General features: G+C 46.2%; 4 protein-coding genes and 1 long non-coding RNA gene across 6 annotated transcripts; 4 read left to right on the top strand and 1 right to left on the bottom strand.

Moving 5' to 3' along the window:
• The first annotated feature begins 48,710 nt into the window (after window positions 1–48,710).
• Window positions 48,711–53,655, top strand: LOC8023737 (U6 snRNA-associated Sm-like protein LSm6). Its single transcript, XM_029973107.3, has 4 exons — window positions 48,711–48,808; window positions 49,191–49,291; window positions 52,996–53,109; window positions 53,501–53,655. The coding sequence occupies exons 2-4, from the start codon at window positions 49,201–49,203 to the stop codon at window positions 53,533–53,535; spliced, it is 240 nt and encodes a 79-aa protein (XP_029828967.1). The 5' UTR covers window positions 48,711–48,808; window positions 49,191–49,200; the 3' UTR covers window positions 53,536–53,655.
• LOC8023732 (DNA-binding protein RFXANK) lies at window positions 53,463–67,339 on the bottom strand. The gene is made up of 7 exons (XM_029973106.3): window positions 67,230–67,339; window positions 64,747–64,877; window positions 62,466–62,532; window positions 62,299–62,352; window positions 59,316–59,542; window positions 57,390–57,537; window positions 53,463–55,417 (listed from the first exon to the last, which is right to left on the bottom strand). The coding sequence occupies exons 2-7, from the start codon at window positions 64,846–64,848 to the stop codon at window positions 55,374–55,376; spliced, it is 642 nt and encodes a 213-aa protein (XP_029828966.1). The 5' UTR covers window positions 64,849–64,877; window positions 67,230–67,339; the 3' UTR covers window positions 53,463–55,373.
• A 193-nt stretch (window positions 67,340–67,532) lies between these two features.
• LOC8023733 (DNA polymerase IV) lies at window positions 67,533–102,685 on the top strand. Of its 2 annotated transcripts, none has more exons than XM_029973122.4 (12): window positions 67,533–67,727; window positions 68,197–68,408; window positions 74,478–74,630; window positions 75,740–75,871; window positions 77,961–78,129; window positions 80,079–80,203; window positions 82,254–82,420; window positions 83,789–83,918; window positions 84,717–84,891; window positions 94,719–94,935; window positions 97,112–97,351; window positions 102,505–102,685. In XM_029973122.4, the coding sequence occupies exons 1-12, from the start codon at window positions 67,715–67,717 to the stop codon at window positions 102,614–102,616; spliced, it is 1,845 nt and encodes a 614-aa protein (XP_029828982.1). In that variant the 5' UTR covers window positions 67,533–67,714; the 3' UTR covers window positions 102,617–102,685. The 2 variants fall into 2 exon arrangements, with proteins under 2 accessions (XP_029828982.1, XP_029828983.1); XM_029973123.4 differs by having other exon boundaries at window positions 67,534–67,727; window positions 102,508–102,685.
• Window positions 102,686–104,718: 2,033 nt separating this feature from the next.
• LOC8023734 (lamin Dm0) lies at window positions 104,719–129,345 on the top strand. The gene is made up of 10 exons (XM_029973217.4): window positions 104,719–105,800; window positions 109,477–109,588; window positions 110,439–110,588; window positions 112,092–112,388; window positions 115,216–115,453; window positions 116,968–117,164; window positions 119,070–119,174; window positions 120,232–120,351; window positions 122,921–123,025; window positions 127,171–129,345. The coding sequence occupies exons 1-10, from the start codon at window positions 105,334–105,336 to the stop codon at window positions 127,204–127,206; spliced, it is 1,827 nt and encodes a 608-aa protein (XP_029829077.3). The 5' UTR covers window positions 104,719–105,333; the 3' UTR covers window positions 127,207–129,345.
• Window positions 129,346–136,572: 7,227 nt separating this feature from the next.
• LOC121835135 lies at window positions 136,573–138,519 on the top strand. Its single transcript, XR_006077489.1, has 3 exons — window positions 136,573–136,711; window positions 137,057–137,184; window positions 138,464–138,519. It is a non-coding gene; the product is annotated as an uncharacterized LOC121835135 (long non-coding RNA).
• The last annotated feature ends 4,455 nt before the right edge of the window (window positions 138,520–142,974 follow it).

The following is a 142,974-nucleotide window of genomic DNA, read 5'->3' as shown; positions in this document are numbered from 1 at the left end:
CATTTAGATATTTCGGCTGCGAATAGTTAGGAGCAGCTACAAAGGACGAGTTTGCTGCAGTGATTTGTACACCCGACTCCCATAATTATCTCGAAGTGGGGTGTGACACCCCCCCCCCCCCCCCCAGAATGTCTTAAGCAATGTATATAAACGTAAAGCCAGCCCCTTCCAACACCCCCCTATTTATCTCCAGGTTGGCGGCGACACCCCCCAGAATTTCTTGACCAATGCATCTAGACCTAAGGCCACCCCCTCCCAACAGCACCCCCCCCCCCCCCCCCTCGAATAATTGCAACAGCCCCTGATTTCGAATTCTGGATGATTCCGTGGTTTGGTAGTGTGTAGAAAGAGTACACCGGGGCATTGGGGGGGGGGGGGGGGGGGGGGACGGGACTTGAATTCATCAATTTCGCAACACCACCACAGCGAGTCTTGTTGTTCGTAATGATCTACATCTTTAAAGGCGGTATTTAGTGGACGCCGTATTGGCGCGCATTGTTCGCAGCTAGAGCTCAAAAAGAACTGCTACGTACTGCTGGCAAAGATAAACAATCTTGACGGTGTGAAATATACGTTGCAGAAGCGTTGTGCAAATTCACTAACAGCACGTGCTCTCAACAGCAACCGGCGCAAGCTATGGCCCCCAGTGAATACCACACGACTGGAATACCACCTCCATTTTCAAGTGTTTTTTTCATTACGAGACGCCAGCGACTCTTTCACAGCATGCATGCGACAATAAGGATATGGTTGGTTTTGGATGAGGCGCGTTTTTATTGGCTGTCTTTTCGTACCGTCGCAGCGGCGCTGGTGACGTCTCGAAAGATGTTTGGCAATTGACGCAGCTCCGATTATTTCATAATCGCATTGAACCTGCCTGTTTGCCGCAACAGCGCCGTCGCAACTGCGAAATCGCAACTAAAATCGCTCCATGTGAAACCGTCCTCTTTTCCACAAGTTACCAAAAACGAAATCGGATTTTTTTGCTTACCTTCATGTGTTTTGGGCGAAGCACCTTTCATATATGCGGACATCTCTCATGCACGATGGATGCCCCTGTTGACACTCCAACCTTGAATTGCAGTGCGAGATCCTGCATTGACGTTGCCGATGACAGGTACCTGAGTAAAAACAAAACATTGCTGTGTACATTAATGTCTGGAAGCCGAGAAACTAGTAATGAATTCGCCATATAAACTAGTTGAATTTCACCTCGTATTCACTCCGAACAGTGCAGTTTAAAGAGAATAGCATTTTACCTCAAAGTGATAGCAAGCCGCACCCGCGACGAAATGGGCTCTCTGACGACATATTGCTTCGTAAGCTTTGTTTCCAGGCAAGCGTGTAGTCTTTCAAAGGCGTTCGGCATTATCCGGTAATATCTTCGAAACTGCTCCGGGTCCCTGTGCAGCATAAAGAGGGTCTGCAGAGAAAAAGTATTCCAGAAACCTGCTCGCAGAAAAGCACAAGTCGACTTACCGATGAGTAAAACTCCGATCCTTTGGCTCTGTTTTGCCAGCACGGCCTGACCCACCATCACCACGGGCTTCCGTCTAGGAGCAGCAGTTTTTTTTCGCAGAAGTAGGTATTCCTTTTTACAGAGCAGTCTGAACTCGTCGGTCATCTAGAGTAGCGGCCATCATGCTCTATGAAAGTCAAGACGCGCTGCTACTTGCCCTCTTTCAATATGGAACATCGTCCACGTGACGAAGCCACCGGGACAACTGTTCGCCTTGCGCGACATGCCAAGCAACGCAACAACTAGCTTGCTCAAGCAGTTATGAGCTGTGGCTCTCCCGGTGTCCTTGTCGCATTCGTCGTACTCGTTGTTTTCGTCGTTTTCGTTTATGCGAATGCAGTCGATGCAAACATCTGAATCAGCCCTAAATATAAGTATACCGCGTACTTTTTACAAGCAGCTAATAAATAAATCTGAAAATTTTATAGTTTTGTTAAATATCGAAATTAGTATCGTCAAACGAATTCAAGGGTTCCAACCATGTGCTTCGCAAGTGCGGAAAATCGCATATGTTCTCAATCAATGTGAAAGGCAACGCGAAATTTCGCATGTGCGGTTCATCGCTTCACCGATTTCGCAGAAGAAAATCGCACCATGTGAATCAGGCTTGACTCGCTCATTTTGTGAAAAAAGAACTGCCTGATTACGTCTCGTCGTCGTCGTCTTTGTGATATCACTCATGCTGGATCACGGCGCCGGCGGTGCTGACCCTCTGCTCGTGCAGCACGTTTAGCAGCAGCTGCTAAAGCCCCTCCATCCTGACAAAAGTGGCTGCATTGATTGTTGTGGAAATGCTCGAGACACGTGCCGTGCACCAATTCTGGGAAGAACATGGCCAGTGTAACATGGCATCAGAAATCTAGTTTGAATGTGCACTGTGCCGCCATGATCTTTCCAAAGTCTGCACGTTGCACGTGCCTTGTGCATCGACGCACCGTGCGCTACTTTTAAGAAATGAACGCACTTTAGCAGCTTTTAGCTTCTCTTTGTTCTATTATTTTTCTGCTGCAGGGTTTTTCAACCGTGCAGCAGGAAAGCCGAAGCCGGCCGAGGGATAAGAGATAAGAGTCTTTTAAAATAATTTTTCGGAGAAATGAAAATTCGGATTTGTCCACCCTGCTCATCCTCCCTGCTCCCCTGCGTTCTCCTCTTCCCCTCGCGGGGGCCACGTTATCTCGGGGGGGGGGGGGGGGGGGAGGGGAGGGGGTAGTCACGTGACCCTCCCGAGGCCACGTGACCCCCCGCTGAAGTCAGGTGACCCCCTCCCCCCGAGGTCAAGTGGACCCCCTCCCGAACCATACTAGACAATGAGGGGAGGAGGAGGAGGGGGAGGAGGAGGAGGGCGGAGGTCCGGGAGGTCACGTGACCTCGAGGGGACGGGATCACATGACCTTGGGCGGGCCGTCACGTGACTTCGGCGGGGGGAGGGGAGTCACCCCCCGGGGTCACGTGACCTTGGCGGGGGGAGGGGGGAGGAGGAGGAGCGGAGGGGGAGGAGGAGGAGGGGCGACGCCGACGCCGCAGAGGCTGGAAACACGTCATGTGACCCCCTCCCGCCGAGGTCACGTGACCCACCCGGACCATACTACACAATGAGGGGAGGAGGAGAAGGAGGGGGAGGAAGAGGAGGAGGAGGGGAGGAGGAGGGGGAGGAGGAGGAGGGGGAGGGGCGCGGTTACGCCGACGCCGACGCCGACGGCGACGCCGCTCAGGCTGGAAACGGGCCCCTAAGAGCTGCGCTCTAAAACACGTGGTATGGCACTCCTACGCCCTTCCAGGTGCTCTATTAGTGCGCGCAGCTCAGGATCGTCTCGTTGACGTCGGGTCATGTCGTCGGTGTTCACTGCGCCCAGGAAACACTCGTCGTTATCGTCGTCGCAGCTGTCGGAAGGTATTTCGATGGGAGCTCTGGACAGGCAGTCGGCGTCGCTGTGCTTGCGGCCTGACTTGTAGACTACGGTCATGTTGAACTCTTGTAGTCGGAGACTCCATCGCGCAAGGCTTCCTGACGGGTCCTTGATGTTCGCAAGCCAAAAGAGCGAATGGTGGTCCGTGACTACGCGGAACGGGCTTCCGTATAAGTACGGACGAAACTTCGTGATCGCCCAGACGACCGCAAGGCATTCTTTTTCAGTCGTGGAGTAATTTCGCTCCGCCTTGGACAATGTCCGACTTGCGTGTAGGCGATGACTCGTTCGATGCCCTCTTGTACTTGAACCATTACCGCGCCAAGTCCTGCGTTACTTGCGTCCGTGTGAATCTCGGTTTCCGCATCCTGGTCGAAATGTCCAAGGACAGGAGGAGTCTGCAGTCGTCGCTTCAGCTCGTCGAATGCCTGCTGCTGCTCCTCGGCCCATTCGAACTTCTCGGCGTCCTTCGTGAGGTTTGTGAGCGGTGCGGAAAGTTTTGCGAAATCTCGAACAAAGCGCCGATAGTAGGCACATAGCCCAAGGAACCTTCACACGGCCTTCTTGTCTCTTGGCGCTGGAAATGCTGCGACGGCGCGAGTCTTCTCTGGGTCTGGACGAATGCCTTCCTTACTAACCACGTGACCTAGGAACTTCAGTTCGTCATAGGCGAACCGACACTTTGACGGCTTGAGGGTGAGCCCGGCGGTCCGTATGGCGTGGAGAACAGCTCGGAGTCGTCGCAAGTGCTCGTCGAAGTCGCCGGAAAACACTACGACGTCGTCGAGGTAGACGAGACAGCTCTGCCACTTCAGTCCTGCCAGTACGGTGTCCATGACACGCTGGAAAGTTGCTGGCGCCGTGCATAGTCTGAAGGGCATCACCTTAAACTCGTACAGCCCATCCGGTGTGACGAAGGCTGTCTTCTCTCGGTCCCGTTCGTCGACTTCGATCTGCCAGTAGCCGCTCTTCAGGTCCATCAATGAAAAGTATCGAGAATGGCGCAGCCGGTCTAACGTGTCGTCGATGCGGGGGAGTGGATAGACGTCTTTCTTCGTCACTGCGTTCAGCTGCCGGTAGTCCACGCAGAACCTAAGCGTCCCATTTTTCTTCTTAACCAGTACGACTGGGGAGGCCCAAAGACTGCTTGAGGGTTGAATTATGTCGTCGTTCAGCATCTCTTGAACTTGCTCCTGGATCACCTGCCTTTCTTTGACGGACACTCTGTATGGAGATCGGTGCACAGGGCGCGCGTCGTCCTCGGTAACGATGCGGTGCTTCGCAACGGCGGTTTGGCGCACCTTCGACGACGTCGCAAAGCAGTCGCGGTATTCGGCGAGGAGGTTCATCAGCTGACGTCATTTCGGGCCCGGAAGTTTAGGGTCAATGTCGAGCTGCGCTGGCGACGTACTCTCTTGCTGAGGTGGCGAGGATTCGTCAGCAATGGTGGCGATTTCCGCGGAGTTTCGGAGTTCCTCGACCTGGCCAACGGCTGCCCCTTTCGTGAGGTGTTGCGCTTCGTTTCGGAAGTTCGTCAGGAGGACCACAGTGCGGCCATTCTGGAGTTCTGCTACCCCTCTTGCGACGCCTATTCCTCTTCCCAGGAGCAATTGAAGGTTGCCTTCTAGGACAACTTCGCCGCAGGTAGCTGTATCTGCCACGACGGGTACGACAATACTTGATCGCGGCGGCAGGTTCACGTGGTCGGTGGCGACTCGGACGGCGGCTGACCCTGTTTGGGGTTTCTCTGAAGGCGGAACAGGCTTCCGCAGCGTCAGTCTGTTCTCACCCAGGTCGATGACGGCGCCGTATTCACACAGAAAGTCCATGCCAAGAATGACATCTCTGGAACAGTCTTGTAGAACAACGAACTTTACCGGACACGTCTCGCCGTGAATCTCGACGCGAGCAGTGCACCTTCCGACGGGCGTGATGAGATGTCCTCCTGCGGTTCGTATTTGGGGTCCATCCCACGGCGTCATGACTTTGCGAAGGCGGCGGGAGAGCCTTCCACTCAAGACCGAGTAGTCTGCTCCGGTGTCCACGAGTGCTGATGCGTCGTGGCCGTCAATGACGACATTTAGGTTATTGGACACCGCTGCAGGGGCGTCGTTTCGGTCTCTGGTAGCGTTCGAGTGGGGGCCCTCCGACGTTCGTGGAGGATCTTGGCGTCGGTCGTCTTCGGCAACTCCACCTCCAGGGGTTGCCGCGCCTAGTTTCCCCGGCGTGGAGCGAGGGGCGACAGGCTTTCACGTCGGGATCGGTGCATCGGCGAAGCTGGACCTCGTGGCGAAGTTGACCGGAACTCTCGGCGGAACGCAGGCTCGGGGGACTGAGGTCGTCGCAGGTACTCGTTGATTTCCCGAGGGCGTTCACCATAACGGGGTCGCGGGTCGTTCGGGTGGAACCCGCGCAGCCCGAGTCGTCGGTATGGGCATCGGCGGTACACATGGTCAGCTTCCCCGCAGTGGTAACACAGCGGGCGTCGGTCGGCCGTCCTCCAGACGTCTGTCTTCCTCGGCGCAGGTTGCTCTGGGTGCGCCTGATCTTCCTGTCGTTGGGGGTACTGCGGCCAGGGCCGTAGCCAGAAAAAAATTTCGGTGGGGGGGGGGGTTTCGGGGACGACGGCGGCCATTTTGAAAGTGTCTATCGTCTCGTTTTCGCCTATGAATCATGTGCATCGGTGGCATATAATGGAGAGTTACAGCAAACCGGAGAACCGGTACCGGTTTGGTACCCGGTAGCCGACCGGCGCCACTGCGCGTGCGCAGAGGTGAAGATTAAAATCGGCTGGCTGCCAGTGCACCGACCAGGGCCGTACCCAGAAAAAAATTTCGGGGGTGGTCAGAACCCCCCCCCCCCCCCCCCTTCCCACATGGTTACTGCCCTGACTGCGGGGTTGGGGCGTCTCCTCGGGGTGGCGACGTGGCTTGGCGGGGAGCTTGCGACGGTCGTCGGGCCATCGCGGCGTAGCTCAACGTCGGTTCCTCCGGTGCCACCATGGTGACGGGAACCTCTGGTTGGAGCGCCCGATGCACTTCTTCTCGGACAGCCTCGGCGATGGAGAGCGACGCTGGTCGGTTTGCAGCTGGCAGCAACCGGCGGATTTCCTCCCGGACGACCTCCCGGATGATTTCGCGGATGTCCGTACCAGGAGCGTTTTCGCCGCTAAGCAGAGCGGTTGCAGTGACGCTCAAATGCCGCTGGTAGTGGGAAGCGCGCGCTTGGAGGGCGCGCTCGATGTTTGTTGCCTCGGTGACGAAGGCGTCGACGGTTGCCGGCGGGTTGCGGACGAGGCCTCCGAAAATGTCGTCTCTCACCCCGCGCATGAGAATTCGTAGTTTCTTCTCTTCGGTAGCCCGAGGGTCGGCGCGGGCACTCAGGTGCAGAACGTCCTCTACGAAGCCGGTGACGCTCTCGTTGGGGCCCTGGGTTCTGGTTCGCAGTAGGTACTCGGCTCTCTCTCGGCGGTGGTGGTTGCTGAACGTAGCTTTGAGATCGGTCTTGAAAATGTCCTACGACGTCAAAGAGGACTCATGATTCTCGTACCAGTGCTTGGCGGTACCCTCAAGCGAAAAATAGACGTTGTGCAGGTGCTGCTCGTCGGTCCAGCAATTGTGGCGGGCAACGCGTTCATACTGGTCAACCCAGTCTTCGACGTCTTCGTATTGCTCGCCGTGGAATGGAGCAGCCGTCCGCGGTGCGACGGGCAGAAAAACGACTGCTGGAGCGGCCGGGGTCTCCGACTGGTTGGCCATCGTCGTCCTCCTGTTTGCCTGGTCCTGGGTGGCAAGGGTCCTGATTCCGGGTGTAGGCCAAGGTTCCGGCGACTTAATCGGATCTCGGTCTGGTCCCCTCCCCCACTGAAAACTGGAGGGCGGGGGGGGGGGGGGGCCAAGCGCGCCCTTGCTTTCCCGGTTGGTATGCCCATGCGCTTCAGCTGTCTCGTGAGCCAGTTGCGACGATTTAATCGCCCTTTCAGAGCTAGCATTCGCGCGAGGTGAAAGATTAGCCGCTGGCATCTGTCATCATCAGTGAAGTCCTCAGCTTTTCTCCCCCTCGCGTGAAGAAAGGTGCTCACCCATGTTTCCGCGTTGCACGGGTGAAGTCCTGATAGGACGTGGCAGCGCTCCCACCCAGCAAGTCACAACAGTCAAACATTTTCGAGGTGGACTTCCCGCCATTTTAACTGTTGTGCCTTGCGCGGCGGTTTTCTCTTCCGTCTGGTTTTCCCTGGGTGCCCTCCGATCGCTGAAATGCATCGTTCTGTCCTCGAAGTGCGTACATAGCCCAACTGGGAATGGGAAAACCATTTAAACTCCAACTCCAAATGTCTTACTGGGACCGGTTGGTATCTCAACTGGTTTCAACTTGGACTAACTGGTCCCAGTTCAGCCCTACCCGTTCCCCAATTGGGAGTGGTCAAATCAGTTGACTCCCGATTGGGAATGGTTCAAGCCATTTGACCTTTCAGCTAGTCCGAGTTGGACTCCTATTTGTCCCAGCATATCCCAACTAGGGACCAGCCAGTACCAATTGAAACCACTGCAGTTGAGATGCCAACCGGTCCCAGTTAGACATTTTCGCATGGGTGTCTTGTAGAGTTTAAAGGCACAGCACCTTATCTGCGAAATCTTCCTTAACATTTTGAACGACTGAGGGAGCTCCAGCTGAAAAGGTTAGGCTGAGAGTCATCTTTGGTGCTAATGTCAAGTACTGTGTGCAGGTCCTCGCTGTGTTCATGGGCAAGCAAGTGCGGAACATCCTGGAGAAGATGACCAGGGCCAGGATCCAGCAGGACCCCAAGGAGACAATGCCAGGGCAAGACTGCCAGTGATACCATCTTTGTGTCACGGCGCAGGCACGTGGGTCGGAGGTACCGCAGCTGGCTCCACTTGCCCAAGCGGAGCCGGCTGCGATAATGCCAATCCACGTGCCAGGCCGCAGGTACGCAAAAGAAAGGAGCGGAACAATGACTTCACCGGCGCTCTTGCACAGTGTTTCAGGTTCAGTTTGATGCCGTGTATCAGGGTGCCATTTCTGGACCCTGTAGCACCTACTAGAAATTTCTTTATCAAAATTTGACTGCGCTGCTAGAACATATTAAGGTTAAGCTTCAATGGAACTTTTTTCAGTAAGCTTCTGCGCATGCGTACACTCCCGCTGTCGCCATTTTCACAGGACACCGGGACGCGGTGCCCTGCAAAATCGACAGTAAAATCGTCAGCATCAATCTTTGTGCTTATTTAGTCTATTTTGACGCTTTGTTTTTTTAGTATCGGTAGTATGGGGTATAAAAAGCACTGAAAACCGATACAACGGCACAATGCTAATGCGTTTTGACGTCGGAAGCATGTTGGGCTGCTCTTCTATTGTAGTTCGCAGACAACTCCCCAGACGGCGCTCGTTACTTGAAAAAGGTTCATTCCCCAAAAGCAATATGTGTCCTCAAGTGGAAAATTAAAAATTTAATTAAATAATTTTCGTTTCTTAGCTAACTAATTACCTAATTTTGCCTTTTTTCTAGTCGCCACCATGGTCTTGAAATGTTGACTCTAGATGTTTTAATTTTTTTAATTGAGATGACCATCGTATTGATACCGTGCTAATTGATCCATTTCTTGAGCTCTGCAGATATTGAATGGTGAAATATCCATCACAGACTGTTTGCTAATTAGCTAAAATTTGTCAATTAACTTTTTCATTACTAGCTGTACAACTTCTTCTCAATTATTGAACATGAGATGGCCCTTTGTTCTAATAGTGTTAACCTTTCACTGTTCATGTATTATGCTTTTAATCTTTTGTATTTAATTTAGGTCTCTCGGATAGGTTCTCGGGTGGCGGATGGAGAAATGTTTTGTGCTAGGAAGTTGTGTAGGGTGATAATTGGGGTTTAATGTTGCAACAAAAGCTTGGACCATATTGTGCCAATGAAGTTGTGTAAGCAACTTCTTAACACAGGATAACCGTTCGTGCCCATAGACCACCAGGCTTTTTCTTGTTAGAACGAACTTATTGAAGAGCGTTGTGTGAAGCAGCAAACCAGGCCTACGCAGGGGCTTGATTTTGACGGGTTTGAAGTCTCGAACAAGAGACTCCCTGTTCGATGTGGGAAAAGGGCAAGCTTTCAACATGGAGTCAGGCACGCAAAAAGCCCTTTATTGACTTCTTCCTCTTCCCTCGTGTCGGCCAAACCGATACGAGAGGTGAGTTACCTCACACATCTCCCCTACTAAGTCTCACACCAACAACCAAACACACATCTCCCCTCCTAAGTCTCACAACAAACACTCACACCTTTCTCCCTCTAAGTCACACCTGCATCGTTCATTGTTCTTGATACCTCTTTGGTGCTCGAACACATCTTCCACTTTTTGTGTGAGCGTGGCCGCCATCGGCGCAATGAGGGCCAGCCTCTGGTGAATCAGCATCGTCTTCTTGCACATTCTCGGGTACCTGTAGTTCTGATCCAGAAGCCTGACTGGGTAAGGAAATCAGGTGTGTTCTGTTTCTGCGGATAGAGTCTCCGGCGTCAGTGTCGATCCAGTATGATCTGGGTTCATTTGCACTGCTTTGGACGACTCCTTGTCGTTGCAGGTCGACTACTCACACGTCAGTTTCCTCGTCCAAGTCGACTAAGTCTCGGACGCCATGCCGGCGGTCGAAGTCTTCTTTTTGTTTTCGTCGCTGAGACATTTCAAATTTTCTTACGTTGTTGAGATCTGGAAGGCAGGGAACGAGGCGGCTAGACGAGACTGGCAGATTTGTTCGTAACCTCCTGCCCATCAGAAGTTCTGCCGGACTGTATCCATTTTTCAATGGACTCGTTCTATAAGCGAGTAGGGTCTTGTACGGGTCTTCTGTTTTCTTCAGAGACGACTTTATTATTTTGACCGCGGCTTCTGCCATTCCATTGCTTTGAGGGTACCTTGGACTGGAAGTGATGTGGCGAAAACCATAATCCTTTGCGAATTCATCAAATTCGCGATTAGCGAACTGGGGTCCGTTGTCGGATACCACCACGTCCGGTATCCCATGCCTCGCAAAAATAGACTTGCAATGGGTGATCACAGTTCCCGATGAGAGACCACTAAGGCGGACCAGTTCTGGGTACCGTGAAAAATAGTCAGTTATGATTAGCCACCAGGCTCCGTCCCAGAAGAACAAATCCATCGCTATTCTTTCCCATGGACGCTGTGGGAATTCTGTTTGCAGAAGAGGCATTTTGCGGTTGACACTCTGTTTGAGGCATACGTGACAGTTTTTGATGAGCCGTCAATTCCAGGCCACCAAACAGAATCCCTTGCTCGTCCTTTGCATTTGTCTATCCCGAAATGACCTTCATGAAGTTGGCGAAGGACGGTGTCGCGCATTTTCTCAGGGATTATCACTCTAGAGGTACGAACTATTACGTCGTCAACGAGTGAGATGTTGTCTTTATCTTCCCAATAGGGTTTGAGCTCTTGCTCGAGATCTCTTCTTCTTGGCCACCCTGTTAGAATGAGTTGACGAAGCCGCGCGCATACTCCGTCTTTCTGTTGTTCACTGGCGACCTGCTGAACACTGTATGGTGTCAGCGGCATAGAGGAGACGATGTGTTTGATGTAGCCATCGATCTCATTTTCGAGGTCGAAAGGCTCCGATTGTGAAATAGGAGACCTTGACAGAGCGTCGGCTGCCGTTAGATCCTTGCCGAGGACATAGACGATGGCATACGTGAAACGCGTGAGTCGCATGCGCATTCTTTGTAACCTTGGTGTCAAGTCATCGAGTGCTTTGGACTCAAAAAGTGAGATGAGAGGCTTGTGATCAGTTTCGAGAGTGAAGACTCTTCCTACGAGGTAGTCTCGAAACTTTTCACTGGCCCACACGAGTGATAAGCCTTCTTTTTCTATTTGTGCATATCGACGTTCGGTCTCTGTCATAAGCCTTGACGCGTAGGCAATTACCTTGAACCGTTGTCCCTCCTTCTGGCGCAAGACAGCACCTAGTCCGTATGCTGATGCGTCTGCACTTACAACGGTTTCTTTCATGGGATCGTAGATACCCAAAACTGGGTCTGAAGAAAGCATAGCTTTCCACTGGTCAAATGCAAGCTGTTGAGGTTGGTTCCACACAAAATCATGTTTTGTGCTTAACGTCGATGACAGTGGTTCCAAGACCTGTGCACCATTGGGGACAAAACGTGCAAGATACGTAGCCATTCCCATGATGCGGCGTAACTCCTTTTTTGATGTGGGACTTGGCATCTGCAGAATAGCAGACAGCTTTGCTGGATCCGGACGAACCCGATTGTTCTCGATCAGGTGTCCTAAAAAGGAAATCTTCGTAACGCTGAAGAGACATTTCTCTTTGTTTAGCGTGATCCCAGCTTGATTGAGACCCTCCAGTACTGTTCTTAGACGACCATCGTGCTGATCTTGTGTGGACCCCCAGATTAGGACGTCGTCCATATGGCATGCAACTCCTTCTAGTCCTAAAAGAACATCGGCCATCCTCCTTTGAAAATGTTCTGGAGCCGAAGAAATTCCAAACGGCAGCCTGTTAAAACAGAACCTGCCAAAAGGTGTTATAAAGGTCGTCAGGGTTTTACTGTCCTCGCTTAAACGTATTTGCCAAAACCCTCAGTTGGCGTCAATCTTCGAGAAAACGGTTGCTTTCTGGAGCATTCCCAAAGTGTGTTCTACTGATGGAATCGGATGCCATTCCCTCTGGACGTACTTGTTCAGTTGCGTAAAGTCAACGCAGATACGTATGGCTCCTGAGGGCTTAGGAACCACTACCATCGGTGCACACCACGCCACTGGTTCTGTCACTGGTGAAATTACTCCGAGTTGTTGCATCCTCTCCAGCTCCATCTTTGTCTTGTTGAAAAGAGGCAGGGGCACCCTGCGAGGCGATGTCAGGGCAAAGGCCGTTGCATCAGGTGCTAGCTTTATCTCGTAGTCTCCTTTCATAGTGCCGAGCCCTTCAAAAAGACAAGGAAACTCCTCCTCGGGGCAGATTCTCCGCACCTGGCAAATCTCTGGGAGAACCTTGAGCTTTTCTATAGCTGGCCTTCCAAGAAGCGGTGTTTTGAGGCCTCGGAGGACGTAAACTTCCTCTTCGTTCCTGTAGTTTTTGAATGAGAGGTTCAGGTTTGCGACGCCCAAGACGTGAAGTCGTCTTCCGTCGGGCCCCTGAAGCTGGCGCCTCGGCGGGTTTAGAGTAGGGTCTTTGAAGAGACTCCTAAAAAGGTCTTCGGGGACTACTGTTTCGTCTGCCCCGGTGTCTACCTTGAATAGTACTGGGTGGTTCTCAACCAGTATCATTAGCTCCCACTTTGAAGTTTGGGTGTTTGACGTTGTGCCGAGGAATCCTGGCTCTTGACCGTCGTTTCTTGTTTGGGTAGCTGGACCTGAGGCCGTCATCAAATGTCCTTTTGAGAAAAATCCTTCATCTTGCTCGGTGACATTCCTGAAAGAAGACGTCGACCGACAAACTGTCATAAAGTGTCCTCTTTTTCCACAACCTCTGCACACCGCGTCTTTTTCTGGACAACTTGCCCGAGAGTGTGTTGAGTGTCCGCACCAGGTGCAGGATTTTTGGCGTCATGCTGGTGACGTTTTGACAAAGTCCTATCCCAAGCGACCGCAGCCTTTTGTGGCACTGTAAATGATCTGCTAGTGCGAACCTGGTGTACTGACTCTGGGCTTTCTGTGGGACGTAGCTCTTTCTGTTGTATTGGGACTGTTTCATGTTGACGGGCGATCATGAGCGCCTTCATCAAGTCTAACGACGAGTCCAACTGTAGTTTTTCTGAAACTTTCTTGTCCTGCAGGCCTACTACCAAGCGGTCTCTGATTAGTTCTTCTCTGAGTTCGCCGAAGTTGCACGTGTCGGCTAACGTGTGCAGGGCCGTTGAAAATTCCTCCACTGATTCACTCTCCCCTTGTGTTCGGGTGTTGAATCGTGCTCTTTCATAGATTATGTTGCGTTTTGGAAAAAAGTAGGCTTCGTAGTGGGCTAGCCCGACATCGAACTTCTTGGCGTTTTCTGTACTTAGCTTGAAAGTGTTGAAGATATCTTCTGCTTGAGTGCCCATCAAATAGACGAGCGTGTCAACTTGTCTTTCTTCGGCTGCATCTTGCAATCCAGAGGCTGTGCGGTACCGAAGAAAACGTTTCTTCCATGAGGGCCATTCATTAGGAGTGGCGAAGGAAAAAGGCTCAGGCGGATCTATCTGGAACGATGCCATGGCGTACCTGGTGTCCGATTTCGTACCTTGAGGTTGACCCGAGATATTGCTAGTAGCAGCTGCTTTAGCGGTCGCTTCGGCGTCTGAAGAGGAGCCGGTTGCTTCGCAAGCTGACGAGTTAAAACAAGTAGTATTCCGATCCCACTTCTGACACCATGTTCGATGTGGGAAAAGGGCAAGCTTTCAACATGGAGTCAGGCACGCAAAAAGCCCTTTATTGACTTCTTCCTCTTCCCTCGTGTCGGCCAAACCGATACGAGAGGTGAGTTACCTCACACACTCCCTTTTAAGCTTACAATATTGGCAATGATTTATTGTCTCACTCTGCTGCACGTGAGCCGCCATGCAGGCTGATTTGCTACAGTGTTTGCCTATGGGCTATTTCTCCACTGTTTGCATATTGTTAACGTGTCATTTTTGCTGACAGATTCAGCATCCATTATGGTGAAATAAAAAAAATAAAGCGTATTTGGTTTCCCAATTGTGACATTCTTGATCCAAAAAACATTATAGCATCATCTTTCCCGTGCCAAACAGGTTATGTTGCTGCATTATCTCAGGGTGCCTACCTAGTTGTCTCTTCAGAATTCTCAGACTTTTCCAGCAGAGTTTTGTTAACCTGACCACATTGTTATTCTGTAGAGATTGCCTTTATTTTGTGTCCAAGGCGACGGCTGGGGAAATTATAGCAAAACGTTTGTGGGCCTCACATTTGGTAACAACAAGGCTCCAAAAATGAGGCAAGCTTGATGCCTCGAAGACTGAGAAAGTTGCTACTTGTGCAAATCGGCTCTGAAGAAACCAACAACTAAGCAATACTGTACAGTCCGAGGATTCTTTTCGAGTCTGAAGTGAGACGGGGAAATCGTAATGTTGTGTTATAATGTAAATAAATTGTTTTGCATTACAAATAAATTTTTATGTCGTTCACTTACATTTGGTGGGGTACAAATTTGTCTTATACCTTAGTAATAACATTAACACACTGTATCTGATATCAATCCTGCCCCAACAATAGCTAGCGCACATGGGACCCTTTTTCTGATACTCCTTATAGAATGCCCGGCGCTTCTCTGCATGCACCGGAGCAATGCAAGAAAGCTAACTGTGAGAGCGCTAGCGTTTCTCTGCGTGCACCGGCGCAGCGCGGGAACGGTTACCAAAAGGGAGCTGGTGCTTTCCGCATACACCGGTGCAATGTAGGAAGGCTTACCGCGAGAGCAAACGCACTTCTCTGCCTGCACCAGTGCAATGCAAGAAAGCTAACCACGAGAGCACTGGCATTCCTCCGCGTGCCCCCGGCACAACGCGAAAAAGGTTACCGAAAGAGCATTGGTGCTTTCTGCATGCACCGATGCAAGGTGGGAAGGCTTGCCGCGAGATCACAGGCGCTTCTTTGCATGCACCGGAGCAATGCATGAAAGCTAACCACGAGAGCGCTGGCGTTTCTTTGCGTGCACCGGCGCAGCGTAGGAAAGGTTACCAAAAGGGAGCTGGTGCTTTCAGCGTGGACCGGTGCAATATAGGAAGGCTTACCGCGAGGGAACATGCGCTTCACCGCTTACACCGGAGCAATGCAAGAAAGCTAACCACAAGAGAGCTGGCATTTCTCCGCGTGCACCGGTGCAACATGGGAAGGCTTACTGCTAGAGCCTATGCGCTTCTCCGCGTGCACTGGTGCAATAAGAAAAAGCTTTACACGAATGCACTGTCGGAGAGTATTAAGCTTGAGACGTTTACAACTTCCTGTAATGGCGAATTAGAGCACAGCTTTTGAAAAGGAGGAGGGTAGGGTATGCCCCTCCTTCTCATCCGTACCTTCTCTTCCTCCCGAGCTCCTCCCCTTGTCCCCTGCTCCTCCTCCTCTCTTTCTCTTTCTCCTCCTGCTCCTCTCTTGAGGTATTTTGATTTTGCGATATACCACGCTAAACAATCTGATGAAGATTTTATATTCTGGTATTCTCGCTCACCGCTTGTCCGGATAAAGGAAATATAGTTCTCACATCTGGAAGCTCCACTCTGAGTTCTGCCAGTACCAGGAAAGAGCACAGCAGAATCAAGACGGGAGAACAAGATGGTGTCAAATTAATACTTTGACGAAGCACGTGATACTCTCAATGTCATCCTACTTTGCGGCTGCTGGCCCAGATAACTAACAATTTATTTGTTTGACTTATCCAAACAAGCATCACTGCTACCAGACGACTGGGTTCTAATTGCCTGGCAGAAAAGCTGCTTTTCTACCAGGCAACTTCACGTGCCCTCTCAATTTTCTTTCTTGAATGGCATGGGTTTGGGCCTGGGTGCCGTACTGTGGAAAACGAGTGAACCAGAGCCCAGGTTGCACTGTCACAAGATGCAGGGAAATTTCTTCTATTGGAGTGACAATACTAGACATTCATATTTGGGTCACAAATGCATTGCCTTGGTCGAAACGGGAGCTTCAAATTCCTGCACATCGCACGTGTAAAGGCCCGTTCACACAGTTGCGTTCGGAGCGACCACTACGCTTACGAACGAATGCAACCGGTTGGAGCGACAAGTTACCATAGCAACGAAGCGCCAAACGGTCGTTTCGTTCGTGTTCGTTCGCAACGCAAGGAGTTGAGCCGGGCTGAACTTTTTCGTTACGTTCGGGAACGACGGGAGCGACAGACCAATCACAGGTCAAGGAGCTCGGTCGCGCGCGTTGCATGCCGGTCGTTCCAGGCTCTTTCTATTTGCAAACATGGCGTCGGTGGTGACCGTCGGCAGGACGGTGTGGTGAAGGCTCATCGTTCCCCGTAAAAGGGCTATCCTTGACTGTGAATTTTCGTCGTGTGTCGTTAAGATAACCCAGCACGTACTAGAAGGGAAGATCCACCTACTTGTGCGGCGATCTCGTGGCGGCACTCTCAAGACAGCAGAAATGCCCGTGCCGTCGTGTTTGTTTACTTCGACTACAGTGGTGCTTTCTTAGCATTTGTGTCCTCAAACATCACCCGGATTTCTTTTTTGGCGCATTCCTTGCGTGTGCTCAAGTTCAAGGTATTACTGGTGCGTACCGTACAAAGGATGCGAATTTTTTACTCGTTTTCATCGCCCGAAAAAGGTGATTAGTGTTAGCAATCCTGAACGCTCGCATCGTCTGTCAAATTATATTTCTACGTTGCTATATCGTTGCTAAGATTACATCGTCTTTTATAATCGTAAAAAAGGCGTGTGGCGAGATTTGTACTGTTGGCAAAGTCGTGTATTAAAGTCGTGATCGTCCAAGACGGCGTACTGCATCTTTTTTCTTTTTTTAATGCACTACCCTGCAAGAGTATCCTGAAATAAAGAGTAATAAAGCTTGAGGTCATAGAAGACGGTCTGTCTATTTTCTGTTACGCAAGTGAGTGGCAGCGCGTTCCCTTCTTTTTGAAGGCACCGCTGAAACAGCTGACGGCAACGGAGAGGCGGTCGCCGTGCTGCCGACCCGCTGCGCTTGTTGCAGTGGTAGCAGGAGTGTACGCGCGGCGCAGAGCGATCGTTCCGGTCGCTCTGGTCACAACGGACGCAGTCGCGGATAACGGGTTCGTTTTAGATGTCTGAACCAGCCTTTACACAGCTATTGTAGGCGCACAGCAGATCTTCGTGACTGTACGCCGTAGCCGAACCCTCGGGCTGCTCCGGTGAGGACCCCGCTACCCCGCGTCGGGCACGAAACCGTCCGCCATGTTTGTAAGCGTAGCTGGGTCGCTTCCTATTGGCTAGGAGCAAGAGCTGAAGCTCGTTTCTCATTGGGTGTTGCTTCGTATGGTTGCATGCGGTTGCATGTGTGTGTACACGTCGCGCACAGTTGTCGTTGAAGTCGCAGTGGTTGCATTCGTTCGTAAGCATAGTGGTCGCTCCGAACGCAAATGTGTGAACGGGCCTTAAGGTAATTACTACAGGCAACAAACACCTATTGCACATGGGTAATAGTGAATTGTTACAGCCTATGTGATATGCAATGATGTTCCTGCTTCTTGCAGGTAAGTCCGCCATACTGTGATATCAAAGTGTCGACAATGTAATTTTAGAGTGGGAGTCTTTGAAGATGTCCACCGATGCCTTTGTAAACTGAACTGCAGGCGAACTAAAGCTGAACTGTTTCATGTTCCTTCATGTGTAACCAGACATTCTCTATGCTTCTATGTTCGCTCACTGTGCAATACCTCATCTCTCTCTGATTCAGTCATTATATAATGCCATCGCTCCACTTTACCTTTATATATCTGCATCAGTTACAATGTACCGTCGCCATTTGGATAATATTACATTTGTCTATTGACTTTATGTTTGTTTAGGATTTTTCTTTGCAGCTGTTATCGTTTGTGTTGCTGCACCACGGGGAAGACTGGTGTGGTTGTTTTTGGCCACCCAAAATGAAGATGATTATTATAACCCTGTTGCTGATCCTCCTAATTCGACGGCCACAAATGACAGCCCTTTTTTGCTAGCACCATATCTCCAACCTCTACTCAAAGCTGAAGCTCAATTCTTTTCTTTAACTATATTGGCTTGTTAATGCTATTGCTTTCTGCTCGCACCGCAGACGGCGCCACACGGTGCCATTGAGGTAGGCTCCAAAGAGGATTGTCTCTCAGCCCACAGTGTAAGCAACAAACAATGCGATGCTACTTCTGTTGTGTGTGTGTGTGCGAGTATGTCACCGGGCGCTAGGCCGCTCGTGCGAACGCTGAGACTTTCGGAGAGGTTCTGTTGGCACCGAAAAGCCTTGCAAAAGTAATGGTAATTGTACCTCAAAGTGTGTAATTACTGATTCTAGAAAGTAAATAAACTATAATTGCAATTCCTTTTGGCCAAAAGTCATTAATTACAATTCCAAATTACCAGAAAAGGAATTGAATTACATTAATTTAACTACTGTAATTGAATCACTATGCCCAAGCATGATTTTAATCATACCAATTTTACCATGTTGATTGAAATCAAACATTTTTATACAAGATATTTGAAAAACATTGATTTTACCACTGGAACCTCAAGCATTTTATTATTTTCAGGCACATTTTTTTTTGATTCCATGTAAAATAATTATCAAGTAATGTAGATATGAGGATAACAAGCAAATATAATACTTATTCAAAGCAAAAGGAAATTGGAGAAGTGAGCACTCTCTCTAATTTTAAGCTCATTCTTCAAGTATCGCAAAACAAGGGGAGGGTAGAGTCAAGAACAAAAAAACTATGCGTGCATGAACATGCATACAAACTCAAATACCTGCAGAGAGAGGTATAGAAACAGAAAAACAGACTGAATTATATATCTGTGGTTGATCTTGCATGTTCTAGTATAATTAGTAATTTGAGAAAAGTAATATTTCTCTCGAAATATTATTTTGAGAGCAATTTATATGAAATCATTGTTTTTGGTTTCTTTATTTTGCGATTGAGATAACTGTAATTTGGTTTATTATAAAGTGATGTTCAATCAATCAATGCAGCCTATTGCCACAAGTGCTCTTTGGAGGCCGAGATTCGCGTATGGATTTCTTGCAGTAAATGTAGATAATGAAGTCTTTCTATGCCGCTTTTCCGCAGTAGACAGTTTCGTAGGGTGAAGCGCACTCGCGGGTTTCTTGCTTTCCTGCAAAACACAGTGGTGCAGGGAGAAACGCGCTTATGGGATGTTAGGTCTAATGCTTTCCCATCTCCTTGCAAGGGACAAGTATGTTTGCTGGTTCTTCGCTTTCCCGCAAAGAAAATACCTGCAAGGGGAAGAGCACTTGCGGGTTACTTGGCGCGCCGCTTTCCCGCCGTACAGAAAAAAGAAGCGGGAAGCCCTCTTTCCAGGATTCAAGCTCTTTTCTGAGTTTCAAACTATTCCACAAGGCACATCCTTGTAGGAAGAACCGTTTTTGTGGGTCTTGCTTTTCTGGATAGCGTGCGTTTGTAATGACAAGCGCGCTTGTGGGATTTTTACTGTACAGATGTCATAGAAGAATGCCCGTGAGGTGCAAGCAGACTTCTGAGTTAATCGTATTTGTGTCTTGAAACCTCTACTTCAGCAATGTTGCTCTTGTGATGAAGCACATGTTTCCTCCCAATTATAAGGTTAGTAAAATAAATGGTGCACAAAACATGTTTTAGCTTCAGCCAGGACCTTGCACTCAGCATACAACGTGTACGTAAAAGAAAACACATTGTGGTGTAGCTATTTTTTTATTTATTAAATCAGTATAAAACAGTAATCATAAAACTTTAAATGGTGAGAAACAGTTGAGACGTAAAACTGTTAAAGGGGCCATGAAACGCTTTTCCAACTTTTTCCTGTTTTAGCTTTCCTCCTCAACTCATAAATCGCCCATTCCACCAAACAGTTAAAGAAGACGAAAAGAAGAGAGGCCCCTCTCGCTCGGAATCTGGTTTGTGTAGCCGGACAGAGCCATTGACCCCTAGAAGATTAGCCCGTCGCTCAAAATTCAGACAAAAGTTGCTTTCCCCAACCCGTTCACCCCGGAGCTGACAGTGCTGTGGAAGCTACGTGCTCGTTGGGCCAGCCAGACTTGCCACATGATCACGCTCCTCCGCGCACACCCACGCGCAGAGATTGAGGTCAGGCAATGAAAAGTAGGCGGCTGATTGGTTCGGCAAGCGCGTAGCTTCCACCACAATGTCAGCTTAGGGGTAGGAACTAAGTGAGGTCCGGTTTTGTGTGACGTCAGTTTGGACCCGATGACGCGCTTTTCACAGTGAAAAGGCAGAGAGCTTACGAAGGGGAGGAGGTACGAAATAGTCCGCTGTGTTTTCAAATTTTCGCACTGAAAGTAAGGCTTTTGTCTTTTTACCTTTTTTTTTTTGGCCCAGTGAACGATGTGCTATTAGTAAAATCAAAATCGAAAATGATTTATCCCAACCCAAAATCCGTTTCATGGGCCCTTTAAGTTGCATAAGCAACGATGTACAAGAATAATGTTTTTTTTTTTTTATACTGCTTGTCCGTTTAATAGTTCCTACACTTAGAGAGTTCATTTATTGATTAAGGTATCTCTCCACAATTCTGTACCATCTAGCCTCTGAAGGAGTAATTACATTCGCGAAGTCATCTCCAGCTATCCCGTCACTCATTAGTTCAATCAATCATTCCCTTGCATAGACACAAAGGCTAACCTAGCTCGCATAGAACTCTAGCTCGACTGATCGACACATAGGCTTTGCCCTTTCATACAAATTATTTCTGAAGAATCTCACAAAATTTAAGGTCGCTTCAACAAATAGTTGTCTATGTGTGAAATGGTGGTCTATGTGTGAAAAATTATTAATAAATGAAAGATTGTGGAGGGAGGGTAAAAAGAAAGGATCTACCAATATATGGGGGGATAGAGGTAAATGAGATGGAAGAATAATCAGAGAAATTAAACAAAATATTTAGTGCAGAAATATAAGTGTGCGTAGCTAAGTGGATCATGTAGAGTGAAGAAACGGCGGTATAGCAAAATAATGTAGTCTAGCCGTGGGTCTCATGATCAGGATCTTGTCAGGAGACCAAAGGTAATATAAATTATACTAAAAAGGTTCAGAGAAAATTATTCATGCAAGGTTATTGTACCAAATGTCACCATATGAGATTGTACGGGGGAATGGCCCAACCAATGATTACGCAGAAAACAGAAGTGCACGGGACTCTAGGGAAATTCTCGCAATACTCCAGAAAATTTCCCTTGAGATTTAGTTTCCTTAATGTGTGTAAAGTTCATGCAGGGTTTCCTGCTGATATTATTATCGCAAGGTTCTCAGTTTTGACACAATTAATATGAATTATAGCGATAATCCTCTGCCTGTTTGTGTGTGAGTCTGTCTTTAAAATGCAATCATCATGGTCAGCATCGAGGTGTTTAGAAAATTTTATCAGGACACTCCAAAACAATCTGAAAATTATGAAAACCAAGTTAATACTGAGGAAGAACCCGAGAATTTTAGACATGCGCATCAACTGGTCAATCAACGAATGTTTCCATAAAAGGTTGTGCAACAGGTGGTCATCCTATAGGCGGTCGGCCTAGATCAGGGAAAGCCAAACTGACATTGCTCAAGCAAGCAAAAGTGTAAATTTTTAGGAAGCCGCAAGGCGAGAGGGGGGCAATATGGTGGAAATTTCGTCCTTTGCTCATAATTTCAAGAAGGCTTCGATGTATACTCGTGTAAATATTTACATCAGTATACATCGCAGAGCTGTTTCGTTGGTGTGTTCCTCTTGAGCCTTCTTGCCCGCGTGCCACCTCTTTCTCCCCTCCGCCCAGTTGGCTTGTCCACTACAGAGTCATTAGCACCGCTGCTATCATTAAATCACTGGCTTTGTAACATGGCATTGGGATTGCAGCGATTATACTGAGATTACTTGATTGCTTTGATGCTGGACGAATATGCACAGTATGAATACGGAAATCGATAATGTGTTACAATTAGTATTCGTTCAAAACAGGTGGAGGAGGTATGATTGAGGCGTAATTCAGAGAAATCGGACATATATCCTAAGCATCTCCAATGGTTCAATTTTTTCCAAACTTTAGAACTTATCAGGTTTGAAAGTCCGGAAATTGGTAAAGTTCGAAAATAATAGAATATCTCAACATAAACAGTTCAAAATGTTTGGAAAATGTCCTAATGTTTTGAAACTCGGGTTTGATCTTTGAACCTCAGGTTAAAAAGAAAGATTCCAGCATATGTGTCTATATGCAACTGAACAGTCGTTTCAGCCTAACTAAATGCAGATATGTAAAGTGGGGCAGCACGTTAGGATGTTGGGGCAGGAGAGAGTATACGCTGCTATTTAATAGACTTACAGGACGGCAAGGGCAACGTGCTCACTGAATGAGTCGACCATCACCAGCTGTGATTACACTCTATGCATTCTACGGCAGAGACTAGGGCCAGACAGCATATGTGACCGAGTGGCCCGGTGAGCTTTAACCGTGAGTGTGTCATATGGTGGGCACACCTTTCTCGAACTGCTCGGTTAGATGGAAGGCACAAGTGACAACACCTACAGAAAAATCCGCCTGGGAAGAAAATACTAAATCTGGCTCTTAGGTTCCTCGTGAATGCAAGTGTAGTCCACACATAAAAACGAACACAAAAAACAAATGCATAATATGTAAAAGAATATGCATGATTACAAATTGAGTTAAATAAATCCCAGTTACAATTCTTTGCTTCAAGTTGATTCCCAGTTAGGTCCCCATTGGCTCCCGACTGGAACCGGCATATCCCAGTTGTAGTTTTAGACTCCAAGTGGACCCAGTTAGAAATGTTAACTGTCGTACCCGCAACGACCTCCCTCCCCCTCTCTCTCTCTCTCTCTCTCTCTCTCTCTCTCTCTCTCTCTCTCTCTCTCTCTCTCTCTCTCTCCCCCCCCCCCCGCCCCCCACCGGGTTCCCGGGGGTCCCTCCTTTCCGTTCAACCTTCTTGCAGCTGGGTGATGCGCACCTGCTGCTGTAAGTGAGAACCTTAACGTAAATCAGCTGTTGGCCCGTTGAAAACCACTTATTAGGTGCGATAATCAATCGAACACCCATCTAAGCGCGCGGGCGCACTCGGCCGTCATTACCGTCGGTCACGCTGGTGAAGGGAGCATAGAGCGTCGTGCTATGTTCCGCTCGCTGGCAGCGTAACTTAGGCTACAGGCCCGAGATCAGCTACGAGGCGTTTTTCTCACAGGACGAGAACCCGGGCTGGAGAAGCGTGCAATGCGAAATGCAAGCAAGAGCCGAGTCTGAGCACGCGTACGCACGCGCTAGGGGCCATGCCAGCCACGCCCATAATAATACAGTCACGTGACACAAATACTATAAAAATGTATTTATATGCATTTGTACTATTTTATAGCCCATGACTTTTGCTAGGCTGCGTTTAAATAGGTTGTAAAATAACAGATTTCGTGACAGAAATGTTTTGTCACGTGACCTTTTACTGTAAAAAATCAGACGCGTTTATTTTTACTTCCATTTATTTGGAAAGGCAAATTATAATATGTATGTAATAATGATTTATATTACCTATCTATAATTAACAAGGTGACGTCACTTCCGTTACGTCACTTCTGGCGTCGGAGGAGTGATTTGCACACAGGTATCACTCGTCCGACGGGCGTCGGAGGAAGTGCGGCCAAACAAATATTCGAAATAATCGACCTCTAACTTTTAGAAACCGTGAAAGCTTCGAACTTTTCGAATTCGAAACCTTACGATTTTGGAAAGTTGCGAATGTTTTCGAATTCGAACCTCCCTACGGTCGAAAATATCGAACTTTTCGGAATCGAACATCAGTTAGGTCCGAAAACATCGAAACCTTTCGATTTCGAACCTAGGGTGGTTCGCGGCATCTCTAGTTGGGTCGCCGGATGGCGGTGCCGCCCGGCGGCACCGCCATCCGGCGTGCCCCGGCGGCGCCGTTCACGCTAGTGTGGTCAAGTTAAAGGACACATGCAAAGGGGAAAAAAAAACTTTTTTCTTAAACAGGCGATGGAAAAAGAATATTATAAAACGAATTTACAACGAAGACAAAAATAAATTGAGCTATACACCTTTCCAAAAAAACACTCCTAGGCCGCCGCCATGTTGCTGATGCGGCTAGTGCGACTCTCGTGCCCTCTATCAGCTAGAAATTTTCTGCCACTCTCTTGGACTGTGAAGACCCGCTCAGCGCAGTTCTCTACCTATGTTTTTGCGGTTTTGTATTCGACGTTTTCTCGCCCCTCTTGAATGTTTCCACTTATTTTTTTTATGCGTGCTGTGTACTATCGGGGAAAAATGAAATGCGAACAGAGGAGCGCGTGGCTCGCGGTACAGGCTGCGCCACCTGGAAGTGAGCCTAGGGGCGAGGGTGCATGGCCTACTTCGATGTGTTCACGCCCCTTCATTGGCGCTCCCCCAGCTTCGGCAGTGCGCCTCTCAGTGCGCTGAAAGCTGTCACCACTATCTTTGCCTGCTCGGCGAGTGCGGCGAGCTTCTTTGCACCACACGCGCTGAGCCAGCAAAAATAGCGGTGATAACTTTCAGCGCACTAAGAGGCGCACTGCTGAAGCTTGAGGAGCGCAGATGGAGGGGCGTGAACATATCGGAGTAGGCCGCGCACCCTCGCTTCTCGGCTCACTTCCAGGCGGCGCAGCCTGTGCCGCGAGCCACGCGCTCCTCTGTTCGCATTTCATTTTTCCCCGATAGTACCTTTCTGTGTTATCTTCCATTGTGAGAAATAAAGCTGGGAAGTGCCTGCCATTCAAGCTTTTCTGCTCGACATTCACGGGAAACGAAGGAGGTGAAGGACGTCGAACGACCCTCGAAGCGATTTTGCGAACATTGTTCCCCCCCCCCCCCCCCCCCCCAAAGATAATCTGCGTATAATCCTCAGTCATCTCCAAAAATAGTTGTCCGGGTTGGGGTGGGAAACGGGTCAGTCACGTTCGTTGCTTTGACTTGGTGCTGTTGTGAAAAAAAGAAGCTCTCCCCAAAACGTGCCCCAAAACGAAGTCATCTTAGATTATGTCCGATCGTCAAGATGTGACTGTCGTCGATTGTGACTGTGTTATTTGAGATCTTTCTCAAAGAAATTCTTTTTGGATAATGCGCGTGGTACGTACAATATATTGTTTGAATGTTAACACTTTCTAAATTGTATGTCCGTGTCTTGTCCATCGGTAAACACGTTATTTGTGAGCGTAAAAAATGCATGCCTTTCGGCTCTCTTCTGTTGTAATTTATTTTTGACAGCTAAGCGCTTTGTCGTTTGTCATGCGGCGAATCGCGCGGAGCCGTCAAAACTTATCGTAAAAAGCAACAACAAAAAACTAGAACTATACAGTCAAGTCGCATTCGTTCTGTCGCGCGCGTATCCAACAAAAATAGTTTATAGGTATGTTATTGCTTTTTTTTTTTTCTTCAAATGTGGTACAATGCTTTCTCAATAACCTGAGGAAAATACATGCGCCATGAAACTCAAAATACAGAGAGAAAAGACGAGAATTTAGCCGCCAGCAGTGTTTGAAACTGCGCCTACGCAGGCTCCGCCTATCGAAATCACAGTTCACTCGGTTAGGGTTAGCAGGGACGCCGGTTTGAGTTTAGCCCAACGTCACTAAAACACTCAGTTGGGAAACTCGCCGTCGAAACCTGGGCCGCTGGCGTCCACCGAGACCGAGCTAAATACGACAAGAGCGCCACTCTTTATCATTTTTCTGTACTGTGGTCACCTTGAGCTTTTTGAAAGCCTGTTCTTGCGTAAAAACAAACGAAAAAGACTCTTTTTGTATGAAATTTATTGGAGTTTAGTACAAAAAGAGGGGCGCGTTATGTTTTAAAGTGTTTAGTTTGCAGGGTTTTGCGGCACAATTAATATTGTTTTTTAAACAACCATGCCTCAGCGGGCCTTTCAGGTAGCGCGTCCCGCCCTAAGTGCATTTTAGCTTCGGTAGTTAAACGCGGCGCGTCCGCCGGGGAAACGGGGGTGGCACCCCTGTAACCTCTACCGCTGTATCTGTTCTGAAAGCCAAAATAGAAGTCACGTGCAGTTCCTCGAGTGGCCGCTGCGGGAGAAATGGTGGCGTTGTGTTCGTCATTAGCTCGGTGCTCGGAGACAGATTGGGGCCACTTTTTCAAAGCTGTCTCTATGGGAGTTTCCCAACTGAGTGTTTTAGTAACGTTGGTCTAGCCTCAAGCCCGGTGACTGGGCTCGAAAACGGTTTTCTGCACCGGGGGTCGAGTGTTTCTTGGAAAGGTGTATATTTACGGCGCAAAACGAATTTGTAGTTGGCGCCCGCGGGAGCCGGCGCTAATCACGTGGTAAGCCCGCGCGCCGCCGCGCTGCGTCACCGCCGCCGCAAAGTCACGCCGCCGCCGTCCGCTGAGCGTTGCGCGACGCCGCTTCAACGCGTTTCTCCACGCCGCCGTCGCCGCCGCCGCCGTCATCTGACCGGCGCACAGGCAGGTCTATCACGTCTGCTTGCGCTTTTCACTTATCAATCTTAGTTTTTTGTTATACTTCAAACAAAGATGAATAAGTTACTTTTAGACGCCATACGAAGCTTTCGAAAGAGCGCAAGCACCACGTGATAAATAAGGGCCAGTCACGTGATAAATAAGGGCCACTTTTCCGCGGCGCCGGCGAGCGCCAACTACAAATTCGTTATAGCGGCGTAAATATAGCTCTAATTTTTTTTCTTCGTTGTAATATTTTTATGACATCCTTTCCCCATCTAAGCTGTCTTAAAATTTTTTTCCTTTGCATGTGTCCTTTAAAGGAGCTGTGCAACGATTAACGTTGAAAGAATTGGCATCTACTTTTGGCATGTTCACCTTGTCACAAAGGACAGAAAACACAACTCCTTCTTTCGGTATTGGTGAACTCCTACTTTAACCCGATTCAAGTGAACCGAAGAGGTGAGCTCCGAAGTTTGGTTTCCGTACCTTTGAAATATTACCAGTGATGTCTGCTTTTCGTTTAATGTTTCTGAAGCAAGGGTCAAATGAACTTCACTTTAAATAAACCTCAAAAATCAGTTCCATGCACTCTGCACAGTATAGTTATTTATATATATATGGGTGATTTCATCTCAAATCGGGCAGGCTAAAAGGGTCTAATTTGTAATTTTCACGAAAAAAATATATGTTTTGGCGGCATTTTTCACATGAAGGAGGGCGCAAACCGCATGTTCTCCCGATTTTTCGTTCTCAAGGTACGAGCCGTAGAAGCCGCAGTGGCAGAAACTAGTGTTTTTGCCTGCCGTCGCAGGTCGCGTGTTTGACACCCTCTGCTGACGCTAGTGTTTTTTCTACAAACTTTTAACTTTTTTGCCTCATTTAATATGTATTATAAAGATACCTTGACATATTCAAATATTTTTAGGAATTTGATTGTTTTTTAAAACACATGTCAAACTCGTCACTCCGGTCGCTTTTTGGTCAAATTTGACAGGGCATTACTTTGTCTGTACTTAAGGTAAATTTTATTTTTTTGGCTCTACAGAAAGCCCAAAGCAAGCCCATTGTAGATATAATAATATCATTATGATCTGTCGACTAGCCGCTACGCTACCTTCACGTAAACGTTGCAAGAAATAACAAATGTTCAAAGTTTGAGGTCGATTTTCTCAAAAACCCCATTTTTGTAAATTTTTATTTTTAGTTTCTTTTCGACATATTGGTCGGCTACAAGAAAAAACAGTCTATAAATGTAATATTTTGGTTTTATGTCCTCTGTTTGAGCCGCAATCGCTTAAAATGTGCGAACATTTGTTATTCTTCACAACGTTTACGTGAAAATAGCGGAGCGGCTACTCGGCAGATAATAATGATATTAATATATCTATAATGGGCTTGCTCTGGGCTTTCTTTAGAGCCAAAGAAAAAAAATTTATCTTAAGTACAGACAAAGTAATGACATGTCAAATTGGACCGAAAAGCGACCGGAGTGACGAGTTTGACATGTTGTTTAGAGAACAATCAAATTCCTAAAACTATTTGAATACATCAAGGTATCTTTATAATACCTATTAAATGAGGGGAAAAATTTAAAAGGGTGTAGAGAAACAAATAGCGCTAGCAGAGGGTGTCAAACACGCGACCTCCGACGGCAGGCAAAAACACTAGTTTCTGCCACTGCGGCTTCTACGCTTCGTAACTGAAGAAAAAAAAATCTGGGGAACATGCGGTTTGCTCCCTCCTTCATTTGAGAAATGCCCCCGAAACATATATTTTTTTCGTGAAAATTAAAAATCAGACTTTTTTAGTCTGCCCGATTTGAGATGAAACCTCCCATATCGGGCAGGCTGAAAGGGTCCAGTTTCTAATTCTCACGAAAAAAAATATATGTTTTAGGGGCTTTTCTCAAATGAGTGAAAGCGCAAACCGTATGTTCCCCAGATTTTTTGTTCTCGAGTTACGAAGCGTAGAAGCCGCAGTGGTAGAAACTAGTGTTTTGCCTCCCGTCGCAGGTCGGGTGTTTGACACCCTCTGCTGGCGCTAGTGTTTTTTCTACACCATTTTAACTTTTCCTCCTCGTTTAATAGGTACTATAGAAATAACTTCACGTGTTCAGATATCTCTAATAGTTTGATTGTTTTCTAAAGAAAATGTCAAACTTGTCACTCAGGTCGATTTTTGGTCAACTTTGACAGGTCATTACTTTGCCTGTACTTAATGTTCATTTTATTTCTTGGGCTCTATAGAAAGCCCTAAGCATGCCTAGTATAGATATAATAATATCATTCTGATCTGCTGAGTAGCCGCTCCGCTACCTTCACGTAAACGTTGTGAAAAATAACAAATGTTCACACATTTCACGCGATTGCGGCTCAAATAGAGGACATACAACCAAAATATTAAATTTCTAGATTGTTTTTTCTTGTGGTCGACTAAAATGTCTATAATAATTTTAAAAAATAAAAATTTACAAAAATGAGGTTTTTGAGAAAATCGACCTCAAACTTTCGACATCTGTTATTTCTTACAACGTTTACGTAAAGGTAGCGGAGCGGCTAGTCGACAGATCATAATGATACGATTATATCTATAATGGGCTTGCTTTGGGCTTTCTGTAGAGCCAAAGAGAGAAAATTTACCTTAAGTACAGACAAAGTAATGACCTGTCAAAGTTGACCAAAAAGCGACCGGAGTGACGAGTTTTACACGTATTTTAGAAAACAATCAAATTCCAAAAAATATTTGAATATGTCAAGGTATCTTTATAATACATATTAAATGAGGCAAAAAAGTTAAAAGTTTGTAGAAAAAACACTAGCGCCAGCAGAGGGTGTCAAACACGCGACCTGCGACGGCAGGCAAAAACACTAGTTTCTGCCACTGCGGCTTCTACGGCTCGTAACTCGAGAACAAAAAATCTGGGGAACATGCAGTTTGCGCCCTCCTTCATTTGAGAAATGCCCCCAAAACATATATTTTTTTCGTGAAAATTAAAAATTAGACCCTTTTAGCCTGCCCGATTTGAGATGAAATCACCCATATTTATATCAGTGTGTCGAACCGAAAAAAATACGGGTTCAGTTACGGTTCAGGTTCAGGTAAATTTATTTTGTTCCGGTTCAGTTCCGGTTCGATTAATTCGATCCGCGAACCGGTTCGCGAACCGGTTCGGGGCGCTGAACCGGTTCGCGAACCGGATCGGAAATTATAAATGACAAATTGCAACATCAAAATAAATTACAAATAAGACATCTGAAATCAGCACATACGAAACGGGATACATCGTAGTGTAAGGCTCAGGGATTTCTACCAGGAATGGTTTCTTTATGTGCACTCAAAGGTTACCTCACCGACGTTTACGCATTCGGACTTCATCTAGTTGGGTCCGACGCAGTAGCTGTAAAATCCGCGACCTCCTTACAAACCCACTTACAAGTAGAACTCGCTAACTATCCCGCCACCTCGGCGTGTAAGCAATTGAAGGAACAGTGGGGAGAAAATACAGCTTTCTTTATTTGAACTAGCCTTCGGTAACTCAAATTAGACCCTTAAAGAAGTTTTCATTAAACAAGATACGGAATATGAAAAACACTTCACCGAACGCAACGCCAGAAGGACGTAACAGGATAAATATTAAAATAGAAGAGTTCGCTGTCTCACAAATATGTTAGCTTCTAAGTGCCTATACGAAACCGGATGCATTATTATCAAACTCCACGGCCTTTTCTTTTCTCATTCCGATGGAAGCAAGCTTCAAGAACTTGCGCGTTCTAGAAACGTGTTATGAAATGAGCACACAGCAGCATTTAGGATTTACGAGATTGTAGAAAAATGAAATCCCGTGACGCGATTTTTTTTTTTTTTTTTTTTTTTTGCACAGCCTTTCAATTTTTTTTCTTCCGTGCAAGCCGTGACGAGCGCAATACTGGTTCCTATGTCAAGATTCATGGATGCAGCGTTTGTCAAGATTCATGGATGCAGCGTTTATAATCCTAAGACTGAGTGGAGAAGAAAAATATGTTAGCGAGGTGTGTGTCAGTTGACGGCACTTAAAAACAAATGGCATTGATAGCACATTCATTGTCAACAGCGCGTGGCCGAACCGTTTTGGCATGAGCCGGTAACCGTTATTTTTTTTCCGGTTCAGTTCCGGTTCGGGCTCATTGCGATAACAATATAACGGTTCGGGTTCGGGTTCAGTTCCGGAAAAAATACCGGTTCGGTTCCGGTTTTCGGTTCGGTTCGGTTCCGGTTCGACACCCTGATATATATATATATATATATAACGGGCATGGTGGCGGGAGGCCGAAGGCGTGGGTATAAAACTGAGAAGAAGAAAAAAACCCTTAGTGAAAAACAGCAACAACGGACGATTTAATCTTCGACGTTTCGGCCGGAGTCCGGCCTTCGTCAGGAAGAACTTTTACAGATGAACGCGGGTGGTATTTGGACTCGACCGTAGCATTGTATAAATACCACCCGCGTTCATCTGTAAAAGTTCTTCCTGACGAAGGCCGGACTCCGGCCGAAACGTCGAAGATTAAATCGTCCGTTGTTGCTGTTTTTCACTAAGGGTTTTTTTCTTCTCAGTTTTATATATATATATATATATATATATATATATATATATATATATATATATATATATATATATATATATATATATATATATATATATACAGGGGGTCGCAAAAAAAAATTACATGGTCTTTTTTACCGCAAAAATAAACTAGGCATCGCCGAACGCTCTTTCTCCGCCCAAAGGTAGAGCTAGAGGTCACAACCAGATGCCTAAGTTTCAGCGCGGTCCGATAACTTAATCAAAAGTTATGCAATTTTCTGAAAATTTAAATGGGAAAATGGAGCCCATTTTTGGCCCGTTTTCGGTTTCTGGTGCCATAGAGCCCCATGTGTTTGAATATTCCGTCGGCCGCCATTTTCCCATTGAAATTTTCAGAAAATAACTTATAACTTTTGATTCGGATCGGGCTGAAACTTTGGCATCTGGTTGTGACCTCTAGCGCTACCTTTGGGCGGAGAATGGGCGTTCGGCAATGCCTAGTTTATTTTTGCGGTAAAAAAAAAACCTGTAATTTTTTTTTTTTTTTTGACACCCTGTAGATATGTTTTTTTGTGCTAAGAACGAGCAAACTTTCTTTAGGCAAAAGTTGAAACCAAAACCGCAATTTTAATAATAATAATAATAATATTTATTTGCATACAAATATCTGATCCTGGGTGGCGTGCACGGCTGTGCAGAAAGGTTAAAACTAGGGGTGTCACGAACCGGCCGCGGTTCGAGTTCGACCAGGTTCGACTTTTTCGACCTTTTAGTGGAAAGTTCGACGAACCTTCTATTGAGGTTCGACTCGTGTGCGCATGCGCGACAGGCTGGCCAGTTGGCTTCGGATTGGATGATAATGGCTAAGAGATTAATTAAGTGCAGCGCTGATTGGCTATTTCAGTTAAATACAGTACTAAAAATAAAGTTATTAACTTCTTCATTGATTAGAATTAGTTTCTTTTAATTGCAGGTCTTCGCAATATAAAATAACCCTTTGCATAAAATTTTTTTTTCCAAACCTAGACACTCTTGTATCAAGGTCTGGCCACACTGTCCACAAAGTCGAAAAAACAAGGAGGTTAGAAGCACTGATCTCTATGACAATTGCTGGATCGCGCTTCCCCGCTTGTTCGCTGCAGCGCAAGTGAAGCCACCGGACTTCACTCGGTTGGGATACGATTTGCCGTTTTTGCTAGCTTTTGCTGCGGTTTTCCTGCGTGCTGTGGACACGTTTTCTACTCGTTCGTCGTCATTCGCCGAAGAAGTTTTTTGAAGACTCTGTGTATTGTTGAGACTTGCCGTTGTGAACACGTGGAAAATTTTACGAAAGTGCAGTGTCGCAGGAAAAAGGCACAACGCGTCGAAAGGAAGGGCTGGCGGCGTGTTCAAAGCTTCCTTGGCACGCCGAAGTGCCGTGTCTCTGTGCCTTCGCACGCTTGGATACCGACCAAGAACCGACGCCGTGTGTATGTGTCTAGCGAGTGCAATGTGCGTGAAGCTGTTCGTGCCTCTGGATCAGCGTCTTTTCCCCTCGCGGTTTAGGAACGAGCTTAATCCAGCGTCCACTAGCGACGGAAGATGGGGGGAAGGTACGTCTTTTTTTCGTCCTTAGACGATTTACACAATACCGTGCACAACAGCTCCTCATCACTGATCAGTGCTGGCTTATTATCAACCTACTTAATTGCACTTGACGTTTGAGCGCGGCTCGCCTAATTGTAATTGGTCAGCAGATTGCACACGACCATATCGGCCGCGCTTCAAAGATTTTCATTCTCGACGTCTTGTACTTTTGCTTTCGAAAACCCCCCCGGCTCCACAACGTTGCCCTATTCGTGCTCCCACGGAATCTATTAGAGTAGATTTGGGACATAGCCATGGTTAATATAGTACATAAGAACACTTACAGATCTCTCCGTTTTATTGCAACTCACCGGAACAGCTGGACGATCCAGAACTCCGTGGCCGATATATATAAATGATCTAAAGGCTTCTACGCGCGACACACGTTCAGAACTTTGGCGCGGCGTCAATTCTTGACCGGTATCCAAGCGTGCGAAGGCACAAAGATGCATCAGTCGGCGTGCCAAGGAAGCTTTGATCACGCCGCGACACCGGCGACACTTGTTTTCGACGAGTTGTACCTTCTGATACGGCTTCAGGCACATTGCACTCGCAAAACACATCCACACGGCGTCGATTCTTGGTCGGTATCCAAGCGTGCGAAGGCACAGAGACACGGCACTTCGGCGTGCCAAGGAAGCTTTGAACACGCCGCCAGCCCTACCTTTCGACGCGTTGTGCCTTTTTCCTGCGACACTGCACTTTCGTAAAATTTTCCACGTGTTCACTACGGCAAGTCTCAACAATACACAGAGTCTTCAAAAAACTTCTTCGGCGAATGACGACGAACGAGTAGAAAACGTGTCCACAGCACGCTGGAAAACCGCAGCAAAGGCTAGCAAAAACGGCAAATCGTATCCCAAGCGAGTAAAGTCCGGTGGCTTCACTTGCGGGAGCGGCAAGCGCGATCCAGCAATTGTCATTGAGATCAGTGGTTAGAAGCAACCACTGATCTCTATTGTAGTAGGCTGGATTGCGGATCCGGAGCCCGTCGGTGTCGCCACCGGCGGCCATTGCTTGACACCAGGCAATACACGCAAGTCTATGGGAGAAATGCACAAAAGTAAGAATATTGAAGCATGTACGCTGTGCTCGGAGACGAGTATCTTATGGTGAGCTGCGATCCTTATGTTGGGTGTTTGGAGATTGAATCGGTGATTGTCAAACGTTTGGTCGCCGAATAAAAACATCAAACGTACCGCAGCACCTACGGCTGAACTGGCAAGCTTGCTCTCGTGGTAGAGTAAATAAAGGAACTTGCCGTCAATAAGACCGTCCTTAGGGGAGCCCAGAAGTTGATGAATGACAAAGAAGTTCCATCTCGACAGCGGCTTTACGAGAGTGAGCGAATTCCGCGTAGCAAAGCCTTCGAAGTTGTCGTCTGCTAAACCCAACTCAACGAAACCGCAACCGACTCCGCGGTAACTCTAGGTAACTCGCCTTATTGAGCTGCACTGCAGCGGAGTCCCTCTCGACCACAAAATATTTATTTATAAGAATTGCGAGGGCTGTCAGTTTTAATGTTTGTACGCAAGCTATTTGACGGGCCTATCGAAAAGCACCCAAAAAGTTTCAGTGCCGACAACAGCTGAGAAACGGGGGAAAAAGGCACTTTTTCTCGTTCTTCCCATAGAGTCCCATGCATTGGCTGGTGTCAATCAATGGCCGCCGGTGGCGACACTCGGCCCCAGCTGCCGAGGCCGCGGTCCGCGATCCAGCCTACTACAATAGAGATCAGTGTAAGCAACCAACGTTACTAAAACACTCGGTTGGGAAACTCCCATAAAGACAGCTTTGAAAAAGTGGCCCCAATCTGTCTCCGAGCACCGAGCTAATGACGAACACAACGCCACCAATTCTCCCGCAGCGGCCAATCGAGGAACTGTACGTGACTTCTATTTTGGCTTTAAAGGGGCCCTGCAATGACTTTTTGATTGGTTTTTAATTTGCACTGAACCTGAGCGTACTGAACGTAATAACTTAATCCTTTCGACAAAAACCCCGAGACTGGGACAAAAAGGGACGGACAAACACAAAGTCTCAAATTTTGAGACTTTGTGTTTGTCCGCCCCTTTTTGTCCCAGTCTCGGGGTTTTTGTCGAAATGTTTAACCACCACCAGCTCGTTTGCGCCCTTACCTTTTGTTCACTAACTTAATCCAACTTTTCTTTTTTCAAATTTCGCTTTATTTTAAAAGTTATAGGCAAATTAGAATTACAAAAACAAGCAAAAAATAACCTCCTTGATGACGTCGTAGGTCCTGCCTTGAGTGGCCTTGAACTAGAGGAGGAGTAGTGAGCTCATCGAGCGCACACGGCTGCCGCACTCCGTGTCGACGGCTCGAGAGGGCGCCACTAAAGCACGTGTTGGATAGGCTGTATGAAGCGGGCGGCCAGGGTAGCTCGTATTGCATTTGCAGCGCGACTAAACACTAATTCGGCATAACATTTCATTGGCCACAAACGACAGCAAACACGGGGTAAAGATCAGTTCAGAACGGGAGCCACTTCGCGCTGACGCACCGCCAAATGGCCAAATCGCCAACAGGGCCCGCGCCGAAGGCCTTCGGAACGCTCGGAACCGGTCGGATTCTTGAGCCGGTATACGACCACAGCGCCGCCGCGTACATCCGGGACCTTTCTACGCTCCTCGTTTGTCGTAGCCTCATCCCACTAGCCTTTTCTAGTATGCGCCGTTTTTTTCCGCCGCTTGGTGGCCGGTATGTCGACGGGTCATTTCTCGTTTCCGTACTTTCTAAACTGCATTTGTTTCTTTTCTGATCTAAAATAGTGCACAAAAACTACTTTCATACATAATTGAAACGGTTCGCGACACTTATATTTTGTATCTCTACTAAAAAAAAGCTCTTTGCGGCTTTGACCAGTGACAAGCCCAGGACCAAAGACGTCACGTTTTGCGCGCTTTCGGTATCGCGGGTCGCCCTTGTCGGTGGAGGAGGTTTTTGCGTCGTCCGGTTAAAATATGACGCACTGATATTTAGTTACTCTCTCCGTGCGCGCTGGCTTGCCCCAACCCCAAGGGACGTGGAAACCGCAAAAACGGTAGACGCTTAAATATGGGATACAGCAGGGGTGCCGCCCCCGTTTCCCCGGCGGACGCGCCGCGTCGAGCTACCGAAGTCAAAATGCACCTAGGTCGGGACGCGCTACCTGAAAGGACCGCTGAGGCATGGTTGTATAAAAACAATACTAATTGTTCCGCAAAACCTTGCAAACTAAAGATTATAAAAACATCACGCGCCCTTCATTTTGTACAAAACTCCAATAAGTTTCATACAAAAAGAGTCTTTTCCGTTTGTTTTTACGCAAAAACAGGCTTTCAAAAAGTTCAAGGTGACCACAGTACAGACAAACGATAAAGAGTGGCGCTGTTGTCGCATTTAGCTCAGTCTTGGTGGACGCCAGCGGCCCAGGTTTCGACGACGAGTTTCCCAACTGAGTGTTTTAGTAACGTTGGAAGCAACGCACTGATCTCTATTGTAGTAGCCTGGATCGCGGATCGGGAGCCCGTCGGTGTCGCCACCGGCGGCCATTGCTTGACACCAGGCAATACACGCGGGTCTATGGGAGAAACGCACAAAAGTAAGCATACTGAAGCATGTACGCTGTGCTCGGAGGCGAGTATTTTATGGTGCGCTGCGATCCTTATGTCGGATGTTTGAAGGTCGAATCGATATTTCTCAAACGTCCGGTCACCGAATCAAAAAATGAAACGTACCGGAGCACCTACGGCTGAGCTGTCGAGCTTGCTCTCGTAGAGGAGTAAACAAAAGAGCTTGCCGTCAATAAGACCGTCCTCAGAAAAGCCCAGAAGTTGATGAATGACAAAGAAGTTCCATCTCGACAGCGGCTTTCCGGGAGAGAGCGAATTCCGCGTTGCAAAGCCTTCGAGCTTGTCGTCTGCTAAACCTAGAGCACTATATAGCTCCTTCGGAGCAGAGTAGCGCAATCTAGAACGCCGCCTCTCGGCGACTAGCGGCGAACGCCCGGAGGTTCCAACTGCGGTCAGAAATGCATGGAGAACGTGAGAAAATCGTTGTTTCTTCGGTATTGTGGGGATGTACGGAATGGCAATCGTTTTTGACATAATAATGAAACATTTTAAAATAATTTGCGCTAAGTTTTGTGCCCCGCAAGGACGTGACTTTTTTTTTAAAAATTGCCTGAGCGGCATCATGCAGCAGACGACACGGTGACGTCACACCATTCACGTGACCCGCTCCGGCCAACCCGAAAAGCCCATCTCCGCTGCGAGCAAAAATCGTTTGCTTGAAACGCCATTGCCTTGGAAATTGCCTTCTCGAAATTTGCACAGGCATCCAATATTATTAAAACTTTGATAAAATGTTTAGTGCTTTACTACCTTCACGACAGACTAGTTTTGAAAAGTGTGAACTCGCCGTTCATTTTTTAATCAGCAGTCTTGTGTCGATCTCCATGTATTCTCCCATAGGGCGGGCCGCCTCCTGGAGCCCTGAGTACCACGTGACTCGCGCCGAGCCGCTCTGTCGGCCATGTTGTCGGCAAAACACGGGGTTCAAAGGATTGCGCTACTCTGCTCCGTAGGAGCTATATAGTGCTCTAGCTAAACCCAACTCAACGAAACCGCCACCGACTCGGCGGCAACTCCAGGTAACTCTCGCCTCATTGAGCTGCACTAGAGCGCAGTCACTCTCGACCACAAAATATTTATTTAGAAGAACTGCGACGGCTGTCAGTTCTAATGTTTGTACGCAAGCTATTTGACGGGCTTATCGAAAAACATCCAAAAAGTTTCAGTGCCGACAACAACTAATAGCATCCTCGATCATCCGCACCGGTGCGCACCGGGGCACTGAGGTGCGCCCCTTCATCTTCGATCAAGTGCACCGGTGCGCACCGTACGTCCTCGATCAACGAAGCGCACCCTCCCGGTGCGGCCTTTCGTTGCCCCAACGCGCACCAAGAAAATCGGCGGTGCGCCGGGGGGCAGTCCCATCAGGCATTGCGGCCAGGAGCGGGAATCGAGAAGATGGCGGGAGTAGCAGACGCGCAGACTATCGAGATGGCGATCTTGCAAAAACGAACGCGCCTCGCAGCTGCACTAGATGATTTCCTCGGGTCTTCTGACGGCGAGACGACGAGCTTCTCACCATCGCCGCGATTACTGGCGATTGCTGCGGTGGCAAGGAGCGCCCGAAAAGCACGAACTTCGTGGAAAGCGGCGCGAGGCGTTTCGATGACAGCGAGGTACGGCTATTATCTGGTGTTTCGTTTTCTTGAACTAATAATGATGGCCAACATATACATGTGGAATTGTCACCCGCTTCGTGACCCCATCGACAATCACGTCCGATGTTTACTTCTGTGGGACCGTCAAATCCGCGAGTAAAAAAATAGAAGAAATTGTTGACAGCAGACGGGCACCGTGCGCTGACCTACGCAAAATAAACGAACAAAACACGAAGTGACGCAAGGTGGAGCTCGCCGCGGTGCACCGGCGCGGCGCAGTTTGTCCTCGATGTTGCACCGACATCGCGCTGCTCGACCGAGGAGCGCTGTGCACTGTGCTGGTTTCAGGGCGATTCCGGTGCGAGTTGATCGAAGATGCTATTAGAAAAAACGGAAAACGTCACTTTTTCTGGTTCTTCACACGGAGTCCCATGCATTGGCTGGTGTCAATCAATGGCCGCCGGTGGCGACACTCGGCCCCAGTTGCCGAGGCCGCGGTCCGCGATCCAGCCTATCAGTGAAGCACCGTTAGAAGTAGGGGTGTCGCGAACTTTTGTTACAGTGTAATAGAATACTTGGGTAGTGTTGGGACCGGAGGGGCTCGCCTGAAGCGCGTGGTATTGATCGCGACAGGTGTCGACACCGGCGCGTTAAGGGCCACCCACACTAGCGAGAAAACGCGCGTGGCACGCCGATCGCGGCAAGTAACAAAATGTCGCCGAAGCACAGTCAGCGCCAGGAGCGCGTGCAGAGACACGCCCTTTATCTTCTCGCTTAACCGATTTATCGGCGCGCCGGGCGCGTTTTCTCGCTAGTGTGGGCGGCCCTTTATCCGGAAGGTGTGCGCGTGCACGGCTGCACGCGCGAAAATATGAATCTTTGGTGCCGCTTTTGTGGAGTGCACATAGGATTTCTGATAGAGCTACGCCCTGCCAGCGGTCATACCACGGCATCAATTACGCTGGGGCACGATCGTTAGCAACATGATGCTTCAATGTATTGGACGGTGCAAGCTACATTGCCCTTTCTTTACATAAAAACAATTGCGACTTTAAAGAAGCGGATTGCAAGTTGTTTCAGCGTAGCGACTTTCGGTTTGTCGGATGGTGAACATTTTAAATGAAATTCCAATTTCCTCGGTCGCAAAGGCCGAACATTAGATATTTAAAAGGGAAAACTCGGAAACAGTTTTTTTTTTTTTTTTTTTTTTTTTTTTTCTAATAACGAAACGGCACATACTAAAGTCCAAGATTCTTTTAGTGTGTTTTTAATATCCCAGGCTAACTTCTATGTCTTCTTTTCTGCCCATCTTCTTTTTCTTGACCTTAATCAGCTCGCTTCACTTCTCACTCATTCTTCTGTTCATTTATGCGTCGAACCACCCAAGCGACGGTCGCAAAGGGGTGATAGTCTTTTATTTATTCATGGCTGCCACGACCATCCGAGGACCACACGACGTTCACTTGTAAGAAACGGCTTATAAGCCGTGACAATTTTTATCACGCGTTTTAACGTTGGACTTAAAGGGCCCATGAAACGAATTTTGGGTTGGGATGAATCATTTTAAATTGGGACTTTACTAATCGCATATCGTTTAGTTGGCTAAAAGAAAGAGGCTAGAAAGTCAAAAGCCAGCTTTTCGGTACGAACATTTGAAAATATAGCGGACTATTTTGTACCTTCTTGCCTCCGACCCCTCTCCGCATTTTCACTATGATACATCCGCGGTTCCAAAAGCGCATCACCGGCGCCAAACTGACGTCAGCAGAGCCCAGCTCACACATTGGACACGAGAACTGCGTCACTCGGACGTATGCGCTCGTCAACAATCAATCCGTCGATGAATATTCGGATTTGCGTTCGTGGCCAATGAGTGCCCAGACGGAACTTATCGTCACTGGGGAATGACAAGTTCTATGGTGTGCATAGAAAGCACGGTGGAAGCTAGAAGTCATCGCACCGGTGAATATCACGACCACGTGATTTCACAATTCGCATTTGAGTTGAGGATTAAAGCTAAGGAGGAAGAAGTAGGAAAATCGGTTCATGACCCTTTTCAGTCCAAAAACTGAGACAACGTGGGGGGAACAAGCAATGCTTTATAAGATTTAAAGAAAGCAAGCAACTATTACACATCATTTTGAGCAGAATACATGAGCACACGTAGATCAGGCAAGGAAAAAGTTGTAATAGTTTACAGCATGGCATTGAAATACTGGTTACAATGTGCAGCGCATCCATGGTTACAATATGCAGCGCATTATCGTCTTGAGGGTAAACCAGCTGAAACCTTCACGCTCAAAACAATATATTTAACCAACAGCTGCTTTCTGACAACCAGGTAGGTCTCGCCCAGGGTTGGGCAGAAATACTCAAAAATGTATTTGGAAATACAAATACTGGGATACATTAAAATAGTAGCTAAAATACTGATACTGAAATATATCTGTAAAAGTGTATCGCGATACGTATCGGAAATACATTTTAAATAGAGGCAAAAAGTATTTGGAAATACAAATACAGGAATACATTTTAGGGAGGGCGGAAATACAAATACAGAAATACTGATACTGCAATACATTTTTCAAATTTGTTTGAGCCGCCAAATGAGATGAAGCTTGAAGTTGGAAGTAGAAGTTTTAGATCCTGAAATTACTTTTCCGTAAGCTTGGCACTTTGCCTTGAAGGTAGTGATTTCGGACGACTGGGAGTCTTCAATGGGCTCGAAAAAACGTTCCATCAAACACTGACCGCGGTCCCTTCCCTGACATCCTGTCTGTCTGACGAGGGATACGAAAAGACTTCGACCTCTAAATAAATTCTATGTCATTCTAAATCACATCAAAGCGTCACCACGCCACTCTCCAATTGTGCAACTGTCAACATTTATCACATGACGTCACGGTGGAATGAACTGGTATTTTTTTATCTGTTCGTGTGGCCTTGAACATGGAACTTTACCATGCTGCTGTATGAAAGGACAATACGTACTTTCGTTGTATGTTACCTCGTTGAAGATCGTGCAGACAGTTGCATTTGGAATTTTCGAGAATAGTGGACAACCTCAAGCATCCTGAAAAACGTCTTATCTTCTGTTACGGTTAAAAAACGATACGGTGGCATCCATGTTGTGAAGGTTCTACCTGCCGACCCTCCACCACCAACGCATGGATTGCAGTTTTCAATTTTTCTCTTGCATACTCCGAATAGAGACCTTGTGCATTGCGACCTGATATTGCCGGCACGGGTGCGAGGTTTCCGAGAAACAGCGCGTTCGAGACGAGTCGCAGGTGTACGAAGTCTGGGTCGGCACAGAGAGGTCACGTCTGACCTCCTTCCTGGGTTGGGATCACCAGAACAGCAGGTCACTTTCACGTCGGCAGAGGACGTACCCTTGAGCCGTGCAATGTTACGGGCGCAGCCGCAGACGCATTCGAATATGTGTTGTACTTCACTGCGTAAGTCATCCTACTATTTCCAGTCAACCACCGCCAGGCTCGTGCTGCAACGGACTGTGACTCAGCTTTGCCGGCTGGGTGTACTGTGTACACTAAGGCAAGAGAGACGGTTAGCAGCGGGCTTTGGATGCCAGCAAACAATTACTCAAGAAACCCCTACCTAAAAACCTGCGGCACAAGATGCTCTGACTCCACTCCTGCACACGACCTGGTTCGAGTCCCCGACTACGCAACACTTCTCAGGAGAGGGAAGAGGACGCATAGAAAAATAGTTTGGAGAATCAGAAGTAACCTTGGTCAGCATGGTGACAATGCCCAAGCATCTCCCTGACCCTAATGCCCTCACAAGCAAAAAAAAAAAAAAAAGTGTTCGGATCTTTTTTTTTTTTTTTTTTTGGGGGGGGGGGGGGGGGAGTATTTTGCAAGAAATGTAACGAAATACATTTCACCCTGATTGTATCGCGATACAAAGGAACATTCAAAATGTATTTCGATACAGGAATACAGATACTGGTGAAAAAAATGTATCGCGATACAGAAATACAGATACAAAATGTATTTCTGAAATACTATCGCGATACATTTGTATCGCGATACTGCCCAACCCTGGTCTCGCCTGAGCTGGGTATTCGAAGAGAAAGACCCATGGTTCGACAGGGGGCGTATGTGGTTCACGGAGACATACAGAGTGTTTTTGTTTTATTCTTTACAGAACTTTACATAAGTTTACAAAAAAAAGGATATGGCAGATATATGGATGCCGTCTTTCATTATACCTGTAGGGCTCGGCGGACAATAAATGGGTGAATAACCGTTTGCAATGTTTAATAATTAACCAAACTCGGTTAGTTAACTTGTTTATTAGCGGCCTAATTGGCCATGGCGCAATTGCAGTTTTAAAGGGAGTTATTATTAAAGGCAAACACAATTTCGACAATTCGCGAAAAGGCAACGAGGTTCGCGAAATTTATCGCAAAAGTTTGCCTTTCTTCGCTTGATTCAGAAACCGCGTTATGAAAATAATACGTAGAATAGTAACTTAGTCGTCTTGATGTGTGGCGCCGGCGAGTCCACCGAAGACACGCTGTCGAGTTAGTGACGAGGGGACAGAGACAACCTGTGTCATTCTTCTACGCCTCAATATCAGCACAACGGCATTCGAGCTTTCAGCGCGCGGTCTTTTAATTAAGCAAAAAAAGGCAAAATTTTAACGATGAATATCTAAGACAGAACGAGCGGGTTGGTAGAGATAATTAAGCTTGAGGAAGAAAACGAGAAGGGACGGACAAACACAACAAAAACGAGCGCCTTGTTGCTTTCGCCCAAAGCTCGTTGTTTGTTCGCGAACTTTCTAAATTGGGTTGGCTATTAATAATGGCTCCCTTCAAAGCTGCAATTTCAACATGGCCCATCAAACCTTTCATTAACCCTTTGCCTACCGCAAAAACTAAAAAAAAAAAAAAAAAAAATCATAAAATTGATTTTTTTTTTTTTTTTTTTATGTGCCCTACGCTCTGTTTTACCTTGTGTTGTACCGTAGGAAAGGCTACAAGCGCGAGCTCCTTGTTTTGGGGCACATCTCGGCGGCACGAGCTTCCGTGCACCAAGGGCAGCTTGCCAACGCTATAAGCTCGCGCTTCTAGCCTTCGCTGCGGTACAACAACAAGGTGGAACGGAGTGTATAAAATCAGGGTACCGACCAAGGAGGTTAGAAGTACTAGGAGGGGGCACGTTGCAATATTGGTGAAGCCTAGTCATAAAAAGTTTAAACGATTTTGTGCCCAGCGTGACCGCAGATCTCTCTGGCGATTGGTGCGCGTGACATGTCACGTGTGAGATGGATGGTTGATTGTAGAAGGACTCCTTGCAGGCTTGCGCGCGCTCCGTCCGGTAGGTTTTATCAGGTCGAAGTCTAGACTGTGCGTATTCTAGTACCCCACAGCAAGACGAAGTCTAGCTACGGTCACGTGATGTGGTCACGTTGGCATGGTAAGTGAGGAGAGTAAGGAGGAAAATGAGAAAGAGGCGAGGCGTCAAGGGAGCATGGCTTGTGGAGGCTACGCGGCCGACGTCATGCCCTCTCCTACCCTTCTATTCTCCATGGTACCGACACGTGCACCGCTCAAAGTGAAAAAAAAAAAGGCGGGCCTCGCGATTTTTTCTGGATAACTCGACTGCAGCGCCGCCTCGAACTGTCAATACACGCGCCCTCACGAGCTCCCGTTGCCGAGCCGCTCCGGTCCCAACACTACCCAAGTATTCTAGTACACTGTACTTTTGTCGGACCAGATTTTTAGGTCGAACTTCTGGGGTTCGACTGAATCGAACCGGTTCAACGAACCTTCGAACTTTTCACCAGATTCGACCGGTTCGACTTTGTGGACAGTGTGGCCAGGACTTGATACAAGCATGTCTAAGATTGAAAAAAAAAAAAATTATGCAAAATGTTTTTTTTTCTTATTTTATAAAGAGTTGCAATTAAAAGGAACCAATTCTAATCACTGAAGAAGTTAACTTAATTGTCTGTGCTGTATTAACTGAAATAACCAATCAGCGCTGCCCTTAATTCATTCCTTAGCCATCACCATCCAATCCGAAGCCAACTGGCTAGCCTGTGGCGCATGTGCACACGAGTCGAACCTCAATACAAGGTTCGTCGAATTTCCATTAAAAGTTCGAAAAAGTCGAACCTGGTCGACTCGAACCTCCGCCGGTTCGCGACACCCCTAGTTAGAATATGGTGGCTAGTTAGAAGTAAGAAGGTAGGAGAAGCTCCTCCCACAAGCGTGATGCACCCGTTTCAAATTTCTCCGCAGTCGAAAGAAGAGTTCGCTGGAAACGCTCCTTGTTCCGCTTCAATGGATTCCCACTTGTCTCCGATCCCACTTTTTAAAGGGAAACTCCGCTTCATTCTCGGTTGTTAGCAAACACTGCGACTCTCTTTAGTGTCATCTAGAGAGACCGAATATCAAATATTATAACGTAATACCGCCTAAAACATCACTAAACCGGCCGACAAAAACTGAGACGCGCGAAGTCACCAAAATCCGCTAATTTAGCGGGCGACGTGCGGCGCAGCCAACTTTGTATTTCCGTTGTGGCTGACGTCTGTTGCATACGCAGTTTTCTTCTTGGTGTTTTCTTTTCCAGGGAGAGCTTACCGGGCGGCGCTACGGACGCGCTCCACGTTTGAGCAAGCAAAGAGGCGAGCCTACTACAATAGAGATCAGTGGGCGAAACAGACAAAAAAAAAAAAAAAAAAAGAACGAGGACAAGAGAAACAAAAAGAGGGAGAGAGAGTTGTACGGGATGAGTTTCGCTGACACACCTGCCAATAGGTGCCAACCAACTAGCCGCCTGGGTTGCCGCCTACATAGCCTGCTTCGTTGCTGCTTGCGTTGCCTGTTCGCCGCCGCGGCTAGGCCCGCCCTCCCTCCTCCCTCCTCGCCCTTCCCCTCGCATCCGCGTCTTTCTTGGGTTACCGCTAGTAGATCACGTGACCCCTGTATTCCACGTGGGTGCGTATGCAACTGACGTTGAGAGTACAATGTTGCCCGGCTGTGCCGAAGTTTCAGTTTCGGTTTGCGATTGTGGTAAATAACAAGATCGCACGAAAAATATTTTGCTTTTAATGAGACAAACGGTCTAGGGTTGTTTTGAAGTACTTTTCACGTTTATATCACCCACTATCTCAAAATTTCCGAAATCAAGCGGAGTTGCCCTTTAAGAAAGCGACCTTTGTATTCATCGGAGAGGGAACCGAGCCCCTGAAAGCAGCCTTTGTATCCATCGGGGGGGAAGCTAATCCCCGAAAGTCGTATTTGTTTCCGTCGGTGGGGGAGAACTCTAATCTCCCTCTCGTGGCTTCCACAATGCTAAGTCAAAGTAGAAAGATAAAGCAAATATGTACAGAAAGGCAAGACCCTCCTCGCGCGTTGGCCGCGACGTCACGGAAACGGTGGGACGCTATTGGATACGGAGGTGGCGGAGGGATATGGCATTCTCTTTGAGGGGCATTTGCCGCTACCTTCTTAACCTGTAACCGACTATAGAAGTAGTAGGAGGGGGCACGTTGCAGTATTGGTGAAGCCTAGTCATAAAAAGTTTAAACCATTTTGTGCCCAGCGTGACCGCAGATTTCTCTGGCGATTGGTGTGCGTGACATGTCACGTGCGAGATGGATGGTTGATTGTAGGAGGATCCCTTGCAGGCTTGCGCGCGCTCCGTCCGGTAGGTTTTATCAGATCGAAGGCTCGGCTGTGGTATATTCTAGTAAACCATAGCTAGACGAAGGCTAGCTACGGCCACGTGACGTGGTCACGTTCGCCTGAGAAGTGAGGAGAGTAAGGAGAAAAATGAGAAAGAGGCGAGGAGTCAAGGGAGCATGGCTTGTGGAGGCTACGCGGCCGACGTCATGCCCTCTCATGTGCCCTCTGGTTCGACTGGGTCGTACCGGTTCAACCCAGTCGAACCCCGAAAGGTCGACCAAAAAATCTGGTTCGAAAAAAGTTCGCGACACCCCTAGCCTCAACGTGGCCTCAACCATTCAGGATGGATGGATGGATGCAAATGGATGAATGCAGAGCTTGGTCAATGGGAGGTGCGGGCAGAGTCAGGGCGTGCGGCAGAGTCGGAAAGAGGGCTTGGCATGCTCTCTTGACCAACCAGAAGCCGAAAAGAATCCCCTAGCGGTGGTAGCGGCAAACAGTTCTTATCAAAAGTCTATGTTCGTATATGGTTTTAATAAGCGCGTAAGAGTGAAGTATAGTAACTCTTTATGGTTGAAAATGGGGTTCACGTGTTGTTTTGATCATGATCATGCAGAAAGATGTAAGAAACGAATGCGCCGCTCAACTCTGTTTTGCTCGAGCAGAGTGTGGCCGCTCGGACGCCAGATTCCCGGCCCTGGGCGCTTGGCGTACGGATCATGTCGATCGTTCCGCTAGTCGCACTCTTCCACCATCATTTTGGAATAACGTGATTGAAACATCACGTGTACCATATTTTCAGCCATTGAGAGTTACTCCAATGCAGTTATCAGGTTTGTTTCTCGCGACCACCGCCAGGGTATTATTTCCGGCTACTGGTTGGTCACATTCAAATTTCTGAAGACGCCCTGGAACACGCCCAGCCCGCTTTCGGCCAATGGCGCCTCCTCATTTGTCTCCTATACTTCCCAACGAATGGCCAAACTCTCTACATTTACGGCTCTGGATGAATGGGATGAATCAACGTTGGGATGGATGGACGTAATAGAGATCATACATAACATACTAACTCTAGAGGAAAAGGTCCGCCATTTTCCCATACATTCTGGCTGCCGCAAGCGGCGGATCATGCAGGCAGACCCTCGGGGTCCCAAACACGGTTACATCATCAGAGCAGTTTCGTGAACTTTAACAATTCACGAACTTACCGGAGGAAAGATATTCACGTTCCTTTCGAAGCTTTCTTTTTGAAAAGCGCGCAGATGTACGGCCTCGTGTTAACGCTAAACTAATAGCGAGTTCGTTTCACACGCACTGGCACCGTTCGAGTTCTCTCCCAGAATGCATCGCACTCTCAGAGTGTTGCACGGAAAACTGGACTCAAACGAACTCGCCAAATGCACCGAGTGCAGAAGACTGATGCTGCCGCCATCTATGTTGTAGAAAAGGTACCGACTTCAAACCGAAACTAGCGCCTTTCTGATCGGAGTGATGCGTGGGAATGCGAATGCAGTCGCTACCAACGTTTATCTACAAGCGTTGGTCGCTGCAACCTGTAGTTTATAGTTGCGATGACTTCAAGCAGCTCGGCTGCCGTAGAGATAGTTACAGACGGCGTAAATTTCCGCAACCAGCTGTCTACAAAGCAGCTGGTTCCGATCTTTCAATTCTTATAACCGTTTACACTGAAGAAAACTGATGATGCTGTCCGAGCACAAGCATGATCCGTTTGAGCATGGTATTATGCGTGAACCACTGAAAGGGTGCGGCTTAAAACTAGCCTGTTGGAATATCCAGTAAAACTGGGACTTTCGATTTGGATCGTCATTATAGCTGGATCAGATGATCCACCTATAATGCCTCGGTGAGGGCGTCGAGAACGAGAGCATTCTCGAACAAAATACGGCGGGGCAAGTTAGCTGACGTAGGTAAATGTTAAACATGATCATGTTGCCCAATCCTCGGGTAAAGTTACCATCTTTAGCTTTCTCTGATGCTTATTGGGCAGTCAGAGGTTTCTGCTGAGAGAGTTTTGTCGACAAATGTTAAATTTTTCACCCGCACACGGATGGTGATAGATATCTCGGGGGCCGCTTTTACGTTTGTTCTGAGCATTCCTTTACACATTGGTATATTTCAGCGTCTGTGCGGCAACAGAGCGATTTAAAACCTGCAAATAAATCACGGGTTGTCAATTGCTTCCTTCGGGAAATAGCAGACGCTCACAATTCAAGCTCGCGTTTGATTTCGTGGCCCGTGGGACGCGATTTCTATCAGAAAATCTACTTTTTTTCCGTTCGGTTCCGCGACACATCGTAGCAGACGAACCCTCGTCGTCTGCTCCCGCTCCTCGCCGGCCCCGCCGGAGCGAGGCATGACGGGATTGCATTTTGGCGCACTCCCGATTTTCTCGGTGCAGCGAGTGCATGCACGCGTGGGGTGTCAGCGCTGAAACGAACTCGGAGAGTGCAACCACTCGTGGAGTGCCGGCCGAAACGAACCCGTTCCACGCTGCGAGTGGGCACGCGTGGGCACGAGTGCCGTGAAACAAACTCGCTATAAACCATATACCCGGCTTCGCCGGTGGGGGGGGTGGGGCGCGGCTGGGCGCGGTTGAGGAATACGAAACTGCGCAACCACCAGATTTCCGAGATTTCGACAGAAGGGAAGTTAATGCAGCGTAATGAGTTTATTGCTTTTTATAAGCGTTAGAATAGCTCATAATTTAGTTTACAACGTTAAATTATCACTGTTTATATTGCTGAGAGTTTTCACTCTTCGCGTTACCATGGCAACGTTGCTTTCTTTCTCTTGTGTTCTGTCGCTCTCTTTTGCGTTCGTTCACTCGGGACCCAGGATGTCGGCGCACGGGATTTGCCACTCCTCCTCACCCACCTTTACCCCCCTGATGGACGTTACTTGTTCTTTGCCGCATGGCGATGTTTCGGCGTTCGTCTGGCAACGTGTACTTCAATCCAAAGTCAAATTCAACTTGAAAGTCGTACAAAGAGCCAATACAATCCACCTTGCATGAAAACGTTTTGAAACGCTTGACGCCCTTTCGTGTTTGTGCCTTTGTCCCGGGTCTCTGCTTCAAAGAGCGGCAGTGTATTTGACTATTGTAAGTATTCTTATATTCTACAAGCTTATGTGTTAAGCCTCTGATAAATGTATGTCATTTCAGTTTACTTAGGCGATGTAAACGAGTTCGAATGGCGAATGTCGGTGCACATGATGTCGCACAGACATTAGTACTTGTTGGTTTTTGGATTATACTCCGCTTCTATAATTGGTGTATAGTGCTGCCATAGGCACATTATGCTTGCACTAGCACTAGCTCAAAGAAAGCAACAAGAAATCCCTGTGCTCGTACACGTTCATGCCACAGTGACATAGAAATCGTGAAAGTTCTCAGCACTCCTGTGGTGTGCAGGCTAGTTTTGTGCAATGTTCTGGTGCTCCCATGGGATCAACTGTTTCTTATGCTAGTGCTATTTGTGCAGCTGAACCGTCATGAGTCGGCGCCAGACACCCAGCGAGTTCTTGAAGCAAATCATCGGGAGGCCTGTCGTGGTGAAGCTAAATTCTGGACTTGATTATCGAGGTATGATTTTCTGACTAGAGTAAAGCTATACGCACTCCGGAGTGCACTTCCGACGGAAATGGCTATACGCAATGGTCACAACGTCGTTGTTCGAGCAATGGCAGAGCGTTTTTTCTATTTTTTTTTTTTCTTAAACATTTTGTTTTGTCGAGGCATTTGGCGATATTTGCATTTCTTTTTTGCGATGAACACTAAAAAAAACCGAATGTTCTCGACGAAACTTTGCAGAACTAAATGGTGTGGGACTCCCTTTCGGGAGGTGCGATCGGGGACAGCGGGGTTGGGTTGCCCGCTGGACGCCGCGAAGCGGCGTTTACTGATTAAGTTTTGTAATTAGTAGCCACATACTGTCGCCGCGAAGCGGCGTGAACGCAGGCGGGGGGCTGTGTTAACGAGCTCCCCAGTGATACACGCGCCGTTCAAAAAGGGTGGCCCGAGCGGCATGAGCTCTCTGCGGAGTATGTACAGCCATTTCCGTTCGAAGTGCACTCCGGAGTGCGTATAGCTTTACTCAAAAGAAATGTAAATATCGCCAAATGCCTCGACAAAACAAAATGTTCAAGAAAAAAAAGTAGGCTCACTGCCGATCGAACCTGCATCCACTTGCGTAGAAAGCGGACACCTGAACCCCTACGCTATGTCATCGCTCAAACAACGACGTTGTGACCATTTGTTTTATACGAGTTTAGCGGAGTGCGTATAGCCATTTCCGTCCAAAGTGCACTCCGGAGTGCGTATAGCTTTACTCTTTTTCTAAAGCAATCTGTGATTCTCAGCGTTTATTTTTTTTTTTAACGCGTCGGATTCTTTTTCGTGTTGTTCATACTGAAGAGATAATTTGCGAATTTTGCCGCGCCTGTCAGAAACGTGCGTCTTCAATAAAGCAATAAAAATTAAACGGTTCGGAAATACAGTCAACACCCAAAATTGAGTGATTATCTCGTTAATAGCATCGTCAAAATCGAGATATATTAAAACCTTTTTGTTTTATTACAGCTTGTTGTAAAAGAGGCACGTTGATGAATCTATTCCCTAATTTTTGTCGCTCAGCTGGTTGCGCTCCTTTGCGGTATTTATTTAGAAATGTCTAACCATTCCCTCAACACTTAGGCTCAAGACTGGACGAACCATACGGTGGCAGTCAGTTCGTCATGTGACATTTCATGGACAGATTGTTTCATCAACACTGAAGCGTCTCATCGACAGTTTGTTTTAGCGGAAGGTTCCCCCATTCGTTTCATCAACACAGCTTGCGACGTTTCATCGAAAGCATCTTTCCGCCCACATTGCCTCAGTCGCCGACATCCGGATGGTACCTTAGCTTGCCGATCGGTTGGCTGTTCTAACGAGGCTTGGTGCAAGCTCGGACCTGAGACTTTAGTAATGTTTCCTCGAGTAGAGCGAGGGGTGTCCGCACGTTGCATGGACCGTTTGGGATCAGGGCTCGCGGATTTCTTTTTGCCCAACCGTAGCCCTCGCTTCGGTGAGTCCAAATTAGCTTCAGTATGCTTGCAGAAAATGAAATGAATCTAGTAATTCAATCCGATTTGCTTGGTGAAGAAGTTACCGAAATGTCACAGAAGCACGTGTCCACGAAACATAAAGCAGTGTTGACAAAACGTGTGTCCATGAAAGGTTGTCCACGAGTCGTGTTTACACAAAACGTGTTTGGACGGAACGATTCGTACCCAGAATCCCAATGTTCAGTGCTGCACTTAAACAACTCCGGTCGAAATCAAAACCAAAATAAATAACTGGTTTCGTTTGAGAGGCACAAAATGTGATCGCAGCCAAGATATTACGTCAAAAAGAAGCTGCATACTCCACTAAAGCCATTTTAAAGATGCGGCCAGCTGCTCTTTAGCGAGCAGGGAGGGGGTTAGGTTTTAGTCGAGGAACACTGGCGCAGCACCCCTGTGACGTCACGTCGTGGTGGAGCTGCAATTGATTGGTTGTACCGCCTACCGCAGCACCACGACGACGTCACATACGACTAATGATTACTGTTGCCATCCCTCTAGCGCAGTGGTCGGCAACCTTTTGGCGAAGCGGGCCGAGTCGCCGCTAAGCCAAGGCGGAACGGGCTGGACGGCAAGCAGCGGGGAGGGGGGGGGATAAATTAAAAAAAAAGCACTTGCACGAATTTACATTGACGTACAATATCCGTAAATGACAATCGCACGCTTGTATTTTGAGCCTGGTGGCTGTGTTTTTCGTTATAAACGGCCCACTCTGGCAAGCGCTCGGAGAAGGCCCAGCGGAGACCACGTGACATCCAATACAATCGTGACGTAGGTCGTCTAGGGACGAGCAAAGCTACGGCGAGGCTGACGTCGAGAGAATGGCCTAGTTGTTCCAGCCACCGAACCGGCTGCTTTTGTACGAATTTTGAGTGATGGGTTAATCTCCTATAATCTTGTAGAGGGACAATAGCGACTTCTGCGACACACAAAAGGGATTCTCAGGAAGAGGGGAGTTCCTCCTTCCCCTCTTCTCTCATCGTGGCCGGAGGCGAGACACTCACCGTCACTAGCTGTCAAGGTTCCTAGACGGACATTGCAAGCGAGGCATTAGCGACATCCACCAGGTGCTCTTTGCTAATCGTTTAATTCCTCTTAAAATTCTTTTTCGAGACTTTTTTAACAAGATATTGGCATCTTCGATGTGATACTGCTCCTTTGAACACATATAGACCAAAAAATGAGTGCCGAAATTTCGTTGTTATCCCTTTAAAAAAACAGGCGCAAACTATCCAAGGAAAAAAATTTTGTTTTGCAACCAATCTTTTCTTTTTAATTTTATCACCGGATGCGGACTGTAGTCTGGAAAATACGGCACATGCGCACTGCCTTTTCTAGAGCATACCACACACATTCTGCCGACTCATTTCCAAACGTCTGCAAGGTGTCGCCGCTGTGTAAAGGCCTGTAGCGGACAAGCTTGTCTGAATTGGAGTCTCGCAGGTCCAGAATGTCTACTTTAAGCCAGAGCTCGAATCTTCATCCGAGAAACATTCGAAACAGATGTATTATCTTGAACAAATGAGATGCAAGCAGCAGAGTGCGTGGCCTTCGATACATGTTGCACTACCCAGAGACTGATAAAACTGCAGAGTAAAGAGGGGGCTGCAAGGGTGTAGTCTCACTCCGATGTGCACACTTTGTGCACACCCTCGCAGCCCCCTTCTCCACTCCAGAGCTTTACTAGCCTCCAGGTGGCGCAGCGTGTATTGAAGGTCATGCGCTCCGCCATTTCATCTTATTCGTTCCGCCAGTACATCTCATTCTTTCCCAATAGTACACCATTGACTAGTTGGAGTACTTATATATTGAGTAATGAACTACATGACCTATATTTTCCATATTTACTTGAGTGACGCATTTTGTTTCATCAGTGTACACTGTGCAAGACACTGTTAACACTACATTGGCGCTTTTACGCGCATTAATTTGAACAAGTAATGGCGGCCACCAAACTTTACCATTTAGGTTTGTGCCTTAAGAGAGCTCTTTCCACCACATTAGTAGTTTTTGATGACACTTTTTCAGTTCTAAGAGAAAAGCAAAAACAACCGAAGGTTGCTTGTTCGCGCCGACGGTGTCATGCAGTGTATGTGTTATCTGCCATGCAAATAAACTATGAAAATTATGTTTCATGGCACCTGTGTTAGGTATGTAGACTGAATGTTTTAAACTTCCTCGTAGGTGTTCTGGCATGTCTGGACGGCTACATGAACATAGCCTTGGAGCAAACGGAGGAATATGTGAATGGGCAGCTGAAAAACAAGTATGGAGACGCCTTCATAAGGGGCAACAATGGTAAGATGTTGTGAGCCTCACGCTCACCCGGTAAACTAGGAAGATAAAAGGAATCTAAGGTTCATTCGAATTAACTCGGCGTCGGCTTTTTCTGTGCCAGATTGTCGAAGCTATACTTGGCATCAACTAGTTTGTGCTTCGTTGTCAAGGCAAGTGTAGCTTCTCCAGTGGTCTAACTCTGTCAACGCTGGCTTTGCGAGCATGAGGAAATGAGACGCCGAGTAAAGAACTAGACTGAAAGAAGCACTGCTTTTTCTAGTGGCAGATTGATTTTAAAGTTGAAGTTTGTGGTCACTGCTAGGTCGCAGCTACTGAACATTGACCGAACAGTGTAACAGAGACAAAATACAGTCTTGGAGGGTAGTTGAACCGTGTGTTTTTTTTTTTTCAGTCTTGTACATCAGCACACAGAAACGGAGGATATGACGGGACCGTGACATCAGACGGGCGATTCTTGAGCTTGCGTTTTATCGGCTGCAACAATCAATGTGGTGAAGAACTTCTTTTTCTCTTTTTTTAAGTAAATGAAGAATGTTTGCAAATGCATCGGGTTTCTGTTTCTCCATTCATCATCCCCTTCCCCAAGTGTGAACTTTGATGTCATAGAACAGATGAAGGAATGAAAGACAATACTGTAAAAAACTTAATTTTCGCGAATTTCACTACTAGAAAAATGTGGCGAAAAATTTATCCCGCGAATATATCATCCCGCGGTGACGAACACATTGCATACCACTCGAAATTGCGGAATTTTGTGCCTGCAAATCGTTCCCGAAATCTACCCTCCACAAAATCTGCAAAACATTCAGCCTGTCGAAATAAACTCGTTTATAGTGTGCGGCGACAGCCGCTTGTAGGTGCCGGAATTGTAGACGCTAGGTATTTCAGCGTGCACAGACGTTCCTTTTTACGGTGCCCATGCTCGCACGAAGGCGGACCCAACACCTGTGGTAAGTGATGTCTATGGCCATCGACAGAATGAGGACGGCAGGGTGCGTCTCCTGGACATCCAGCCCCCAGCATGCGCTCCATGCCTTCCACCATGCCAAAGATTGGTGGAAGGCATGTGCATGTATATATTAAAGAGTCGGCTGGGTTTCAGAGGGTGCTGAAGCCCCATAAGTCTCCCCCCCCTTGCTACGTCACTGGTCAAAAACTATAGGTACAAGAGTTGAGCATGTGACATGCCGGTGCATGAGATTCGACGTTGCAGTTAACTGGGAGCATTTAACGGACAGCGATTTTAACAATTGACTGTGATCGAGGACAGAGACAATATGCCATGTATAAGCCTTATAATACTGCGTATCTCTAGTGAAAAAGCTATCTTTTTAGAGCCACACATGGCATTACTCAGGACTAGAAGCAGTATACCTGGCACCATCTGGTTGCTTATATACACACCTGTACTGAACCATATTGGAACCTGCATGACTTAACGGAAGCTTCTATTCATCGTTTCCTTTGTAACCAATTTCGCTTGTGCCAGCTTTTTTCCAGGTGATAAGTATCGTCTGGGAAACCCTGGTGCTGTCGTATGTGGAATTCCCTTGATGGATTTGGAGCAATAAAGTCCTCCATGCTCGGTCCTTTCATGGGGTAGATGCGAGCACACACTTTCTTGTTGAAGAAGATGCCAGCAAAAAAGTGCTCTAAAGCCACTCCAAGTCCACCAAAGAAATTCTCCAATAGATTTGCCTACACACTCAATGTGCATTAGTGCTAAGGCTGATTCCTGCACCTCCTCTAGCCTCCACACGTGTCCGGTACGTTGACAATGTCAATAGTCGAGACGCATCTTAAAATCAGGTGTAGAAGGTGTGCACCTTATGATGACCTGGAATTAGGTAAAGGTAAGCATCAGACGACACTTGACAGAGCAAAGCAAAAATCCAGGTGAAACGCAACAAAAAAACGAATACAACGCATTCGCCGAGGTGCGGAAGGAAGGGCGGTGCGACGAGTTGAAGCCACCTAATGGCGGCCGCGTCATCCGGTTCCAGGATGGCAGCGCCCATGCGACGGAGGGTGGAAAGGTCTATCACCATAGACAGTTTACTCCAAGCGCTAGCCAACCAAATTACAAGTCATGGCTCCAGTCACAGCTACATTTTCCGATTGGCGTGCATCGAAAGGTTCAGTGGGTGATACACTTCTAGCGAAACCAACTCAAATGTTGCGGATAATTTGTACACAGTTTTTTTTTTTCTTCGGCTCAATCGTTGCAGCAACGTCCCTTGATTCCGAGTTGTCTTGAGATCGTTTTACTGGAGTAGTTTCAGGATGTGGTTGTCCAACACTTGCTGCACTGCAATCAAATAAGAGTAGGGTCATATAAGTTACTCCTAAAGAGTAATCAAGTTTCAGTTGCTCGAGCTGAAGCGCTGTTACAAGCGCAGTTGCTTCCTTATAAAGCCACTTAGTCGCAGTTACTCCCAAAAGGTGACATGGTTCTGATTTGACACACACTCATAGTAGATGGCAGTGAGAATATGTAGCGCTGCTGTAACACTATAAATCGGGGGTCAGCAACCCACAGCCCGCAGCAGTTTCATGCGGCCCCCGGCATGATCCCAGGAAAGGACCCTTCTCCCCTGCCGCCCTCTCACAGACTCGAGGACCACACGACAGTTTTGACATCAAATGACATTAGTCAAGAACAAGGAGCACTTTCGATTGGCATTGTCCGGCATACCCATACTTCAGCAGAGAACTTCTTCACTTTATGGCTTTTCTTTGTCTGCCCCCCCCCCCCCCCCCCCCCCCCCACACACACACACACACACACACACACATGCACAAACTTCGCAACTTGCAGTCCGGCCCCTTCGATGCTGGCTTCCCAACTACTCGGCCCGCCGCTGCAAAAGGTTGCCGACCCCTACTATAAATCGACGTGAATTTGTGTATTTGACAAGAAAAGCTTAAGAAAGTGGTTGAAAGGCTGCTGAACCGAAATTTGGAGCTCACAAAACAAGGTTGGAGTGATAGGCGGGACTCTGCAAAACCGAAAAACATCACTCATACGGCGATATCTCGAACGGTTGGTCGTATTTATGGAAAAGAAGTGCGCGATTGAACACGGCCGACGAGACATGTCACGATTCTCGTTCCCTTTCCTCTTCGCTTTGCCCCCTTGAGCTGGCGAACAGAAGCAAGAACGGGAGAAGCGAGGCCGCTTCCCCTCATTCTCAACTGTTAGAGGAGGGTCATGACGTCACAGTCCTCACTTGATGGCGCCCTTCTTTTCCAAAAAATACGGCCATCTGTTTGAGGTATCGATGTACGAGTGAAGTTTTGGAGTATGTAGCGTCCCGTTCAACGCTTCTGCCGCCTTATTTTGCAAAATCCAAATTTCGGTTCAGCATCCCTTTAAAGCTGAAAATGTCTTCGTTAATTTAACAATGTTAAAGTTTACTGAACTGTTGCTGTAACTTTAAAAGAATTTGGTAATCAAATTTTTAACTAAATACGGAAATTTAAGTACTTTTAACTGGTTATTAGAGCATTCCATATGTTTAGTGAATGCCGATAAACTCGGAGAATTAATTCCCAAGTCGGTTTTATCAGAATTGGGGAAAACCGAAAAAACCCCGAAATGGAGCCGCCCTCGAATAAGAACTTAAAGGCCGATGACCAGACACGAGATTCTGCAAGGCAGAAGATCCTCCTCATCATGGGGGAGGAGGAAGTGGGCAACGGTGAACAGGGTAGAAGGGGGAGAGGAGGAAGCGGGGGAAAAGTGGAAAGCGCGAACTGGTTGTCAGTGTTTAAACTTCACGAGAGGAGAAATTTTTTGTACCGTCCTCGTCGTTTATGTAATTCTCCTCTAACACGGGAAGAAAATATCTTGTCTACAATTTTATTTTGTGTTAAGCCGGACCAGAGTCCCCACGGAACTGTCTGCGGGGTTGCTTGATTTTTTATCTTCTCTTCTTCTTCTGTTATCAGTATGGGGACATTTTCAATTTCTGCTCGGGTCGGGTGCATGTTCCCTGGAGTTTTGGGAATCCCATTCCTGTGTCCTATTTTCTTCAACATGAGCCCTGGTAAGCGCCAATATTTTGCTTCAACACTGAAAATCCACATTGAAACAAACAGATCCTGTGGAAAAGAGCAGACCCCATAAAAATGTCCCTGGATTCAATGAAAAAGAAGACAAGATGCGGAACCCCAGTTATTTTACGGCTCTGCGTAGGGTTTCCACAAGTTCATGAGACCCTGTGAATGAAACTGCTGTTGTCAAAAGAAAATAGGTGAGGGGTGCAACGAGGGATTGCCTTGTCTGGCGTTCTTGAGGACCGCGAGGTCGTAGGCAGTGTCGAAGACGGTGTTTTGAGCACAGATGTCTGCACCTCCGGACAGCAGCTCCTGCACGGTTGCTGCATGGTTGCCGAGAGCTGCATACATTAGGGGCGTGTTTCCTTCCTGGAAGACAGCAGACAGACAGGCAAATTGTTTAAGGAGCCCTAAAAAGGAGTTGTGAGGCACTCAAGTGGGATTCTGAGATTGTCTACTTATCGTGGTAACTCAATCTAGGGGCTCTAAGCATCTTAAAAAGCTTGAAATTACACTGGGAGGCCGATTTCCTTATTAGAAATCTAATCAAAGATTGTGACACTCCCCTTATGTACATTCAGAGCAGACACCAGAGAGCGCAGTCAAACAACATTTTCAAACAATAATTGCTGTATCACGCGTCCTACACCCAAAGATTTGATGTTTTTGTCAAAATATAATGTGCCATGCACCTAAAAAGCAATAATAGTAACATTTGGGATTTTCGTGCGATTAACTATTTTCATTGGTCAAATTTTATGGAGGTGGTGAAAACCCGAGAATGTCGCCCCCCCCCCCAAAAAAAAAATATTGCTGTTAGTATACAAGGATATCTTGCCATCTAGAACTGGTCATTTTTATTGACTAAAGCCCAACATACAATATGCCGTCAAAAACAAGCTTCTACAAAAGCACTTGAACGCCCCTTAAAGGGAAGCTGAAACACTTCTTGAAAAAAACGAGTTAGAGGTAAATTCTGGCGTATTTGTATCCCGTGAATCTGAATATCACTTTTGTTTTCCCTGAAGATGCAACTAAAAGCGAGAAAAAGCGAAAAAACATTCGACCAGTCGTGACGTCATACTAGGATCTTCGGGCCGCCAAGCGCGTGTCGCTCGTGTGGGCAGCGCGTGCAACGGCAAGCTTGCCAGGTATATTTCCCCGCACTGACACCAGTCGTGACGTCTCTTTCTGACCTTTCTGAAAATAGCAAGAGTGCGCGTGCATAGCTTTGACAGGCGCTGAAGATGCGCGAGAGCAGAGATTCCGAAAGCTCCTAGTGTGACGTCACGCCCCGGGAAGGAGGGGCTTCGGCGGTACTTTAAAAATTTATTTCTGAAGCCTCCGTCCACCAAATTGAAAAATAATCTTGATATTCCTGATCCTGGAGGTAGAATGAAGGCCATTGAAATGGTTTTTCTCAAATAGAGAACCGCTTCAGTTTCCCTTTAAGGAGACCATGAAGTGATTTGCGTACTTGGCTGAGTAACAAAAAAAGTGTTACAAAATGGACCATCGCATCTTGAGGACGTCCAAGGGGCATCATGATGCCTTGAGAATGTGCAGAAGACATTTACGGGACATTGTGACATCTCGAGGGCGCCCATCGCACATTGTGACGTCCCAGACACGTCCGTGGAACATTAGTATGATATGACGTCAATAGGGAATTCATATGACATAATGACATCTAGAGGACACCCAGGGAACGTTATGAAACCTTGAGTATGTTCACGGGGAATTTGATGTCTTGAGGGTGTCAGTGGGACATTTGTGTGAAATTACAAGATACATAGGTCCTGAGGACATCATTAAGACCTTCATGGGACATTATGGTGCCCCGAGGATGTGTAAAAGACATTCATGGGGTATTATGATGTCTCGAGGCTACATGAAACATCAGGACGTCCATGGAACATTGACGAGACCTTGTGACATTTTGAGGATGTGTACACGACATTCGTGGGACATTAGGATGTCTCAAGGCCACCCACAGGACATTGGTACATCTCGAGGACGTACGCAATACATCCACAGGACATAACTACATCCCAAAGACGACCCAAGACCGGCCACGCCGTCGGGGAAGGCTCAAAGTTGCGCCGCCACCGAGGACACTCTCCAGAGGAGAGCGAGGATGCCCCGACCTGGTCGGCTTGGTCGGGCCTTGCGCCGTGCTGGATGAGGTGGCGCACGACGTGGGAGTGCCCACCGGCGGACGCCAAGAGCAGCGCGGTCTCGCCACGGTTGCCCGTGGCCTGCACCCTGGCGCCCCGATCCACAAGGAGGCGCACGGTCGAGAGCTGCCCGTGGGCGCTCGCCCAGAGGAGCGGCGTCAGGCCGCCCTCATCCTTCATCTCAATGCGTTCGCTCCCTGTGGCGGTACAAAAAGAGTTGCAGGGCATTTCTGAGCACAGGGCACACTCATCTTGTTTTACCATAAAATCCCGAGAGATGCGCCACCCTTGAAAGGTAACCTGCCCCCTATTTTTGACTGGAGTTGTTATATTTTCTTTTTTTAACAGCTGAAGGATAGCTTATTTTTAGTAACCATAGTGTTGGGATCAATGATGTCCTCGGCATAAATGTGTGTAGTTAACTATAACGGGATATAAGCAAACATTGCTGACTGGGAGGTACGGTCATCTTTTCTTCGTTGCCCTTCACCGCGATATTAAGTTTGACCTAAAAACAGCACTTTTTTTCCAGCTTTTCTTGATTGCACATTGAAAGTTAGACCACCCCTTTTTTTCACCCAATTTTCTCTTGATTTTAGGTGAGCTATCTTTTAGGGTATTACGGTACTCTCGTTTTTGGTGTACATTTCCATTATGAACATCTTTTTATTTACATAAGAAAGCAATGAACAGAGTGCATTGAAACCTTTCACTAACGTGTCTTTAGGTAGTGCATTTATTGCATCAAATTTTCGTGAGTGTGGTTTCGGAAAGAAACGTTTTAGCCTAAAAAATCCGTCTTTTCCCATGCTCGAGGAAGGATAAAAGCTGTCTGGTTCACACCGCTACTCTTGGATGGTACAACGCATGCTCCGATACGCTGGATCTGCTTTCGGGTGTTCATCTCTGAGAAGCGATCACATTTTTGCTTTATGTTGCGCCACCTGTGAGTGGCAGCGTCAGTGCGGGGAACGAGTCGTCTGCTTCTTACACAGGAGTTGCGGTGACGTCAGTATGACGCCAAACTCTGATTGGCTTTGATTGAAAGGATAGTGGTAGACCTCAATGCTAGATGCCTTGACGTCTACCCACTATTTCTTTCAATCGGTCAATAAGAGTTTGGCGTTCTGACATCACAGCAAACCCTGCGCAAGAAACAGACGAATTTGCGCTCTGCATAGGGTTGCCAACTGCACCACAACCGGTTGCCAGTAAGTATCTAAAACCGGCAAGCCGCCTGTTCGAGAGAGGTGGCTTGCGATTGGCCGACGAGCGCCCATCGTCATTGTGCTGACACCGCTGCTGGGGTATGCCCCGCCCTTCCCGAGCGGAAAAATTACCTCAGAAAGTGGTGTGTCCTAACCTTTCATCACGTTTTTAATAGGGAAATCGGCATTGCGTGATTGTAGCTTTTGGATTTTTAGGATGCTTGGGGCCGTAGAATCAGTTAAACCAAGAACAGACGATCACAGAATCCTCTTTAGTGCCCCTTTAAGGGTTTTACAGCATACAAATTCTTTTACGCCCAAAGAGCGTTCGGAAACACTCCGCACAAGATATTCCGTATTTACAAAGATGGTCCAATTAACCTGATGTGTAGAGAAGTAAAAAAGAGAATTAAAAAAAGAGAAAGAAAAGACAAGCATGCGACAGTTGGGACAGAATAAATGCCTTGATTCATATCTTTTTTTGGGGGGAAGGGGGGAGGGCATATTTTTTTTATGTTTTGAGCTGAACCAAGTTTACTCTGCCCTAGGGCGGTTTCACGTGACACACTTCCGGTTTGAACTCTCTCCGGATGCCATGTTGATGATCCTTTGCCCCATGTGTATCTAATTAAGTGCAGAAACTGTGTTTTTCAGATCATTCCAAGTTCTTTTGCATCGCGATCGACTCCGCTGGCCGGAGCAGTCGGGAACGTAAAGGAGCATTGGTCGGTGCTCGACTTTTAGTGCTGGTCTTTATTCAGACTTGACACGAGCTGGCAATTAAGAAGTCGGCCTGTCGGCGGCTGAAATGGTTTCTGTAGACGCCAGCCACGGAGGCAACTCCGAAAAAAAAAAGAAGCAAAAAAAAGCAAAGCGGTGTCGGCATGGGTTTATACACCCGAAATGCATCCGGACACCATGTTGATGATCGTTTGTCCCATGTGTTTCTAATTAAGTGCAGAAACTGTGTTTTTCAGATTGTTTCGAGCTCTTTGTGTTTGTCCGTCCCTTCTCGTCCCAGTCTCGGGGTTTTAGTCAACTGTTTACTTTAAGTACAAGTACATACTCGGAGAAAGCACTTCAAGTAAAGTATGAGCTTTCTAAACCTACTTTAAACAGTACTTCGAGTACAATCTACTGGAAGCACTTCCCAATGCTGTTCTCTAGAAATCGCGCGATGGCGTTCCATCCGACAGCTAGGCGGCACGAGCCACCATCTGCATTCGGAGGGTTCGGCCGCACCAATACACCCTTCATCATAGATTTCTTCTCTGAGAGGCTGCACTCCACAAATACATACACCCATGCCACCTTACTAAGGTACGTGGAACGCGTGTCTGGCAGGTTCGTTTACCATACTCTAAAAAGTGGCCCCTCGATGTCCGTCTGACAACGTCGTACGGACATCATGTTGTTGCCGTCCACGATCCTGCCGGTGGACGTGACTGACGCTCGTTTTGCTGCAGGTCGCTCCGCACCTTAACTGTCCACAAAAGCTTCTGCAGCCGGGAGTTGGGACGTGGTGACGACGGCGGCATTCACGTTTCCTCCCGTTTGTTTCCTGGAGCTTCTGGCATCGATCGCTAGGATCGCGACGTCCGACCACATGACACTCCGGCTTCTGCGACGTCATTTGTCACCGCACCCGTACTACTTTCAACGTGCGGGCGGGATGGATCGCCAGACACACCAGGCAAAGACGCAATCCAGGCACCCAAGCCTTGCCAAAGGGACGTAGGTATTACCGAGTTCTTCCGGGTGTATCTCCCCTTGTGCCGACAACTGGTGTATGCATCGTCCTGCGAGTTCAAAAAACGAAAAAAAGTCAACCCGGTTTTCAGGTCGCGTACGACCCGACTCAATTCCGAAAAGTAGGGAGCGTGTTCGAAAATTGGAAATGGGGATTACGTACGCACTGGTACTGCCGGAGTTTGCGTAGGCACGTTTCCCCTCTGGAGGTTGGTCAGGACAGTCGACGGCTGGAAGAGAAGCAATGCGAGAAACCTCATTAATGGCAACTTGATCCGCGGCGCTCTTTTTAAAACTGCTTGAAACTAACTGCTAACGCAATTTGAACGGCAGAGTTGCCTTCGGTCACCCTGCCCCGAGCATGTTGCTGCTTTTGACAGTACCTATGGTCTGTCGCAGGTCAAGAAGCCAGCTCAAGCTCCCCCCTCAAAGACCCTCACTCTTTCACGACTTTAGCACAGCGAACTTGGGATAGAAGGCGAGGTCCTCCTTGCCTCCTCTCCAGCATTAGCTCTGCTAAAGTGAAGAGGGGTGGGAGGAGCTTCCACTTAACTTTTGACCTGTCGCCGACTATAGTCACATGCTTGCAACTGCAACGCGATTGAAGGCAGCAAACTCCAGGAGCAATGGACGGAAAAACACCGTGTCCCCTGTACTTCTGCCTTCTTTTGTCCGCATCTTTGGGCACCTGATCCAAATACGATATAGCTTTTCTAACATGAAAACTCCTCCAAAAACCGTTGGGAGCGGTGGCAAGGGGTGACGGCGGCACCTCTGTAGTCTTTGACAAGGTAGGAGCGGCAGGGTGCCTCTTTCAAACGTCCGGCATTCAGTACGCGCTCGTTGCCTTCCACCGTGCTGTGACTGCGTGCGAACATTCGGGGCTCATAAGACACTGAAGCATCATCAAAGGTAGGAGGCTTGCATTGGAGGTGGGACAACTTAGGCTCCTCCCTGCCGTTCCCGCCTCTTCGGCAACTATGGCCAACCTGGCATCTGCAGAAGCAGATGATGCCGTGACTCACCAAGGGTGTTGGGATTATTTATAAAGATTTTTGTAATTTAAAGGGATACTTTAACGAAATTTGAAATATACTCGCCGTGTTCAAAAATAGGTTGAATATGATCCACAATATCCGTAAATGACAATCACACGTTTGTATTTTGAGCCTGTGGCTGTATCTTTTTGTTATAAACAACCCACTCTGGCAAGCGTCGGAGAGCAGCCAGCGGAGAGCACGTGACATCCCCCGCAATCGTGACGTAGTTTGTCTCGGGACGAGCAAAGCTGCGGCGAGGCTGACATTGAGAGGATGTCCAAGTCGTTCTAGCCACCGAAGCGGTTGCTTTTGCACGAATTTTGAGTAGCCGCCTCGATGGCTCCGAGGCAAGAGCGCTGGCCTACGGATCCCCATGTGGCGGATTCAAATCCCGGCCGAGGTGTCCGCAATCTGACGGAGGCTTATTGCGGAGAAGGCGCCGTGTAACCGAGCTTTCGGTTGCACGTCAAGAGATCCCCAGGTGGTCCAAATTAATCCTCAGTCCTCCGCTGGGGCGTGCCAGATGCCCGTCATTGGATTGGCACGTAAAACCCCCAAATTTGACTTTGACGAATTTTGAGTGACGGGTTAATCATCTATAATCTTGTAGAGGGACAATAGCAACTTCTGGGTCACACAAAAGAGATTCTCGGGGAGAGAGGAGTTCCTCCTTTCCCTCTTTTCTCATGGTAGCCGGAGGCAAGACAGTTACCGTCGCTACCTGTCAAGGTCCCTAGACAAGCATTACAAACGAGGCGTTGGCGACATTCACCAAGTGCTCTCTGCTAATTGTTTAATTCGTTTTAAAATTCCTTTTCGAGTGTTTTTTAACAAGGTATTGGTGTATCTGATGTGATACAGCTCCTTTGAACACATATAGACCAAAAAATAAGCGCCGAAATTTCGTTGTAGTGTCCCTTCAAAAGAAAAAAAATTACGGGAACCTTTTCCACCACAAAGGTAGACGACGCATCGCCAGACTCCGTCTGAATGTTGCGGTAACGGTTCGAACCAAATGGCAAAGTTTCAAAACTATTGCCTTATTAAAAAATTGTACATTTTATTTTTTTTTTTAATTTTAATGGGAAGATGGGGTTCATTCTTGCTAACTGGCGCCATTCAGCTCTTTGTATCCGAGGGCCTTGTTGTCCGCCACTTTCCCATTAAAAATTTCAGAAAATCGCATTTAACTTTTTAACAAGGAGACAGTTAGTCCTGAAGCTTTCGCATCTCGTTCGAACCACCAGCAGTAGATTTGGGCGGCGAACGAGCGTTCGGCGATGCGTCATTTATTTTTGCATTATAAAAAATTCCTGCAGATTTTGTTTCTGGGGGGGGGGGGGGGGGGGGGGGACAATGTGTATGTAGCATTTGCCCGAACCTTTGGATCTTCGAAGTGCCTACCTTGTAAGGCGTAAATGCGCTCCTGTTTGCGTCGCCCTGCAGAGCCGAGCTGCCTTCGGGCCTCGACTGCTCCACAGTCGATTCCGGACAGATGTGGGGCATTGTGCACCTCGGATCAGCAGCTCTTCCATCTGAGTCGGCAGAGAGAGAACGGATTGCGGACACGAGCGGTTAAAGGGGCACCGAAGTAGCTTCCGAGATTGTTTATTTATGGTCGTAACTCCATCTACAGGCTCGAAGCATTCTAGTACCCGTAGGTTAGATTGATATGCACCCGGTTTTCCCATTAAAAAGAAAATCGAAACGTGCAACGTGCTCATCGTTTTGCCATTCGCTGCAAAAATTGGAGGGCGCCACAGGGTGCACAGCGGCCAATCGCGAGCGATCGCCTTCCTGAGCGAATCTCGCACACTCGAAAATCAGTCTGCCCTCCCTGCCGCTCAAGAAGCGGTCGCCTCGCAATTGGTTGTCGCACGTCCGGTGGCGCCCTCTGGACTCTGCACAGCGTCACAAAAAACGGGGTATGTTGCGATTCTCGATTTTAATAGAGAAATTGGACGCGTATGTCTCTATTCTTGGGTGTTTTAGAACGCTTGGAGCACATAGGTTGCCGTTACGACCCTTTTAGTAACCCTTTAGATTGTATTGCGATTGCTCATGACTAGAGGAAATACTGGCACGCTGGCGCCACCTGCCGGGTAGCCATGGAATGCTTTCGACCTGCACATAACTAGACCGAATGTTTTGCAGTATTTGCGAGATCTATGCACCATCCGTGAGGATGACGACTTTTAACATTGTCAGAATTCGTCAAAGCCATGGTGGAAGAATGGTGCAGCAAAAACGAGGAAGCGTGCGGTCGGAAATGTTCCGGGGCTACTCTCGTAAACAGTCGCTGGCAGTCGGAGTGCTGTCGGTCGCACCGTAATGCAAATGTGTGAGCCAGCGTTTGGACACTGAATGTCGCCGAACGTTCCTAGAGCCCCGCATTCTGTAGTGTCCGTTTGAACCGTAGAACCGAACCCATGGAGCTTTCTAAGTGGCTGATGTCGGCCATCTTGGGAGCTTTTTCATTGGTTGATGTTGGACATCTTGAAGCCAGTGGAGCTTTCTGATTGGCTGATGTCAACCATCTTGAAGCCAGTGGAGCTTTCTGACTGGCTGATGTCGGCCATTTTGAAGCCAGTAGAGCTTTCTAATTGGCTGATGCTGGCCGAAGCCGAGAGAAAAGTAAGCGGAAAACATATGAAAAATGCTCATGCAGTGTTTTTGTACACCGGGTGAGTTACAAGTTGCAACAGGTCGGATGGTGACTGGCATGTCGGTTTTCGGTATGGCTTGCTCTATCAAATAGCCTGTTTCCCTCTTGGAAAGCTGGCTCTGCCAGGATTGTCTGCCACAATTCGATTTTGCCCAGCTGCCAATTTGAAGTTGGTTGCAGTACCGTGATGTGGCCTGTTCTGGAACAAAGCTTGGGAGTTTTCAGTAGTCTGAGAACCTTCAGTGGCTCTAGCATTGTCTAGACTGGCCAAGGCGGTTGTATTAAAAAAGAAGACTGGTGGTGGCTTCTGTTAAACTATTGACCTGGTGACAATCAACGGGTGTACACTGCACAACGCTGTTAGCGCAAACACGAAATCGGTGCTTTTTTACTCAAATATGTTTTTGACCAGCATCACTCAAACATGCTATTGACGAGCATAACATTTTACCGCTTAGGTGAAAGCCCCAACGAGTAATTTTCACCACACTAGTAGTTTTTGATGACAGCCTTTAAATAAGAAAAAAGGAAAAAAAAACCTGGCAATTGCTTGTTTGCATTTATAACTTTGTGCAGTTGACAGGTGACAAATACGGTTCTTGCACAGCAATTAGAAACAACCTTGGCTAAAAGCCAGTGCGAAATATACCGACAATTAAACAAACTGCTGCGAAAGAAAAAAAAATTAAAACGAAACGCTTGGCACGAAAACAACATTGGTAGATATCAAGTTTTAATGGTTTTAATGCAATCGCTTTAATTTTTTTTTTAACCATCAATCTATGGAAATTGTTGTTCATGAAGTTTTCAGAACATTTGTTACTCTTAAAAGTAAATTCTTAATTTTTTTATTACAACATGGGGACTCGGTAAAAATAACGGCGATTTCAAAGACATGGCTTGTTTATGATGCGGGCAACAGATTCCAAACAAACTTCTCCATGACAACGCTACATAAAACGATTAATCGCATCTTGAATAGATTTATCTAATCTGGGTTTAAGAAACACATCGATTTAAAAGACGTGAGTATCTGTCAGATTAACGCGCTCGTTTTCGAGAAACATATTGCATGTAAATATTCAGATGATCGATCGGAAGCCATCGCCGAGGGATTTGAATATGGTAAGATCACGCGGTGTCTCCCTTTTTGATTATCAATTTTTGACCATTGCATAACGGGATCAATGCTTGTTATATCACACGTGATGATTCCACTTACTCGACAGAATGCGTATTTCATTTGTGCATTTGGGTTGAGCTCCTGATTTTGAGCAAGCACATCAGCTGGTCTCCATCACCTCTGTTTGGATTTTGGCTTCTACAGTTGGCCGCCAGAGGCGCCAGCTGTTTCTGAATTATTTTCAGCTTAGATTTGAAAAACAATTGCCGTAAAGTTAAAAAAAAACTATTAGGAACTGTTTTCCTTGAAAATAAACGTTTTAAGAAGTATGGTATTTTGGGTATTTTGTGTGTTCCGGTTAATTTTGTTATTTTAGTCAAATTCGATAGCCAACAATATTCAATCCAATTCAATCCAGTTCGCGATGTAATGCGCGCGCGTCGGTGGCGAAATGTTTGCGCGATTGAACTTTATTTAGATAGATGCAAATTTGTGATCATTGCGCTTGCATTTACTGTGATGGACTATCTGTGATGATTCTAGGTGTTTGACTTTAACCGCGGGGATAACCTGACGCAAGAAGCATGGAGACCCAGGGTAAATAATGCCTGAACTTCGATTGCTTTAGATCTAGAAAATCCAGCTATACTTTGTTTCGTTTCATGTAAAATACAGCGAAGGTGTAGGCGAACTGATGGATTTTGATCATGTTGAAGATTAACCTAGACTATGATAAAGTGCTTGTCTGGCTTCAACTCATCGTAGCGTCGGCTGCGCTGCGTCTTAAAATGATCACGTTGAAAAGTGCCCGAACCTGGTACAAGATGGGAAACTTGGTAGAAGAAAAAAGACACAGGAAAGGGAACGTTAAAACCTTCCTTTTCCTGTATCCTTCATTTTTTTTTTTTTTTTTTTTTTCATCCGAGTTTTTTGTTTTTTATGTGCCTTGCCTTTGACTGCTCTGAATTGTGGTGAAATGAAGTCTGGTCAAAGTGAACACTGATAACCGAAACTCAGCTTTCTCAAGCGAGGCAGGCAGCCTTAACATTATTTTTCTTTCAAACAGACATGAAGATTCTGGAACTGAACGCCAGCAAAGCAGGCCTAGAAGGTGTCGACAAGGACCGCGTGAACAAGATCATCCAGGCAGCTTCGAAGGGAACGCCGTACTATGAACACCAGCAGAAGCGGCAGCAGCGCATCAACCTCAGGATCGAGTCCATGCTGGCAGAGTTGGCCCAGCTGACACCGACTCAGCTGCAGGCTTCAGAACAGAAGGTTTGTCGTCGACCGAACTGCCAGAGGATGGCTCGATACAGATTAAGTATTGTTTTTCTCAGCGAGTAGGGCTATTGGTACATAATTGTGAAAACTCTAAATAGAACGGATTTGGACATTGACTTTAATAAAAGGAAATGGATATTCTGCCGGCAGCTGGTGCAACAACCTGGGAATGAAATTGCCGCAGTTGTCCCCTATTGGGTCCCGCATAAAATGAATTGTCAAAACGACTATCTAAAGCTGTAGAGTAGCTCAGTGGAAAGGTGTCTGATTCACACGCAGCAGACCCAGGTTCAATCCTGAAAGTGGGCATACTTTTTTTTTTTTTTTGTTTTAGTTTGTCAAACATTTGGCGATATTTACACTTTTTTTTTTTTTTTTTTACAGTTATCATAGAAGAAAACAAATGTTGTGGACGAAACGTTGCTGAACTAAATGGTATGGGACTCCCTTTCTGGAAGTGCAATGGGGGACAGCGGTGCCTGGGCCAGCAGTGCCTGGGCCAGCAGTGCCTGGGCCAGCAGGCCGCTACAAACTGGCATGTACAGGGGGGCCAAGTGGGTTAATATTTTTGCAATGAGCAGCCGCAGATTTTAGCCAAGGAAGGGCGAGAGGGGAAGGTGGGGGGGAGGTGTAACATGCTCTTTAGTGATACACGCCAATAGGGGATAATTGCCAGCAATTTTTTTCCCAGGTTGTGCCGGCTGCCGGCAACATATCCCCGTCCTTAATGAAACATTTCCTAGCTTTAAAAATGATTGCAGTGGGTTCCTGGTTGGCAGTGAAATCACATTTTCATGTAGATGTTGTATTGCACCAAGAACATACTCACTACATAGTAGCCAAAATCATAGAAATATGAGTTCATTGTAATCTCACCTGAATGTTTTGTTGCTACTGTTGTTCACATGTTGTAGATATATATATATATACTCAAAGAAATATTTGCCCTTAAAGGAGTTGGTCGAGGAGGTTGCCAAAAAAGTGAGCTTGATGAAACGTTTCGGGCCTGGTAGGCTCTTCGTCAGTCAAAGTAAGAACACTTCGTTCTCCTTTTCTTTCAATCAAAGAAAAAACGGCCAGAAAAAAGAAGAAGAAGTTAATTCGAAAAATGCTTACCGTTTAGCGGGTATCTACTCAACTAAATTCTCGCTTAAAAGTTTAATATATCACGATACCAATGCAGCAAATACTATGGAAATAATTAAATATAATATTATTACTGCCATTCTTATCATAAAACCAGTTTTCGGGACATGTGGTTGGACATACGCCAACTATTAGCCCCGAGAAGTTTGCGTGGCGCCCCCTTACGGCAAACCGGGGTGACGTCACGGCGAGGAGAGAATTTTTCCCCGGCTCGCCCCGCTCGCCCTGTGGAGGCTGCGACGACGCTAGCTGTCGGCGCGCTCGTTCCTATTTAATTTTTTTTGGCGTGTTTTTCGTAGGAAGTTTGATATTTTTTTATGTGCCTTTATTGAGGTATGGCCTGTAGCTTCAGGCGAAACTTCAACCAACATTTTAAGCATGGTTGACAGGGCAGGCAACGCATGAATCGGAGCTGGTATATGAAAATAAAGAAATATGGCCACAATTGCAGGAGCATCACTATAGATTTACATCTCGCACAAAAAGTGCTGCTGATGGTCTGAATGAATTGGCAGGTTATGTATACTATTTTTTGTTTTGTATCTCCGTTTTTAAACGAGTTCGCCGAAGCAGAAAAGCTGCATGCCGCTCGGGTAACATGCTAAATACGGTCTGGACCATGGGGAGAGAATCACAAGTAAGACAGCCCAAGTGCAGGGGCAAAGTAAAAAAACAAGGAACATTTATTACATACATTGCTCGCATTTGACCTTCGCTGGATTCGGATAGTATTTCAATGGACTACACGGGTGATATCTGTGGACTTGTTTATTTCAACCCCCAAGTAATGTATAACAAACGTAAGCGAAGGTGTCTAGCTCGTTATTAGTTCGTTAAGCCCTAAAATTGAGATTTTACTGAAATCGATTTTTCCTGAAGCTAAAATACCAGAACCTTTTCTCACGCAGAATGTCGCCCTTCACGGGTTCCACATTTTGTGCTACTAATGCTGCAACTACCACTGGACAGGCGTTCGAATGCTTGCTTTTACTCCTGTTTTCATCTGTTGTCAGAGAGTACAGCTGTAGGGAGTTTGGAGGCTGAGGAAGCTTTTGGAGACCTGCAGCAGTGTCTCTTTTAATTGGAAATGACAATTCAGACTAAACGGTGTATTTTCCGAATAACCAAAGCTGGAATAAAAGTGTCAGGAAAAAGTATAAACATTCCAAATTACGGCACATTTGCTGTGCATATTTTGGGCAGTCCAATACATATCATACAGGCAACTGCGGGTAATTCGGCCGTTTTTGCTGCTACCATACAAACTAAATTCCAATAATCGTGCATCTTCTATGAAATATGCCTGCATACGTGTATAAACTATGTAATTAATTTACGAAGAAGCTACATTTATGTAAAGCAACCCTGTTCTATGAGCACTTCAAAGATGATCAGACACAGGGCCTTTAAAACATCTGCGAACCAGCGTATGCAGAGCGGCAGCGCAAAGTCGGAGTCCCGAGCTAATTTGCCGACCACCCAAAGGCCCTTGATACGAATGCAATTTCAAATGCCTGCAAAGCGGGATGTAATATTCTCCTAAATCATGAACATACAAGGAACAGAATTCCAGCGTCCGAAACACTTGCGCCAACGCTCCACCGATCCTTCGCTAAATTGCCTTGTGTCGTGTGGACGGGCGGTGAGGTTCATCGGCGGAATTGCCTCCGCCGATAGCTTTCGGGATTCGTAACCCAATTTTCAAGGTAAAAGAGACAAGCAGGCTTATAAAATGTACGGAAGCACGTCAATATCAGCCTAACTCAACGTCCTGTACACCGGGTAAACGAAGTCCAGCGCTTCGAAGAGCTTGCGGCACACAACGCCAAACCAGGAAACCGGTGCTGGGAAGCGAGCCGATGCGAGGTCGCGGAGCGGAGTACTCCCCCTGACGTCACGGTACGCCTCACCCAATCAAGGCGCGGCGACCGCAGCGACGCTTGTGTTCGCTCTCGGGGCTAATACCTGGTGTCATGTGAAGCCAATGAGAGGCCCAAAGTTAAGCGTTTGTTAATAATGGAGGTTATTGTGAAGCCTCTCATTGGCTTCACATGACACCAGGTATAGTTGGCTTATGTCCAACCACATGTCCCAAAAACTGGTTTTATGATAAGAATGGCAGTAATAATATTATATTTAATTATTTCCATAGTATTTGCTGCATTGGTATCGTGATATATTAAACTTTTAAGCGAGAATTTAGTTGAGTAGATACCCGCTAAACGGTAAGCATTTTTCGAATTAACTTCTTCTTCTTTTTTCCGGCTGTTTTTTCTTTGATTGAAAGAAAAGGAGAACGAAGTGTTCTTACTTTGACTGACGAAGAGCCTACCAGGCCCGAAACGTTTCATCAAGCTCACTTTTTTGGCAACCTCCTCGACCAACTCCTTTAAGGGCAAATATTTCTTTGAGCATATTTCTCTCGAGTGCCGTCTTTTGTTCTCAGGTGCTGTTCTATATATATATATGATTGTATTCTAGTTTCTGGTTCTGTTCTAACACATCTAACATTTACTGATGTTCATTTATAGCATCTTTTACCAAATGAATGTGTTGTTGTTTATTTTTCTTTTTGCTTTGATTTGTTTTGTTGAATTGTTGTGTAATATTTTGTAGATTTTTTTTTTATTATGCAACTATCCTGAGCTGCTGAACACTTTAGGGGGCAGGGTTTTGACAGGTACCATGCCTGACGAAACCTTTGCTCCTGCGTAGTGGACCCCCCAAAACAAATAAAGGAGACAAAAACGGTAAAACAGTGCTAAAATAGATGAAGGACACAAGAGGTCTGGTATACATACAAGGCTAGATGGTTCATATTTGAAGGTTTATAAAAGTTGAAAAAAAACACAAAACGAGAAAAAACAAGTACTAGCCGCACTTGCAACTGAGATCAGGGCCAGTGGAAAGGATTGTGTCAGTGAAGCCTTCGTTGCCCTATTGGGGAAAGAGTATGATGGTATAAAAAATTGTTTGAACCGACATTACGAGGACTAGTTATTTTCAGATGACCTATTTAATGTGCGTTTTTTAAAAATAAACCTCAGTTTCGAGAGTGCACCTTGTGTTCGTTTTTCCTCATCTCGGTGCTTGCATATTTTCAAATTTTTTGCACCTTCAAACATACGAGTTGATGTCTGTGAACCTAATATGTTATTTCCAAAAGGGATGTGTAAATACAAAGTGAAGGGGTTAAAGGGATAAAAAAGTGAAAGCCGTTTACAACTCCCTGTAACACCGAATTAGAGCGCAGCTCTTGAGGAGGAGGAGGAGGGAAGGGTACTGGGGGGTGAAGTGACCTGGGGGGGGGGTCACGTGACCTTGGGGGTCAGGTGACGATGCCGATGATGTCATCAGTGACGTCACTGATGACATCATCAGTGACGATGACGATGCGGACTCAGATGACGTCATCAACGACGATGACGATGCGGATGCCGGTGACGTCATCAGTGACGTCACTGATGACGTCATTCGTGATGATGACGACGCGGATGCCGGTGACGTCACCGATGACGTCATCAGCGATGATGGCGATGACGATGCGGATGGCGGTGAGGTAATCAGTGACGTCACTGATGACGTCATCAGTGATGATGACGATGCGGATGCCGGTGACGTCATCAGTGACGTCACTGATGACGTCATCATCGATGATGACGATGCGGATGCCGGTGAGGTAATCAGTGATGTCACTGATGACGTCATCAGTGATGATGACGATGACGATGCGGATGCCGGTGAGGTAATCAGTGACGTCACTGATGACGTCATCAGTGATGATGACGATGCGGATGCCGGTGACGTCATCAGTGACGTCACTGATGACGTCATCAGCGATGATGACGATGACAATGCGGATGCCGGTGAGGTAATCAGTGACGTCACTGATGACGTCATCAGTGATGATGACGATGCGGATGCCAGTGACGTCATTGATGACGTCACCAGTGATGATGACGATGACGATGCAGATGCCGGTGACGTCATCAGTGACGTCACTGATGACGTCATCAGCGATGATGACGATGCGGATGCCGGTGAGGTAATCAGTGACGTCACTGATGACGTCATCAGTGATGATGACGATGCGGATGCCGGTGACGTCATCGGGGAGGTCACGTGACCTCGGCGGGGGGTCACGTGACCTCGGGGGGGGGGGGGGCGTGTCACGTGACTTCAGGGGGGGGTCACGTCACCCTGGGACGGTCACGTGACCTCTGGGGGTCACACCTTGGGGGTCGCGTGACCTTAGGGTGACCTTGGTTACGCCGACGGCGACGCCGCTCAAGCCGGGAACTGGCCCCTAAGAGCTGCGCTCTAAAACATGCACAAGCTATGCCATCCTACGTGTCAAAAATCATTGTTAGACATACGTACCACGCTTCCTTATAAAATTCACCTCGTCATCTAAGATAGTCATTGCCGCATCTTTAACTGTATTAATGCCTGTTTGAAGAGCCCTTTCCGCCATTTACTTAATGTAGCAGCTTTGTGTGCATTGAAAACGTGGACCTTGGATGTGACTCCATCTGTTACGGATGAATAGCACCTTTCTGCAACGCAAGGTTGTTTACTCCACAACAGGCTTGTAGCCAGGATTTTGTTTCGGGGGGGGCCTGCCCATGACAAAGTGCTGTATGAGGGGGAGGGGGAGAGGAGGTCCCAGCAAAATGGAAGATTTCGGAGGGTGCCCGGGCCCCATGGGCCTCCCCCCTGGCTATGTGCCTGCTCCACAACATTATTTGACCCATGCTCACCGCATTGTTTTTTCATGGCAGTGGCCAATTCTAGCTTCGGCCTGGCTAGACAAGTGTCGCGATTAAGCACGCGACATCGACTTGCAAAACCCGACGAATTTGGGGAATCTGATGTCATTGTAAAGGGGTTAGCATTTTCCGTTTGCATTGCCGACAGATGGACGCCCTAGTGGAGAAGATGGAACGCAGCCGAGACCTCTCGAGAATCGTGGTTCACGTTGACATGGACGCATACTTCGCGGCTGTCGAAATGAGGGACGATCCATCACTCAGAGATAAGCCGATGGCCGTAGGCTCCATGGGGATGCTGGTAAGTAAGTAATCTGTGCCGTGAATTGACAATATCGAATTAGGGGTTTTTACATGTCGAGCTGACAAAGGGCATCTGGCATGCCCCAGCGCAGGACCGAGGATTCATTTCGACCACCTGGGGACCCTTTGATGTGCAACCGAAATCTTGGTTGCACTGCGCCTTCGCCGCATTAAGCTGTCGGATTGGGGGCAGCTCGGCAGGAATTCAGACCTGCCACCTAGGGATCCGTAGGCCAGTGCTTTGCCTCGGAGCTACTGAGGTGGCTTGCTGTGAACTGCTACAATAGTCAAGATGTGTTTTTTTTTTTATTCCTGATTCCTTAAGATTGGATTCATTAATCTAGGAAACTAACATTTTCAGAACAGTGAGACACCTGCATTCTGTAGTCATTTAGTTAAGATAAAATCAATATATTAAAACCTTTGTGGTACCATATTTTTTAGTGTATAAGTCACATTTCCCAGAATTTTTGTCAATGTGCCTTATATGACAGTGCAACTTACTATATGCCTCTGTTTTATAAGTATGCTTTTTAACTGTGCAAGATGCATGCTGTATTAACATCTTTCCTTGTTCGATTCATTGGGGAGAGTATTTAAGCTGGCTCCAGCTTGCGCATAAATTGCAATCACAATACGTATGCTGACTATACAAAGAAGTGCAGCTTATACAACCGCACGCATATGAACCAGAAAATGTGGTATATTCAATTTAAAATTAGTTATCTTTATTATGTGAGCAGAATCACGAGATTACTAATGTGAAGAACACTTATGTATTAATGATTTTTTTTTTTTTTTATGAATTGACCTTACCATAGATAGCTTCTATGGTGTTGAATTGCAACCTTTGATACACATCATGAATGTCTTCCTATGGGCCTTCTTTACCACGCACATATTTCTATTTTATGATAGCTTGTTATGGCAGGGTTTTCCTACAGTAAACCAACATAAAGTTCGCTGATTTAAATGGTGATTGGACCGTAAAAGCAAGCACCATTTTTCCTTCTTTGTTGTTAATGTTGGATGAAGAGTTGACATTTCATTGCACTTCTGGGTCATATTGCCAAACTTATTTCTTGTTCATTGTTTCATTGAAAACAGTCCACATCCAACTATGAGGCACGGAAGTTTGGAGTTCGGGCTGCGATGCCTGGTTTCATTGGCAAAAAACTCTGTCCCTCACTACTGATTGTACGACCGAATTTCAACAAGTACTCTTCAGTCAGCGCTGAGGTAAGCTTCTCATGGTGTGCTTTATTGATATATTTGCTATTTGTTTCGGGAAGATGCATAAGTTATATGACTAAAAGGAAAGAAGCTGCATAGTTGTTTTGACAAGACCCCAGCACCCATTCATAGCTTTTTATGACAAGATGAGATGGGTTATTACAGTGAAGTCTCGTAAATATGGACGCCCCCGTTCTCCAAAAAAATTGTCCATAATGCAAGTTGTCCATATTAACCCCCTAAGTGCCACTTTTTTTTTTAATAAAGCAGCCTATAAAGGCCATATATTTTTATTAAGGAGTTTCAGTCCTCTAGTATAACAGATAAAACTTAAAAAGTTTATTACGCAAAAATCGGCGGCAGCGGAAAAAAAGACGTCTACTAAAACGAGTGCTGCCATCTATGATCAGTGCCGCAAACTACTCAAACGAGCCTATCCCCTCCGTGGTATTGAAAGCTACCGAAAAATCACTGGACGAGCTGAGCTCGTCCATGGCATTTTAACCCAGAAAGCGGCCGTGAGCTTAGCTCGTCCAAGGCACTAAAGGGTTAACAAGACACAAATACATGTATTTTCCCAGCTTGTCCCCGAAAATGGTGTTCATATAGCAGGCTCCACTACTGAATGAATATGTGAAAAGTGAAAGCAGCATATTTCTCGCCGTCACACTTGTTCTTGGGTGGAAGCACTGCACCATTCTGCGCCAATCCACTTTCGCAGCTCCATCCTGCTCCAAAGTACAAGTGTTGCACCAAAACTAGCCAAAGAAGTTTTTTTTTAATTATTAAATTTATTGGGGTACATTCCTTTACTGGCCATAATGGTCTACCGTGTTGTGTTTGTTTAGATCTTTCTGAACCAATTTTATGGAGCCACCATAACGATGCGGTCATGTTAACATCAAAGCAGGTGACTCGTTTGAGGAAAACGGGCACCAAGTGGCTATTGTCATCTAACGATAGTGACCATGATTTATTCCGGATGAGGTAAATGCGGAGAGCAAGTCGTCTGCTTCTTGCGCAAGAGTTGCGGTGACGTCAGAAAGACTCCAAGCTCCGCTTGACTCTGATCGAAGTATAGTGAGTAGACATCAAAGCAAGCTGCCTTAAGGTCTACCCACTATCATTCAGAACCAATCGGAGCTCGGTGTTTTGACATCGCCAGAAGCCCAGCAAAAGAAACAGATGAACTGGCATTCCGCATAGACACGGTGTCCCATTTCGTTTCATGGTCTCACGTTGAGGAGCTGTCAAGTGGAAGCAGCACAAGGGAGAACTGTGCAAGTTGGTTGTTTAAGTCATCCGTTTCGAATGCGAAGAAAAGTAAATGCTTTAATTGTTGTTCATAAATATACCGTATTTGGACGAATATGAACGATGCACAATAGGTGTTTTGTGTTTATTTCTGTTCCCTGTACCGGTGCTTTCGAAGCACTTGTTTGGGCGCATTGCTTTGTTCTGCCAGTCTCACAGCTCAACCGTTAACAGCGCGTAGGTTTCTGATCTCCGAAAATGGGACATGCATAGGTGTTTTTGTCAGAAGTATTAAGGCATCAATTCGTTGTTTACTTATTTTTTGGAGCAAAGTGGTGCCGAACGTGGCCGCGTGAATTTCGAAATACCGCACGCATTAAATTGCGCGTATTGTAAAGTCTCGCATGAACGCGGGACCCCAAAAGATCACCCGTCCAGTTTTTTTGGGCTGAATATCCATAGCATAAAAATTAATTTTTCATTCCTTCATTTAGACATTGTTTTTATTTGAAAACCCTCAAGGTCACAAAATTACAGTCGGTGGGCAGGCAAGTTGGTGACAGTTTACCATGAAGATGATAATCTGAGACTCGGATGGAAGGTTGTCTGTCCCTGTTGCTTCCTCTTCCACAGTAAAACATTTTTCCTCCTTCTACACCTGTCTCAGATTAAAATTATCATGGTAAACCTCGAGGTCAGGCAGTATATTTTGCACTATTGCAGTTTATGTTTTGAGTTAGAGAACCTCTTTACAATTAGAGGTTTTTTAGTTTGTGGAGCTCGTTCATTTTACGGTGGTTACAGCTAGTGAATTCTTGCTACGTACGTCCTTCCGCCGAAGGTACGGAAAGTTATGGCACGCTACGACGAAGATTTCATGCCTGTCGGCTTGGACGAGGCTTACCTGGACATCACGGATCACGTCAACGCCACCGACGCCGATCCCGAAGATATCGTACGAGAGATGAGGAATGAGATTTTCGAAGCCACTCAACTCACGGCCAGTGCAGGTCAGTTTGGTACTTTTTGGATACTGAGTACTTGGGAGAAAAGAACCATGTTTTTCTCACTGCAAAGACAGACTGCATCACAAAACTCTCAGTCTCTCCCCAAATGTACTGCTAGGTGTTAGGACTGAATGCCAAAGTTTCTCAGCTTGTCGTTATCTAATTCAAAAGTTATGAGCGATTTAGGACAATTTTTAGTTAGGAAACGGGGCCTGTTCATCTCCATGTACATGTGGGCTCTGTTGGAAACCATTTCCTCATTGAAAATTGCTTATAACTTGAATCGGGTAGCAGTAAGTTCTGTAACATTGGCATCTAGTTTCAATGCCTAGCACTAGATTTGAACAGAGACTGAGCATTCGGTGATATGAACAGTTTATTTTTTTGCAGTGAGGAAAACATGGTTCTCTTTTCTCCTGCATAGCTGGTACATTGCCTTTTATTTGAACAAGAAATCTGTGAACAGGAAATTCATGAGAACAAGAAATCTGTGAGAACAAGAAATCTATTACGACAAGAAATCTGTGAGTTCAAGGGTAAAAGAATCACAAACAGAGGGGATCAAACTGATATTAGCACTCAGCTATGCATTTATTGCACTAAGACACAATATGTACAACCTCACAAATACAGGCAAAGGTGTCATATTTTTGGACTGAAGCACAGCAAGACAAAAGTTAAGAGTATCTGCTTTAGCAGGCAGCAGTGTACATGGCAAGCGCATCAAAGAAGGGAGTAATATCAAGCTCATACTAATTGTGTGCTGATGCATAGGTTATGGGGCATATTCTTAATTGCCACTGTTTAAAAGCATACTTTTAACATTCATGACACAGTTAAACACAAACAAGCAGCTGCCAATTCTTTTTTTACTGTGTTCAAAACTTGGACACTGTCATCAGTACCGCATGTGTGGTGGAATGTGCTCATCCCAGTCAAATTTGGTGTTTCGTGGTATGGACTTTATACAAAATGTGAAAAAGCACCGATTTCATGTTTGTGTACCTGTGTTTGGCAGCAGATTTTATAGACGGATGTCGAGGGTTTTGTTTTATTTAATTAAACATGTGGGGTGCTAAATTCAGATTCACTGTTTGTCTGATTTCCAGGAAATTACATTTAAAAAGTGGGGGGAGTGACTCTTGCCATATGGTTTAGATAAGTCATAACTAGATTCACTGGTTGTTTGCTTTTGCTGTGTAGACATACCATATTTACTCGAGTAATAGCGGCGCTATTAATGAACAAGGCCCTTGTGTCTACTTTCCCGCAAAGCACATTTACATCCAATCAACGCGGTGCGCATAAATAACATAGCGAATAACCAGATCGAGAACATGATTCTCCATACAAACGCAACCTCACAGATGCTATCTTCGTACGAAGACGTTATCCCTGTCCTGTAAACCGCTGGAATCATGCTGTCGATCACGGTGATTGGCAATCCGCGTGCTCTGCGGAAAAGCTAACCCTCAGGTTTTCTTCATAAACAGTGTGGCTATTACTCGAGTAAATATGGTAACAGAGGCAAAATGACTTGCAGGATTGGTGCTTCATCGGAGGAACTTAGCTATCTTGTCAGTATATTTAAAAAATTTTCCTTAAAAGCCTATGTTTTCATGCATTTTGGTAGATATCTTACCTTAATCTTTTCATGCATTATGTGTGTGGAAGTTTGTTTCCCATCATTTGGGCAACCTTGTGCCAACTGCATCCCCGGCGAAAATTAGTCCACCTCCAGCTGGATTATGGAACTGAAAATGAGGCAGTCTAGCTGGACCCAGCTTGACCCAGCTGGAATCCAGCTGGACTGCCTCATTTCCAGTTTCATAATACAGCTGAAGGTGGACTGGTTTTCGCCTGGGATAACGTCTTCCCGTGTACCCTTCTCGTGCAAGTGTAATGTGAGTGAATAGTGTGTTTGTTCCTGACACCAGGGTTTTTCTTGACAGGAATTGCTCCGAACATGTTCCTTGCAAAGGTGTGTTCGGACATACGCAAGCCCAACAATCAATTCAGGTTGCCAAACGATATCAACGCAGTGCGGGAATTTGTTCGATCTTTACCCATACGCAAGGTGATACATTTTTTTGACACTGCTTATATTTTGGCCTCTAAGTATGCCATAAAATCCCGAGCAAGCGCCTATTTTCAGTTTTTAAAAGCGCAGAAGCCTTTGTTTAAACGCCGGTGTATTTGCAGCCAAACTACCATAATATCTAGAGAGAAAGCCCTCCTAAAATCGAAAGCAAGTCGAGTGAAAATATGGAGTAAGCTAACTTTCTTTGTGTGGTCAAAAAAAAATTGAAAAAATGATATGTTTAGATTATGTGACCTCCATAGCTTGAGATTGCAAGGAGGGGGCAATGAATCAAGACAGCTGTCCTTCTAAGTCAGCAATGTTCACTTATCTCTTGTTGTGGTTTAGTAATACCATTTCTGCTAAGGTCACATTGGCCAGGGCCCTGCAATTACTAAAAGTAAGTTACCTTGTGGTGTTTTGGAAAAAGTTGCAAATCATGTCAAAAATAGGGGTGGGTTATCTTTCGGGGCTGGGGCATCTTTTGGGATGTTATGGTTCCCAAACGTTTGCACTATTGTGGCCAATTTTTTTTTCTACAACAGAAATGCAAGGCCTCATCTGTGAGACAGACTACCTTCCATACAATTAATTTTGCTTCTCTCGTCAATTTGAAATCAGTCGCCAGTGGTGGCATCTCGAACAAGATACTGACCCCTTTTGGGTGGTTAGTAAGTAGGCCGTGTAATGATTTGCGGTTTTATATGTCATAACTAAAACCACTCTGAATCTATGGGAACACTAGTACTATTTGTAGAAATGGCAGTTAATCTTTAGATATTGGTATTAACTTGAGAACATGGCCATGGCATGCACTCTGCGGTACTCATAACCTTTACCAAGTAGCAACTCAATCAATTTATTGTGATTGGTACTTTTACAATCCCCTCCTGCATTCTTTCTAATGTCAGTGGTTTTGACTTCCTTGCACTACACTGAAAGGCTTTATTTGTTGACAACTTGATGATTGGAGTTCCTGTTCAGTGAAAGCTGGACATACGAAGAAAAGATTTTAATGTGATGGGTGAAAGCACGAGACTGAACATACTCCATAACTTGGTTTATTAATTTCATGAAAGAGAGGAGAATAAGGTAACTTGTGGGGGAATCTGATGGGATGCCATGCTGCATTATCACAGAATGTGTTATGGGGCTGCGGGTCATGAGAAAAGCCACACGCTTGACCGACATGCACGTCATGTGACCTCATGATGTTACTTGACTCCAATGTGACTTGACTTGACATCAAGTTAGGCTGTCAGGTGATGTCATGGTGTCACGTGACACTATGTCATGTGATATTGCCGCGTGCGCGACCAAGAAGGAATGCCTCTCCATACTTATGGAAGATTCAAGTTTACTCTTACCCCAAGTGCAGTGGCATAGCCAGGAATTATTTTGGGGGGGGCTGTGGTAGCTAGGATGTTTATGACTTGGAGCGCGGACTTGGGGAGGGGTGGTCAAAATACATGTGTATATTATAGGGTTGACTGGGTTTGGGGGGGAGGGAGGAAGAGGAGGGGGTTTGGGGGGGGGGGGCAGCAGCAGTTGTGGCTGAAGACTTATAAGGCTTCCCCCTGACTGCGCCACTGCCTGAGTGTAAGAGATGAGGAGACCAACATTACTTTGCCGAGTCAATCTTGCCCTAGCTCACTCGTGAAGATTCTAGGTTGAATATTTGAGATACCAAGTGCAGTAGGTAAGAGACTGAGCATGGCCTTGCCAAGTCTTTCTCACAGTCTCGTTGTTTCTTCTGTTTTTGCCGCAAGTTCGCCGATTAAACCTTTATTTTCAGTTCACGTTCGTCGAGCCTTTTCCATCCGCGACAATGTCATGATGTCGGGTGACTCCCTGACGTCACGTGACTCAACATCAAGTTCAGGCGTCATGCGTCAACATACACACACACGCATCATGTGCTCAGCTTGTTCGCAGCAAATTTCTTATGTGTCCCTGACCGAGTTTACAAAACATGATCAAAACAAGCTTCAACTTTGATGTAGGTTAATCGATAAATGTCTTAATTGATTATTGGTCTCCCGACAAGGTCCCCGGCATTGGAGCTGTGCAAGAGCAGTTGTTAAGAGCACTGGGAGCACAGACCTGCCACGACCTGTGGGTGAAAAGGGCGGCCATTGGGCACCTCTTCGGCATGACATCGGCTAGGTTCTACCTCAGAGCTGCGCTGGGACTCGGCTGCACCGAAGTGAAGTGGTGAGTCTGCTTGAGGACTTGCTGCATATTCGGTGTGGCTTCTGTACTCGGCGTCAACTATTTTGTGCCACATTGTTGAGGCTAGCGAAGCTTCCACGGCACTGCTGCGAGAGCACGTAGCCTCATCTCGCATCTCGTTCACGTGCACCGTCATGCGAATTAGACGCCAAACGAAGCCAATCACTGGTGCGAGTAGCTTTGCAGCGTTGCAGGGCTGCGGGAGCTACACCAGTCTCCATGACGTAGCACAAAATAGTTGGCACCGAGTAGGGAGTTTTGTTCGGGATTATATACAGCGTGGTTAGATCTTGAGCTGAGTGTGTGGCTCTATACTGGGTAGGACTTGTAGAGTGTTCCATTGGCATAGCCAGGAATTATTTTTGGGAGAGGGGAGTTTGGACCCCCCGAATTGCCTCCCTGCCTACGCCACTGGAGAGTTCTACTAAAAATTTTCTAAGAGAAAGAATTTGATGAGACTAAATCGGAGTTTTGCTGGACATTGTGTAGTGCTTGTATAAAGCTTTTAGAGATAGTTTGGCTAGATTCCTGCTCAAACTGATATGTAAAGTTCTGTCTGATATTACTTATGTAAAGTTTGGCTAGTATTTGTTAGGGCTTATATGAGTCTTTTTTTCGTAGACATTAAGGTAGAATTTGTGTAAGGTTTTTCAGAGATCACATTGCATCTGGCTAGACTTGAGTTCCTAGAAGGAGGTGTATTAAATTTCCTTATAGGGACACTGACAGGGTATTTATGCTTGCCAAGGTTTTTATTTGTACGTAACATATGAGAGCCCAACCACCCAGAGCACAATTTGCGGTTCGAAATCCGTCTTCCTTCCACCCGAAAACCACCGATTGAGAACTGGCCGGTTTGAGTTGCACTCGCTCTCTTCTCCGTGGTCACGTGCCGTTTTCTATGGTTTAGACACAACCACCAAAGGTATTCAAAGTTGTGGGTCATTGAGGGCACACACTCAATACTAAAAACAGACAAAAATATAATACTCATGTTTTGTGGCTTCTAAAAAGCTGCAAATACGTTGATTGAAAAAAAAATAAGTTCCACAGTCACGTGACTTCCAGTAACTTTCTTCTTCTCTATATTTCTTCTTCCTCCACAGTCCAGTTCCGGTTTCAAGCAGATTCGTATTTTGACTTTATTAAAAATATATTTAGCACTGTAGGGAAATATTGATTTGCTATAATAAATTGCATGGCAAAAGATTAAAAAATATTTTTCTGGGTGGTGTCAGTGTTTCTTTAATACATGGCAGTCATTTGCACTAAATTTGGGAAATGCAATGCTTAAAAGTGGGTATCTGTGATGCGCAGTAATGCCTGATCAAAGGCGCACAATTATTTCAGCGATTCTGCTCGCAAGTCGAAGAGCGTGGAGGAAACATTCTCCGAGCTCAGTTCCCCGGAGGCCCTTGTTTCCAAGTGTGAAGAGCTGTGCGAGCAACTGTGCGAACAGGTCGAAGACGACGGGATTACGGTGAGCTCAGCCTGCCACCTCACTTTTTTAAGGCGAGAGCCTTCTATGTCTCATCGTTCATTCGACGTTCAAAGTCCTTGAGCGAAAACACGTCGGCAACACAAGAGGTACCAAAACGAAAGCGTTTACGTGTCCACTCAGGCGAATTAGAGGCAATGAAATTAAGAAGGATGACAAAGCGAATTAAGAGGAATCAAAGTGAATTTAGAGGAATTAATGGGAATTAAGAGTAATCAATGGGAATTACGGACTATAAAGCAAATAATGTGAAAAAAGACAATGTGAAAAAAGAATGTGAAACAAAGTAAATTATGTGTTTGTCTTTAATGCATCGGCGCTCTGGCTTTTGCCGTCAAGTCGTCTTGGGGATAACGTAAGAGACCCTGTGAATTTTTATACAGTGTTTTTTTTATACTTTATGTTTTTACTTCACCTTTAAGTCTGGTTCACAGATTTGTATTTAAGTGTGATCAAGTGTCTTGTAAGCGCTTGCGACAACAAAAGAAGACAATGGCGCCGTCTATCAAGTAACCCTGGAACATTTTCGATCTGCGTATGTAATTCCTAATCGCATTTCATTACATATTCTAGAAGGTAAAAAAAGCTTAGACATGCTGAAATCTAGACCGCTTGTGACAGATTGCTCAGATCATTACTGAAATTCCTGGATAGAAGCGCCGAAGGACAGGGACAGAGTGAAAGAGGTCCTCCTTCACTTTGTTTCTGTCCTTCGGCGCTTCTATCCAGTCATGAACAAACTAGATGAACTGAACATTTTTCTGAAATTTCTATCTGCAGGGCAGAGTGGTGACGCTCAAGATCAAGACGGTGGCGTTCGACGTGATGACGCGGAGCGTTACGTTGGACAGTGCTACCAACCGCATCGAGCCGATCAAGAAAGCTGCGCTTCGTCTGTTGCGACAGGAAATAGCCGCAGCCAAGCCGGATTGTCCCCTGCGGCTACGCCTGATGGGTGAGAGGCTTGATGGCCATCGGCATTAACGGCACGTCGGTGGTTGGAACACACGAAACGAAACGTGCTGACATGTTTGGTATGGCTGTTTGCAACAGTCAGTTTGTCCACTCTACACTAAGTCTACAAGGGCTGTAAGACAAAATGAATTTAAGCAAGATGTGTTTAAATCTTTGTTTTTTCCTTTGGCCACATTAAAGGGGTCATGAAAAGGTAACTTGTCTGCCGGACCTTATTTTTATTGCGTTCGTTAATCCACAAAGACGTCGATTCCCAAGTATTATAAGGAAATAGTGTGTCTAAATTTTATAAACAGTGTTTAAAAATCCTGTCTTTTGGACTGCCCGATACGACTGTATGATACCTTGTGGCAGCATGAGTAACGAAACGACGCGATAGCTAAGTGAACAGATAGTCAACTTTATTTTATCTTCAAATAATAAATTGGGAGCGGTGAAAATATTAGTTATTCATTGGCGTCCTTGTGTTGGTCGTGCACCACTACATCACGTGATTGTGGTACAGTTTCAACTTCAAACAGATTCGGGTGTTCTATCGTTTGGTAACCGTCGTAACCATGCTGCTCGTATACCGCGGTTAGCATTCATTGTTGAATGCAGTTCTGGAACTTGATTGTAGATTAGAGTTATAATAAAACATAAAGCGAAGCAATAAAAAGGAAGGATTTAAACCCGAAAGTCAGCAAAATCAGTAGCAAGGAGGGACATGCACGCACGACCGCTCAACGATTGTCACAAACATCTTGGGCCGCTCATTTTCACGGGTGTAGTCCTAGGACGTCATAGTGAGTCTCCTGATAATCCTTAATCGCAATCTTCCTCTGCAGTAACTCGACGTGCTGCTTCTCGAGTACGCAGAAGCGATTCGTTTCACTTATGTTTACAGCCTTCTCGTCCTTCTCTTGCAAGCGGATCGGCAATTTTGTGGTCGAAGTGAGAACACACTTGCAGCTCGTTATTTGGTGATTGTGTCGGGGTGCGGCTCTACCAATCAAGGCTGCAAAGGATTCTCTCAAGCTCTTCTTTGTTGCATCAGATACAGCAGCACAAACAAAGTGTGATGCTGGTGTATGGGTGGAAATCTAAAAGCTAATTGCTGACCCTAAAATTCGCCATCAAAATTAGAGAAAACAAAATGCTTATTTTTTAATTAAAAAGTTGATCATTAAAAAATTATAGCAGATGTACTCTTATTGCAGTGATAGGAAATTAAAGAACCGGGGTAAAAGGCACTTCGAGGAAAAACAAGCCGGGGCACTGAGTATGACCTCAGAACAGGGGTGGAACGGCTGCACCATTTGCGCCATTTTGTGCCAAATGCATTTGTCTGCGCCATCTTGCGCCATTTTGCGGAAACTGCGCCACAGCCAATACCTCGTGCCATTATGCACCAAATCGTAAAACGTGCGCCAAAAAAATTGTATTTTGTCTTGGTTTCGGTTTCTATCAACTCGATTGGCAACAACGAGCGAGTTTAGCTTGGTCGGCCTTGCAATCCTTTGTTCTGCGTATCCCGAGTCGGAAGCACACGGAAAAACTCGGGGGTCGGATTCCAGGCACAACACCACCTGCGACTGGATTGTTATTCTTCAACCATAAGCGGCTAGGCAAGTCGGCCGAGGTGAGGTCGAGTTGTTAAGCGTCAAATTGCCGAGGCTCCTGCGGCCCAGGATCCAGATGTCAGCCAGTTGAAAACAAGCAAGCAAAATATTCCTTTTAGTTCTTCATCGTTAGAAGTTGGAACCGCATTCCCGCAAGATAAATCGTGATTTGATAGAACTGAAACGCGGTCCTATCCGAAACCTTGCCGGCCAGCAGCTCTTACGCGAGCGGTAGATCTGCTCGGCATACTTTAACCTTGCTCCTGCTTATTGCTTCGAATACAATAACTCCGTTATTCGTAGTCTGCTGTTTCAATATTGAGTTGCACAAATAGGATAAACACGAAATTTGTTGCCCTCTTCCTCCGCGCAACTGCACGTCCGTTGCTTACGCACGTCACATGGTTCGCACATATAATTACTATGTCGAGCACTTGAGGGTTGTGCGATAGGCAGTGCTGGTTTGCATTTCGAGCAGCTGAAAGCCACTCAGAAAATATCAAGGACACTATCTTCAGAAACATATCGTACTTGTTTTTTGATTCTCATTGAGGCTCACAAAGTTTGAAGTTTTCGCATCTGTTACGCTGTTATCCCGTCTACTTAGGTTCCTGACCACTCATGTTCATCTGTGCTGCTAAGCACAATTGAAATTGCTCCCGTGGTTGTCTAAGACACATGCTGAAGTGCAATGAAAACTGATCTGAGCTGCTCCTTGCCTGCTCCAGAATGTAGTTTTAGCTGCTCCCAACCTGCTCCAAAACACCTGTATCAGCTGCTCCCGTGGCTGCTCCCAAGTTTCCACCCCTGCAGAAGCAGCACATCCTCAAGTGTATTCAGAGAAATGCAAGACCTCTGTTCCGATAAAATCAACTTGAGCGCCGAGAACGACCGCTCCACGCTGTCCTGTGTGGATGATCTACCAAGGGCTACTTGCGCTATAATGTACTGTTCCGATTGGCATTCCTTTCATTCTTTCTGAAATTTTAACATTCGTAGCAAGGCTCATTATCCAGCATTTTGAGCTATGTTCAGTGGGCCTTGTTCACTTTTACTCAAATGTGGATGTGCACAAACCTCAGCTTCTTTTTAGGGCAAAGCTCTTTAGCCTTGTCCATCCGTCCGGCGTTTGTGCTTACATCGATTGCACTGCCTCCAGGATCGGCCCACTTTAAAAAAAAAAAAACGTACGCCCGCACGGGGGTTTGAACTCAAGATTGCTTGCTTACGAGGCAGACGTCTTAACCACTACGCTACACTGCAGCGTTGCATGTAGCCGCTCAACGTCTATACAGGAGAGGGCGCTGCAGTCAAATGCGTACATAATCGCGTTAAACTTTGCATGCATTGGCTCAACGTTTATAGACGAGATGCATTCCCACGGCTTTCAGTGGATCCAAGCTGATCCGCTAGAAGAGCCACTGGCTCTGTCTTTCACCGACCATAAAACAGTAATAATGAAGTCGAAACGCAACCCGGAACTCGGCACTAGCTATGAGCAATAAAAAAAATCAGCACCACCAACACTACCTATGAACAATGTGTGTGTGTGTAAAACGTTTGATGAAAAAAAAAAAAAAAGAAGTGGTCGCCCTTGCACGTGACTTCTTTCTCGGGACTTTCCCCTTAGAAAGCCCCCCCCCTTCTAAATGTCCTGACTTAGGTTGCTCGACATCGTATAATCGAGCAGTGTCCGTAAGATTCGGACTCGTCTTTCAGAGTCGCCAAATGGCCTGATCCACTCCTCGTAGGAGGTAGGAGTGTCTTGGCCCAGCTAGGCCCAAGCATCGCTTCTGTGTGTGGCGAGGGCCCCACATTCCCAAATCAGGTGGTAAAGTTTTGGGAGTGTGCCGTCTCCTTAGCATAGTTGACATCTTTGGTCGGGGGGTTCGTAATCAGGGTTCAGCTTGCGTTTCTTGATGGTCTCAAATTTTTGAGTCATATATGGTGTTGTTGCGCCACCCGTACGAATTCGTCGTAATATCACCATTTCGTTGCGTTTGAAGTGGTTCGGTGGAATGGGATTTGGTTCGGGGTTCCAGGATTCTTTTAGTCAGTGCTTCCATTCTTTTTTGTGCATTCGTAGAGCTTCAACCGGGTCGTATGTTGTATCGGCAGTTTCACTGTTAGTCGATGAGGGGTCGGATTCTCCGTCGACTCGCGAGGGGTGAGGACTGTTTAGCTCCCTTGCGGCCGCGTCATGCGCCGCCTCGTTGCCGTGGATGGCCGTGTGTCCCGGGATCCATCGGATGCAGACCTTTGTTTGGTGTACACGGAATAGGTGCAGAGCCGTGTGGAAAATGCGTTTGATGGTTCTGCACGTCGTGGCTCCGTGTCTTTTGCATTCTTGGATGACGTACTGCGAGTCCGTAAATATGTATAGTTGATTTGTGTCGTGCTGTCTTTGTGTCACCTCCAGGTGTCTTAAGTGGCTCTCTATCGCGAAGAGCACTGCCTTGGCTTCGGCGAGTTCGGGGAAGTAAGGATCGGTTCCTCGTGGTTGGATTGTGGTCGAGATCGATGTCCCCATTGGGTTGTCTGTAGAATAGAAGATGGCGGCGGCTGTCGTGGCAGTCTCTGGGCCGGCGATTTTCATCGCCGCGTCAGTGTACGTGACGGTGATGGACGGGTCCGCCAGTAACGTTCAAACTTCAACTGCGTGTTTTCGCGCGTGGTGTTCCCTTCGTTTAGCGTGTTTCTGCGCATCCATGTTGCGCGGGATTGGCTGGGACTGTGTGAGGTCGATGAGGTCCCATGGGGGTGCGGGTGGTGGGATGTCCCCTGTGAACAATAAAATCAGTATCATCAGCACCAGCGCTTCGCCCCAATCAATGTCATTCACCACGTGGACATGCGGCCTCTTTTTTTTTTTTCTTGAGGAACACTTTGAGGTCATACTCTGATTCCTCTGGTGGTCGGAAGGTGCTGGAATACCCGGACTTTCCTCTTGAGCTGAAAACCGCTGAGAACATATTTTCGGTTCCTCTCCGGAACAAAATTTTAAATAACATTTTGATTATGTTTTTGTTTTGCCTAAAAATATTGTTATATTTTGTTTTTCGGTTTTGTTTCTGTTCTGTTCCGTCACTCTGCTACAAACATTGCTGATTGCCACTGAGGTGCCATGCCGGGACTAATCAGATCAAGTAGTGCGAGCCCTGAGCAAACATGACGATGGCGGCACAAACAATGCAAAAGAAAATCTAGCCAGTTGCGTAGCTAGGGAAGGGACTTGTGGGACCACTGATCTCTATTACAGTAGGCTGGATAATGGATTGGGACGCACCTATGGGAGAAATACACAAAAGTTGGAATATTGAAGCTTCTATGCGATGCTTAAAGGCGAGTATTTGGCTATGTGCTGCGATCATTATGTCGGGTGTTTGGACATCAAATTGGTATTTTTCAAGCGTTTGAACACCGATTAAACAAATCAAATCACATTGAACAAATGAACGACACGCTCCGAGTTGTAGTTCGTCACAGAAACCCTCACCGCAGTTCAAAGCATCATCTTGCACCAGAAGTACTTTGTCCATGCACTGGAAATGACGGAAACGCCCCTGGTAAATGCGTTCTAACTTACCGTATTTTCGCTCGTATTACCCGCCCCTGCATATAACCCACACCCCCAACTTACGACTGTTAGAAAAAGAAAAAAAAGACCTCGCATATTATCCGCATAATTACCCACGGAAAGCAATGTCAAAGTCACCAAAAACAGTACCTTTATTGGAACATTACTCATCGCTGCAGTCACTGCAGCTATCAGTTCAAGAATCTTCATTGTCCCAGAGAGCGTCGTCATTCGTGCTGTCCAGGCGATTGCTGATACAGCACTTCCTAAAACTCTTGCGAATCATCTCTGCAGGAATCACCTTCCACGTGTTGATAATCCACTTGCAAAGTACTGCTATGTCAGGTTTGTGGATCCGGCCAGTCGGCGTGAGGTCGTACTGCTCCTCGGCAATCCACTCCGTGTACATGTGCTTCACATGCGCCTTAAAAGGCTTGTTCAAGCAAACATCCATCGGCTGAAGCACGGACGTTATCCTGCCTGGGATCATGACGAGGTCCGTCCTGTCATCTGCGAAACGGGTCTTCACTTCCTCGGTGTTGTGGCCCCGGAGCGCATCCAGCACTAGCATGGACCTCCGCGCTAACATCTCGCCCGGCCTGTTCTCCCACACGGTTTTCAACCAGTCGACAACAAGGACAACAGGAGTTGTCCTTCGCACGCACAACTATCCCGGAGGGCAAATCAGTGGGAAGCGTCTTGCGCTTAAAGATCACATACGGCCGTATTTTCGTGCCGTCTGCTAACACGCACAACATCACTGTGCAGCGCAGTTTCAAGTTGCCGCTCGTCAAAATGCTCACCGACTTGGAGCCCTTTTTCTGAAGAGTTGTGTCCAGTGGCATTTCAAAGTACACAGGAGTTTGGTCCGCGTTACCAATCTGCGAGTACAAGTACTCGTGTTGCTTTCGGAGCCCGATCACGTAGCGCTAAAGGTTCACTAACTTCTCCTCGTAGGCGTCAGGAAGTCGTTGGCATAAGGTCGTCCGCCTCCATATGGAAAATTCTTGGTGTTTCATGAATCGGTGAAACCACCCGCGGCTGGCACGAAACTGATTGCGCGGTATGCCGTCTTCTCTTGCCAGCCTCAGAGCTTCGATCTGGGCCATCTCTGTTGATACGGCGTGGCCACGGCCTCTGTTCTCCTCAATGAACACCGCCAGCTTGGTTTCGATCTGGGGGTAGGCTAGTTTTGGGACCATGGAAGGACCTGCGGCCACGTCTTGTACTTTGAAGATCCTGCTTCTTTTCTCTCCACTTGGGTATACAGGATTCGTCGACATCATACTTTCGGCCTGCCGCACGGTTCCCAAAGTCTTTGGGAACACTGATTATTTTGAGTTTCTGCTCCGCCGTAAAGGACTGCCGCCGAGCACAGCTCATGTCGAACGGAACGGGACGACCAAGATGGCAAGATTGACGTTTCTTGCTTCGTTCTCTCTTCGTGGGTGTGCAACCAGTCCAGCGTTTTGGCGCGCAGACAGTGCAAAGATGGCAACTCCAAACAAAGAAGATAAACAAGGAGAGGTGGGAGAAAGTACCGAGGAAGCAACGGCTAAGAGGGATTCTGGGGAATTCACGTCCCTACGGACCATGCGGCTCGGCGAGTACTGCCGTGAAGCGACACTCGCGTCCAAATTCGCGTATTACCCGCACCCTTACTTTGCCTTGGATTTTTTTAAAGTTTTGATGCGGGTAATACGCGAGAAAATACTATCGCCTGCTAAGCTCTGTTGACTATGAGGTCACGAACGACTCCAGGTGACTCTCGGCAACCCTTGTCTCGTTGAACCATGTTACGGTTTATGCCCAACAAAGTTGCAACCGTCGACCCTTAGTCACAGAGCATTTATTTTAAAAAAGATTGGTATTCTACCGCTTTTAATATTTGCGCCCAGAATGTTAACTGTCATTCGTGGAAAACACGACAAAAGTTTCATTGTCGAGAACAACCTACTAAGGTGAAATATTGCAGTTTTTCTCGTTTCTTTCATAGAGTCCCATGCATTAGCTGGTGGCGAGCGGTGGTTGCCGATGGCGCCGCTCAACCCTAGCAAGACAAGCCTCGATCCACAATTCGACCTACATACTACAATAGAGATCAGTGTATAAGACTTCAGCCCCCTCTCCCCGGCACCCCAAGTCATGGAGAATCCACCCACCTCAGCCCCCCTTGCAAAAATGTATGGCTACGGAACTGACTCCAGCAAACAATATGCAGCATTACAAAAAAAAAAAAAATAATACTAATATGGCTAAACAAAAAGAAGAAAGGTGACGCCAATTTTACATCCCCCCGACATGGCGCTTGCAAAGGCGACTTTGATTTACTCGCAGCTCTGCCCACATCCTTAACTAAAAATGCAAACACAAAAAGAAAAACTAGCACAAAAAGAAATGGTAAAATCCTCGAAGTGCACACCGCGAAACCTTGAACACGACTGAAAGAAAAAGGACCGTGCAAGTAGACCGTCACTGCGCACTGACACAAGATGACTGCGATTGTGAAATAACCATGAAGTGTTGCTCGCAAATGGCGCCACGGGATAGATAGTGAAATCCATCGGAAAAGGCGATTTTCAGGCTTTCACCGGAGTATGAACTTAATCCTCCTATTTTCCTATTGAAATACAGTAATCCTTCGTTATAACAAAGTCAACGGGACGGCAAAATAAAATAGATATAAGCGGTAATTCGATAAAAGTGATAGAGCCAAGAAGCAGCGCCAGCAGCCTTGAAGGTGGATGGAAACACTGCGGAACACTCTGACCGTATTTTTAATCAAACAAACCTTGGTTATGAACATCCCGTGGCAGCTTTACCAAGGAAAAAATATAATTATGTGCAGTTTACCAATAATTTCATCCGGGCATCAATTCTCTTCAAACTGCTTCGTCGAACGCAAGAACATCGTCACCGCCGCTGCACTCCACTTTGTTTCGAAGCAGCCGTAGGATGCTTCGCGTCTCCGCAGTTGTTGGCGTTTCTGGAGCTGCCTCTCCGACGCCGCTTCGTGTTTACTCTGGCTGCACTCAAGATCTACGATTGCAGCATCCATGGCAGGAGCAACAACGGGAACGTCTGCATCGACAAGCGCAAACGAATCTAACTCTTCCTTGGTGGCTTGGCCAACATGTTTTTACACATTCCTTGAGAGATCGTTGCAGCTCTGGAAATCGTGAGCCAACTCGGCAAGCATGCTCGCGAGAAAGAATCCGACGTGCGCGAAGCAGTTGGCGGTCTTTCATCTTCGGGTCACGGACGCGCTTTCTCCTGCATGGGAAACTTCTTAAACCCATCCAGTATGCCTTGCTTGTTCTGCAAAACGGTGGACAGTGTCAAACAGCCGATACCGAAATGTAGAATTTGTTTGGTGATATCGGACTTGGGCCGGCCACTTTTCTCAACCTCAAGCGACTTTCGGTAAACACTCCCAATCTCCCACACAACGCACGTGTGCGTGTAGCACGCCACAGGCGCGCGTGTCGGGGGCTCTCAAAGGGATGACCTCCTCCGGGCTCCACCGCTCTCTTGACCCGAATCTGACAAGAGTTGGACAGCGTCGGCCGCGGGCGCTGTAAGTGGCGTCGGAACGTTGACGCTGCTCCCTGAAGGGCTATGTTGCACGTTTTGGACTCCCAGGAGACTAGGGAGAAGGAAGTGACGTCAACAACGCCCTTTGGATGTTGATTGGTGGAGTCGCTGATGACGCGTTGCGTGGTGCTGCTAAGATACGTTCATTCACACCTACATCACTTCCCTCTCCCTAGTCGCCTGGGAGTCCAAAACGTGCAACATAGCACCCCAGCCCATGTCCCCGGCATCGGAAGCGGCGCTCTGCCAGCTCTGCGCACTCTGCCCTTCGTCACCCATTTACTCCGTTTTCCCAGTTTGCCGCTTGCCTCAATAGAGAAAGAGGAGAGAATGCAAACGTCTCCGTGTAGGCTTGCATGCTTTCGGCACCACAGCCTTTGTAATAAGCGTGGTTGACTGCCAATGCACTTAGAATAATCTGGTTAAAAATGCATGCATTTCGGTCGATACCACATTGAACTTCGATAAGAGCGAAAATTCGAAAAAGGTGATTTCATTATAACGAGGGATTACTGTATATGGAATGAAGATCTTGTTGGAGGTATGTTAAGAAAGGAATTACCTTCTGCAAAATAACAAAAAACAAAATCTATTTAGTGCCTCTGGTTTTTTCTGAACTGCTCATGAAGGGCAGGTTGAAAAAGGGGCAGTTTGAAGGACTTCAAGCTCCCATAGAATTTACCTAGCTCCAAAACCAGGAAATGTGTGACCGTACTGCAAATTGTTTTTTTTATTCTATTTTGAATAACACCATCCCAAAGCCAATTCGTCTGGTAACTGCTGAGCAGTTGGACCAAAAGGTTGCCATTGGAAATACATAGGGCCCAGGGAGCTGCGATCATCTCCAATAAAATCATCATAAAATCAATAGGGTCATCTCCAATAAACTATTTTCGTTGGAAATGTATAGGAAATACATAGGAACTACATTGGAAATACATAGGGCCCCAAGGAGCTGCGATCATCTCCAATAAAATCATCATAAAATCAATAAAGTCATCTCCAATAAAATATTTTTGTGTCATCTTCGTGCAGGTGTTCGTCTCTCAGGCCTCAACGACGGTGCGTCATCGTCCGCTTCCCAGCCGACGTTGTCCAGCTTCCTGTCAGGGAGGACGGCAACCACGTGTCCCGTCTGCGGCAAGACCCTGGGCAGCAGCTCTTCCGAGTTCGTCAACGCACACCTGGACTCGTGTCTCCGCGACGCGTCGTCAGAACCGGCACGCGAGGAAGACGTTGAAAGTGCCTCCAGGTGTGTGAGTTTGGTCTCCGCGGGTTGTCAGATGGTTCCTGGGAGCACGGGGGTTCTCCAGAGTACCGCCAGAGCTTTTTCAAGCACCAGGGTCGTCTTTGATCTACTGGGACATCACGGCAGGCACGTTACGAGTCACAGAGAACAGCCTGCTCTCGTGCCACGCGGAGGAAAGATCGGCAGCCTGTGTTTGCCGTCAGCACGCGATTGTGAGCAGGTGCGTTCAGCATCCCACTCCGCCCACGCACCGAAGGCGGTTACATAGTGGCGACTAACGACGTCACAAAAGCTGGAGCGCCATGCTGTCGGATTTCGTCTGCGTGACACAAGAGCCTGCCGCCCTCTGTGGCTCATGGCATGCCGGCCATGACGCCACACTACTACAGTAGCCTCGCGACAATTCAAACTCGGATATTTCATACTTCTCGTTAATTCAAATGAATTTTAAAATCTTGGTTGTCCCGCTATGCTTTTAATGTATTTATAGGCCACTTAATTCAAACGGCGTTTTTATGTTGTTCATACTTTTTGCGGCCCCGTTGAGTGTGCTTCTTTCTGAGCACCGGTGCACCGCAGAGAGGCAACACCCGTGGAGCTTGCCTCCACGCGTGTTGCTTTTCTGCAGCGCTCTGGTGCTCGGTGAGAAGCGCACTCATTAGGGCTCAAGCAGTCACCTATGAGCTATGAAAATGGGCACCGTGTGAAAATTTCTGTAGCAACCTGAGCAGACACCGTAAAAGGGGTGGCATGACATAGGTCCACTTAGCGTCTGCGGAAGTTGCTATGAAAACTGCCGCGCAGTGCCCGTTTTCATTGCTCATGTGTTCCTTGCTTAATAGAACACATTAGACAACTCCCTGGCATGATGAGCAAGCTTCATTTCGTTTTGAGTTGTCATGTGCTGTCTGACAGTTCACGATAAACAGCATTTTCGAGGGATAATGATTTATTCCTCAGAAATTAGGAATACATAATGTATGGCTCATGTCATACATTTCACAAATGTTTCATGTGTGGCATACCTGTTTATGATCGAGTAGACCTATGTAGAGGAAATCGTCAAATATCTGCTCTGCATGTGTAGCCATTCATATGGCAAGTCATAATTTTATGTTGCATCATATTTAGATGAATTTCTCATAATTCAAACAAAATTTGTGTCTTCGTGGAGTATGATTTAATGAGAATCTGCTGTACTGCATATATAGCTTACTGTTAATGTTAACTGTTGGTTGACATTAAGTCGTAGAATGGCTCTCATTCGCTGCACGATCGAGGGTTGGTGTCGGTGGTTCGGTGATTGATGCCATTCGTATTTCAATAAGTCAGTTAAGTTTGTTATGTGGAAGTTTGGACAGCGGGAAATTATTCTATAGCAAGGAGCGCCTGGTCTCTCGGCTGTAGATGACAAACCTTGCCAGTGGCGGTATTGGCAGTACGACCGTCAACCTGGCGTTTTTAAATTGCGTCACGCAGTGGTGAGTACGCGAACACGTGCCAATGCAATTTTTACTTAGAAAAAAAAACAAAAAAAACTAGGATGCCTGGATTCTGCAGTACGAGCTTTCGCCTTACGTGCTACGAGCTGCAATGTGCTGGCAGACTCGGCCACCATTCTCCCTTTTGATCAGTCGATTGTCAACATACAAAACGTCGTTTCTGATATTGCAGGTACATCGATATGCGATAGTGCAAATTCGGATTCGCGTGATCGAATTTTTGCGCTCGACTACCTACTGTAACAATGTTACCTGTACTACGAAAAAATTTCGCCCGGTTCCGCGGACTTCGTTAGAAAGGCGTTTGACTGTAGTACTTTTGAGTTTTAAACTGGGATTATAAAATTAAGTGATTGCAATGAATGTGTCCAGGGATAAACAGCTTTCGAAAATGTTGAACTTAAGCTGGAAACGTTTCAACAGTGGAACTTACTGTTGCTTTAATTCTGTTGACACATCAGTCTCTTTTTGGGGTATTTAGGAAGCTGGAGGGGCTGTTTTTGCAAGGACTATGTGGTTATGCTTTTGGTGACGAAGAATGCGTCTTAAAAACTTTTGTTACATTCGGCGCAGTTGTCAAGACTTATTGGGACGACATGACTTTGAAAAACTTTGAGGTCCACGTTCGATCAACAAACGGCGACACATTGCAACTTGTCTTTGTTCCTGTGTTTCAGGTTGGCTCCCGTGAAAGTTGAGAATTCCGACGAAACCGACAACAACACCGCGACGCCCGGATCTCCCATTACGGACGGACCTAGTACGAGCTCGACGCCCATCCAGTGTCCCGTCTGCGGACAGGCGATCCAGGAGACGGACTGGTCCAAGGTGAATGGACACATCGATGCTTGTCTGAACCGGCCAGCCATCCGGGAGATGCTCTCGTCCCAGACTCTGACGCCGGCTTCTGGAAAGAGGTAGTACTTGTCATGCTTCCTCTGCAGATAATGAGACACCTTGGCTTGAAAATTTTTGTGTTATCTCTCATCCGATTTAGATTAAATTCTCACACGTAGCTTATTTGGGTGGGATTCGCAATTCCGGCAAGACGGACGGCCCCTAGCAGAAAAACGCTGAACTGGCCGGAACAGGTCCTTTCGCGATTTCCGCTTGTCCCATGTTGCCTCCGTGACTACAGGCCGTAGGTGACTGGCGCAATGATAGCCACCGAAGGAGGAGCATTTGCGTTAATTGTATCCAAAGCAACGAAAACGGAACCAATGTCGGAGCCGCAGGCAAAACTATGAGTCATAATTAGAGTTCCACGTTTTCAGTATGTACGGATAAACACAGCAAATGAACCCCCGAGGTGGTTTTCTCTGAATCGATAAAAGCCGAAAAACCCAGAATTTAAGCTGTTTTTAAATAAAAAACAACAGCAAAAATGCCAGCTTTACGAGAAAAAATCTTCTATACCCTACTTCTTTTTTTTTCTCGTTGACTCGGAAGACAGCCGCATTGAACTTTCCTCTTGGCTGTTCCTTTCTATCGAAACTACATTCCTTGCCCCGTTCCCTTCTCTTATCTTTACCAGCCTTACTGGAGAAATTATTATAATTTATAAATATTAAATTAAAATATTTTCTCGAGTCACTATGCAGTCGCCTTACAACACAAGCCCGATAAACACTGCCTTTTCTCCGGCATTCAAATTATACGCCGAGAGACACCAATTCAAAGGGGAAAGAAAATAAACACCGATAAATAGCCCCCAAGTTCTAAGAGAAATAAATACCTACCGAAAACACGGAGCCCTAGTCACAATGAGCCGAGGACTTGGGTGCACCTAGCACATTGTCACGAATGACAAGATGAAACAAAGAATAACTGAAGAAACTGAAACGTTTAATGGGGGCGAACTTGTGCCCAAAAATAAAAAGGGAACAGAAGATAACAGCAGAGCGTCGTGGGCGTCGAAGTCGGCGAAAGAGCGGAGTCGAACGCTGGGGCGAAACTGACTCCCGTTCGCCATGCGGAGCCTCTTATATACATGCGTGAGCTTCTGGAATAATCGGCGTAGAATGTTCGACGCGTAGTACACGCAACAGGATTCTCGAATCTACCAGAAAACTAAATTGCAGGAATAACAAAAGATGCGTCGCTCCCGGGAATCGAACCCTGGCTTTTCACGTGGGAGGCAGGCACGATAACCGTTAGGCCACGCGTGCGCTGCCTCCTACCAGCTGCGCACGCGGCAATATTGCTTCTCATGTTGTGTAGGGCAAGCAGCTGTCCCGGTGACTCTGTCGGTCCAGTCGTATCGGCGCGTTGCCCAGGTTGCTCGGAGCGTAACCTATGCAGCTGCGTGAACCAGACATTGTGCGTTTATCGACACCCATCGACACAATCTAAGCGTGGTAGTACTGTCAAGACCGCTAATAACGAAGTCGGTTATAACGAAATAGCGGCTACAGCGAAGCGATCACGATTTCCCATTCCTTTTTGCCATTCTTTATAACCGAAGTTGGTTATAACGAAATAGCGGATATAGCAAGAGATTTTCGATTCCCGTCGACTTTGTTATAACCGGTCTTGACGGTAAAGGTTGACCCAAAAAAGTAATTTTTTGAACGTTCGGCTTAATATGAAGGAAATTTACAGTATGTACTGTCAGTTGCAAGGCAGAATGCAGTGCAAAGTTTCATCTGTGTAAATGAATTGTGAAAGAAATTATAATGTTTTTTTTTATCAGGAACACACTGCCTTTATTTAGGAAAACTATCGTTAGAAAACAAATGTAATGACCAGCATTTTCTTCACTAGATACGCAGCAGAATGCCTGGAGAGTGCTGCTTTGAAAACGGTTTTCAAAAAGTAATTTATTTTATGCTAATATTAAGCTGAAAAATCAAATAAATTTCTTACCTTGTCAACGAAATCTTAAATTTTTTTATAAAAGGCATCCACAAAGAAAAAGCGCAGCCACAGTTGCATTGCCTATTTAATTCGAGTTAGGAAAAACAATGAGTGAGCCTTTCCTTTTGTCCCATTACTGAATGATAGTTTTCCTAAAGTGAAATGTATGGCAAAAAGTGAAATGGAAAAAAACATGTTCAGAGTGCTCGAGCCTCTACCTTTTCTTTGGCATCAGTGGAATGCAAATAATTTTTTAAAAAATAACTATGCTGTGTAGGCAAATGAAACTTTTCTTGGAATACTCTCTAGATGTTGATGGATGTAAATGTGGCATTCTTCAAAATCAACTTTTTTTTTTTTGCAGAAAACTTTTTTTTTTCTGGGTAATGTCCCCCCTTGAAAATGGAAAAAAAAAAAAAGACAAATTGAGGAAATGACGACTTTTTATTTACACAATGACGAGTTTTGATTGGCTATGCCATTCAACGAATAGTTAGTTCATGACATAAACCGCTGCCTGTGACATTTTCTTCTTTCCCTATGTTGCACGACCTATTATGCGCCTCAGAGAGGTAATTCTGTCCTTCAGCTCCCGGTGCTCGCAAACCGGCATGTGACGTGGGACGTGCCTACACGGACGTCCGGACAGACGCTCGAAAGAGTCAGTCCTGCTAGGCGCTCTTCCGGTCATCTTCTCCTGCTGCCACGTGTTGGAGCGACGGAGCGTCGAAGACATGCGCTCCGCCGAGGCTCGGCAGGAAGCCAGAATCGGTGGTAGCATTTGCACATTGGGGTGCACACCCCCATTGCACACGTCAAAGGACTCTAGGCAAGGAAAGTAGAAAAAAACTTTCAGCCCTTCCCCTCTGGTGAAGAAGGAAGAGCAGCGGAGCTGTAGCTTCTGTTCTCGGCGGTGGCTTTCCAGGCAAGCGATCTGTTCCTCTTTCGCAAGGAAATCTGAAGCACTCGACGCAATGGAACTTTAGCGATAGCAACCTCACGGCGGTTGTGGAGCCATTCGCGCTGCTGCGCACATCGCTGCTTGTTCTGTTCCCGCTCTTCTTCCTCTGAAGAAATGTTGCCGCCATCTATGAGCGATCGCAGCAACCAGTTGCCTGGTTGCCGAGGCTGGAAAGGTTGCCGCGATCTATGAGCGACGGCAGCAAGCAGACAACCGGCAAACGCAACTCTAGACAGCTACCGCCATCTGTGAGCAACGGCGGCAGCCAGAATGTTGTGTTGACCACGGGTGTTGACATTTGTTTGGTACCGAACATGATCCTGGGGAAACTAGCCCTTAACGGAGCGCTGTAAAAAACTGCGAAGGAAGGTGTTTTTTGAAGGGGCTTCTTTAGGATTGCCACCGAACAGCACGTGACCACCCAGTAATTAATAATAACAATAATAGTAGTAGTAGTAGGAGTAGTAGTACTAGTAGTAGTAGTAGTAATCTTTATTAATGAAAATCAACAATACAAAATGGCAGGTCTGCCGAAGCCAGAGTAAGGCTTGTGTGGCGCGACCTGGCAGTGAAAGCACATTCTTCACAATAACAAATCCGAGACAAAGGTAGCGAACTGCGATGTTAAAAATGTACTACAACGAAATCCTTGCGCCCATTTTATTTTCTAGATGTCAACCACGTCATGGCCACACCACAGACACCAATTCTTTTGTTCAAAAAGACACTGAAACACTGCTTAAAACAAATAAACCAATTGCCAGATTGCACCTGGCGGACATTCTTACACGTCGCTACGTCAAACTTCCCACAAAAGCTGCGCCGCTCCGCAGAAGTACGGCACCGAGCTTCGAGCGCGCGTGGGCTGTCAAGCTCGACTGAACCGGGTTTTCCTTCTCTCCTGCGCCTATTCGACTCCTGCGAAGAGCAGGGAGAGGAGAGTTTGAGGCGGAGCTGAGCCACTTTTTTTGCCTCCACTGGCATTGCCTAAACAGCTGTCGGCTATCTCGACCAGCCAGGTTGTGGCGCATTGACGCCACCAAGTGTGGCAAAGTTCACAATCGCGCCAGCCACGCCGTAGTCTTGCCCACAAAGTCTTGAGACGCATCATGCTCTCAGATGGCCGCTCTGCGAGCGCTCGCTGGAATCGGCCATCTGGAACGAAAAATGTGCGTAGAGCAAGTTCATCTGCTTCTTGCACACGGGTTGCGATGTCAGAACGCCAAACTCTTAGCTGATTGAAAAAAATAGTGGATAGACCTCAAGGCATCTAGCATTGAGGTCTACCCGCTATCCTTCCAATCAAAGCCATGCGGAGCTTGGCGTCATTCTGACGTCACCGCAACTCTTGCGCAAGAAGCAGAAGACTTGCTCTCCGCATAGCCACCCTGTCAAAATGCAAACATACAATGATATTAGCAGGTTTCTTCGATCATGTTTACTCATTTCTGAACGTCAGAGCTATATCTCAATTCTTATTTCTGTAGCCCACCCTTTAATGCCCTTAGTCATATGGGACTTGTTAAAATCTTGTGTGCTTTCTTTAAATCTATTAAAAAAATTAGACAACGAAGCCTACCTTAATGGCAACGCCACAATAACATGTTCCTCAACATGCCCTACAACTTTTTGTATTGGATGGTTTGCACAGAAGTTAATATTTTAAAAGATAGTTAATTGATCTGCATTATTTAGCCACTTTGGTGCATCGCAAATCTCGATTTGCTCGATAGGAGTGTGAGCAGTATTGCATGGGCTCGCAATGCTTAGCGTCCGCCGGCTTTATCTAAGTCTTGGTACAAGTTAGCTGAAACATTCTGTATGTATATGTTATGCGCTGGCTTCTTGGAATAATGTGTGAGAAGATATAAAAAGGCAAGGGGACAAATTGCAGTCTGAGCTCGTTATAACAGACCTTGATTTTGACCAAGATTTTGGTCTGTTGTAAAAGGAGTATGTTGTGTGCAGATATGAAGTTGAGTCAATGGTGTGTAGAGGAAAACTAATTGAACTTCACAAATCAGTATGTTACGTCCAAATGTCTGTTGTAACCAGGTCTGTTTTAATGAGCTTAGACTGTATTTGATTAGTGTTTGATCTTCTTGCAAACAACTGCAGCAGCTTGTACGGGCCAAGCTTTGTTTTAGGCTGTTGCTACAACTGGGTGCATTGAACTAGCTCTGGAGAGAGGGCACTGTATGAAGATTCTGCATTTTCTTTTTATTCTCTCACTGCTAATTGTTTTCGTTTCAGAAGAACGGAGACCGCACGGAGTCAGCGCTCCAAGAAACGGCCCAAGTCGAGTCAATCCGACGAACCCAACAGAATCACGAAGTACCTGTCTCCATCTACATCGAAAGCCTAATATTGACTCGCTGCCTCTGGCAATGTACACTTGTAAATAAATTACCTATGCTTCGTTATCCTTGACAAATTGTAATGTTATCCTTGTGCAAGCTGTGTTATGGGAAAGGTCTACGGCAAGCTTCTAATTTGTGGCATCACTAGTGCATGGTGCATGTTAAAGATACACTGCTAGCATTTATCCGTTCTACAGCTGTGACATAAAGTGGATGCCATATTTTGTGAGAGCAAATTAGAAATACCTCTATAACTGACTTGATGATTGCCCGTTTCATACTCAAATGCCCAAATATTTTACTAGAAACACTATCACCGCAGACAGTATAATTACTGTCAACAAGACAGGCATGTTCTGTCTTAATGTTCCATTTCGTTTTTCTATTTATTATATTGATGACGTTTGCTCGGCCAGGCTTTGCAATACTTGGCACAAGCAAACTCAAATCTTTCACAGTGTTTTGAGGGTAGCAATCTATTTTAATTTCCTGAAGAACATTTGCAACTTTGATGGTGTTCAGTTGCAGTAATAAAATAAAAGAGGGAAAACCTGCCACTTTGTTTTATCACAATGGCACGTGCATGGGTGCTTTTCTTCACACTGGTTCAGAAATATCAAAAACTGTCGCAAACACTGATTGTTTATTGTTGTCTTTTTGGGAGGATGACGGTATTAGTGATACGACGTCGTCGGAAGTGCTGTCACTGACGGCGTCATACGGTACGGGAAGTGACAAGGGGGGATTGAACTACGAATTTTACGGAGGGGAGGGGTATATCGAACATTAAACAACTTCATGAAACGCTTAAGTCTGCGCTGTCCTTTAAAAGTGCAAAGCAAGCAGGATTAGGACAAAAGAAGAAACAGAAAACTGGATGTCATGAATATATGCTACGAGTCTCCAAATTTCAGTCATTCCATGCCTCCCGGTGTACCTTTTGAGAAAAGTAGTGCCTTCTCAGAACTTTGACCTTAATGTCGCATTAAATTGTAGCCATTTCTCAAGTAATAAATTATCCATAATGGAACAGCGCGAATTTTTGCAAGGACAGAGGAAGGAACTGGACAGGACGAGCACTGACTAACAACTGAAAGGTTTATTCTCAGGAAACCACGAAGAAAAATATACAACAACACGACTCTCTCGTTGTTGTCGTATATTTTTCTTCGTGGTTTCCTGAGAATAAACCTTTCAGTTGTTAGTCAGCGCTCGTCCTGTCCAGTTCCTTCCTCTGTCCTTGCAAAAATTCGCGCTGTTCCATTATGAATCCATACCAACTCGCCCAGTTATCCTGTTTACTAATAAATTATATGGTTGAAATCGGTGAGTTGGACTTGGTTGGTCGCTAGTCCAACAGCTTGCAAACGAAGCTCTTGTTGAGTAAAGTCGGAGCAGTTTTTTTTATCATTATGATTCCCGGCTTTTGGAATATTTTTGCGAAGCTCTTGTAGCAGACGACAAGCGTGCCGCGTCGTCTGCTTTCGCAATATGTGTAATGGGGATAAAAAACGACGAAGTAATGTTGCGAAATATGTGCGACAGCTGGCGTTTGACAATCCAGATGTTGAAAAAAATTGTTAAAGTAAAAGCAGTTAAAACGTTCCTTACGCGCTACGGGGTAACGTTCGCAGTGAGCCGCCTTGACCTCGTAACGCAAAAAAAAAAAAAAAAAAAAAGAAAGTATGAGCAGCAAGAGTACACTTGCCTTGCAAGGGCTCACTGGTTACTCAATAGTGGTTGCTATGGGTACCCCTGGAAGACGTAGTCGTACTCTTGGTGCAAACGTGCACATATTGCAAACTAGAAAAAAAGAAATAAGAATGTAAGATTATAGAACCGGTCTTTGCCATTTGTATTTTTGCTTTACTTTTCATTTTCACCCTTGGGACCTCGCATAATCCAAGAGCGACGTGAACACAATTTATTTGATTTATTTTGGCATCTCCACAAGCTTCCCAGCGTTCCTGTTCCTCATGCCAGCGCGTGCTCTCTTGTCATGACGTATCATCCCTTGTATGACGTCATGGTCCTGCGCGCTCTAAGCAGACAGCGGCGCAACCAGCGCGCCTCTTTTTTTTATTTTTTTTTATTTTTCCTTTTTGGCGGGAAATTGTTTGTTAACGATCGTGTGCTTCGCCCACGTGGATTTCGCTTGAACGCGGTTACACTGAGTTTTAGACATATTCCATGCATATATGTTGTGAATGTCGAGCCGTAAGTTACGTGCATATAATAATTGCGTTCCGGTTTGAGGTAAGTAGGTCATTCTGAATCGCCCGGTGTACCGGTGAGCGGTGTAAAGAGCCAGGGGAACCGTTTCCATGCAGCATGTTAAAAGCTAGGAACGACACTGCACTTGCATATGCCGTTCGAATCGCATAGCGCAGACGCGCAGAGTCATTCCTAACTTGGGTTGTCGTGGCTTTCCCTTCCACTGTGAAGGTTATGAATGACGCAGCGCTATTCGATTCGAACCGATTCGCACGCACACCCCTAAAATAATCTCCTAAAATGAGAGCCAATCAGCAATGGAGCATACACGGAATACGAAACTAACCCACTGATTGGCGCAACAGGTCACGTGGCCCTTTTCGGCGGCACTCCGCCATCTTGGTTTATATTGGGCGAGGCATCAGCGAGCACATTGCGGGAGGCAGCACTTCATCTAACGAATTTCGCAGGGAGAGTTGGCATCTTGCACGTCCGCACAACCTCCGAAATGGCGTCGCGGAGCGTCCGCAAACAAGTCGTGACGACCACGACAACGTCGTCGTCCCACAACGTTTCGCAGCAAGACCGCGGGGACAGCCCGGCGAACCCGGCGTCGCCTCGGACACCTCGTTCGTCAGACACCAACGCCGGCGGGAGCCGGGAACGCTCGCACTCGCCGCTCTCGGCGTCCAGGGTGTCGAGAATTCAGGAGAAGAACGAGCTTGCCCACCTCAACGACCGGCTGGCAGCGTACATCGACCGCGTGCGTCACCTCGAGTCTGAGAACAGCAAGTTGACCAAGCAGATAGAGACGAGCCAGGAGACCCGCACCCGGGAGGTCGCCAGCGTGAAAAACCTGTACGACCGCGAGCTCGCCGACGCGCGCCGTACCGTCGACCTGACCGCAAACGAGAAGGCCAAGCTGCAGCTCGACGCTAAGAAGTGGCAGGCAGAGGCTGAGACTCTGCAAGCCAAGTGAGTAACCAGCCCATGTGGGCCGCTTTCGGTTTTTGGGACGGTTCCATGTAGGTCGGGTCGGCCATATTAGCGTCGTGGTTAGGAGGAGGGGGGATCGGTTTTTCTGACCGGGCGCCTTATATATATATTTCTTTTTCTTGAGGCTATTTCTAAACCATGCGACTTCGGCGAGCGGCTGTGGCTCGCGGTCTTTCGTTGTCTGGCTTCTAGGCGTCCGTCACTCGAGCTGTCTTTTCGAAGCGGGGCGGTTTGTGTGTCCGCGAAATCTTTAACCGGCTTCTCTGAATCTTGAAGGCAGAGTAGTGACAAGCTAGCTAGTTTAAGCTTGACATGATAGAACTTGAAACGAACTAGAGAAAGAAAAAAGGGGATGAACGATTTGTCACAACTTGTGTTCTCCACCTTTTTTTCTTTTGTTCGTCTCGGGTTCCATGCAGTCCCTTCGAAACCGCTTTCGAGCCCAGTGCAGACGCTGTGATAACCCGACAGCTTTTACCTTGAAAAGAAACCCTTGTAGCCCTTATACCTCGGGTAGCGTCGGTTACAAACGGAATGAATGGAAGCGTAACAACTCCACTTAAAAGTGCAGTTTTCATTGATTATTCAGTCGCCGGCTGTTGAATGCCGGTTTTCGCCGACCTTGACCGATAGGTGGCGGTGGTTTGACCGGATGTGGCGTCAGTGCCATTTCCGCCACACCTCTTCTCAGCGTAGCATGTTCCTTTTTTCTTTTCTTGTGTTTGCCTACGTTTCGCAAGGCGCGCAAGAAACAGAATAGTGGTAGCTCTAGGTTTCTTTGTACATTTTTATTTATTTCCATCCTTGCGTACCAGCAGTCACGCTTGCGAAATGGCTAGACTGGCTAGCAGTTTTGAGGTGAACTTGTCCGGAGCAATGTCAGTGTGTAGTGGGTGTAATTCCTACTTGTCGGAAAACTGAAATAGTACATGACTCATTGCATGGTGCGTACAAAAGATATAATAATAAAAGAAGCTATTACCTGGACTTGTGTCATGTCCGCATCGGCACTTCTCTTCGTGCTATTTATCACAAGGCATTCCTTTTGTTAGCAGTTAGTGATAAGTTATCTGAATGGGTAAGGTTGTTCCGACACTGGCCGTGAAGCGATTATGGTGTCTTCGATCGTTTGCTCGGCCTAAGGGGCTGGCAGCCTCTTTCTTTACCAAAGAAACAAATTCGAAACCTGTTGCTCTCTATGGGAACCAGTTTTGGGAGGGTCCAACAATCGTCCTTTTGTCCTTTTTTTTTTTATCGAGTTTCTGATCTTTGTTTTGCTCTGGCTGTGACCTTTCGAACACCTGCGCTCTACCAGCTTACAAACGGGGTTGTTGATTCCTTGCCATTGCATCTCCCCCTAACAAAAACAAATGTGGCAAATGCAATAGAGGGCTGACCTTTCAATGGTCTTTCAGAATTAATTTATAGTGTTCCAGTTCTGTCTGTAATGAAGCATGTAAGTGTACTCGTACTAGGCTCTCCAGTTAACATTGTAATTTCACCCAAAAAGTTTTGTTGTGCACAACATTACAATAGTAAATGATTACCCAAATCCATAAAACAAATGTGAGGGATATATGAGTAGCCCCCCTCCTAACGTTTTTATCCTCTCGTATAGTTACCTAAACTTCCTTAGTGTTCTTGCACTGGTAATTGTTACAGCTTTCATTGGACAACTTCAGGGTGTCTAGCGACCGGGAATTGTCAGGGAATTTTAGTTACCGGGAAAAATTGGGGAATTGTCAAAGATATTGTCAAAACGCGAGCCCAGTCAGGGAAAACGTGCCGGAAATACCATAGTGTCCTGAGCAAAGACTTGGACTTGGGGGCAGAAAATAGGCAATGAATTCTGCTTAGAGCGGAGCGCGGGCTCTGCTCGCCCCATGTACCGTAGAATACCGGGCAAGCGCCCTCTCAAAATCTAAAGATAATCGCGAAAAATTGGGAATGGGCGCTTGTCCAGTCATCAGTTTTACATATCAATGTACTGCCCATATTTTCTCAGATCTTAAAACTTGGGGAATGAGCGCTTAATGTGGAACGGGCGGATGCGCGGTATTCTTGTGCTACCCGATGCAAAGGGAACAGCCGACAAATTCAGTCCAAGCCTTGGATTGGATTGGACTGAGGGCACGAAACTAGGCCAGGTCCAGTTAGAGCTACTAGATTTAGTAACAAATAGGAAAACCGCAGACCCCAATCCAATCAAAGCCGAAAGTATCCGAAAATGTGCATCTCGCAGCTATGCCGTCATGCTGCCATTTGGTTGTTAACGTGTGTGGTTGAGCGTCATGTTTTCATTGTGTTTCCCCAATACAATCCAAGCCGAAAATATCAGAAAGTGTCCATTTGGCGGCCATGCTGTGATTTGGTTATTAACAAGGCTTGTGTGGTTGAGCGTCATGTTTTCGTGTTTCTGGAAGTGGCCTCTTCACTGACAATGTCGGCTGCAAGAAAGGGCTTGTTTGATCCGGACTGGACAAGCCCCAATATTTCAGAATATGCAAGTTGAATTAAGCCCGTGCAAAATGATCCTCACAGTGCTCAATGCTGAATGCCTTGTGTTATCTTGTATATTTACCCGCCTCTACATTGGTCAGGGAATTTCACCTGAAATTGTCAGGGAAAACCCGGAGAAGTCGGGGAGTTTCAAAATAATAACTTGCTAGACACCCCGACAACTTTCTTCGTAATTGAACTGCAACGGCATGCGTAACTGTAGAGGCACTCCTTGCAGTCGGGGCTCGCTGATGACTTGCATTTTATTGGATTTTTATTGGGTATACATAATAAACTGTTTTTTTTTTTTTTTTTTTTTTTTAATGTGTGAAGTGAAACTCGGACAAACAAGATTGAGTGCTTATCGGACTAGCTTTGAGCTGTGTACTGTGGTCGCGTATCTATCGGATTTTCTCGCATAACATGACCGATTTCAGATTAGCCCCTTAAGTGCCAAATGTTTTTTTCCAGAAGTAACCTGAAAGTGCCAATTTTTTCTAAAATTATTCTTTTAGTATTACACATAAAATTTGAAAAGTTTATTACGCAAAAATCGGTGGAGGCGAAAAATATATTTGCCAACTAAGACGAGTGCTGCCATCTATGATTCCACGGACGAGCCTGCCTCGTCCGTGGAATTGGGGGCTACCGAAAAAACCACTGGCTCAGACGGCATTTTTAGCCAGAAAGTGGCCGAAGAGCTCAGCTCGTCCAAGGCACTTAAGGGGTTCATACTTTTTGGAAATGGTGCCTTCTATCGTGAGCCATCTTTAACCGTGTGTTTGAGGGAATCTTGAATCTTGCGAGCAGCCACTTCTCGTAGTTGGGGTAGGTCTGGTCTCGCAAACACTTTCAAGCCTTCAGTCTAGTTATGCGCGGTCGATTGCATTTGAGGCCCGTCACACACTTAAGCTTGACTTACCTTGACCGACCGAGACAAGACCGGGTTTTAATTAAGCCTCTTGGAACGGCTTACGACTGGATGCGCAGCAATGCAGCCGATCGTGAGTCGTCGCAAAAGGCTTACAAACCGGTCTTGCCGGAGTCAAGCGCAAGTGTGTGAATGGGCCTTCACACATAAATGTGCGAAGGAGCATTTTGGCTGACACCGTTCATTGACATGCATCTGCTTGCAACTTCTTTTTAACCTTGTCAGACTTGCCAAACGAGAACGAGAGTGGTCTGCAGCTGAGCGACGGGTCACATCGCTTGAGTCTCAAAATGTGGACCTCCAGGGACGCCTGAATCAGGCCCTCGCACAACTCAAGGTAAGGAAAGCTGCCAAACGCTTGTTTTTACGTCGTTTGTCTTCTGCATGGTCGGCTCGCTGAGTTTTTTGATGGCTTACTTTTCGTTGTGGTGGGAGGTAGCTGGCTAGCTGGTAGCTGTTAAACTTTTGGAGCGACAGCCTTGCGTGGAAACACTTCACGGACCTTGGTCGCTCGTGTTGGCGTTGGTCACACGGTAGCATGGTTGTGGTAGAAAATGTCTCGGCAAAATGCAGCTGTTGGTTGGATGCACTAGTATGGAGTGGAGGGAGTAAATGGTGTGGTAACATCTCACCTCTCCTCAAGGAGTGGAAGGAGTAATTAGTGTGGAAACTCCCTCCAAATGGAGTAGAGCAGTAAGTAGTGTAGTAACACTCCCACCCCACTTCCACCTCTACTGTGTAAGAGTGGGGCTGCTTATTGAGGTAGGAACTGCGTATTGGTGCTAATGCACGCTCGTTGCCTTGAACAAAGTATCTAAACCAAGCTATTCTTTTTTTTTTTTTATGGTCATAGTTTTTAAGCATAAGCTATGTGACAGTATGTGCATGGGCATGGATGTATATATTCCTCTTTCTGGAATCTTCTTTGCAAATTACAAAGCTATCTGTAGAGATTTTTAGTTTTTATACTCCGGGTTGTGCAGACATGGATATTGTACATTCCAAGAAAGGCAAAGTCTAACTGGAACTTAAAAGTATGCTTTTAAATAAAAGTAGAGTACAGTTGCTGACCACGTGGCAACGGCAGCACTCGTCTTTGTTGGTGACCACAGTCTGCGTGCCATATCCCGGCTCAAGGTTCAGAACTGATGCAAGGCCCTTAAATTTTTTTGTTGGTCCACTTTTAGGATGCGGAGGCAGAGCGGGACGCGATGGCGAAAGAGCTCGAGAAGCTCCGCAAAGAGCTGGAGGCGGAGACTCTGCGGAATGTTGAGCTGCGGAACAGGGCCAAGACCCTCTCCGAGGACCTCGATTTCCAGAAGTCCCTCTACGAAAAGGTGAGCATCAGAATGAAACATTGCAGAGTAAGCGTGCCTCCCTAGGACCTTTCTAGAATTTCTGGACAATGGGAAGCACGTGGAAGGAGGACCCGCAAATCTTCTTTAAATTTCGTTGCATGTGAATTTAAAAAATTCAGTCTGATGGGCAACTGCGTGAATTTAGTGAGTGAAGTATGCAAGAAACTGTATTTTCAAAAGCATTCTCCTTTCTAATGTTAGTGATGTGATGCCTTAAAATCCTGTGAGGATACCCACCTTCCGAGGGGTAGCCCATCCAATTTTTCTAGCTAAATATTCTTAGTGGAAAAATTCCATCGACCGCACGACGATCGCGCGGTCGATGCGAACTGCACGATCCGTGGAATTGATACGTGTGGCAAGCGCATTTGTAGTGTTTCCCTGTTTTTTGTTTGCAATCTGCTTGCACAGTACTGTAAACGATGTAACTTTCGCGAGGACCCCAATTTCGCGAATCGCCTGCAACTCTCACAAGAGAGGTCCTGCCAACAATTCTGGTAAAATGTAAACACATTGGAATCTACATTGCCATCCCACCGCGGCGTGAAAATTGGAACCCGCGAATTATTCCACAATAGTCGTTTAGAGTATTGGTTCCCGTGACAGTTTTTTCTGTGTGTATACTGCATCGTGAAATGTGAATCTGCTGCATCTGCAATCTGTGGTGTGCTCCGCTCCCACGACATGTTAGCTTGTATCAGGTTCCCAAGTTTTTGTCTGCAGACAAAAACACAACCAAGTGTTCATCACTGCATTGGTTTCCGTGACGGGCAAGTTTGTAGCGGACTACTGCATGTCATTGCACTATGAAACTCAAATCTGCTGCATCCACAATCTATGGTATCCTTTCCCGTGACGGAAAGTTTGCAGCGAATTCTCGCGTTTTTATTGCATCATGAAACGCAAACTTGCTGCGTCCGTGATTCGTGGCAATGCTTTCAGTGTAGCATGTTTTATAGTCTCGGTGTTTGTCGCTAATTTTTGATACAATTGCTGTGGCATCCCCAAATACGGCCCACCCCATGTTTCCACACGTTGTCTCTTTATTTTGGGTAAACGTTCACAAGGGATTTTTTGGTATTTGATGTATCGGCTAGAGTGGTCCACAAATTAATCCAAGAATGCCTTAAACAGGCGACAGAACAATTCGTTCCATTGCCCGTTTTTTGTACCCGGCTTGTATGCGCTCAGTTTGCTAGACCATGGAGCGCATACTAGTTCAGTGAAAACGCTATCATCGTACAGCGGTACAATTTCGGTTTTGCCCGTAAGTCAAAAATGTAAGTTCAGTAGCAGAATTTTTTTTATTTTTGCACAAGATTTGGGTTACTTTTTCAGTGATGTTTGTTGGCACGTTTAACAAATTTCCAGGCAAATCGGGCACTACGAAAAAAAATGCCAGAGAATCCCTTGAAGGGAACGACATCCACGGCCCCCCTAAACCTGCCCTTGCCCTGGCGTGGGTGCCGTTGTTCAATGCAGGAGCTCCAGGAGGTGCGCGTGGTCAAGCAGACTGAGATCACGGAGATCGACGGGCGGCTCAAGGAGCGCTACGAGCAGCGCCTGGCGGACACGCTGATAGAGCTGCGAGAACAGTACGAGTCTCAGATGCAGCTGAACCGGGAGGAGATGCAGGACATCTATGAGAACAAGATGCGTGACCTGCAGAGCCTGCTTGAGCAGCGCTCCAGCGACAGCTCCACCAAGATGGAAGAGATGCGGGCATACAAGTCGCGCCTCGAGGGGCTCAACTCCAAGATCTCTGAGCTTGAGTCGCAGGTGGGGGACGTCTTCCTTTTTGTGCAGAATGCGTTTGGGGTTAAGGTTTCTTCAAGAATAGATTTCGCAGGCTCTATCATGCAAAGACCTGGGGTCACAGAAGGCATAGAGTGCAAACCTCCAGCACAAAGAAACTGAAATTACATTGCATTGATTTCTTCTTTGTAAATTTAGTGAAGTAATTGACGCAACACGTCATCACTTTTCACGCTATTGTGAGTGGGAAGTTGGCGGTCGCAGGACGTGAGGTTAAATCACTAGAGTCGTGCAACCTCTGTTTCTCTGCTCACTTTGGCGGAGAAATCCATGTCGAGTGTTGGTTATTTCTTGGCTTAACTTGGCGATGAAATTTGCGTGCCGGTCCTTTGTGACAGTTTCTCAAGCATTTTTTCGTGGAGTTTTTTTAGAGTGCTACACCTCAGAGTTACACCCATGCAGAGTTTTTAACACACAAATTCTGTGTTAGAAACTCCACTGTACGAGTCGCATTTAAGTCCATCGGTTTCGCTGAGCTTGATGACGAAATCCTGGGGATCACGTTGACAGCGCCAACAGCGCGGTTGCCATGACTCGAAGGAGACTAAAAGAAAACATTCTTTTATCGTCGAAATGACGCGGCGACAAAGAAACTCCTCGATAAGCGTCGTTGCGTGCAAGCATACTTGGCTCCCACTGGTGCCAGTAAGCTTGTGTAAAGTCAGTAATGTTCCTACCCAATATTTCCTTGCATAAACCCCTGTAGCCCCTCAAGCGTTTTCAAGTTTTCGTGGATCTCTGACCCTCGACTCCTGAATCGTCTTCAAAAAGAAAGTTTGTTGTCTTTCAGATAGAAATTCTAGCTGCAAACAAAATGAGAGCAAAATGAGGAAAAAGTCGGCGCTACCATCTGTTGGCAAGTCTGGGTCGTCGGAGATGGTCGATCGCGTGATCAGCGGGTGAAGCAGATGAGCTGCACTCGTCCTAAACAGTCTGGGGGACAACTCCGGGTTGACTGACTCGCCCTAACCAGTGCACATACACGGGAACCAGGTCCAACTATCTCCCCCCCAATTGATCAAGATCAATGGGGGGGGGGGGGGGGGGGGGTTGCTAGTTAGTTGATTATTTAGACTGTGAATTAACAAGTGCAAATGACTAAGAAGAGAAGGGGACAAGACAGGGTGCCACTTACAAGTATGGATTTAATAGAGCATGTCGAGAAAAACAAAAGTGGAAGTGAAAGAGAAGAGAAAGATGGAAATAAACTGAGCTGCCACTAAAACGACATATTTAGCTTTAAACACCGAAATAAGCATTATTTTGAGAATATACTTCCAGACAAAGTTGTAATGACATGGATGTTGAGAGCACCGTATCCCATGTCGGCGCGCTACAGTCCATATCGGGCATCATTCACTGTTGCCTCCAAGATAGACTTTCTAGCCGCACAGTGAATCAACTACTCATGATGCCTGGCATGGACTGTAGCACGCATTTTCTTCTTTGCCTCTGGGTGCCGACATGGGATATGGTGCTCTCTGCATCCATGTCATTACAACTTAAGATATTTTTCTCGATTTCTAAAGCCAAATACTTTGTCTTGGTGGCAGATGACAGTATATTTCTACCTTTCTCTTCTCCTTTTTCACTTCCACCTTGTCTTTCTTTGCACATGCTCTATTAAATTGACAGTTGTAAGTAAGCCCTCTGTCCTGTCCCTTTCTTTTCTTCTCAGTCATTTGCGCTTGTTAATCAGTCTAGAGTTGAACAATGCCCAACATTTTCGGTACTCGAAAATAGTTCAGGTACGGTGCCTGGAGCAATTCTCCAACCGGTGTATTTGTCCTAAAAAGTGGCCTCTCGATTTCCACCCAATGACCTCCTAGAAGTGTTGCGTCGTTGCCCTCCACAATTGTGGCGGTGTTGCAGCAGTGGATGTGGCAGACTCCTGTTGTGCAGCTGGTCTCTTTCCAGTATGACTGTTCATGGAAGCTTGTCAGGGGTGGCACAGCCGTGCCATTTTGATACATTCACAATTTCCTGCAGCTGGCGATGCCAAAAGCGTAAAATAGTGTGCGAAAGATTACGGCGACGCTAGGTTTAGCGGAAGGGAAAACCTCGCTCGACAGCCTTGGCCATTTCATTGCCAGGTGCTGCAAGCCGCCACCAGATTCCTTGGTTCAGCCATATCTGTCAATTCATCCATCCGATGGATTCAATGTATCGTACATCCTAGCCATTGTACTGTTGCGTCGTACATTGTACATGTACATTTATATTGTATGTGTACAATGCAGCATCTAAAATTTGTTTGAGTCGTGCCCCTTCAGTTTCAATAAAATTTTTTCCTAAAATATCTTTCTGCGTGCAATATGAGATATATTTCGCACTAAAGTTTAATGCAATTCTTTCCAACACTTGTTGTACAAACCTAATTGGTTTAAATTGAACTCGTGTACAGCTGGCTAAAATGCTTTGTTAAAATTTAATTTAATTTTATTACCTTACAGAGCCACTAAAAATAGTTATTTTTTTAAGACTGGTTATGACATGCCTGTCAAAAAAAAAAGATTGTTTTGAAGCAATATTGACAGTGCGAGATGAAATTTTGTTGGTAGTCACCTTGTTTCCACTTGTTTTCTCAGCATTTCGGGCATGTGGAGGAGATGTGGATCGGCTTGACCATCATGTTGAGGTGGAGAGTGAATGACCATTTCATGATGTCGTGAACTTTGCATGCTGTTGTGACCGAGGAGCTCCCCAGGCCAGATGGGGCTAGGGCAGGAATCGCAGGATGACTCCCGGTAGGAAGATCGGGGAGAGACTGACTTGAGTGTTCCCGCCGCAGAACCTGTCCCTCACAGCCCGCGTGCGAGACCTGGAGCGTCTGCTGGACCAGGAGCGGGAGTGGCATGGCCGGGCCCTGATGGCCAAGGAGGAAGAGATCTCCCGGTTGCGGGAGGAGATCGAAGACCAGCTGCGGGAGTACCAGGACCTACTGGACATCAAGGTGGCCCTGGACCTCGAGATCGCCGCCTATCGCAAGCTCCTGGAGGGCGAGGAGTCCCGGCTCCACATCACGCCGAGTGAGTCCGTAGAGTTTATGATCTCGGAATGGGGGTTCGAGATGGGAGCAGAATGCGGCGAATCGCGTAAGCACTGCCATCAGTGGTCTTGAGAGAAATGAGAACAAAGCTACAGAAGGGCGGAGAACGAGAGCAGACAATAGGTTGGCCGGGCTTTTGCCACTACAATCGTTAGGGCGCCCGTTAACTTTTTGTTTTATACAATGTCGTACGTCGGTGTTTTTCTTTGTGCAAGTACTAAGCAAACCTGAAATAGGTGCAGACTTTGCAACTGATGCTTTCTTGCTTTTTTTTTTTTTTTTGTCTGAAAGCATCGCCAGTGATCTGGGCCCTTTGGAAACGGCAATTCCAAAGCGGCCCAAATCCATGCAACGTTTTTTCGTGGAAAATTATATCACTCTTATAAATGATCTAGAGCAGTGGTTCTCGACCATCGATGTTTTGCGGACCCCTTATGGATCGGCGGAGATGACGGAGGACCCCGTTTGTGGTTAAGGGAAGGGAAAGTATAGGTTAATTATGATAGTGATTTAATAAATGAATGTAATAACTAAGGGCTAGTGTGAAGTGGACTTCTCTTATTGGCATATACGCTAGAAAACTAGTAGAAAATTTGAACGTCTCTTCTCAATCGAAAAAAGACAACTTTTATTTCCGGGCTTGACTGATGAGGCTGGGCTTCGCGGACCTCCATTTGAGAACCACTGATCTAGAGGAAAAGGTTCCATGCATTTCAGCCACTTTGGAACGAGGTGGTCTCGATAAGGCCACGTTGCTGGTGACGCTTTGTTCTACACAAAGAACTTCTTTGAATGAAGTAGGGAAACCTTCTTTGTGTTTGTTCTCTTGACGCATTGCGTGAAAATGATGTTGGCGTGCCTTTGGGAGCAACTTCGACTCGTCGTGGCGAATCAAATTCGCCTAACCTATTGCCCTCTTTTTTTTTTCTTTTTTTTTTTACACTTTAACATCTTCCTTGCTGAGACGCTTTTCAGGCACCTACCAACACCACCGAGAAGATAAGTTTTGCGCATTATGTTGTCTGCTCTTTGCACGGAGGATCCCGGCCCGACATTATAGGCGCACACGTGCGATCGCAGTCTTTTTTCTTAGAATCAAAAGGGCTGTTGTCAAAACCGCTAGTGTAGAAGGCACGTATTTGGGAAACTAGCGTGAACCGTAAATTGTAATGACCACTACTACCCGTAAAAAGTAAACCGCGAAAAAGCAGCAATTTCGTGGTCGTTCTGACGACAGTGCGCATAAACGGCGCACTGCCAAACTCCATATAGAGAACGCTGCCTTTAACTTTTTTTTTTTGCACCTCCTTTTTTTGTGCGATGACACTTCTCGCTTTTATGCATTCCCCTTCGCGTGCGAAGGGCCGCATTGTGTTTGACTTGCTCGTCGCGTAGCGCAGTCAAGGGCGGGCAACGAAGGCAAGCGACGCATTAACCGCATTGCCCACACGCGGTGCACAGTGTGAGATGTGAACGGTACCTTGTCCCTTTCAGGCGCGTCCACCAGCGGGGCGGAAATGTACACCAGTCCACTGCTCCGAGGCACCAAGCGCAAGCGGACTTTCCAGTCCCACCGGGAGGAGCAGTCGAACTCGGACGTCCAGGTGTCCGCATCTGCCAAGGGGGACCTGGAGATCTCGGACCACTGCCCAGACGGAAAATACGTCATTGTAAAGAACAAGGGCACAAAGGTTGGTTAACGTCGCTCTCTTCAGCCGTCTAAAGCCCCCTAGACGTCTCCTGGGCAAGGCCGTGATGCCGAATTTTCTGCGTCTTCTGAAGGGGTAAACGCGGGGGCATAGGGTGGACCCAAGTGCTGCGACGGTGTTTGGTCGGCGCTCAAGTTCTCTTCATTTGGAGACAAGTCTTCGTCAAACGCTGATGTGGCACTTGCTCAATCTATGCCCTGTGTTGCTTCTTTAGGCGACGTTTAGAATTCATCACCGCAGCCTTGTTGTCTAGGAGCTGTAAGGCCAATGCTTGGAAGCCTGTGACATGAAAGGGAAATCATGTTTGAATTGCACAAAGCCTAACATTGTTTTTGTTGGATGTCGGAGCACAACCAAAGGCTGAAACAAACTCAAGCGGATATACTCGGAAGTGTGAGGTCTCGGCACATTCAATGCAATGCTGCAACGAAATTCTAGCGCAAGGTTTATTGTCTAAACATCAATCACGTCTTGGCCACACCACGGAGGCGCCAATAGTTTGCTCGAAAAGACTCCAAAACATCAGGCCAAAACGACGGGGCTCGCACCAAGATGCGAGCCCTGTCGAACTGGACCGATCCGGGTTTCCTTGTTCTCCCATGCCTAATTCAGCGGCTGTGGAGAGTGGGGAGGGGCAACTGAAATGGTCAGGTTGTGATGCGTTGCTACCTCCAAGTGGCAAAAATTGCAAACACGCAGTCAAGAAAAACGCGGCATCACTAATGCAGAGAGACTCCTTACAACCTGATCGTTTGTTGCCCCTCCCTGCTCTCCGCAGGAATTGCATAGGTGTGGGAGTAAAGGGAAATCCGGTTCAGCAATGTTTAACAGGACTTGCGCACTTCTAGCTTGTTGCAGTACGTCCGTGGAGCGGCGCTGCTTTTAAGGTCAGAGTGACATGACAACATTCGGTTTATTTTGTGTTCAATATTTTGGTGTCTCAAGTTTGGCCGAAACATGGTTGACATTTAGACAATAAAATGGCCGCTCAAATATCATTGCAGTATGTACTTAAAGACACTTTATTGGCTCGTGGCATAGCTGCATTCGGACTTAAGGTAAAACAAAGTTCAACACAGAGTTGGTGTCTTCTGCATTCTTTCCCGAGCTAAAGTAATTGTGTTCGTATGTCTATACAGCGGGAATTAGTCGGTCCCTAGACGAGAAATTTATCCAGTGCAGTATGGCCACTAACCTGGGGTCTAAATTTGCATCACGCAGTAGTAACACAAGGCTGCATGACAGTAAAATTCTCATCAGAACGGACAGGTGTATGGATTGAGCCCACGATCCCTGGGCTCTGCAGCAAGTTTTTGCTGCGCAAGCTGCGGTACTTTAATACTCTATGCTACCCATTCCCTCCCCCTATCCTAAGAAGCAGGGGCATTGTTATCTGTAGATTGTGTTGTCATTTACTTTCAGAGTTACACTTAAATGTCAACACAATTTCTATCGATCATGTTAGATGAAGTTTGTTTAGATTTGCTTTATTTTCATTTGCGTTACTCGCAGACGTCGAAGACAATTCAACACATTCGCAGTTAGCTTCATCGAGGCAAACTTTTCTCTCAAATCTCGACAAATTGGAGCCAGCTGGTATCTGTTGGAAATTAAACGAAAGCTTCACTCTCGTTTAACTTCGAAGATGGGGTACAATCTGCAGCATTTTAAAATCGAAGTGAAATAGGAACATGTGCAAGTTTCCAAAGAACAATTCGGGGCTCGACTTCGCTTTTCGAATTGCGGTACAAGATTGCCACCTCGGCTGGCCACTCGGATGCTCCTTTGAGGGCTTTAATTGCTAAGGAACAGGCTCCATGCTCCGTAAGCGACGGTCCAACCGCGCGTTTGCTGATCCTCGCAAATCTGCCCTCGATTGTTTTTCAGGAGATTCCCCTGGCCGGCTGGCGGATCGACCGCAAGTCCGGCAACGACGAGTTCACCTTCCGATTTCACCGGACTCATGTCATCCAACCGGGGACCACCATCACGGTGCGTAGCAGTTCTCGAATTTCTTTCCCCCGTGGAAGGCACTTGTCCGATTTGCTTTATAAAGGTGGAACGAGGCTTTTGTCGGTCGAAACTTTGTCTTGCCTACAGGAACGCGTGTAGCTACGCCCTGGCTTGCTTTTTCACGGGCATGCCCACTTTCTGTGGACAGTTCCAGTCTCGCGATGTCTTTAAAAGCTACACTCCGTTTCTCTTCAAGTCTGACCACAGGCTGTGCCACCGTCAAACTGAGCCTGCCCGGTCAAGCGGCGCCACAAGCGCGTCGTCCCTGCGCTCGTTGCCTTTGTATATCTGCCATTGTTGGCTACACCAATCGCATGTAGTAGATGTGCCGAGGTTCCACCCCCTTTTTTTTCTTAGAGATTGGTTAAGTTGGTGATGGCATATCCACAAAGACTAGCGGTGCAACGGCACGTTTTTGGCTCTGCTTCTTGTCTTCGTCGAGTCGTAGAACCCGCAGTGAGACGTAGTATACAGTGGTCTCGCCATAATTCAAACTCGAAATTTCTATACTTTCAGTTAATTTAGACAAATTTAAATATTTTGGTTGTCCCGCTATGGCTTTTCGATGCATTTTTAAGCTGCTTAATTCAAGCGGAGTTTTCACTTCATTTGTGCCATTTGTTCATCGCTGGGGGCTGGCCCCGTTGAGGGCACTCCTCGGCAAGCACCAATGTGCTGCGGAAAAGCAATGCCTGCGGAGCTCGCGGGCATTGCTTTTCCGCTGTACGTGGATGCTCGGTGAGAAGCGCACTCAACGGGACTAACCCGCTGCGATGATGCAGGCATCAGTCCTGACAATCTGCTTTCATTATTCTTGCCTGTTTATTTTTTTTATTGTGGAGGTTTTGACACTCTTACTAATCAGATTGAAAGAAAACTTGGACATAATTCTTAAAATGCCTACATTAAATAAAACATTGTGTTTTTTTTTGTGTGTGAGCTCTTTTTTTAAACCAGCTTGCCCACATTCTTGCTGGAGTATACCTCCTTTGCGATGGGATGACCACGACTCATCCAAAGTTGGGATGCTGTGCAGGTCTGGAGCTCGGACGCCGGTGCAACACACAGCCCTCCGTCGGACCTGGTCATGCGCAACCAGCAGTGGCCCCACGGAGAACAGATGCGCACAGCCTTGCTCAGCGCCGATGGGGAGGAGGTGAGAGTTCCTTTGGTTTAGTGTTTTGTCATTGTAGCTGGGCTGCTCTGTAGGTGTAATTTTCTTGTGAAATTGCTCGTTCAGTTAATGTTTCTGATAGGCCTCCTCCATCTGTTCGAAAACGGGTCAGTAAAGTTAAAATTAAATGAAGTCGTCTAGATCTTTCATTAGAAAAGCCTATGTATTGCCCAGATGTTGATTTTGTGTGAAAACCTGTTAAGCAACTTTTTCCCTTGCCATTCATATACTGTAAGACCCATAATGTTTGGAAGCCTAATTTTCTTGTGAAATTTGCGAAATGTAAATTAGCAAACTTTAGTTGTTGCAAGTATTTTAATTGTCTGTATAGGTAAATTCCAGCCTTCAGAAATCGTGAAATTTAATGGTCGCGAATATGACCCCGCTGTCCAATTGTAAAAAAATCGGGGCTGCGAAAAAGGGTTTCACAGTACCAGAAGGGAAAATAAAGTTGTTCATAACACTTGCGTGTAAGATGTAATCGATGTGTGTAATTAAAGGGTAAAAGCTTTGTTTTTCCATCTGAATTGTGGTATTGTGTCCTTTTGGTGAACACTGCTTAATTTACCTTTGATTCCACACCCAGAATAACCATCTGCATGTGTTCATGCTGTGTCTTTCTACAGTCGGCATGTATTTCAGAAGTGGCTTTTACAATGAGCTCTTCTTGCCGTGTCTGGTTGCTGTTTTGAGGGGCTGACACTTGCTGTGATTCTATCTCCATCATCTATTGCTCTAATTTTTCTAGTTGTCCCTGGGCTCTATTTGCAGGGGCGGGACAGCTGGACCAATTGTGCCATTTTGATGCATTCAAATTTTCTGTGCCTAGCGGCACCAAAAGCGTGAAACTGACCAACTACGCCACGCTCTGCAAAGATAACTGTGGCGCTAGATTTAGCAGAAAGTGAACTCCGTCGATAACCTTGGCTATTTCATTGCCAGGTGGCGCAAGCTGCTGCCAGATTCCTAGATTCAGCCGTATCTGTCCATTTATCCATCCATCCAATGACACGATGGTTAGGATCCAATGGATTCATTGAATCCATCGGATCCTAACCATCGTGTTGTTGCATCATACATCAAATATGCTACAACGTATCGTGCATGTAGCATTATTGGTCGAATCATGCAACTTTAGTTTTAATAAAAATTTGTTTCCAAAATAAAAAATCTCCCTGTGCAATTTCAGGTATTGCACAGTAAAGTTCTATTCACAGGGTGTCTAGCGACTGAAAAAAACAGAAATTGTCGGGGAAATATTAATTACCAGGAAAACTCTGGGAATTGTCAGGGATATTGTCGAAAAAGCGAGCCCAGTCGGGTTAAAACGAGCCAGAGACTCTATCGAGTGCCCTCAGCAAAGACTTGAAGACTTGGGTGCAGAAATATGGGCAATAAATTCTGCTTGGAGCGGAGCAGGCGCTCCACTCACTCGAGTGTCCTACCCAATGCAAAGGGAACAGCCGACAAACCCAGTCCAAGCCTTGGATTGGGTTGGATTATATTGAGGGCACTACACTAGGCTAAATCCAGTTAGAGCTACTAGATTAGGGAAATGGGAAAGCCGCAGACCCCGATACAATCCAAGCCGAAAGTATCGAAAAGTGTCCATTTGGCGTCCATGCTGCCATTCGGTTATTAACAAGGCTTGTGTGGTTGAGCGTCGTGTTTTCTTGTTTCTGGAAGTGGCCTCTTCACTGACTATGTCTGCAGCAAGAAAGGGCTCATTTAATCCGGACTGGACGAACCCGAATATTTTTGAATATGAAAGTTGGATTGATCCCGTGCAAAATGATCCTCAGTGCTCAATGCTCAATACCTTGTGTTGTAATGGTCCTATATATTTAATCGTGTCTACAGTGGGCAGGGGATTTCACCTGAATTTGTCAGGGAAAACCTGAAAAGTGAGGGAATTTCAAAAAAATAATTTGCTAGACACCCTCTATTCAATACTTCCCAGCACTTGTAGTACGAACCTAGTTTATTATGTTCCAGCATAGTGAAACTCTGCAAATAAAACCGCTATAGTTCTAAAAAAAAAACCTCGATGTCTGCACCTGTGCACGCGATTTTGCATTTAGGGAATGAGGTTTCGTACGTGTACTCGCGGTCGTACACATACGGCGGTGACCTTGCGGGGCGGCTTCTTTGCTGCGGTAATCATACTGAAATGTCCCTCGAATGGTTACAGCGTTGTTATGGAAGAGCTCGAGAGTCTAGCTTTTGTCATGTTGAAGCTCTTGGCCGCATTGAAGCCCTTGGCCACAGTCCCATCGCTCATGCACGATACGAAAGACACTGTTTACTGCAGACATTACGTCAAATTATCTGCAAGCACGCCTTGGGCATGTTTGAAGCACCTTTGCTTCACACATTTGTGTGCTTTGAACGTGTCTGCAGACGGTTTTTGTATGGTCTGCGTGACGAGACAGTCTTACAAGGAAGAAACGTGCCTCGACTATGTTAGCAATTAGCAGTGTAACCGCAACTCTAGGGCTTCTGCGGCATGTTATGGCCGACAAGTTGAAGCTCACTTTCGTTGCGCCCCCAGGTGGCCTCTCGGGAAAACCGGCGGCGTCAGTTTACGCGCCTCTCCGAAAGGTCGTCCGGCGTGGGAGGATATTCGACGGGGCGTGAGCACCTCTTCCACGAGCACGTGAGTAACCCTGCCACTCCTTTTCTTTGTTTTCTTTAATGGGACATGACTTTTCAATCTATGCAGGAAAGAAAAATTAATTGGAACAATTGGGGATCTTTTTTTAGAGCATAGATACTTAAACTGGGTTCCGGAAACCCAGGAGGGATTTTTTGAGTGCCCCTGTGGGTTCTCCAGAGTGTCCCTGTAAGTTTGAATTCCAGCCGGGGCGGTTGCGCTTTGAAAGCTTCCCCCAATAGTTGAAATTGGGGTGCCTTCATGTGCGCTTTGCATAGAGTGATGCCAGCTGCCTGTTTCTCTTTTCTCTTTCCCACACCCTCTTCCACCGCCATTTTGTTCCTCTCATTGTTCCCCCGTGCGCCAGAAAGTGGCCTTTGTGTCCATCGGTCCCCCCATCTGGGGGGGAAAATGCTAATCCTCCCTCCGTGGGTTCCACAACGCTGCTCCGAACTTGTGAGATAAGGTGCTTCTTTCCGAGAGGGTTATAAGCCCCACGGATTATCGCCGAGAACCAAAATGGCTGCTGGTTTGTCGGCAACTGGTATTACAAAGGGTGGCATAACCCTAGCAAAGCCAGTGATGTGATTGCTGCGCCAATTGTGCCAAACTGCGCCAAGGGGCTAACCCTGCTACATCCTGCTACATTTCGCCGAAATATGGGTAATCTGCACCAAGCCTGCGCCAAAGGACCAACTTCGGTCGCCTTTCAAAACCGAAACTAAACTGAGTACCGTAATTGAGCATGCGTGAGCTAGGTGGCGCAAGCGACCGCCCGACAGAAAGTAGGCTGTATCAATCGTCCATCCGGTCTAGCATGGTTTTTCCCGCCGTTCCTCATTTCGCGCTCTCGTGGGTCTCGTCTCGCATCCTCTTGAAAATATTTTAACGATAGATGCAAGCGTACCAGCCATGCTGTCATGTTGTAAAACGAAACCACGTTTTTGCGCATTGGGAGTTACTTGTGATCTGAAGCACCCGCTTCTGAAAGAAACGGCCGTGGCAAAACTATCTTTGGTCCCTGCCTACCAGTCGCCGTGGTTATGACGTCGGGTGTTCCCGTCCACACATTGCTGCAGATATGGCGCTTTCTAAAATGAAACGTAAGGACCGCTGCAGGGTAATCAGCAATCTTATCCTTGTTTAAATTAAACGGTATTACATAAATCCCTCTAGCTCAAAGACTGATGTGTCAAAGTACTGTTTACCTAGGTTTTCTCGGTCGGATTTCTTTTGAGAGGGACACCGGTACGTGAAAAGTCTGTCGCAAAAGAAAGTTTAAGGCAAGTTAGCTAAAGCAACAGAAGGCAATGCCTGCACGCTGAACCCGCACAGCGCGCTTGTTTATCTTGAGTTCAGTTGTTGCACAAAGTGCTCCAAGAACTTTTTTGACCCAGACTCGCGATGTCTTGCATTGATGCGCTTTTTATTTTATTTTATTAGCTTTATTGTCCTCGTTTTGTTTGCGCTTTTTAACCTTTTAACTTAGCTTGTGCCTCGCATACTGGCCTGGCAAGCACGCGCCGCTGGACTGTTTTTCTTTTTTTTTTTATTCTGGATTGTTACATTTTGCATACAATTTTGGGGACCAGATGGCGACGGAGTGGCAGTTTCGCTTTCGATCGAACAGCCGTCTCCGCTCGCATAACGAAGCGCGTGCAACTGCAAGCTGCCGAAGTTGCCCTCACGTGCATGATTGCACGACCGAGGTACCAGCCGGGACGCTTGTAATCCATTGCTTTAAATTTGCTTGCTTCTGACGAAAATCTGGCATGTCGGGGAACCAGTAAAACGGTGGGAGACGTTTTGGAATTGCTCGGCAACGCCTACAGCACTGTACACTTGTGGGATGTCTCAACGTCTCTTTGGAGACATTGAAAGTGGACATTCATTACTTGCCCAAAGCTAAGCGAGGCGTGCAGCAGCCTTGCAGAAAGTTTCAACTAGCAAAAGGAAAAGCACCCACCAGTGGCACTGCACCTTTTTCATGTGTACAGTTTCATGTGCAGTAGTTACGTGTTTCATCAGTTGGATACTGCTTCAATTTATTATATTATATAACCAGTGAAGTTTATGCTTTCATATTTACTGCTAAGCTGGTCATTTTCAGATAAATTTAGTGTGTGCAATTTGGTTCTTATTTATCTATAGCGGGTACCTGTATATACGTCATTTAACTGAAGCATTGTAAAAAAATGTTGTCATTGCCATTTCAGTTAACAACTTGAAAGACTCCCAGGTCTAACTTGACCATATTTTGATTATTGTGGCGAGCAAAGTGCCTTCCTTTGTCCAGCACTTGGAACAAATATGTTTTTTTATTTTTATAAAAAAAATCTGCACCGAAAACCACTTTTTGCTGCTCCGAAACACTGTTTTGGCTGCTCCAAAAGCCACTTTTGCTGCTCCAAAACACTGTTCTGGCTGCTCCAAAACGGCTTAGGCCAATCACATCACTGAAAGCGCACATGAAGGCTTTCTAGTTGTAATTAGCCCTCGGTTCTCTGCAGGGGCGTGCCAGATGCCCTTTGTTGGTTCGGCACGTGGAAGCGCCCCAATTTGTTATTCTCCATTTTAAGACTTGTTTTAGCAGACCCGAGCAACTGATTGACGCACGACAATGAAATGGACACTCCCTCATATACGTATTGTGTACACTGTAGGCTTGTTCACTGCTTCATCGCATTAAAGGGACACTAAATCATGTTATGAGGCCTCAATCTATGGGCTCTTAAGCGTCGTAAGAAACCAAACTTCACATTCATGCATTGTGATTTCTCTATTGAAATCGGTATTAAAGGTTGATTACCCCGGAACTATCGCCAACACTAGAGGCCGCCGTCGGACAAGAGCTTCTTTTCCTTTGACTGTGCCATCGGGTGTCTGTAATAGTTACAAAGTAATCGACCTTCGATACCGAATTTATTTTAAAAATAAAAATTACATTTATGTTTAGCAGATTTTTTTTAAAGTATGTTTAGTGTTTGTAGATGGAGTTGGCACCATAGACTACCGTAGAAAGTGGTTTAGCGCCCCTTTAATGCCAGAACCAAGAGGGGTTCCTCAAGTTTGGAATGTTTGATAAGCCCAGTTTCGAAGGAATGAACCATCACCACCTACAGTGTTCAAAGACCGTGTGCTAGCATTTCGACGTCGCAGCGAGCTATTGCTCGGATCCTGTTGCCAAGCGGGCGCTATCCGTGCGCGACAACTCTGTGCAGTTAATCAAAGGAGGCTGTTGGCAGGCTTTGATTATTTTGGTTTGTGCTGGCTAAACTGGCATTTCGGTCTCTGCAGCAGCGAACTTGCACGCCTCTGGCGGTTAAGAGCATTCTAGTCTACCCAACGCCGGACAGGGCTCTTTTCTCCTCGTCAACTTTCATCAATTGGAAGTTTGTATCGTTTGGACTGTTACAGCAGCCCCCTCAAAATTCGGATTAACGAGCTTTCACTGTAATAAACTGATCTCGCCGGACGGTATGACTTCACAGCATCGAGTGAACTTTGCCAGCACAAACGACAGCTTCGCCGGAACTTTGCACATGCGCAGCGTCGATGGCACGAGCCCTCTACTGCACTGCCGTCTGCGTCGCAAACTAACGGCATCGCGCATGTGCCGAACGCTTGGCAAGGTCGGTCTGCTACGGTTGTTGTCCTTGCTGTGAAAACTCATTGGTGTTGCAAAGACTCGTTGCACGCCGCAAAATTAACGAACTTTGTAGGGCCTGTTATACCGAACTGTGGTCACCAAACCTGGGTTAGCTGCATTGTTACTGGCACCTGGTGGAGATGCTTCATTTTTCGCTTTAAGATTATGTTTTTGCAAAAGCTTTGAATATAAATAAGCCACATTCTGCATTCTTGGGCTGTGGGGGGGGCCTCAGTGTTGTTGCAGTGATGTAGGACACAGTGCATTGCAAGATGTTTTAAACTTTTTTGATCGCTCTAATGAGCATGAAAGCGTGCATTTCTTGACAGTGGGTGTTACTTTGGCCCATGTTCTGCTGGCGTTTTGCCTCCGGTTATATACTGCTACCATCCCAAACATACCAAAAAAAACTAGTCATGGCAGTCTGTCGTAAAAAAGTCTGCGAGAGATTTTTTTTTTTTTTCACACCATGACGCTTGCCTTTTTTCTGTCTTTGCAGGATCCCAATGACCCCAACCGCTGCTCTGTGATGTAAAGACAAGAAGAAAAAAAAAAAAAAGAAAAAACGAAGTCATTTTAGAGTGGCGGAAACTTAGTGCCATTTATTTTATTGGTTATATTCCTTGTCTTTTTCTGTACTTCCCTCTTGACCGATATTTTTCTGCCTGCAATTTTTCATCCTTTTTTGCTTATTCGGACATCAAAATTTCAAGACATCGGCGTTGTCCCAAACCTATTTTGCTGCCGCATTTTTTGCCGGCATATTTTTTTCGTCATCTTCGTCTTTGCATTTATCATAGGCAGAAATAAAAAAAAAAATGGCTTAACATGTCACCACATCACCTGTCCAAAGCATTTTTTGTAACTTGTTAACTTAGTCTTCTAACCCCTTTGTGTGTGTGCTTTTGTTGCTGTCAATTCATGACATATGTAATCTAAATCCTGTTACATTAAAGTGCCTGTCTTGTTCGTAGTGTAGTGCTTGTTCGTTTAGTTTTGTGGACAGGGGAACCATGATTACTTGCAGCAAACCTTGCGTGGTGTTTGGAATGGTTTTTCCAAACTTTTTTTTTCTGTGTTTGAGATCAAACCTTCAGTTTTTAAGCCTTTATCGCTTTAGAAAAAGGGTGTAGTTGCAACATCACTGTAGTAGGTTTCGGGAGGACATCATTCTGCAGCCCTGGCAGCAGTTTCTGAAGCTCTGGTTTCGATAAGAATTGTTGGCCTGTTTTTTTTTAGGCAAGCCGACCCCGGTGTGTTGCAATTGTAAGCGCAGGTCGTACCAAGATCAACATAAGTACCTTGTGAACCATATTTCTTAGTTTGCCAACTGTACCTGTGAAGTGCTTTTTACCAGAAAAGCAGGTGTATTTTTATGTGTGCGACGGGGTTTATCTGTTCTACGGTACACGCGACTTTGTCCTGAAGTTTATTCGAATGCTGACTTTTTTTCCACAATTTTGTTTGGACTTATTGTGTGCTACATCGGAGTACCATATTTATGCTTGGTTTTTAAACTGCCCAGATGAAATTGCTGCATTTGGACAGTTTAGTGGTTGCACTGGTTGTTGAATGATGTATGCTAATCAAAAACGTTGCAAGCAAGGCTAATCTGTTGTTTGGGGTTAGTCTTTAGATTTTCTTTGTCAAGAGAATATGGATCTTGTCAATCATTTCCCTCCACTCGCGATTTTAGCAGTTGCAGTGTTCTCAGGTGTGCACACTTGTATGCAGTCGTTGATGTTAATAATTGCCAAGGTAATTGCACTGCTAACACAAATACCATTTCACCTCCTCCGCGATCATGGCAGTGAGTTTAGGTCCTAACTATTTTTTTGTCAGTTTCTGGTTACACTCTGTGTGAACTGCTCGATGTTCTGCCCGCTAGATTTTTCTACAAGCTTCTTAATACAACGTAACTGTCGAAGTCCTTCAACAGAACCCTTTTTCGACTGTTGGACATAGAGCCCCGTTTAGTTTCTCTGTTTGAAATGGAATGTGCAGAGTTTTTTCGCTCCTTTCCATCTTGGGGTGGACCACAGCAGGTGCTACGAGCCATCGGAGCAAATCCAGTGCTGGATTGGCTGGGATTTCTCGTAGCATGCACTGCAATCCATGACAAGAGAAACAAGGTGTCGAGTAAGAGCTCATCACTTGTATTGGGTTTGTCTTTAGTTGTGTAGCCTCTGCAAGCGCTTCTTTCCTTTGTCTTGGATCCCAGTGGAAGTGTTCGCTACTTCCAAACTCATTTGTGTCAAAATGTGTTTCTTGTATTTTTCGTATTTTTTTTTGTGGGTAGCGTTTCTTTTAATGGAAAGCTAAACCTATGGTGCCAGTTTTCACTGCCATGCCTCACCTTAGCATGCACTTGAGTCTTATTTAACCGTGCATGGACCCGCTACATCGCGTTGCTTATATTATCAGAGTTTCCCAGAGTATCAAATATTTTTAGTCTCACAAGATGTGTTTGCGCTCCTAAAAAAAAAAAGTGCCTAGCCTTCACGTGTCCCCGTCCGACGTTGACCTCGCTTTTGTTCAAAGTGTTACTTTTTCGGGGCACCTCTTTCAAAAGTATCATGCTGGTATGTGACCCTTGCAAATTATTCGGCGGTCTCGATCAGCCGCCCTTCATTTTTACTGTACAGATTCGCAATTAAAAGTTTGTTCATTCGTACCTTGTCTTTGTCACTTTTTGCGGCCGACCTGCTCTGCCTCAAGAGTGTCCCGGTGTTTGCTGTGTTACTGTTGGACGAAGGTCTCTGCCAAGTGCTTATCTCCGTTCATTGTGTTGCATTTCGCCAAAAACGTGATGTAGCTCGGAACATGTTGTAAACTTGCACTTTGGAACCCGGGGACCGTGGGTCCAATCCCCTTCCCTGCCCGTTTCCGTTTGGATGAGCTTGGTACCGGCGTGCGGTCGTGTATCACCACTGTATGTTGCACACTGAACATCCCAGGCTAGCAGTGGTACTTCACTGGATAAATTTCTCTCCTAAAGCAGAGCAGATGCCCACTGAGGCTGACTTAACATAATTTTTCAAAATGTGAGAACACGGATTTCTTTCTTAATTGTAATACCAATGACTTTTTCAGGACCTTGTCAGACCTCTTCCTTTCATGTTACAGTAGGCCTGTTCGAATCTTTATGAGCTCGATACTGCTTCGAATAGCGTACTATCAAATTTGATCATTGCATAAAACATTGACGGTACTTGTCAGTTGAGCTTCGAACTGTGCGGAGGAAAATCGCCCATGACTGTAAACATTACAATCTCTCTTAGCCGCAGCACACTTGAGTGCTTGGGAAGAAGCAACCTTCTAGAGAGGGACTGTGCTTGCACATTTGCCTCTACCCTTTGGTAAACTTTTACAAGAAAAATTTCTTTGGTATTGTAAATTGCGATACTCTGGCAAGTCATCTGCATTGGTGGTTGTGATTTGTTTCTCAAGCCATGCCTTTTAAAGGCAGCTTAGTTAATTTTTAATCCTTTATTTCAGAATTTACTAGATTATGATCAGCTTTCGAAAGCAGTCCTTTGCGGGAAAGCTTCGTAATGGCAGGAGTCTCCCGAACACGGAACACCGTTTTAGATAAGTGATAAACGAATGGTGCATAGGAAAGGTTCAATCTCCGATAGTTTCAAGATACCGCAACAAATATTTTGGTATTTTGAAACCTCTCAATTTCGTGGTGCACTTCTACTACGAAGTGACTTACAACCAGGGTGTAAGATAGGCAAGTGGGGAAACAACAGCCAAATGAGCGATCAATCTTCCCTTGGTTTTATTCCTAGGTCGCCTAGGTTTTCTCTTTCTGTGGCGCCATCTATGTGGAGCACCACGAACTGTTCCTCCAGGTGGGCGACTGGCTAAACTGACGGAAAGGGGTTTCTCGTGGATTTTCAATGGACTGTTGTGCCGTTGGCTTATTTTGCGTGCTTCGGAGGATCCACAGCAGTTTATTCATACAAATGATTGCTTTTCCGCGCAATTTTTTTTACACTGGCAATGTCAGTAGTTTATTTTAGGGGTTACATTTTACAGCGTATGTATATTGCCATATGTCTGTCGTCGTGTGCGTTATTTTGTTTACATGCCACTACTAGACGCTCGTTTCATGGCATGTAAACAGCGTCTCGGTAAGGATCACGGCCCGGGGGAAAAGCACGAGCCCCGATGCCTCCCCGTAGTCTACGCCTATGCTCTCTCCCCTCTTAGTTCACAATGTTACTACAGTTGCACTTGTCAATCTTATCTCACTCCCCATATATATATGTGCACGCATGATTACAGAAAAATATCAAAAACATGATTTAAAAAATCATACACTTTTAATAAATATCAATTTATTTAAAAGTGTCTGAGGGCCCGTTATAGGTACAAACCAGCAAACGGGCTTTTTATTAAAAGAAAAAAAGAACACTGGCTTTGCTGGTCCGAAGCCGGGCAGGTTGCAACCCGTACGTAGTTAAATCGACAAATTCGAAAACGAAAAATCGTAAATGCTGAAAAAAAAAACGAATGGAATAAAGTATGCAATAATCAAACGTGTTTTCCTTGCGAATTAGTTTGCATTTAGAAAAGAAAGGTTCTGAATGATAGATATACGGGACATTTCCAATATAACGTAACATTTTCTTTTGAAGAAGTAAGCTGCTATTTAAGTTTGTTTTTGTAGTCGCTGCCCAAAGCAGATGGCAGTTACCAGGTGTAGTATTCTGAGTTTAGCGGTCGTGCGGGCACGAATTCTGAACGAGAGAAGCATGTGCCCAACTCGCAGTGGCGCGTGCTCAGCCAATAGCTCAGCTCGTGCGTGCAAGCATCGCTTTGGAACAGTTCACCCTGGGATTTGGATGAAACAAGACAGTCACCGGTGTCCTTCCTCACCTTCGACGGGGCCCGCAAGGACGTGGGCCTCCGCCGTTATTGGGTCGCCTTCCCGGATGAACCTGACTTCTACTACCCGGCCACGACGACGCCTGAAGCAGCGGCTGCCGCTCCTTTCTCAACATCGACAAGGCAAGACATCGCCACCACTGGCATTCAAGGCCATCCACGCAGCCCTGCGCCGGTACCCGCCTCCAAGAATACAATACCAGGGCATAATAATAACGGGGCTCAATAAAAGGCTGCGGCACCAACAACCAAACCAACTGTTCGAAAAAGCTTTTCAATTTAACACTCGATATGAAAGGAATGTCATGGAACATGTCATAGAACATTGAATGGCTGGGAATAGCCAGGCTTTACATTTATTATCTCCAAATTCAAAACTGCTATTCAGAAAACGGCATTAAAGTTTCACGCTCTGGTTAGGAGGTGTGACTTGTAGTCATGTGGAACAGATTTTTTGGCAAATAAGTGAAACTGACCTTTCTTTTGCCTATCGGAGGTGTCATGTTTCACTCCTACTTTTTGCCCTTTTTCGCTAGTGCAGTGTAAATTTTTGGGCCACTCTCAGAATAGGGATTATTTATGGTCAATAATTTTATTGCCATTATTTATCTTTACTTTTGTTTTAAGTATTGTCAAAGGGTGTCCGTTTGACAATATTTGTCAAAGTTTGACCAGCTCTTCCGTGTGACCTATTTGAGATAACGTAACATATTTAGTATTTACAGAAAGCTAAGAGTATATACTCTTTCTATTGATAACAAATTCAATGTTGTGTGTAGAAGAAAAAGGGCAGGGTATTCTCATAAAGTTTTGAATTTACGTCAAAAGTCCCAGGAGATGTAGTCTCGATCTGGACATTATCACACTGGCAACAGTCGTTGGTAGTGCTTTGTGAACCCACTCAAAAACGTGTTTCACGGCGTGTCCACAGGTACCGAGGCCAGTCAGACTGAACGGGTCGGGCGGCTCAGGCGGCTCAAGCGGCTCGGAGCCGTATGTGGGGAGAGTCTGACCAGTAGGTGTGGCGACGAAGGCGCTGGAGAGGAGAAAAGTGAAGGAACGGGAGGAGAGCGCCAAAGGGGAGCGAGAGAGAAGGAAGAAAACAAAGAGGAGACGACTGCCATTTTGACGCAACGCTGTCGACGTGCCGAACACTGTTGAGACTATGCGTCGTCTGCTACGGGCTTATTTCTTTTTCACTTGAATAAAAGTTTGCGTTCAAACATGGAGAAACTTTATTCGTTAGCTCTTTAAGCCACCAAGGAATAACACTATATGATTTTCTTGCCAGAGCCTGCCAATTAAAATAAAAAGAGAAAACCGAAATTTTGATGTCGATCCCACGCATTCTGCTATGAATTCCACCGGGCGAATAAATAATCATGGCGGCCCTCTCCACTGAGCTGGGAGCAGCCGGGAGTTCATGCGCATGAGCTCGCACCTCTCGCTCAACGCCGCAAGCTGACTGGCTCACTCGGGACTGGGGCCAAACTCTCCCCATATAAGGCTCTGAGGCGGCTGAAATACAAGCGCCGCTATGCGGCAGCAAATGGCAGCGCGTCAATTTTGTCTCGGAGCTTGTCAACTTGTCCGATCTTTGCTCCAGGCACCATGCCGGGACGCGTACTGCAGTCAAATATTTTCACAACCATGAAAGCTTCATCCAACAATAAAAAAAGTGTTAGTTACGCCTGGAAATAACTTTTTTTTGTGTAAATCCCTCTTGAATCAGGTTAAACATTACATTGGAAGTAACGGTACCTGCATCTCAACTCATCAATGTCTTGCATTGCCAGTAAGTATCCAAGCTGCAAAAGTTACTCCAGAAATGTTTTAATAGCTACGCTTTCGGAGCTATGAGTACATTTCTGGAGTAACTTACAGCCCGGATACTTACTGGGGATGTGAAAAATTTGTGTGTCGGTACGGTCAATTTTGTGGTCTGAACTTCTCAATGTTCCCTCTTCAATTTTAGAGACTGCACAAACTAAGCGGAAGTCGGCCCCTATCTTGATGTCAGATGTTCTTGCACATACTTGGAATACAAAAGTGCTACTTCGAGTGGTCCGTTGTCACATGTAGTAGCACAGCCTTTTGACTGAAATAAAGCTCCCTAGTAGCACCATATGTTGTCATAACGTAACTGGAATGTCACAAATGTAATGTAACGTTGGGGCACATTTGGGTATGTTATAGCAATGTTTGAAAACTAACGTAACAGAAACGTTCTCCTGTAACATTGTTTGAATGTCACTGAACGTCATGTAACGTTACATCACATAGGCAAACGTTCCAGGAATGTTAGAGAAGCAACATTGGAGCAACGTTTAGAAATAACCTCTTGGTAACATTTCCATCCTGACATACGGGCAATGTTATGCAGCGATGTTGGCCTAATGTGACGCATCACCACATCACACAGAGGCTGGTCAAGGATACACGAAGATACCAAACTTATAATAGTTCAATGTTGATTCTCTTGTTCAAACATTTTTATTTTTTTACAAACAGAAAGACCGCTCTAATGCTTGTGACGGGCGTGTTTGAAACAAATGTTCAAAATGTACCCTGGAAAGATTGCAGAAAATTAAAAAAATATCTGTCCAAAAGGTTTATGATAAAATTGAATTCATTTGTGTGTATGGCATTTCCTTGCTTCCAATATTCACGAGCTAGCATGCACCCTCATCATAGCTTTTAGGTTAAGGTCATTCGAATGTCCAGCTTTTGGAACGCATGCTAAAGATAACAAGAGGGTGAAGTCATGGGGTGTTATTGTGTTATCAAAGGTGGAAAACTCGCGCTGGTGATGCGACGACCCAAAGACCTCCCGAACATGTATAGGATGGCATGAGAGTCGTAGCCTGTAAATTAATTTGGAACATGTAGCTAGCTAAAATTATCACCAAAAGTGTATTTTAGTTGTGTGCTCTATTGCGTTATTTTCGAAGCGTAGCTCTGTTTCTGTGAAAAATACGAACATGATTACCCTACGGCCAGGTCGCAGAGAGCTCTTGGGGTCGACCGACTGCTCTATCCGACCCGAGCTTGCTGCAAAATGATTTCTACTATTTAAAATAGAAGCGAGGACTAATTTCACGACGGACTCAGGTCAAATCGAGCGACTGGGTGGTTCTTACTCTCGCCCTGTCTAGGTTATCTGCGCCAGTGCTTGCCATAGAGATTTAGAGAAATCTTGGAGCGTGCAGTATAAGATACACCCTGGTTGAAAATTTGAAATAGTTACATGCAGAAGCTCATATTTCAGTCCAATTTACAGCTCAGGACTCTATTCGGAAAACTCAAAAAGTGGCGGCTCATTGCAGCACACTGCAAGTGAGACGACTGGCGGTAGCCATTGTCTCATAGACAGAGGAGGGGAAAAGGGAGACGGTTGAGGGGGAAGGTGAGCGATGAGATGGGAAGGAGAATAGAGGCAGGAAGAAGAGGTCAAGTATGAAGTTCGAAGTCTAAAAACACATGCTCACACAAGGAAGAGAGGAGACAAAAGGAAAAGGGGAATGAGGATGAGAGGCTGAGGGAGCATGAAGAGAAAGATGAAGAGAAGTGGGGCAGGGAGGAGCAAGATCAGAGGGAGGAGAGAGGAAAGAGGGGAGGAAGAGCACACAGAGGGAATATGAGACCAATGGGGGAGAAGGAGTGGAGGGGAATGAGGAGATGGGACGGGGTGGGGCCAGGTAAGACGTAAAACATCGCAGGTCATAGGCCTCGGTTGCATGGACACAAGATCACACCTCCCCGACCACTCAAAATGAAGAGCCATATGCAGCTGCCACCAAAAAGAAAAGGTCAAAGGCCATGAACATAGAATCACTCAAACGAGAGAGAAGGGGGAAGAGGGGAGGAAAGATGAGTAGGATGGGTAGCAGGAAGAGGAAGGTGGACAAGAGAGTAGAGGAAGAGGGGAGGGAGGAATAAGGAGACCGAGGAGATAGAAGGGGAGATGGCGAGGAGGAGCAGTCCAGGGTCCGAAGTCGAGATCAAAGGTCAAAGGCAACGAACATATAATCCTATGAAGGTGGGGAAGGGGGGGCCACAAACGTTAAATCATGCGAGGAAATGAGGAGTGAAAGGTTAGAAAAGGCAACATAGGAGAGATGGGACGGGAATGGGGTGAGATTAAAGAAAAGTGAGTGAGAGGGGGGGGGGGGGGGGGGAGGGGCAGGTAGGAAGGAGATCTAGCATCAAGGGCCACGGATACAAGGACGCACTCCGCCGACCACTCGAAATGAAGGGCCCCAAGGGGGGAGGCACTCACTTTATCAAGTGACGTGTTAGCGAATGTCCACGTTTCACCGAATGACACTTTAGCGAAAATTCGGACGCTGCGAAGCGGCGTTCTCGGGTGGGCCAAGTGGGTTCACATTTTTGTAATGAGCCGCCGCAGACTCGCCGCGCGGCGGATGGGTTAACGCGCGCCCCCCCTATTCGCTAAAACGTCGATTCGCTCAAATGCCGCTGTTCGATAAAACGTCATTCGCTCATCTAATATGGACCCTAATTATAATGAAACGAGTATAATCGCACACACATTGTTAGCCCCCGTTCACTTCTCGCCAAAGAGCCGTCGACACGAGAACATATTTGAGCTTGAGGCTTCGAAGCTCGCTCTGCGTGGATCACTCTTTGCCTACATTTGTTATCTGGACACATCACAATGGTACAGCACAGTCGCATAGCCACGGCACTACCGTTTCGATGTTAACAGTTCACTATCGTTACCGATATTACGGTCGAGGTCATCCACTGATCACTGCAAGACGTTGCAAGATCGCCATCTTCCGCCATGATTGCACACTAGTACGGCATCACGGTTATGGCTGTACGGCTTATACCAATTTCCAATTTCTCCAATCGATGTAATGTTTTATAACTCTTAAAAAAAACTTATTTTAGTACTGTCAGATAAGTTTCCACAGTTTATTCCTACTTGAAACTTCATGTTTAGTCGTTTACTCGTTTACGCGCACTGTTGACAAGCCAAGACGCCAAGAGTGCAAGTAGCTCAAGCCAAGCAAGGTCGAAGCCAGGTTGACCACGTGACCGTATGTCAACGGACCGTCAAGGCCTGTTTCATCGGACCGCTCTGCCGATCTCTCGGCGTGGAGGAAACGTAAACAAAGGTATGTTTCATTTTCGTTGTTGTTACTACTTGTGCTGAACAATGGAGCGGGCGAAGCGTTCGCTATCAGAGCTATCCGATCGCCAAAAAAGACATAGAGTAGCCGAAAGTGTTCGCAAGGAACTTGAAAGTTCCTTGCGGACATTCCCTGTCCATTACTTCTGTAATGGACAGGGAATTTAAAACCTGGAAAAGCTGGGGAACTTAGAAGGAGGAATTTGCTAGACACCCTGGCTGATTTCATAGTTACCGATGTCTGCCAAGTTATGCTGAAGTAGGGCATGAAATTGTCGATATTTCACTGTGGTAGCTGACGTTGTGTTGTAATTATATACTTTTGAAACAGGAGCTGTGCGCACCTGCTTTAAACAGAAGGCAGAAAACAATGAGCCAGCCATCATCGTGCAGGAAGCCGACGCCAAATGGGCTGCTGCTGAATCGGTCAGGCATGCACCAGCTAGGACCAAGAAAATGGTAATATGATATTTCTAATTTTGCTTAAACTCCCGAAAAATACTTTTGCATCCTAAAACAAGCCCAGATTTCAAACAAAGGCATTAGTCCACTTTACATAAAGACATTTTTAAGTATTAAGAAATTTATTTAGCCAATGAAAGAACACCATGTTATGACATTGTCTGCAATGAGCTTTACATTGTAGAAAATATGAGGCTCATTGACATTGCCCCTGGGTCCGGACAGTTCATCAAACGCCGTTTCATTGAACATTGTTTCATCGAAGCTGTTTCATTGAACGCAGTTTTATCGAACGCTGTTTCATTGAACGCCATTTCATCGAAGTTGTTTCATTGAACGTAGCTTATTTGAGCAGTAGAAATATTTTTCTTTTTAGTGCCGGGAGGATAGCAGTGTTTTAATATTTATTGTAACTTATAAACTTATATATATATAAAAGGAAGGAACCTTTTTTTGTCACCTTCTATTCTTTTTTTTTTTAGTAAATGATGACTTCTGTTAATGAGGCCAATAAGACACGGTAACACTAACGACACTTTTAAAAGCTGTGATCATCAGGTGCAGTGATGAATGCACATCCGTTCAAAAGCGTATACGGTATATATCTTCATCCTTGAAGAGACCTATTCTGCTTCAAGACGAAGCCATCCTTGAGGCAGTGATCTGTCTCCGTGGCCCATGATACGGGGAAAAGAAAAGACGTGTCTCCTCTCTTTGTTAATTTATTATAATCGACAGAACCGTGGACCTGCCGAATATTCGACATACAGTAATATACTGCATGTCAAAGATCCGACAGGTCCACGGTTCTGTCGGTTACAAAAAATTGACGAAGAGGGCAGGCACGTCTTTTTTAAGAACATCTATGTTCTTAAAAAGAAAGCTATACTCTTAGGATAAAATGAAAACAAAGTTAAATCTACAAATACAAAATAAAAAAGGCGCTGCGGAAAATAGCTGTTTCCCTCTTAAGAAAGTGCCTTTCACGCAGGAATAAATAGAAGGTTGAAGTGGGAAAAAGTGAGTGGCCGAGAACAGCCGCCTACCTTGCCAGAAAAGAATAAGTCGCGTATCCACTGTCTTCTGTGGGTAGGTCACACTTTGCTGTAAAGGTCTAAACTGGATGAAAAGAATGGCTTGTGCATGCAAAGAAACTGTGGTGAAACTGCTAGGACAGATGTAGGCATTTCTTTTTTTATCTTGATGACACTCTCTGCCCTGAAATAGGCACCCATTTTCTGAATGCAACCAACTTTTTTGTGTTATTTTTTTGCAGGAGCAGTGTGCCTCTTCTCAGGAGTGACTGAGGGGCTGCCACAAGGGGAGAAGGCAAGCATGTTTCTGATTACAAGGATGGACAGTTGGGCTGGGCTAGTTGGTAAGAATTCATGTTGAGAAACGGTGCGAAAACCAGACAAAGGAAAAAGAACACACAGTACCTTGTCCTGTGTGTTTTCTTATCCGTGCATTTTGCGCTGTTTTTCAGCATGTTTCTGCCTTGATTTTTCTGTTAGTTTTAAATGTTAGTAGTTGGTTACTTTGATCCCAGTTGGAAGCATGGAATTGGTTAACCGTGCTAAATGCATAGAATTGAAAAAAAAAAAATTCATGCTTTCTAAATCATTTAAAATGCTTTTTTTCCTAATGATTTCTTTCTCTTTTTTTACAGCCATCCCATGAGTAGAGTCCCTGTTGTTTGAATTTTTTATGTCAATTTGTAATATGCATATGTTACCTTTAATTTCTATTCATGCATACATTTTAGCCCCAGCTAGTGGTTTCTTTTATTTAATTTATGTACACATTAGTGTGATATTTTTAGAAGATTTAAAATTTATGTTCTTTTTCTAGTCATTTTTGGTTTATTGCCTCCGTTATTTATTTATATCTCCTAGCCCAAGATCGGGTGTAATTTGAGATATATTTAGAATTTTATTTTAGGCTACTTGCTTTATGTTGCTGGGAGTTTTAATATTTTACATTTTTATTTTTATGCAGATCAGCCTTGTAATTTAGTGTGTTCTTTACAATTTTGTAGATCTAATAGCTTGTAAGAAACAGAAGAATTCTCTGGTACTTGTAATGTTGGTTTCGTTTTTGAAATAAATTTATTCCAATAACTTCTTGTTTTCTTCCGGAGTCCTGCTTCTAGGATTTCAAAATGCTGATTCATTAAAGGAGCTGTGCAACGATATTCAATTGGAATGTTTTTCTCTCTACACGAGCTTACTGGCACACCTGGGACTCAAGGATACTCACACGCAACGCCACTGGCCAAGAAACTTCTTTGTTGCGGTGTAATTTCAAGGACAAAAGCGATCATTTTCATTCAATCTCTCCTTCGCAAAATTCGATGACGTAACTCGGGGATCGCAGTACACCCAAGTGACGATATTTGAATGCGGCTCATAGATTGGACCCGAGCATTGCGTGGGCACTCGACTTGGGCTCGTGACAATTGCTATCTCGAGGAGCATTCGGGTTGTAACCCGTGTCCAATCGCTGCAACGACGACAATAGCCGAGCCATAACAATGTCTGGAACTCAGCGCGTGTCCTGCGCTTTGCCAACCCCAGCGCGTGGCTGTGATCAACATTGGCGGCATATAATCGGCTCCAGATCACGTGGCCGCTTGTTCTGGCTGCGAGTTGAGGGGGTGAATGCTGCTCGTTTTTCTTAAATTTTTTTCTGGGACTTCTATTGCGTGAGGTGAAAAACGAACGCGTGTTTCATAGGTCATTAACGTTAGGGATCTGTTTTACGCGGTATTTGTGCAAAGTACAAAAATTTTTGCATTGCTCCTTTAATGGCCTGTAATGCACATCCATTTATACTCATATCAGGCACCAGCTCAAAAAATGACTTCATGACAACCATAAATGCAGTTTCCTGGCAGCGCTTGTCAATGTATTTTCGGATAACATTGTTCAGTAATGTCCAAGTAACACATGCAGTAATATCTGGCCAGTGCCAGCATATTGTAAAAACGTTTACTGAAAGTTGACAGAATAAAAGCACTGAGGAAAAACAGATGACCGCTCTTTCATTTAGTTACGACGCTCGTTTTTTGGAAGCAAAGACTCGCGCACAGGTCAAGATTAACTGCAAAAGGAAGGCTTGATCAAAGGAACTTTAGGGAGATAAGGGATGAGTCAGTAACACTCCACCTTCGGTATCTAGTTGATCTCGACCTGTATGCGACTCTTTGCTCCTCAAAAAATAAATGTTGTTGCGAAATAAAAGAGTGGTCGTTTGTGTATGTTCTTCACATTTTTATTCCTTCACTTTTAAGTAAGCCGTAATGTCAGTGCAACATTTTGGTGTAACATTACTGGATGGTAGAATTCGTGGCCATTAACAACAACTAGCAACGTTAGCGACGACGTCCGAGTAACATCACTGATCTAGCATCCAGGTAACATAGAGAGCTATGTTACTGCAACATTTTGATGTGACGTTACTGGAAGGTAGAACTGGTGGCCATTAGCAACGTTTGGCAACGTTATCTAACAACGTTCCAGTAACGTTATTTGGGTAATGTCCAGGTAACGTATGCAGTTACGTTACTGTAACATTGTGGTGTAACGTTACTGGAAAGTAGAATCTGCGGTCGTTAGCAGCGTTCGGCAACGTTACCTGACAACATTCCAGTAACGTTGTAGCCACATTTTGTGCTACTTGGGCTAGCATATGCCGTCATCTTTGCCGAATATCTGCCAGAATGTTGATTCCCATACTGAAAGAGTATTGAACCCTGCCAATCCTTTCACAGCAAATTTTGAAGGCACGACGCTGCAGAATGGTACAAACTTTCGAATAGCTACCATGTCAGGTGCGACAATGCAATTTCCTACCTCAACGATAACTCATTGACAGAACACGGTGTTCTTGACATTCAGCAAAATAAAGCTATCATGTGTAACTTTTGTACCACTCATGCTGCTAGAGCAACACTGCACCACCACTTGAAAATGCACAATTTCACTTCGTAAACTAATTTCAATGGGCTCGTTTTTTTATTTATTTTTTTGCTACCTAAGAAGACTCCGAACTAAAAACGATCATAGCAAGGGATGTATACCAACACTAGTTATACTGAATAAGGGTCGCGATGTGGGTCACTTGGTTCATACTGACGCGTTTGTCAGCAACGCTTGTCCTGTTTGCACTTCCTTTAGTCTCCGTTTACTGTTCGCTGTTTGCCTTTTCGTCATTTGTTATACTTTCTGCAATAATGCACAATTGTCATTTGTAAAAAAAGGAAAGAATAAAAAACTTTCAGCCTTTCCACTCTGGTAAAGAAGGAAGACCAGCAAAGCTGTACTATGGTCACACGACCTCAAGGATGACTTCTTAAATGACCTCAAGGACGATGTCTAAGGACGACGTCTAGGACGACCTCAAGGACAACTTCCAAAGTGACCTCGAAGACGACGCCTAGAGGAAACCTCAGGGACGACATCTAGACAACCTTAAGGACGACGCCTAGGAAGACCTCAGGGACGACGTCTAGGACGACTTTTAGGAAGACTTCTAGGACGATTTCGAAGACAACATCAAGGACGACCTCTCAGACAACTCTAGGACAACCTCTCGGACAACCTCTCAGACAACCTCAAGGACTACTTCTAGGACGACCTCCAGGACGACATCTAGGACGACGCCTAGAGAAATTCAGCCTTTCCACTCTGGTGAAAACCAGAGTGGAAAGGCTGGAAAGGTTGTCGCCATCTATGAGCAAGGGTGGCAAGCTGATTGTCTGGTTGCCGCCGTCGCTCATAGGTGGCGGTAGCTGTCCACAGTTTTGTGTCATTTCTTTGCGGGGGACACGATCATGGGGAAACTAGCCCTTAACAGCTCTGCTGTAAAAAACTGTTTTAATTGTTTTGGTGTAGGATGACAGCCCTGCCTCATTTATGAAGGAGTTCCATCTGAACCCTCAATAATCCAGGCCTGGACGCTGGCTCTTTGTGGGACGTCCATGCCTGTCTCCAACTTTTCTTGTAATTTACTTCTCATTTTTAACTGAAATCTCACAAGGTAAAACCAACCCTTAAAATACATTGTCGGCGAAAATTACAACTCTCCATTAGCAGACACCGAATTTTATGGACATTGAACACCACATCGCAACGTCTGGGTCACCTTAAATTTTGTGTAATCTTCTTTAGCCCCTCAAACAAGGCAGATGCAACCTTTCTAGAACTCCAGGAATAATGTGACTAAATATAAGGAGAGAGAAAAAAAAAAAAAAAAGAAACTTTATTGACCGAGGAAATGGGTCACGGGGAAATAGAGGTCCTTGTGGTGGTGGTGGTGGGCGAGAAGCTGAAGGCCCGTCCCCTCCTGGATGTCGTCTGCTTGATTTATACTCTGTTTCATACTTAGCGTGCAACGCTGTCAAAGCTACTGGCGCGAGCGCGTGGCTTCTTCTATGGTTTTGTTTGCGCGAGAACGCGTGCAAGTGATTAACGAGATCAAGCCCCACGCTCGCGCCAGCAGCTTTGACAGCGTTGCACGCCAAGTATGAAACGGAGTCAGTTACTCGAACTGCCACCAGTCGGCGCGCCCTTCGCGCGCTTTCGCTATGACAGCATAGGTCGGCATTTTAGGCAGTCCTCACTCAAACTCACGATCACCATTTTTTCCTCAATCAGAACTCACGCCCACTCACGATCACGATTTATTCAAAATAGGGTCATCACCCGGACTCACCCTCACGGTTCAACGCAAAACCAAAACTCACTCGCCGTTATCATCACGGTCGTCACGCTCACAGATCATCAC

This window comes from Ixodes scapularis, unplaced genomic scaffold (assembly GCF_016920785.2).
Source record: "Ixodes scapularis isolate PalLabHiFi unplaced genomic scaffold, ASM1692078v2 PGA_scaffold11__112_contigs__length_91849675, whole genome shotgun sequence".
Taxonomy (NCBI): Eukaryota; Metazoa; Arthropoda; class Arachnida; order Ixodida; family Ixodidae; genus Ixodes; species Ixodes scapularis.
Note: the sequence above shows the minus strand (reverse complement) of the source record. Positions and strands in the feature narration are given on the sequence as shown.

What these genes read in the sequence shown, in the direction of transcription:
- LOC8023734 (XM_029973217.4), top strand. Translation starts at nt 105,334, where the DNA reads ATGGCGTCGCGGAGCGTCCGCAAACAAGTCGTGACGACCACGACAACG. An exon ending in AGGCCCTCGCACAACTCAAG is followed by an intron (nt 109,589 to 110,438) that starts GTAAGGAAAGCT and finishes GTCCACTTTTAG; the next exon opens with GATGCGGAGGCAGAGCGGGA. An exon ending in CCGGCTCCACATCACGCCGA is followed by an intron (nt 115,454 to 116,967) that starts GTGAGTCCGTAG and finishes TGTCCCTTTCAG; the next exon opens with GCGCGTCCACCAGCGGGGCG.
- LOC8023733 (XM_029973122.4), top strand. An exon ending in TGCAGGCTTCAGAACAGAAG is followed by an intron (nt 68,409 to 74,477) that starts GTTTGTCGTCGA and finishes CATTGCCGACAG; the next exon opens with ATGGACGCCCTAGTGGAGAA. An exon ending in TCGAAGACGACGGGATTACG is followed by an intron (nt 83,919 to 84,716) that starts GTGAGCTCAGCC and finishes TTCTATCTGCAG; the next exon opens with GGCAGAGTGGTGACGCTCAA.
- LOC8023737 (XM_029973107.3), top strand. Translation starts at nt 49,201, where the DNA reads ATGAGTCGGCGCCAGACACCCAGCGAGTTCTTGAAGCAAATCATCGGG. An exon ending in TTCTGGACTTGATTATCGAG is followed by an intron (nt 49,292 to 52,995) that starts GTATGATTTTCT and finishes ACTTCCTCGTAG; the next exon opens with GTGTTCTGGCATGTCTGGAC. An exon ending in CTTCATAAGGGGCAACAATG is followed by an intron (nt 53,110 to 53,500) that starts GTAAGATGTTGT and finishes TTTTTTTTTCAG; the next exon opens with TCTTGTACATCAGCACACAG.
- LOC8023732 (XM_029973106.3), bottom strand. Translation starts at nt 64,848, where the DNA reads ATGCCCCACATCTGTCCGGAATCGACTGTGGAGCAGTCGAGGCCCGAA. An exon ending in GATACACCCGGAAGAACTCG is followed by an intron (nt 59,543 to 62,298) that starts GTAATACCTACG and finishes GTACCGCCACAG; the next exon opens with GGAGCGAACGCATTGAGATG. An exon ending in GGCCCGACCAAGCCGACCAG is followed by an intron (nt 57,538 to 59,315) that starts GTCGGGGCATCC and finishes GCTGTCTTCCAG; the next exon opens with GAAGGAAACACGCCCCTAAT.